The sequence below is a fragment of the Trachurus trachurus genome (genome assembly GCF_905171665.1).
Source record: "Trachurus trachurus genome assembly, chromosome: 23".
NCBI classification, from domain to species: domain Eukaryota; kingdom Metazoa; phylum Chordata; class Actinopteri; order Carangiformes; family Carangidae; genus Trachurus; species Trachurus trachurus.
The window spans coordinates 2,274,714-2,406,920 of NC_139912.1; the positions used below are offsets into that span (position 1 = coordinate 2,274,714).

Here is a 132,207-nt window from a genome sequence, read left to right on the forward strand (position 1 = left end):
CTTGCACCGACAATTAATAAAGGTAACGAACCTACTGCTATGACTATAGGGATTATTATGGCAATGGGCCAATTTGCCAAAAATGTTGAACTATCTCTTTAAAGACGACCAATGAAAGTGTGACGTGGTCACAAAGATCCTCAGTGAAGAGTAGGATGACTCCATGATTGTAGAGAAACAGGAAGTTCTTCTAGTCTGATGTAAAACTTTAGTATCTTTTGAAGATGCGACCTTTCGTAGCCATGACGATGTCTGAACTCTGACCTTCTCGTCCGTCTTTGACCTTTGACCTTTGACCTCAGACAGGTGTCTCTTTGTCCTCTCTCTGTGTGAGGACTCGTAGCTTCACCGTAGCATCTCTCCGTGTTTCTATGAGCTGTGTTGACGTCTTTGTATCGTGTCCGAGGTGATGAGCGTTAGATTTTCTATCTGAAGCCATAACGAGCTGTGACCTGCAGTAGCACCTGAACTCAACTCCTCCAGTCCGACCCCGTTGTCACGTCTTTCGGTTTTAGTCTACTTGCCAACAATGAGTACCCGGAAATGTTGAGTACCCCAAAGTTTTATGTTAGAAATAGATAGTATGGGTCCCCAGTATTCAGAAACTGCCGGATGCTAACTTATATATATTGGGCAATTAGCATAATTAGCATAAATTAGCATAATTGCATATATGGGCAATATTTCAAGAAAATTGACTTGGCTGATCTGGGCAATATTGGAGTGGTTTTAGGGGTTATTGGTGATGCTGAATCCATTTCTGACATTTTCAAAATTCTAAATGGCTGTCTAAACCGATGACCAGATTTTGAAATCCATCAAAATCGGCCCACTGGCGGTTAAAATCTGGTCACTTCCGGCTTAGACAGCCATTTTGAATTTTGAAAATGTCAGAAATGGATTCAGCATCATCAATAACCCCTAAAACCACTCCAATATTGCCCAGATCAGCCAAGTCAATTTTGTTGAAATATTGCCCATAAAGGCAATTATGCTAATTTATGCTAATTATGTCAATTATGCTAATTGTCCAATATATATAAGTTAGCATCCGGCAGTTTCTGAATACTGGGGACCCATACTATCTATTTCTAACATAAAACTTTGGGGTACTCAACATTTCCGGGTTCACAATGGGGCCCTATAGGCTGGCAAGTAGACTATTTGTTTGATTAGTTTTGTTTAGTTTTGTTTTATAATCGTGATGCGTTTGATTTCCACACCTCTGTACTTGGCGCCGCCGTGTCGTCTGCAGGTGTTGTTCTGTCGTCCTCCATCTTTGTCGAACTGCAGCTGTGAACCATGTGACCCAGGTAGCCGCTTCGCCTGTACAACCACAACATGATGATTATATACTAGTGCCTGATAGAGATCTATCAATAAAATAAATACTGTCTTCAACCGCAGTCTGAGTCATCTATCTATCTATCTATCTATCTATCTATCTATCTATCTATCTATCTATCTATCTATCTATCTATCTATCTATCTATCTATCTATCTATCTATCTATCTATCTATTGATCATCTATATATCTATCTATCTATCTATCTATCTATCTGTCTATCTGTCTATCTATCTATTGATCATCTATCTATCTATCTATCTGTCTATCTATCTATCTATCTATTGATCATCTATCTATCTATCGTTCTATCTATTGATCTATCTATCTATATATCTATCGTTCTATCTATCTATTGTTCTATCGTTCTATCTATCGTTCTATCTATCTATTGTTCTATCTATCATCTATCTATCTATCGTTCTATCTATCTATCTATCTATCTATTGATCATCTATCTATCTATATATCTATCTATTGTTCTATCTATCTATATGTATTGATCATCTATCTATCTATCATTCTATCTATCGTTCTATCTATTGATCATCTGTCTATCTATTGATCATCTATCTATCTATCTATCTATCTATCTATCTATCTATCTATCTATCTATCTATCTATCTATCTATCTATCTATCTATCTATCTATTCTTTGACCTCTCCATCCTTTCATTCATGAATCCTCTCAGAGTGAAGAGTGCTGAACGACCTCCGACCACCAGAGAAGGACACACACACACACTTGTGTTTTCTGATTCACACCACTCGTTCTTTGTAATCAATGAATATTCAATGACTGTCAAACACACACACACACACACTCATATTGACCCAGTCTCAGTGTTAATACCAAACCACTTCTCTGAGGATGAAACACGAACACTTTCTGGTTCAACATGTTTTATTCATGTTTTACTTTGTCTCTATAAACTGAACATGTGTTGATGTTGATGACCTGTCTTAGACTGTTATCTAATTCATTCATCTAATTAAACACAACGATTTTATCTGCACAACATGAGGACAATATAACAAAAAATAATATGTTTTTACACATCAACCTCTTTAAAGAAAAAGAAATATGGTTTAAAGGGATAGTTCAACATTTTGGCAAATTGGCCCATTGCCATAATCCCTATAGTCATAGCAGTAGGTTCGTTACCTTTTAATTGTCGGCAAGCTATTTTTAGAACGGCGGAGCAGAGCCATGAGCTGCTCAGAGCTACGCTACGGAGGCTCATTATGGGATTTCTTGGTTTCCCTCATCAAACTCATCAAATACACAATCCAACAACTCCACAACGCTCTGGTGGACAAGTTGTGACCTGCACATTCACCACGCTATGAGATAATAACACAACATTACCAGACAGAGTTGTTTTAGAGGGAAAAAATAAAGGTAACAAACCTACTGCTATGACTATAGGGATTATGGCAATGGGCCAATTTGCCAAGATATTGAACTATCCCTTTAACTATTCAACTGAGGCATTTTGATGCTTTAAAAAACCTGACTGTCATCCTCTCTTCGTTTGCTCTGATTGGTCAGTGGAGATGTCCATCTACAATCTTCATTACTCATTCAGATGAGTGATTATAACTTTAGACTTGCTATGAAATGTGATCTGATCGTCACATTGAGTCCAATATATTGTTGCATGGAAGCTAACGTACACTGCAAAAACTCAAAATCTTACCAAGAATATTTGTCTCATTTCTAGTCAAAAATGTCATTTCTAGTCAAAACTAATCTAATTCTACTTAAAATAAGACTCATCACATAAAAAGTAGCTTGTTTTTAGACACTTTTTACTTCTTTCAAGCAGATTTTCACTTGAAATAAGTAGAAAAATCTGATATGAAAAGTTTTTCTTCCTTATTACAAGGACAAAAAACCTGCTTTCACTGGCAGATTTTTCTACTTATTTCAAGTGAAAATTAGTTTGAAACAAATGAAAATGAACTAAAAACAAGTTAATTTTTAGGCGATGCGTCTTATTTTAAGCGAAAAGAGTGTAGTTTTGACTAGAAATGAGACATTTTGACAAGAAATAAGACAAATATTCTTGGAAAGATTTGGAGTTTTTGCAGTGTAGTGAGAGCTAGCTGGATAAACAACCACAGTTCAGTCTGTTATTGATTTTAATAAAACTTGGTAAAGCTTTATGTCAAAATCTTTTAATGTTTGTGATCTGTGGACCGATTTGTGGCCAGCACAGAATCAACTGCATGTTTGAATTTAATATGTGTGAACACCGGCCAATGAGCATTAAGAATATAATTAGTGATATATCTCCCTCTTTCTTCAGTCTCTCCTCTAAAAGCCTGTGGTGTTACAGTAACAGCAGCAGACTCATCACTCCTCCTGCAGGATTAAAAAGCTGCAGACTTTGGTTCCTCTGTGGCCGTTTCCCTCCTCCACACTTCTCCTGTCCAGCCCATAAATATGAACAACACCACCATCAGCAGAACAGAACAGCACCGGGCGGCGGCGGCGGCGGCGCTGACTGAGTGAGACCAGTTCATCAACGCTGCCTGGCGCCTGAAACGACCTCAAACTGTCTCTGAAAGCAGCTCTGATCAGCACCGGGGCCCAAACTGTGGACCGGGGCCCCACAGGGAGCCGCCAGATGAAACTCTGAGGACAGAGGATAAAACACATACATTTCTACTGCTTTAATATTATGGATTTATAACAATGCATAGCTTAGTATTTTGTTTTGTAGAGGGTTGATCAAAGAAACAAAGAAAGAAGACAAAATGAAGAACAAATAAGTAAATTGAAAATACATAGGCTACATATATAAACTGACATACTTACACACATACTGACATAAATACATACTTAAATACATGCATACTTATTTACATATAAACTTACATACATACAGTACATACTTGTGTAGCTACTTACATACCTTCATACACATAAAAGTACACAAGTGTTTATGTATGTATGTGCGTTTGTAAGTATGTATGAATTAATCTATGTATGTTATAAGTAAGAATAAGTAAGTAAAAATATAGTAAGAATGCATGTATGTATGTATGTATGTAAAGTATGTATTAAAGTGTGTATGTGTATGTATGTATGCATGAAAGTATGTATGTACTGTAGGTCTGTATGTTTGTATGTATGTATGTAAGTATGAATCAATGTAGGTATGTAAGTATGTATGAATTAATTTATGTGTAGTAAGTATGTACATATGTATGAATATATGTATGTAAATTTATCTGAATGAAAGTATGTATGTAGGTATGTATGTTTGTTTATGTAAGTATGTATGAATTAATGTATGTATGTATGTAAGTATGTATGTATGAATAATTGAATGAGTTTGTATGTATGCAAGTATGTATGTGTGTGTATGTATGTATTTACGTATGTGCGTCTGTAAATATGATGTATGTATGAATGTATTTATGTGCAAATGTATGTGTGTGTGTGTATATGAATATGTATGTATGTATGTATGTATGTATGTATGTATGTATGTATGTATAAAGGTATATGTTCTGCATAAACATAAAGACATTTCCTTTGGTTCCTACAGTATCAACCTGAGGCACTCAATTTATTATCAAAGACAAACTACAAATAATATAAAGATATAAAATGAATCCATGCAATAAAACGTCAGATGTACAATATGTATGTATGTATGTATGAATGACATCCTTTCATACTTAAATACACTTACATACATACACACATATACATACAACCATACACACATACATACTGACACATACTTTCATGCATACGTTCATATACATACTCACACACACACACACACACACACACACACACACACACACACACACACACACACACACACACACACACACACACACACACACACACACACACACACACACACACACACACACACACACACATCCTTGTAAATCTATCTTTGTGAGGACATGTCATTGACATAATGTGTTCCCTAGCCCCTTACCCTAACCCTTAACCACCCAAAACAAATGCCTAAACTTAACCATTACTCTAAACCTCATTTAAACCTAATTATAACCTAACGTCTGCTAAATGCATACATACCTACTAACATGCTACATATATAAATACTTACATACTTACATACATTCATACACACACACACACACATAAATTCAGTCCTAAGAATAAAAGTCACTGAGTCCAGTCACTTCCTCTTTAAGCCCCTCCCCTCCGTGTCTCTTTGTCTCCTTGGCCTTTTTAATGTCTGCCGGTGCCGGGCTGTTAGAGGGTAAAAAAGTAAGATATGTGAAATGTCAGCGTCTGTGATCGCGGAGGTTTTAAAGGTCAGCTCACAGATATTCTGCAGTGCCATTAAAAACTCAGAAAAGAGACAGACTGAAGAAGAGTCTCCGGAGGAACAGACCTGAATCACAACCACGAACCTGGTCCTAAATTACAACTCTGAAGGAAAACAATATAATAATAATAATAAAAAACTAAGGGTCTTCTACACTGCAAAAACTCAAAATCTTTCCAAGAATCTTTGTCTTATTTCTTGTCAAATATCTAGTTTCTAGTCAAATCTAATCTCTTTCACTTAAAATAAGACTCATCACCTAAAAATTAATTAGTTTTTATATAATTTTCACTTGTTTCAAACAAAATTTCACTTGAAATAAGTAGAAAAATCTGCCAGTGAAAGCAGGTTTTGTAATAAGGAAGAAAAACTTGTTCCACTATCAGATTTTTCTACTTATTTCAAGTGAAAATCTCCTTGAAAGAAGCAAAAAGTGTCTAAAAACAAGCTATTTTTATGTCTGAGTCTTATTGTAAGTATAATGAGATTAGTTTTGACTAGAAATGACATTTTGACTAGAAATAAGACAAATATTCTTGGTAAGATATTTGAGTTTTTGCAGTGTAGGCTATGCAACCGGTTTTTCCTGTTCCCATTTATCCAACCTTCTCTAAACTTTGATGTTCTACATTTTGTCCTATGGGAGCTCGTTTTAAACATCGGCATGAGGTCCGGTTGTCGGAATAGGAGGAGGATTTCCAACTCTGTATTTATCTCTGGCAGGACGAGCTGGGTGTCGGTCCTGAGGGGAATCGGCTCAGCTCGGCCTCTGACAGCTGCTGTAGCTACTGTGTATGTGGGTGACCCAGTTCAGTTCTGCTGCATGTGGACTCACCGTGTCCTAAATCAATATGGAAATCAGAAGTTTAAAAATGAGATTTGAGCTAGAAAAGTGTTTTTTTTGTTCATGTTTTTGTGATTAATGTGAATGTCAGAGGATGAAACAAACAGAATGAGCTCTGCACTGTAGAGCGAGTGGAGTGGAGCTGAAACGGTTTATCAGATGGTCGGTTGGTCGACAGGAAGTAAATTGAGTTGTCAAAAGAAAAAGAAAAAGAAAAAAATACAGACGTTTGTTGCAGCTCCTCAGTTGTGAACGTTTTCTATTTGTCTTCGGTCGCACGCAGCAAATGTCACATTCAGCAAAGATAACTTTATCTGTGTAACAGCATTAAATTCACAAGGACAATACAAAATAAATATAAAACATCACATTATAATACGATTAAAGAGAAAAATGAAAATTGTGTACAAGGTCAAATTAATTTAATGATTTACAATTTCAGCACAAGATCAGTTAAACACTCTCAGTCAGACTTGAGATAGAACATAAACATATAATGGGGTAATTATTACTGTATGTTCACGATTTTTTTAAGTTATGTAAAGATTTATGAAAACCAAGAGGAAAACTTACCAATTACCTTACTTACCAATTTGAGTTGGTAAATGTATCAATATGAGAGCAAATGAGAAATTAAGAGTGTAGAATTTTGTTTTTTAAATTATATATTTATACTAGTAATATGGAGTTTACAGTGGAAATTGTAAAAAAAAATATATATATAAAAAAATAAAATTGTATTGTATAAAGAAAGAAGTCTTTTAACAGTTATAAGACCAACGTGTAAAACAGAAAATGACAAACAAAACACACAAAAATTTAGTTTGGCAGCTATTTTTTTATTGAGCAATTAATATCCCAGTTTACAGTGATCTGACAGCAACTTTAAAAAGTAAAAATACTGTTTTATACATTCTTTCAGAGGTGGGTCACATGGATTTAATCAATATTACAAATATATGCAAAATTATCTATAAAATACTCAAACTGGTTTTTAGATATCGCATCAAATCTTAATTCTGTTGAAAATGAAATTCATTGTGTCTGTCAGGTCATTTATTTGGAGATTAGATTTCCGTAATAATAAAAATGATAATTATGTTTCCACTGGAAGAAAATCTAAATTCTTAATAAAAAAAAAGAAGAATATAACCAATGATCATTTTGTCCAGAAACAAGAAACCAATAAAACATTTCTTGTATGAACAGAAATTATTCAAAACTTTAAAGGGGGATTCACAAATGTTTAATATAGTTTGAATTTCAAATATGAACTTTCAGTGATTTTCAAATGTAAAACTAAATCTCAGATTTCTCAGATATTTGAACAAATCAATTATTTTCTTTAATCCAACTCTTTAAAAGTCAAGCTTTTAGCTCCTGCATCACATCCAGACTTCAAGTTTAATTTCCCTTCTTAACTTTAGACATGAACAACTTTATGAAAGTGAAAGATTATTTGTGGTTAAATCTGAACATAGCAGGTTATAATACAGTAGCTTGAAATATCTAAATATTACCCAGCATGAAAACCGTCCACATAACAGTATGTATTCATTATCATATAAAAAAAAGGAGTATTACATCAATATTTACATACAGCAATATGTGTAAGTTCTTAAATAAACAGCTTATATAATGAGTGAGTGACGACATACAGTCATATGATAATAATATAAGGATATAAAAATAAATGGCTCTTTCCTCCCTGTCATCAGATTGTTGTGAGATTTCACGGCTGACGTTCACATTTGTTGAGGTTTGATAGTCCATTTTTAATCTCTATTAATCTCAATGTGACGCTTCTTTGGTAACGGATGCATAAATGTCAATTAATATGACTAATAATGTTCCTAAATATCTACTTTTATAGTTTTAATATTGATTTATTGGTTTATTATTAAGGGATTCAGATTGGGTGAAACGCCGTGTAGCTCCACCTCGACCTAATACGTTGCTCAGCAGAGGCAGTTATTATGAGAAAAGGTCAAAAACACAGTGAGGACTGAGGAGTGTCGCTATAATTAACAAGCTTCCCTGTAATTTCCTTTAATTAACGGTCTGACCAGTCGTTAAAGTTCTGTTGCCGTGACGATGGCGCGATCTGAGGGGTCAGAGGTCAGGAAGTTGATATGAAATCTGTGCTACAGTTTACAAAAAAAAAAAAAAAACTTTAAGAACTGGAGAGAGAGAGAGAGAAAACAATCAGTTTCAGCTTCTCATCACTTCACCAGAGTTCCTGTTCCTGTTTCTGTTTCTGTCCAGTGAATCCAACATGGCCGACGCCTGACTTCCTGTTTGGTCCCGTGGTGAGTTCAGGGTCTCCGCTGAACTTTGACCTCAGCGCCCGGTGTACATGAAGTCTGAGGACACACACACACACACACACACACACACACATGAGGATCAGCACATTGATCGTTTCACTTCAGCTTCTTAACATCTAGTTTTTATAAATAAATAAGAATTTGTGAATTAGCAATAATAATAACCAATACAAATACGTTTTAAAGATAAAATAACCATTAATGTTTGAATAATTGAACAAGTGACTGTGTGTGAAGTCAACACAATTTTAATATTTAACTGGAATCAATTTATTTGGTTATTGGCAGATTGATCAGACGGTTTGATGATTTTATGTTTGAGTTTTTGAAAACTTTGCTCAACATTTCAACTTTTCTTTTTAATATAAATAAAAGAGAAGGCAGAACAGCCAATGACTGGGGGACACCTGGTTAAATCTCAGATATTTCTGTCTGTTTCCATATTAACACTGGACTATAATACAAAATTAAGTAGGCCATTTATACAGGTACATTTCAAATAATTAGAATATCAAGAAAAAGTTTATGTATGTCAGTTATTCATTTCAAAAAGATAAACTAATATATTACATAGATCCATTACACAGAGAATGAAACATTTCAGGTCTTTATTTATTTAATTTCTTTTAACTGTAATGATTATGGCTTCACATCTAATGAAGACCTAAAATTCTTTATCTCAAACCATTGTAATTATTACAAAAGACCAATTAAAAAAAGTTTGTCCATCTATATGAACTCAATACTTGCTGTTTGACCTGAATGATATTCTAATTTACTGAGATGCACCTGTATACATACATAAATAATTGAATATATGCAGAACAGGGAGACTTGTAATTAATTATTTTTGTAACTTGGATCTAATTTTTTAAAACAAAACAAAACAAAAAGTCAAAGTAACATATTGATGAATTTTACTTTTAGTTTTGCTACTCGCTACTGCTACTTATTTAAAACACTTTGTCTTTAAGACCTCAGAGGTCAGGGTGAAAGTGGAGGTCACATGGTGATGTCATGCCCAGGTGCATTGTGGGAGTCTCACCACGGCAGTACTCCGGGTTGAAGTTCTCATAGATGGGGTAAAGTGGATTCTCCTGCTCGCTGCGATGCTTCCGGGCCCTCAGGACGTCCCGGACACACTGGTGCAGGAAGGCGTACTGGCACTGTGACACACACACACACACACACACACACACACACACACACACACACACACACACAGCTTAGTTGGTTCTGTACCGGTCCGGTCTGGTTCTGGTTCCGGTCTGAGCCGGTTCTTCGTCCGTCCCTACTGTACCTCGGTCTGGACCATGTGCTGCCGGTGCAGCCGCAGCTCGAACACGGCGCTGTACAGGTCCACGATTCCTTTAGAGTCCAGCTGCTGCAGAACCCGGTCCAGAGCCATGAAGGTCCCGGTCCGCCCCACACCAGCACTGAACACACACACACACACACACAGAGGGTCAGATATACACTGCAAAAATTCAAAATCTTACCGAGTGTATTTGTCTTATTTCTAGTCAAAATAAATCTAATTCTACTTAAAATAAGACTCATCACATTTAAAAAGTAGCTTGTTTTTAGACAATGTAAAGATGCCAGTGTTAGCCAACGGCTAGTTTCAGACTGTAGTCCTCCTGGCAAGGTGTTAAAAGCCATTAAAATAAACACAAGAACATAACAACATAATTCATAAAACAGGAAAAACACATACAACAAACACATGTATCCAACAGAAACCAACAGACATAAAAACTACAAAGAGAGACAATTAACATGACACTATTATAAAACAAAAACAGGAACAAGAAGTGTAGTGCAATTTAATAGATTTAGGTGAGATGGACTATTTATGATGGATAAAGTAGATGAAGATGCAACAACGCAAGACCAAAACAGGGTTTCTTAATGGAGTTGTGCTAGGATGGGTTGAGAACACAACGAAACCAAATATAATACAGTGTAATAAAGTGCTACAGTGCACAGAAAAACTGTCAGGGATGGATCGATGAAATGGGGGTGCAGCAATGCAAGAACCAAGAACTTTTTACAAGCAAATTTTCCACTTTAAATAAGTAGAAAAATCTGATAGTGGAGCAAGTTTTTCTTTCTTATTACAAGCACAAAAAACTTGCTTTCACTGGCAGATTTTTCTACTTATGTCAAGTGAAAATTAGTTTGAAACAAGTGAAAATGATCTAAAAACAAGTAGATTTGATTTTGATTTGATGGGTCGTATTTTAAGTGGAAAGAGATTAGTTTTGACTAAAATTGAGACATTTTGACAGGAAATAAGACAAATATTCTATAGATTTTGAGTTTTTGCAGTGTACACTGGTCCTGGTTCTGGTCCTGACCCACCTGCAGTGAACCACGGTGGCTCCGGTGCTCGGCGACCGGTCCACGTAGTCCCGGACCGTCCGGACGAACTGGATGAGGGACTGGGTGCTCTCGGGAACGCCGTGGTCGGGCCACACGGTGTAGTGGAAGTGACGCAGCACCCGGGGGTAGCTACGGCTGCTCTCCTGTCACACACACACACACACAGAGTAATGATTATTGGTTATTGATCATCAGGTATAGATGAAGACCAACTGACAACTAGGGATGGGTACCTTTCACATTTGAATCCAGGTTAAAAACATTTCTCTTTTCATGTGCTTATAGCTGAGCTCATCTTTATCTATTTTATTTTATTTTACTTCTTTTGCTCCTGCTTTTAACTCTGTGTTTTTTGTTTTTATGCTGTTCTTTAAAAAAATAAAATAAATAAAAATTGTCTTTATGTAAAGCACATTGAGTTGCCTTGGCATGAAATGCGCTATATAAATAAAGATGCCTTGCCTTGAATCCATACGGTACCGATATACAACAACGGTACTTTTTGTGTGTATGTGTGGTAATTAAAGTTATTTTGTCTGAAGAAAATAGTCAAAATTCTGAATTTTCAATATTTATTTCCTCAGCCTTTAAGAGTATCTTATATTTTAGGGATGGGAAATGATTTTTGAATGATCAAATAGTCATTTAATGGGAAAAAAATTGAATATTTCATGAGACGATCTTGTCTGAAAAAAATGTAAATGCTCCCATTTTACTCTGGCAGAAGGAGAAACATGGAGAGACTCCTACAGCCTCAGAAAGGTGTGTGTGAAACTCTGTAGATTAAATAAAAAACAAATTAAATGCAGCGCAAACGCCACGATAAGCTGACTTTGTCTTCGTTTAGATGAGCTGTCATTACGTGAGGACTTTATTGAAGCTGTGAGTCAATATTCTCCGGTACCGATTCTCATAATAGTCCGTTTCGTTAGGTACCGAAATAATGTGAATAAAGTGTTTGACTCAACGTGAATCGATACTCGGTACTTTACTCTGGTGGGAATTTACCGAGGTGATCTTGAACTCTCTGATGGTCCACTCGGGCAGGACGGACTCGGACAACATCTGGATGACCAGGTCTCCGTAGTACAGGGGTTCTCTGTCTGGAGGCCAGTACTGATCACACTTCACCTGCACGCACAGAGACACACACACACACAGACACACACACACACACACAGACACACACATTAAGTCATGAGGGTCGATCCTCTGAGGAGCGTGAACAGTGAGTCTGATCTGAACTTTCGTTTTTGTTGCTTTCGTCAGTGAACCTTCATCACGTGACGAAAACGAGACGAAACGTAAACGGTGGTCGTGTGACGATATCTATAATAAAATATATAATGCGATATTGTTGACGAATAAAAATGAGACTAGATGTGGTTTACAAAACAAAAACTCTGTTAAAATGTCTTTTCATTTTTGTTGACCTAAACGAAACGAGACGAAATAACGTTATAATGTTTAGTCAAGTCGCACTATTGTCTGTAATGGATGTATTCTTGAGTCTATAAGGTAACAATAATATAAAAATAACTATATAGATTTAAATCATTGACTAAAACTAGACGAAAATAGTCATCATGGGTTATTCTGACTAAAATGCTCAGAGTTTTAGTCGACTAAAATGTGACAAAACAAAAAAGAGCATGAATGTGACTAAAACTAATAAAAACTAAAATGACAGTTTGGCACAAAGACTAAAACTAAAATTAAACAGTCCGCCAAAACCAACTCTACACCGAATGAGGGAATAAAAATAAAAAACACACAAAAAAACAACTTAAAGTGACTCACTCGTCCTTTCTCTGTGCATTGTGTCACCATGACGACGTTGTGGACGCCATGTTCCCACACCATCCGCCAGAAGTCGTCCTTGGTGCCGGGCAGCGGGCCCTGGGTGGCGATGTACTCTCTACGGTAGTTATTACCCTGCACATACACACACACACAGATTAGTACGGTGCGTTTAAAGGGATAGTTCACCCAAAATTGAAATTTCACTCATTATCTACTCACCCTCATGTGGACTAAGGGCTGGGAGAAGTTTCAGAGTCCTCCGTGGCTTCTCTGAGTTACAGGGGGTCTCCGTGCAGCACTGCATGTCCATATGACGGTTGAGAATGGGGCTCACTTTTCTTAGTCCAAAAAGACACACCAAAAAACATCCAAATACCTCCATGCTGCTCGTCTGTAATGTCCCTCTTGTATTGAAGCCCCGAACTGCGAAATTGTCCCGAAAAAAATTAAATAAGTCTATATTTCAAGCTTGTTTGTAGTGGAAGCTTCTCGAAGCTCCTCTTCCCGGTTCATCAAATTTGGACGAACTGGGAAGAGGAGCTTCTACAAGCTTAAAATATAGACTTATTTAATTTTTTTCGGAACAATTTTGCAGTTCGGGGCTTCAATACAAGACGGACATTACATACGAGCAGCATGGAGGTATTTGGATGTTTTTTGGTGTGTCTTTTAGTTACGAAGACAGTTGTTATCCATTTGCAACCGTCATATAGACATGCACTGCTACGCCGAGACCCCCTGTAACTCAGAGAAGCCACGGAGGACTCTGAAACTTCTCCCAGCCCTTAGTCCACATGAGGGGGAGGAGATAATGAGTGAATTTTCAATTTTGGGTGAACTATCCCTTTAAGTGTGTGTATTTGTGTGTGTTTGTGTGTAAATGTGTGTGTGCGTACAGGTATGTAGCTGGCGTTGATGTAGTCGGAGCAGGGGTCGTCCTCCAGGTACGACAGCTTCACTCTGGTCGAATCGTCTGGAAAATATAAAAGTTAAAGACGTTAAAGAGTGAAAACCAGGACTTCCTGTCACTTTGTGATGTCACAACTAAGCAGCCAATAAGCCCCGCCCCCCACGATCTGGACGCAAACATCTATCCATCCAACAACTTGCAGGATTTAGTTTCTTTGATTGTTTTATTCTGAAATCTCTTCTCTAATTTTTATTGGCTCACTTTAGAAAACTGTCGGCCAATCAGAAGAGCTTCAGAGCTTCCTCCTCTCTTCTGATTGGCTGACACCGACCTGTTGTTACTACAGAGCTCCAGAGAGAAGCTAAGAGAGAGAGGAGATGGAAAACTAACACTGAGATCTTCTCATGGATCAGCCCTTCAAAATAAAAGCCAGGAGAAGAAAAGGGAAACATGTTAACAACAACAATAATAATGTGATAATTTAAATCAAAGCTTCATCAGCGGCGACGCGTGTTTGACCTTTGTGTTTCATCAACGACTGAGACGATTAATCAACATGTTGTTTTGTTTCTTTAATGAGTCGTCATTAGTTAAAGCCGTCGGAGTAAACACATGTAGCTAAACACCGGCTGCCAATCAAACCGTCCGAATCTATAAATAAGACGAGGTCGACTTCTTCTTTTTCTTTTTCTTCTTTTTCTCTGAAGCTTTTATTGTTGTAAGTGAGAATATTTGTTCAACTGTTGTTAAATGTTTGTAAATGTGAAGAGGTTCAAGCTGTGACTCACACACGTGGGAGAAAACTATTTATCTTACAGCGTGTGTGTGTGTGTGTGTGTGTGTGTGTGTGTGTGTGTGTGTGTGTGTGTGTGTGTGTGTGTGTTTGTGTCCCTCTGACAGTTAATTATAAAGCCTCTGTTGTAAATGTATCGCCTCCAGTCATAAATCTTGTTTCTCTGTTCGTATAGAAAATTGGCTTCAGATCCACATGACTGAGGTTTAATGAGTTTATTTAAACTGACACACAACAACTGACAACAACTCATCTGTTTCCATGACAGTCAACTGAATATTGTTTATATAGATATAGATAATGTGCACATATAGAATGTTATTATTACTATATCTAATAAATATGAATTACTATTGTTGATGAAGATAATTTATTAAAGGGATAGTATCTTTTTTTTTTAAAGTGGGGTTGTATGATCTACAAATAGCCCCTAAGTACTTTAATTGCAGTAGAAGACTCTCTGCACTCCTCCCGTTAGCAACGCCAGCCCATAATAGCCCTGCCCAGAGATTTACAACATACAGTGTTGTGAACAGACCCAAAGAAACGGCCTATTTTTGCGGCCTAAAACTTATATTATAGTGAACAATGGAACTGTGTATTTTTTTTCAGGTAAAACCTCTTTTAGGCCGTGAAAATAGGCCGTTTCTTTGGGTCTGTTCACAACACTGTATGTTGTAAATCTCTGGGCAGGGCTATTATGGGCTGGCGTTGCTAACGGGAGGAGTGCAGAGAGTCTTCTACTGCAATTAAAGTACTTAGGGGCTATTTGTACATCATACAACCCCACTTTAAAAAAAAATGATACTATCCCTTTAATGCATGTTTTTATTCATTATTTATCACTTTAACTTGTAAATCTTACAACACCTGACTGAGTTTCTCTCTTATTTAGAATAAAAACTTTTTCGTGTCAGCCAGAAAAATACTTGAAAAGTAATTAACGACACGAATAAAGAAGAAGATAAATCATAATAAAGGAGTTGCAGAGAACTGAAGGTTTAAACAAAGATATTTATGGATATAATAATAAATATGACACATGAATATTTATTCATGTTTTCATCGCCTCGAGCCGACTCGGCCCTGACGACGCCGCATCACTGTAACCATGGGAACAGGTCCCGGTTCGTTAATTAAAGCTCTTATTAACGATGTCATGGTCGTAATAAAAGTTCACATTGTTCATTGTTTTTTTGTTTTTTTTTCCTTTTGTTACCGACTCAACAGCAGCTGCAGCTCCTCACCACGTCTTATTTAAATTATAAATGTGTGTTTTTCTTTTGTCCTGTGTTTCATTAAGGTCATTTAATCACTCACACACACACACACACACACAGACACACACACACACACACACACACACACACACACACACACACACACACACACACACACACACACACAGGTTCTTACATGGCAGGATGTTGTTGTAGCGGTTCTTTCCTCTGTTCTCCGGCAGCCGGGCCACGTCCATGGTCTGATTACGACCCACATCCTTCAGATCCTGAACGCAGCACGTCAACATGTTTTTATTATGTTTCATATCAACAAACTTTTTTTTTTTGGTTTTTTTTCAGTTTCTTCCTTTTAAATAACAATAAAAGTTTAAAGTTTTTATTTTTTTACCTCGAACTCCTCCGACAGCAGGTAGTTGGAGTCGGCCTGCAGCTTGTTCAGGTGCGACTCAAAGTGACAGGCTTTGATAGGACTGGAGTCACGGACGGTCGCCATGGAAACAGACACATCGTTATTATTATTATCAATAATATTAATATAATTACGGTATTGTTGTTATTGATAGTATTATTGATAACTGATGATGAGTTAAAGGAGAATTACGGTCATTTTCTAAGTAACGCTCGGCTCTACTAGAATAATATGCAGCCCGGACCGACCTAGCTCTCCTCCTGCTAGCTGCGCTACACTGCAGTTAAACAGCGAAGTAATGGGGGCAGAGCTTTAAAACTGTGACTTTGGCCTCTATATTATGCTCAAAATATCACTACACATGCTTTGCAACAACTACCAGTCCCTCACCACACAACACTGAGTGTGTATAACTCTGTTAATATGAGAGAGCAGTGCTACGTGTGTTTTTATCACGTAGCCTAGCTCTGTTTACGCTAGCTTCCTGGGTAGACCTTACTAGTCGACTGTCGAGCTAAGACAGAAACACAAGGAAAACATGCTTTTTTGGATCGGAATAAGCAGTTATATTCATATTGATGTTTTTTTCTGCATCCAAAATCATTTTTTTCCTCCAAAATCCATGTTTTCCTCACGTTTTTGTCTTTTGTAAATGGAAACAGTCCCAAGCTCGACAGTCGACTAGTAAGGTCTACCCAGGAAGCTAGAGGAAACAGAGCTAGCTACGTGATAAAAACACATGTTAACACTGCTCTCTCATATTAACAGAGTTATTCACACTCAGTGTTGTGTCATAAAGAACTGGTGGATGTTGTAAAGCATGTGTAGTGATATTTTGAGCATTATAAAGAGGCCAAAGTCACGGTTTTAAACCTCTGCCCCCATTACTTCACTGTTTAACTGCAGTGTAGCGGTGCAGCTAGCAGGAGGAGAGCTACGTCGGTCCGGGCTGCACATACAGTATTGCTCTCAGATTTTTTTCCTATGGTCGCACTCGAGGACTTAGAGCTGTAGAGCGTTACTTAGAAAATGACTGTAATTCTCCTTTAAACGTGGTGCAGACTCTCACCTGGTGACCCGACGGTTACTGCAACAGGAAGAGAGAAGACAACTGGTTATGACATCATCATTATCATCATCACTGTGACTTATGTACATGTCTAAATATTCATGAGGTTATTAATTACTGGTAACAACAGGTGAGGTTTTATATGATCATATTTCTTGTTTTATTTTAATGTGGCACATTGCATTTATTTAAAAAAAAAAAAAAAATTGTATCAATAATTAATCAGGTTCCTGTAACAGGAAGTAATGGAGGAGCTGATCTCAGTCTAATGTGCTGCTGCAACGACAGCTCCAACCTTTTACACACACACACACTTCCACTTCTACGGACTGTTAATGAGCTGAGTGTGTACAAATATCTGCATGCACACACACACAGACACACACACACGCACACACACACAGACACACACACAGACACACACACACATTAGTCATTAGCTGTGGACTGAGGGGGAGAGTGATGAAGTCGTCTGAGAGACTGAGCACTTTACTGGAAACTAATACTTCACACACTCACATATTGGAGGTAGGAGGTATTGGAAACTCATCTCTCACACACACAAACACACACACTGAAGGGAAATAATTATAGATCACACACACAGACACACACACAGACACACACACACACAAATAGAGACACACTTACCTCCTGACGCCCATATATATCCCTGAAGCTGGAACTTCTTTCCACATACTCATCCTCACCACCGGGTTCTCCTGCACAGCCCTGCACACACACACACACACACACACACACATATATACACACACACACACACACACACATATACACACACATGCATATTAAATGATGTTAACTACCAACAAAAATCCCAGAATTCATAGCGTGCCTAAAAACCACAGGCTGCAGTTCCAGTCCCGACCACTAGAGTGAGTCAGTCTCCATAGACTCCCATGTTAAATCGCGGCGCCGAAAATAATCGATTCAAAGACGCGATCGATGCAGTTACGTCACATAATCGACTTTTAAATTCAAAGTTTGATGATGTTGTTCACATACAGAGACAGTGATTTATTTTTATTTTAAGCGACAATGCCAAGATTTACGTTTTGTTTTTGAGAAATGAACAAGTGCACCTTTAAGTAGGCCTTTTCTTTTTCTTTGTATGTTCAAACTCCAAGGAAGCTGCTATTTCTATTGTGGAAATGTATTTAAATGATATGTAGATAAAAAGTTATCATATTTATCTGTCAATTTATGTCAATTAATGAAAAAGTCGTGTGTGGCAACATAGAAAATTGAGGATGTGATGCATCGAAACTGTCGTATATCGTATTATCGAATCAAACTGAATCATTGACAATACAATACAATACAATAAATCTCTAAATTGTCTTCGGCTCTCCGTAAAACAGATACAAATTTCATTAAAAACAACGTTAAAAAGTTAAGGATACAGTCAGGGTTCATCTTCCTTCATGGTGCACAGTGTCAGTCCTCCTGTGAAACTTTTAGCTACTAAATATGACTGAAGGCAGTGGAAGTTTGCACGTGTCGACACCATGAGTTGACGACATAAAGAGCTAATAAAAAAATATATAGGCTATAAATAACTGATAGTATTATTCGGTCAAGTTCTTGTTATAGGTTAGTGGTTAAACGGTTAACCATGTGCATCCCTAAAATAAACCTTTTACACAAAAATATGCTAATATTGCTATGATATGTGTTAAAAATGCCTATTATAACAGTTCAACACAATAAAAAATATACAAAACAGCTATACATAATTTTTGGCCAGTAAAAAATCTTTCTGGCCAGTAGATTTTTAAAGCTCACTAGCCAGTTGGCCAGTGAGCAAAAAAGTTAAGTTTGGACCCTGGATACAATTAAAAACAGAGTGAAACAAATAGACTCTGTGAATCATAATCAAATTGAATCGTGAAGCCAGTGAAGATGGACACCACTAGGACTGCAACTAACGATTATTTTCATTATCGATTAATCCGTCATTTATTTAAACGATTAATCGATTAGTTGTTTGGTCAATAAATTCCTCAAATGTCTTGTTTTGTCCACAAACCAAAGAGAGACTCAGTTTATTGTCATAAAGGAACAAAGAAACCAGAAATATTCACATTTAAGAAGCCGGAATCAGAGAATTTTGACTTTTTTTCTTAAAAAAAACGACTCAAACGGATTATTAGATTATCAGAATAGTTGAGGATTAATTTAATAATCGCGCGTGTGTGTGTGTGTGTGTGTGTGTGTGTGTGTGTGTACACTCACACTTTGCGGAGCCGCTGTCTGTAAACCAGCAGAGAGACGACGGCCACCATCATCCCGATCAGAAACATCCCAGCGCTCAGACCCTCCACCACGCCACCTAGAGGCTCTGACACACAACAACACAACACAACACAACACACACATCAGAGCCGTCATCAGGAAACACCCAACATTGTGTGTGTGTGTTGTGTGTGTGTGTGTGTGACTCACCTGCGTGCGTCCTGAGCGGCGAGGACAGGAAGGTGTCGGAGAAGAGCGGCTGAGGAAACTCATTGTGGTTCTCGTCCATCAGTTTGGTGAAGGCTCGAACACTCAGCCTGCACACACACACACACACACACACACACACACACACACACTTTACTTTATTTGTTTATTTGGTCGGGACAATGCATATTAATGAACAGTGAGTGCTAGAGTACCCACAGCAAATACACCGGATTTTGTGCTTTATGTGCTAAATTACATCCGTAGTCCCCAAAACAATACAACAAATTAACATAAAAACTCCAAAAAGACAGTGGACCAATAGATAACAGGAAAAGTACATTTACATAGTTACAGGGTTAGACATGATTCTATATATAATCTATATAGCTGGAATTAACTTCATTCATTGAAATATAAAAATATATGTCTATACAGTTGAGCTTGACATGATTCATTTTAAATATAAAAATATAAGTCTAGATAGGTACTGCACTTTTCATTAAATTCCTTTTTAGCCTGAATTAATTTCAAGGCAGGAAATAACACCTGTATTTGACCTAATGATGTTTCAATTTAACTCCAGACTCTGATAACTTGTTGTTGACATTTTATATAAGAAGGAATTGAATAAACGACAAGGAAATGACACATTATTACTATTGGAGATTCAGAATCAGAAATACTTTATTAATCATCCTTGGGAATTGTTATTTTACAGGAATATACTAATACAACACCCCATTATTCAAAATGATAAATAGATAGATAGATAGATAGATAGATAGATAGATAGATAGATAGATAGATAGATAGATAGATAGATAGATAGATAGATAGATAGATAGATAGATAGATGACTGACATGATTCACACAGTATTAAGCACTAGACACACACATATGCAGGACGTGTGTGTGTGTGTGTGTGTGTGTGTGTGTGTGTGTGTGTGTGTGTGTGTGTGTGTGTGTGTGTATGTGTGTGTGTGTGTGTGTGTGTGTGTGTGTGTGTGTGTGTGTATGTGTGTGTGTGTGTGTGTGTGTGTGTGTGTATGTGTGTGTGTGTGTGTGTGTGTGTGTGTGTGTGTGTGTGTGTGTGTGTGTGTGTGTGTGTGTGTGTGTGTGTGTGTGTGTGTGTGTGTGTGTGTGTGTACCTGTAGGATGTCTTGGCCTTCAGCGGTCCGTCACAGAAGCGGCCGTAGCCGTCTCTCAGGTAGAGGTCGCCGTCGTCATGGTAATGGTCACAGGTGCCGCCCAGCCGGTCTCCTCCGGCGCCGAGGTTCACCTCCACCACCTGATCAATCAATCAATCATCCACGATCAGATCAATTAAGGCTGTTTTTATTTTATTTTTAAAGGGACAGTTCAACATTTTAGTCAGATCCTCCATCTCACCATAATAACCCTCTATAGTCGCCACGCTAGGAAATAATCATGTAACGTTACCAGACAGAGTTGTTTTAGAGGTAAATGCAGCCGGAACTACATTCCAGACACGGCTGCTGGGCGGAGGGATTTCAAAAGAGAAAGTAGTTCCAGTAACTCTTTAAGTTATAGGCCATTAATTATGTGATAATGTCAAAAAAATAGCCTAGAAATAACAATGAATTGCGTCATAATGTCTAGAAATAGCCTATAAATAGCAATCTATTTCATAGGAATGTTGAGATATATTCCCTGTCGAAGACCTCTTAGTTGGTCGAAACGTTGGTTTTTAATCTTGAATAAATATTTTTGCATCCGAGGCTACGGAGTGTGCCACATTCTTCTCTTTTTCCTTTGTTCACTTTTTGTTTGTGAGCACCTCATCAACACAGGTGTGCGCTCTCCTCTTCAAAAGAGAAATATTGCCAAGAAATAACGATTGATTGCGTAGAAACATCACAGAAATATCGGTCAATTGCAACGACTTGGTGGAGAAAAAAAAATTCAAAGCATGAAAAGCATGTGTAATCTTCCGCCTTTATGAAAAACATGACACTATTATGACATTGACCTTTATTTCTAGGCCATTTCTAGACATTATGACACAATTAATTGTTATTTCTTGACATTATATCACCTAATTAACGGCCTGTAAATTAAACGGTTACCGGAACTACTTGCGCCTTTGAAATCCCTCCGCCCAGCAGCCCAATGTCTGGAATGTAGTTCCGGCTGCATTTCCCTCTAAAACAACTCTGTCTGGTAACGTTGTGTTATTATCTCATAGCGTGGTGAATGTGCAGGTCACAACTTGTCCACCAGAGCGTTGAGGAGTTGTTGGATTGTGTATTTGATGAGTTTGATTAGGGACAGGGGATTATTTTCGATAATTAAAGGTGATGACGAACCTACTGCTATGACTATAGGGGTTATTATGGTGAGAGGAGGTTCTGACTAAAATGTTGAACTGTCCCTTTAAGACACGATGAATGTTTTCCTGTGTGCCTGCGGGCGTCCTACCTGTACGGCCGAGGTCTCCGTGTCCTGCGGGCAGCGGCTGGGGAAGTACGACGTCTGATAGGCTCGCACCGAGGAGTTGCTGATGTAGTCGCGGTACGAGGGCAGCGGGTGGCGCTGCTCCGGCTGCAGCAGCTCATTGGCTGAGAGGAGAGAGAGAGGGAGAGAGAGAGGATGAGGATGAAAACTACTTCCTGTTTCTCCCACAGTTAGAGCACTGGAAAAGAGAGTAACGACACGCATTGGTTCAATGGAAGCGCCTCCTGGTGGAGGAATATGGGTTTTGCAAAAGCGCCCAAGAACTGACATCTCTGCATTGTTGGTGAATGAGCAAGTGTGGTATTTTCAATAATTTATGGAAATTTATAGATCACCCACGTTAATAGCATCATTGAGGATCCTTTACAGATAAACATTAAAGCAGAAGTAAGGTGAATATTTGTGTTAATATAAGTCTTAAATAGTTCTATCTTCCAACAGCAATCACTTCTATAGAGTGTTTGGTCTGAAACACGGGTCTGTCAGTCACTCTGCTCTGCTGTAAGCCGAGGAGAAAACTTCTTGTATACTTCCTTGTATCCTACAACCTTTATCCAATGAGGAGAGAGAACGGTATAAAGGGGCGGTCCTCTCTGTGTGTGCAGCCAAGGGATGCACGTGAATGTGGTGACGTAGGGACGAGGACCAATAGATCCACGACGAGGGCTAAAACAAAGTTAGCCAAAACGACCGGATCGCTTACTTCTGCTTTAACACATAGGCGAGTAAATAAAAAACTGTTATCTACATTAATGTTTCAATCTACATTTTGTAATAAACAAACTATAAGTATAATTTGATATGACCAAGACACCTAAAAACAAAAACACGGCCGTTTTCATCAATTTACAAGCAAGTGAGCAACACACATACATTGGAGTGAATGAGTTTTCTGGGCGCTTTTGCAATACCCATATCCTGCCACTAGGGGCACAAAACCCTTACCACGGGAGTCAATGGTGGTGTCGTTACTCTCTTTTCCAGCGCTCTACCCGCAGTGAACTCACTGTTGGATAAAAAGCGTTTTTATTTTTTCGTACCGTTGGACTCGGCCACGATGACGGCGAAGTAGCGCACGGCTCCGTTGGCGTCGCTGAACCAGGAGCAGTTGAAGCGGAACAAGATGGAGGACGACGTGACCTTCGACGACCTCTCGCTGACACGGACGCTGGTGGGCGGGACCGGAGGACCTGGGAGGAAAGAGATTGGTTAAAACACGCTGTCAATCAAAACAGCAAGCAACAGATTTTTGTGTGTTTGTGTATTTATTTTTCAATTTTTGTCTTTTTTTGTTCCTTTTTAAGTCTGAAAAGTTACTAATTATTATAGAAAAAATAATATTGTAACACACTAAATGACCTTTTTAATTTAAAGGGATAGTTCAACATTTTGGCAAATTGGCCCATTTCCATAATCCCCATAGTTTTAGCGAGACAGAGTTGTTTTAGAGGTAATTACAGAGACTGCTTGATGAAAAACTGTCCCTGAAGGCAACGCACATCAGTGGTTTTGCATGAATTTCCCTCTAAAACAACTCTGTGTGGTAACGTTGTGTTATTATCTCATAGCGTGGTGAATGTGCAGGTCACAACTTGTCCACCAGAGCGTTGTGGAGTTGTTGGATTGTGTATTTGATGAGGGAAACCAAGAAATCCCATAATGAGCCTCCGTAGTGTAGCTCTGAGCAGCTTGCGGCTCTTCTCCGCCGTTCTAAAAACAGCTTGCACCGACAATTAAAGGTAACAAACCTACTGCTATGACTATAGGGATTATGGCAATGGACCAATTTGCCAAAATGTTGAACTATCCCTTTAATAAATCTACATGTTTATATTCTTGAATCATGATATAAATCATAATGAGTGAGTATTTTATATTATTTTAGTTTTTCATCTCCGTCTGAATAACATTTCTGATGTTTTTTGTCTTTGTCTCTTCTCACACAAACTCACTAATAAAAAAAAACACATTCTTGGGGATTTTCCAGAGTCATTGCTTCCCTTTTTTTTTTTTTTTAGTCTTTGTCTTTTCTTGTTTCCAGTCCAGTTGTGTCAGGATGATTTATAATGTAACACCGGCGGAGGGAGGGAGGAGAGATGGATGTGAACAGAGAGGAACAAAAAGCATAAGAAGAAGAGGAAGAGAAAGGTTGAAACAGACGTGAGGAGAAAACGTTTTAGGTCAAAGAAACTTTTAGAAAAAAAAGGCAAAGAGGAGAAATAACTTTAAAACTTCACAGACTCATAATTCAACTGTTGTCGAAGCAAAGAACTGATGAATGAAAATCTGTCACATGTTTACAGTAGTTTACATAATAATTTTGCCCTTTTATTCAATATTTATGTGTGTTGCGGCTATTTTCCCATCAGCCCCTTGAGCATCTGTGGTGAGTTCACTGTCTGTACTGACTGTGGGAATTTGGAGCGTGTGTGGTTTCTAACAGCCGTTGGTTGAGTTACAGAGCGCTGTGTGATCGCAGTTTCTTTCATGGGAGCTGTAGTTTTGTTTTTACACTAAATAATCGTCGTTTAAACTTTAAAGGGATAGTTCAAAATTTTGGCAAATCCAACAACAACTCCACAACGCTCTGGTGGACAAGTTGTGAGCTGCACATTCACCATGCTATGAGATAATAACACAACGTTACCAGACAGAGTTGTTTTAGAGGGAAATTCATGCAAAAACGCTGATGCGCGTTGCCTTCAGGGACAGTTTTTCATCAGGCAGTCTCTGCATTTCCCTCTACAACAACTCTGTGTGGTAACGTTGTGTTATTATCTCATAGCGTGGTGAATGTGCAGGTCACAACTTGTCCACCAGAGCGTTGTGGAGTTGTTGGATTGTGTATTTGATGAGTTTGATGAGGGAAACCAACTAAGAAATCCCATAATGAGCCTCCGTAGCGTAGCTCTGAGCAGCTCACGGCTCTGCTCCGCCGTTCTAAAAACAGCTTGCACCGACAATTAAAGGTAAGGCAAGGCAAGGCAAGGCAATTTTATTTGTATAGCCCGTTTTTACCAACAGTTTGTCTCAAAGGGCTTTACATGGCATCATAACAACATCCTCTGTCCTTAGACCCTCACATCCACTGAGAAAAAACTCCATGAAAAACCCTTTTAACAGGGAAAACCAGGAGAAAGCTCAGGGTAACAGAGCAACAGAGGAGGGATCCCTCGGTAACAAACCTACTGCTATGACTATAGGGATTATGGCAATGGGCCAGTTTGCCAAAATGTTGAACTATCCCTTTAAAGTTTGAACTTTTTGAACCGACAATACAGTGATTTCTGTATCTTTATCTTTATTCTCTTCTATTTTATTCTTTCTACATAAATCCTAAAGTGTATACAGTTTATATGCATATGTTTTTGCACTAGAATATGTTCATTTATTCTACTTTATTTCATCTTTTTTGTCAAAATTTTTATTTCATCACTACCTTTTACTATTTTTTTTATATTTTTACTATCCCTGTGCTGTAAATTGACAATAAAAACAATAATAACAACACGACACCAGAGTCAATGAATGCGTCTGAATCCGACTCTAATGATTTTGAATGAATTAATCCTCTCCGGCTGCTCTGTTCCCTCAGCGTTTCCCCGGTGACCAGACCTATTTAAACACAAGTTTTATTTAAACTCCAGACGGCAGCGCTCTGTGTGTGTGTGTCTGTGTGTGTGTAACTCACGGTCGATCATGGTGATACATAATAATGATTGTTAATAGCCTATATCTGTAAACAGTTAATTAATGTTTAATAATGTAGGGGAGACCGGGGTTGGTTGGCACACTTTTCACTCTTTGCCATAGCACTCTGGCATCATTTATGTGAGAATATTCAAACCAGCATTAAATGAAAGGTTAAGGTGTCAGCTTTAACTAAACACATTTCAATGTCCACAGTTATATTCTAAAATCAATTTATTTAGGAATAAAATCATACTGCGCACTTGTGCCAACCAGCCCCGACACGGGGTTGGTTGGCACACTTCGTGGGGTTGGTTGGCACAATGTAAAAATGAATGGATGAAGCAACCAATATAATAATAAATTGGAAATTTAGTTCTAATATATTTAAATTTAAGAAGATAGCATGTATATGCATGCATATTTGCACGTATAACACTAAAACAGGGCATTTAAGGCCACGAACAAGATAACACTACACAGAACATCAAACAGTAAATGATTTGAGCTTTTTTTTTTCTTTAAAGAGAAAATATTCAATGAACATATAATGTATTCTTAAATATAGCATATCACCTCTTTGTATTATAATTTATTTCCATCTCTCTGTGTTTTAGATTTGATGTGTGGGGTGGATGCAGATTATTTACATTAAGGCCTATATAGAATCACTGGAATTACAGTATTGGCATATGTAGGCTTTGTGGCCCATTTCACTGCATAAGTCATGTGCCCATTTCTTGCACTCAGTGCACTGAATTGTATGAAATTATGTTTAATCACATTTAATATATGTATACTGCATGTTGGGGTTGGTTTGTGTGTGCCAACCAACCCCGACCAAAACAAACCCACTTTTGTGAATATATGAGGTTGTCCAGTTAACATCACTCATCAAAGACTTTCAAGTTTCATATCAAATTGAAGCTGACTCCTATCTCTACAAACTGGAAGTAACACATTTCCAATATCTTTATCCAAAGCAATTTTATAACACTTTAAGTGCGGGGGGCAATTTTTTACTTTTGGTACTAAAAAACTGATATTTTGCCCTCAGCAAAAAAGTGAGTCATTTTCAGATGTTTTAACAAACTAGATAAGTGCAGCTCAAAAAGATGATCATTTTGATGCCACATTTGTGAGTCTGTGACCAACAGGAGGCCAGAAAACAGGGGTGTGCCAACCCCCGGACAAATATACTCTGTAAGATTTTGAATTTTTGCAGTGTATATCTGACCCTCTGTGTGTGTGTGTGTGTGTGTGTGTGTGTGTGTGTGTGTGTGTGTGTGTGTGTGTGTGTGTGTGTGTGTGTGTGTGTGTGTGTGTGTGTGTGTGTGTGTGTGTGTGTGTGTGTGTGTGTGTGTGTGTAACTCACGGTCGATCATGGTGACGGTGGTGTGCGTCGCCGGCGGACTCGTCCGTCCGGCCGACGACACGCGGACGGTCACCGAGTACTTCCTGTACGCCTCCAGGCGGTCCAGCGTTACCGCGGTGACGCCGCCGGCCAGCTTCAGCGCCGAGGTCAGCTCCCCGTCGTCGTGGCGACGGCACTCGACCTCGTAGGCGTCGAAGTCGGAGCGAGGAGGCGACCAGGAGCAGGAGAGGGAGGAGGAGGAGAGAGGGAAGCAGTGGATGAACCTCAGGGGAGACGGACCTATAGGGGAGGAGGAGGAGGAGGAGGAGGAGGAGGAGGAGAGGAGGTGGGGGAGGAGGAGGAGGAGTTTGGTTTAGTTAGTTTATTATTACGGGACAATGTACAATACCATTAATCCAGAACAGAGAAGAGATGGTTGTACCAGATTTAGCCACTAGGGCTAATTTCCATCTGTAGTCCCAACATAAAACTCACAATACAATCACAATAAAATACAGTTTACAGAAAAGGAGAGGAGGAGAGGAGAGGAGGAGAGGAGGAGGAGGAGGAGAGGAGGAGAGAAGAAGAAGAGAAGGAGAAGGAGAGGAAGAGGAGGAGAGGAGAAGAAAGGTAAGGAAAGGAGGAGAGGAGAGGAGGAGGAGAGGAGGAGAGAAGAAGAAGAGAAGGAGAAGGAGAGGAGAAGAAAGGAAAGGAAAGGAGGAGAGGAGAGGAGAAGAGAAGGAGAAGGAGAGGAGAGGAGGATGAGGAAGAAAAGGATAGGGGGAGAGGAGAGGAGGGAAAAGAAGGGAAAGAGAAAAACAGGGAGAAGGAGAAAGGAAGGATGGTGAGGAGGGGAGGAGAGGAGAAGGAGAGGAGGAGGAGGAAGAGAGGAGGACAGGAGAGGAAAGGAGGAGAAGAGGAGGAGGAGAGGAGGGGAGCAGGAGGAGAGGAAGATGAGGAAAGGAGAGGAGGAGAGGAGGAGAGGGGGAGGAGGAAGAGAGGAGGAGGAGGAGAGGAAGAGGAGAGGAGAGAAGGAGGAAGAGGAGAGAAAGAGGAGGAGGAAGAGAGGAGGATATGAGAGGAGAAGGAAGAGAGGAGGAGGAAGAGGAGGAGAGAAGAAGGAGGAAGAGAGGAGGAGGAGAGGAGCAGAGGAGAAGGAGAGGAGGAGAGGAGAGGAAGAAGAGGAGGAGGAGGAGGAGGAGGAGGAAGAGGGACAGGAAAGGAGAGGAGAGGAAGAGGAGGAGGAGGAAGAGAGGAAGAGGAGAGGAGGAGGAAAAGGAGAGGAGAGGAGGAAGAGAGGAGGAGAGGAGAGGACGATGAGGAAGAGAGGAGAGGAGGAGGAAGAAGAGGAGGAAGAGAGGAGAGGAGGAGGAAGAGTAGGAAGTGGAAGAGAGGACAGAAAGAGGAGAGGAGGAGAGAAGAGGAGAGGAAGAGGAGGAGAGGAGAGGAGGAGGAGGAGAAAAGGAGAGGTGGAGGAAAAGGAGAGGAGAAGAAGAGGAAGAGGAGGGGGAAAGGGGAGGAGGAGGAGAGGAAGAGGAGGAGAGGGGAGGAGAAGGAGAGGAGAGGAAGAGAGGAAGAGGGGAGAGGTGAGGAGAGGAGAGGAGAGGAAAGGAGAGAGGAGAGGAGAGGAAGAGGAGCAGAGGAGAAGGAGAGGAGGAAAAGGAGGAAGAGGAGGAGAGGAGAGGAGAGGAGGAGGAGCCGAGGAGGAGAGGAGAGGAAGAGGAGAAGGATAGGAGGAGGAGGAAGAGGAGAGGAGAGGAGAGGAGAGGAGAGGAGAGGAGAGGAGAGGAGAGGAGAGGAGAGGAGAGGAGAGGAGAGGAGAGGAGAAGAAGAGGAGGGGGAAAGGGGAGGAGGAGGAGAGGAGTGGAGGAGGAGGAGAGGTGGGAAAAGAAGGAAAAGAGAAGAGGAGAAAGTAAGGAAGGAACGGAGACAAAGAAAAAGTAAGAAAAGAGGGGGGAAAGAAGGGAGGAGGTGAGGAACAAAGTAGATAAGATAAGTGTAAAGGAGATAAAGGAGAGGAGATGAGGAGACAAGGAGGTGGAAAGAGGAGGAGGAGATAAGAGAGAGACAAAAAGAGGAGAAGAACCCAATGAGCTTCAGTTATGAGTTTTTATTCCTCCGACATTAAACCTTTTTATTTTATTTCCTTCTCTCTCGTCGCTGAGTCACCGTTTGTTTTTGTTTCCAGACGAAGGTCAAAGGATTCAAACTAATGAACGACAGAGCGTCTGACAGAGGGAGAGAAGGAGAGAGAAGGAGAGAGGGAGCGTCCCCGATCGGGCGATAAAAACGTCTGATTCAGTGAAGACGAATGAGAGAAACAGGAGGAGGACGAGGAGGAAACATCCTTCATCTTCATCTCCACCATAAAAACACAGACTGACGATTAAAACTGATCAATCGTCAATAAATCACTCGTTAAAAAGACGAATCACACATTAAAACAGTTTATTTAATATCTGTGTGTTACTAAATGAGCATCTGTGGTGCGTTCACTGTCTGTCATAACCGTGGGAAATGTGGAACATGTGAGTTTTATGGACCGAATGAAGTCACAATGTCACTATTTATTACCCACAATGCCGTGTGTTTGTAGTTCTTTTCAACTCATCTGTGAAGTTCACATGTGAAGTTATTGAACTTTAAATCAAAAACAGAAACATTAATTAATTTCACAACAGTATGAATGTGTAAAATCAAATATAGCTAGTTAAAATATACATTACTAATTATAATATTTTAAATATCTATTAAAATATGACCAATTATTAATCCACCAGGGGAAGTGTCATCGATACCAAATGTTTAAGTTAACTCTAATCTTTTTTTATAAATTACAAATGACACTCTAGCATTTAAATTCCTACCGATTCAATGTTACGTTAGGTAAATGGACCAGTATCTGTGCATTTACCTTTATTTTTGCGCAAATCTGCCGATACGGTTTCAACATCATCTTTTTTGGAAAGTAACTGTATTTAGGAATCTTAAGATTAATAAATTGTGGCTTTTAATACTACGATTAATTATGAAAACAAGTAATCGTGACATCCCTATGTCATTATTACCCACAATGCCGTGTGTTTGTAGTTCTTTCAATCGTCCTTTCAACTCATCTGTGAAGTTTACATGTGAAGTTATTGAGATTTAAATCAAAAACAGAAACAGCCTCTGTAAAAACAGGCTCATAATAGTATACAAAAGTTTTTAAGGGGCATTTTATTTTGGTAGGTACTTCCTGTGTGATCTGTTCTGGACATGTTCAATAAAGTTTTAACTTGTAGTGAATTCTCTCATTAAACTGTGTCGATCTGGTAAAAAAAAAAGAAAGTGCATCATCGAGTCTTTGGCCGACATCAGCTAAAAAAATAAAAAATAAAACACAGAGTAGGTCAGCACATGCATATTTATAAGTGTATGTGTGTGTGTGTGTGTGTGTGTGTGTGTGTGTGTGTGTGTGTGTGTGTGTGTGTGTGAGAGTGTGTGTGTGTGTGTGTGTGTGTGTGTGTGTGTGTGTGTGTGCGTGCCCTTGATTTCTTATTCTGTTTGCCGATCACTTTTGATCCCCGCGGCCAAACAAACAGAATGTGATTATGAATCCTGAGCCAGAGACTCGTTGTGATCTCAGTGTCCTGGTTTCACTGCCACACGCTGTGTCACGGCGCCACCTGCTGGTCGCAGCCAGAAACACAGGACTGGTACTAGATTAGTCTTTTTTTATTCTATATTATCTGCTTTTATTTAATATTCTGCTTTTAAATTCAACACTTCATGCACCAGGTTGTGATAATTATGGTTAACATTTTAACTGTGATCCTTTTAACATTTTTAACATTTTAATTGTGATCCTTTTAAATATAAAGTAGTATTCTTTTTGCACATATAGAGCACTTTATTGATCGATCAAATCGATCAAAAATTAAATTTCTAATTTTATTTATATATATATCAAGAGTCAGTGAAACGAAATTTCGTTCTATGCACACTGTGTATTTTTGAATGACAATAAAGTAGCTATTATATTCTATTCTATTCTATTATGTCTTTATGTGTTGAATTTTCAATTTATAAGATAAAATTAAATTAGTTTCTATCTCCTACAGGTGCATCTCAATAAATTTGAATATCACGGAAATGTTTATTCATGTCAGTAATTCAATTCAAAAAGTGAAACTAATACATTATATAGATCCATTACACACATAATTAAACATTTGTTTCTTGTTTTACTCTTGTAACACTTTTTTGTTAAAATATATCATTTATTATTATTATTTCACGTCTTTTTTTAATTTATTTTAATTCTAATGATTATGGCTTACATCTAATGATAAAATTCACACAAAAGTACACACTATTAAGCATTAGTTAAGCATTAATAAATACTGAATTATTCATTTATAACGCTTGAATACTATTAGTATGTAGTTTATAAATACAGTTAGTGCTTATCAGTGATGAGTAAAACATGTTTAACTGTGTTTATAAACTACATACTAATGCGTATTAATGCGTTATAGATGATGAATTCAGTATTTAATGCTTAATAGTGTGTATAGTTTTAATTTATAGAGATGCAGCTGTATATGATTGACTCTACGACTGAACTAAATTAAATTAAAACCTTGTTAACTCAATTTGAAACAAATTTTAATAAATAAATAAAACGTACTCGTCCTGACGCTCCTCTGGATTGGCTGGCTCCTCGCCGTGGGCTCTCCTCTGGCCCCGCCCCCGCTCACGGTCGTCAAGGTGAAGTTGTAGAGTCGCCCCGGAAACATGTCGCCGACGACGCAGCCGGTCAGGTGCGTGTGCGTGACGGTCAGCGGGTCGGCCGGCGTCCACTGCAGGCTGAAGTTGTCGTAGTCACCAGAGGAGGGACCGGCCCACGACAGCGCTATCGTGTCATTGGTCGGACCTTGTTTGACGGACAGGTGGGTGGGCGACTCCGGGACTGGGAGGAGGAGAAAATAATAATATTATACTTATTGTGTAAAATACTAGTTCTACTTTAAAGTGATACGCCAACATTTTTTTTTTGTGACTTGCCTCACTCCTGAGTCCATGACCAGCAGATAGACACCATCCTTTCGACTGTGCGTGCAGTAACAAGGGAGATAGAGCCGTATCGCCCGTAATTAGCTTAGCTCAAACGCTGGAAGTGTATAGGTAGTGTTAGCCTGCCTCCACCTAAAGTCGCTAATTAGCTTAGCTCAAACATTGAAAGTGTATAGGTAGTGTTAGCCTGCCTCCACCTAAAGTCGCTAATTAGCTTAGCTCAAACACTGGAAGTGTATAGGTAGTGTTAGCCTGCCTCCACCTAAAGTCGCTAATTAGCTTAGCTCAAACACTGGAAGTGTATGGGTAGTGTTAGCCTGCCTCCTACCCGAGCCGAAATCAGCAGTCAGAAGCTGATTTCATTTTAGCTCTAAACTCTATAAATATATCACTTTATCGACATTTCAAACATGTTTAGGTGAGAAAGTAGCCGTTTAGATCAGCAGTGTGTCGTTAATTTGTCTAAATACCAGCTGTTTACAATTTTGTTCGGACAAATTCGGCGTTACTCAAGCTAACCGTTGTGACCAACGCACTTCCGGTTACTTTCACAGAATAAAACACCCGTTGCCCTTTACATACAGAAAACCATGACGATAGAATTTGTGCTTTTACTTTGAAATAGGAAGCTAACCTACCCTCGATGTAGCTAGCTTGAACCAAAATAAACCGTCTTTACTTGAACCCTCCGTTTTGACCGATCTGGTCCCGTTAGCGGCATTTGACCGCTCAAGATGCCTTACCGGAGAGTTTTGTCAGCTCTGAGACGAAGATCGGCCCGCCGGTTTCCGTTTAGAGTTGCTGAAGAGTTTCTCTGATGACTTTAGGTGGAGGCAGGCTAACACTACCCATACACTTCCAGTGTTTGAGCTAAGCTAATTACAGGTGATACGGCTCTATCTCCATGGTTACTGCACGCACAGTCGAAAGGATGGTGTCTATCTGCTGGTCATGGCCTCGGGAGTGGGGCAAGACACGAAAAAAAAAATGTTGGCGGTCGTATCCCTTTAAGTTTATTAAATTACCCACGAAAAAATAAGTTATTTTGATTGGCTTACCTGTGCGTCCAAAAGCTGAGACGCTATTGGTCAGCTCCCCGCTGTGAGTGATGACCTCAGCGCGGTACAGCCTACCAGGAGCCAGACCTGGGAACACGTGACTCTGATGCTCCGCCCCCAAAGTCTGAGCTCCCAGAGTCGACCCGGAAACATCGTAGAGTAAAACCTGGAATCACACGGAAACACAACGTTAGCTGACGATTTCTTTTATTTCTTCTCTTTTCTTAGTTTTGTTTTATTTCTTTTCTTTGTTTTCTTTTCCTTTCCTCTCTTTTCTTTGTTTTATTTCTTTTCTTTGTTTTGTTTTATTTCTTTTCTTTGTTTTGTTTTATTTCTTTTCTTTGTTTTCTTTTCCTTTCCTCTCTTTTCTTTGTTTTATTTCTTTTCTTTGTTTTGTTTTATTTCTTTTCTTCTCTTTTCTTTGTTTTGTTTTATTTCTTTTCTTTGTTTTCTTTTCCTTTCCTTTCCTCTCTTTTCTTTGTTTTATTTATTTTCTTTTCTTTGTTTTGTTTTATTTCTTTTCTTCTCTTTTCTTTGTTTTCTTTTCCTTTCCTCTCTTTTCTTCTCCTTTCTTTGTTTTATTTCTTCTCTTTTCTTTGTTTTGTTTTATTTCTTTTCTTTGTTTTTTTTCCCTTTCTTCTCTTTTCTTTGTTTTATTTATTTTCTTTGATTTGTTTCTTCTCTTTTCTTTGATTTGTTTCTTTTCTTTTCTTCTCTTTATTTTGTTTCATGTCTTTTCTTTTCTTTTCTGTTCTTTTCTTCTCTTCTCTTTTCTTTGTTTTGTTTCATTTCTTTTCTTCTCTTCTCTTCTCTTCTCTTTTCTTTTCTTTGTTTGGTTTTGTTTCTTTTGTTTGTTTTCAGAATACAAACTTTTTAAAGAGGGAAAAAGTCGATTTAACAGCTGGAAACCCTGGAAATGTAACGGTCAATTTAGACGTTTGTTTGAAAATACGCTACCAAGAGTTACCTGTTATCTCTAATTTCTACTTCTGTCACGATGCAGTAGTTCATTTAGTTCAATAAAAAAAAGGAAAAACGTCTTTTTATTGACGTATTTCAGGAGAATAATGAATCGTTTTCAGTTTAACCTCCTTCACTCGACACTTGTAAACTGGAAACTCAAACTGCTCATAACTCACGCAGGAAGTCGACACCCGGTGTTCCAACTGCGGGAAAAAACACTTGAACGTCTCGCTGCTGCTGGCTCCGGTTTCAGATCCGAGCTGCGAGCCAATATCATGTTCTTTTTGTTGCTAATGACTACACAACAACACACACACACACACACACACACACACACACACACACACACACACACACACACACACACACACACACACACGTGTTTACCTGGTAGCTGCTGCAGCTGCCCCCCCCCTGCTGCCAGCTGACCGTCAGTCTGTCCGTCCGACCGGCGCTCAGCACCTGGAGCGAGGAGACTGGAGATGGGACTGAAGGACGAGACAAGATAACATGAGATTAACTATAAACCATCTGTATAGCTACTGATCACATTAAAGGGATAGTTCACCCAAAATTGAAATTTCACTCATTATCTACTACTCCCCCTCATGTGGACTAAGGGCTGGGAGAAGTTTCAGAGTCCTCCGTGGCTTCTCTGAGTTACAGGGGGTCTCGGCGTAGCAGTGCATGTCCATATAACGGTTGCAAATGGATACCAACTGTCTTCGTAACAAAAAGACACACCAAAAAACATCCAAATACCTCCATGCTGCTCGTATGTAATGTCCGTCTTGTATTGAAGCCCCGACATGAGAAATTGTTCCGAAAAAAATGAAATAAGTTTATATTTCAAGCTTGTTTGCAGCGGAAGCTCCTCTTCCTGGTCCGTCCAAATCTCGCTCTATGGAGGTATTTGGATGTTTTTTGGTGTGTCTTTTTGTTACGAAGACAGTTGGTATCCATTTGCAACCGTCATATGGACATGCACTGCTACGCCGAGACCGAGTATTGAAGCCCCGAAATGCGAAATTGTCCCTTTAACGAACCGGGAAGAGGAGCTTCCACTACAAACAAGCTTGAAATATAGACTTATTTAGTTTTTTTCAGGACAATTTCGCATTTCGGGGCTTCAATACAAGACGGACATTACATACGAGCAGCATTTGGATGTTTTTTGGTGTGTCTTTTTGTTACGAAGACAGTTGGTATCCATTTGCAACCGTTATATGGACATGCACTGCTACGCCGAGACCCCCTGTAACTCAGAGAAGCCACGGAGGACTCTGAAACTTCTCCCAGCCCTTAGTCCACATGAGGGGGAGGAGATAATGAGTGAAATTTCAATGATGATGATGATGATGCGTTCACTGACCGGTCCTGGCGAGGACGGAGGAGTCGCTGCTCATGTCTCGGCTCCAGCTCACCACCTGCAGCCGGTACAGACTTCCTGCTGTGAGGCCGGAGAACACACAGCTGTCCACGGCCGAGCCGACCTTCTGCAGGTCCACCGGGTCACCCAGAGCCTGAACGCACCACAGAGCAGAGGTATCATCACATCAGGGTCAAGAAACAAAACAACACCTGAACGCACCACACAGTATTACAGCAGAAGGTCACCTAGAGCCTGAACGCACCGCAGCTGTGGTTCACTTTTAAGGTGAGACACTTAAAGGTGAATAGGGTAAAAATGTAAACTAACAGATATCACCATGAAACTTCCCAAGTTTATCACTTACATTAAGACAAATATTTTTTGTATTAAAAGTTTTGTCAAATTTTATGTTTAAATATGTAAATGAGGCAATATCTAATTAAATATGTGCTAATTTGCATATAGTATTTCCAGAACAGAAATCTGAACAATGGGTAAAGCCATTTTCTAAATTCTTGTTTTATTTTGTTGACATATTAGAGTCTTAAGTTTTCACAGAGGAGGATTTTGTATATCTCTTTTTATCACTCTGTAAATGAGAAAATACTGTCACCAGCCCTAAAACAAAATGTAATGTTGTTTTTAGTAATACAATGTTGTATAAATGAGGCTGTGAATGATATATTAACAATTCCCTCTGTAAAAACCTTCAGAATATAGAAAGGGATCAAACTGGAAGGTTTGGTGTCTGTAAGTGCTGCTGAAGTGGAGATTTCTAGCTCAGAGTCTGACAAAAAGCTCTGCCTTTAAAGACTTGTACTGTAAAATTATATAGATTGTTATTGTCAATCGTTATTTTATGATTTGTTGCTGATATAGAAGAAATGACCATTTTTGGAGCCTAAATCATTGTTCAGGAGAGAGAGAGCTTTACAATGACACCTGACATGACATGGGTCAGACTAATTTAGGAGAAATAGCCCAAAATCTCAAAAAAGCTCCGCCCACCTTGTGATGCTCCACCCTCTGATTGGCTGTTGCCTCGGCGACGAGGTAGAGCGACAGTTCGTAGCTCTCAACGTGGCCGTCGGAGGGATGCCAGGAGAAGGAGAGGGAGGAGGTGTTGACCGCGGTGACCGTTAGATTACTGACGGCGGCCGGACCTGGACCAGAGGAGGAGGGGGCGGAGCTTAGAGTCAGAGGTCAAACTAACTCAGATTAACGAGCTTGTTAAAGGACAATTCCAGGCGAATTCAACTCTGGGCTGTATTTTCCTAACATTTTAGGTCTAAAAGAAGGAATCTGAAGATTTTCAGTTTAATTGCTCCTGTTTTGCGGTAGTTGTGTCTGTCCCCGCGTCGCCACGGCAACGATGAATGGGAGCGGATTGAAGTTCTGCTGCTTAGGCTGTTTCCATCCCTCAAAGCCACAGACAGCGTCAGATGGAGACTCAAACATGCACCCAGAAGTTTATTTACTTCAAGCAAGCCGACATGTTTGTAAAACTAGATCTAATTCAAAGTCTCCCGGAGTCTCGCGCGAGACCCAAGTTGACGCTCGGTGTGTTCAGGTGCAGTGGGAAGCTCCCGTTTGTGTCATAAACACAGGAATATCAACTCTTGACTTGCTTCATGTGTACATTTTTTTCCACAGACAGCGTCAGATGGCGACTCAAACATGCCCCGAGAAGTTTTTTTTACTTGAAGCAAGTCAAGAGTTGATATTCCTGTGTTTATGACACAAACGGGAGCTTCCCACTGCACCTGAACACACCGAGCACGGCAACTTGGGTCTCGACTCCGCCAGACTTTGAATTAGATCTAGTTTTACAAACATGTCGGCTTGTTGAAGTAAATAAACTTCTGGGTGCATGTTTGAGTCGCCTTCTGACGCTGTCTGTGCACTGCAAAAACTCAAATATCTTACCAAGAATATTTGTCTTATTTCTAGTCAAAATGTAATTTCTAGTCAAAACTAATCTCATTATACTTAAAGCAGAAGTGAGTGATCCGGTCGTTTTCGCTAATGCTGCGTTCCAGGCAGGCTTTTGAAATCGTAAATTACAGCTTCAAGTCACAACTTACGACTTTGTAGCGTTCCAGGCAACCCACTTGTGTTTTTCCGACCTGTTTTACCGGTGAAAGTCACTATAACGGCCACTCGTAACTTCCGACCGGTGAACTCGAACCAGATCGAACTGGTACCACTTCACGGTCGGAAAAATACAAGTTTTCTTGAACGCACCATAACAGTCCTCGTCGCTACGTCACCACATTCACGGCGTTCCTTGGCTGCACACACAGCCCTTCATGCCGTTCTCTCTCCTCATTGGATAAAAACTGTAGGATACGATAAATGTTTTCTCTTCGGCTCAGAGCAGAGCAGAGTGACTGAGAGACCCGTGTTTCAGTCCAAACACTCTATGTAAGTGATTGCTGTCGGAAGATATAACTATTTAAGACTTATATTAACACAAATATATCACTCACTTCTGCTTTAAAATCAAACTCATCACATAAAAATATTAACTTGTTTTTAGACACATTTTACTTCTTTGAAGCATATTTTCACTTGAAATAAGTAGAAAAATCTGACAGTGTATCAAGTTTTTCTTCCTTATTACAAGCACAAAAAACTTACTTTCACTGGCAGATTTTTCTATTTATTGTGAATTTAAGTGAAAATGATCTAAAAATAAGTTAATTTTTAGGTGATGAGTCTTATTTTAAGTGGAAAGAGTTTAGTTTTGACTAGAAATGAGACATTTTGACAAGAAATAAGACAAATATTCTTGGAAAGATTGTGAGTTTTTGCAGTGTGGCTTTGAGGGATGGAAACAGCCTAAGCAGCAGAACTTCAATCCGCTCCCATTCATCGCTGCCGTGGCGATGCGGGGACAGACACAACTATCGCGCAAAACAGGAGCAATTAAACTGAAAACCTTCAGATTCCTTCTTTTAGACCTACAATGTTAGGAACATACAGCCTGAGTTGAATTCGCCCGGAATTGTCCTTTAAGGTCGCGGTGACTCACGTGTCTGTCCGTCCGCCGTGGCCTCGGCCGACGGGACTCCTCCGCTCAGCGTCACCAGCCTGACGCGGTACCGTTTCCCCGACGTCAGCCCGTCCAGCCGCTCGCCGCGGCTCCGCGCCGCCACCGAGCGGTTGTCCACGACGACGGCGCCGGCCTCGTCCAGCAGCTGCAGCCGGTAGCCGTCGTACTCGCCGGCCGGCCGCTCCCAGCTGACCGCCAGGCTGTGGGTGGTGTGGTCGTTGTCGGCCTGCAGCGCCGTCACGCTGGCCGGAGCTACAACACACACACACACACACACACACACACACACACACACATTAGCACTGATGTACACTGCAAAAACTCAAAATATTTCCAAGAATATTTGTCTTATTTCTTGTCAAAATGTCTCATTTCTAGTCAAAACTAAACTCTTTCCACTTAAAATAAAAAAATAACTTGTTTTTAGATCATTTTCACTTGTTTCAAACTAATTTTCAATTGAAATAAGTAGAAAAATCTGCCAGTGAAAGCAAGTTTTTTGTGCTTGTTATAAGAAAGAAAAACTTGCTCCACTATCAGATTTTTCTACTTATTTCAAGTGAAAATCTGCTTGAAAGAAGCAAAAAGTGTCTAAAAACAAGCTACTTTTTAAATGTGATGAGTTTTATTTGAAGTAGGCTATCCACAAATTTTCGATGTCATCTACAGTCAAAACTGGAAGCTGGTTTTGCCGGTTTGGTGGAATTGTACGTTTACGTTTCCATGGTTTTCAGTCGTTGTCATAGTTGCGGTAAACGCATGGATCTATGAACGCTGGCTTTTAACACGGATGTCAATTTGTGTGATATCCACTGTTAAAAGCTGGTGTGCGTTTTACAGATTTTCATTGAAAGAAAAAACAAATCCATGCATTTACATGCATTTTATTAAAACTTGCTCCACTGTCAGATTTTTCTACTTATTTTAAGTGAAAATCTGCTTGAAAGAAGTAAAAAGTGTCTAAAAACAAGCTACTTATTAATGTGATGAGTCTTATTTTAAGTAGAATTAGATTTGTTTTGACTAGAAATAAGACAAATATTCTTGGTAAGATTTTGAGTTTTTGCAGTGTAATGATGATAAATATCACCATGACGACCTGACTTTACTCCGCCGCCTCACCTGTTCGAGCTGTGGCGGCGTTCTGGTTGATCAGATCGCCGCTCTTTGATTGGATGGTGACGGTGTAGGCGCGGCCCGGCGTCAGATCCCGGAAGTCCAGAGAGGTGACGTGTTCGGGGACCGGACGAGTCTCCATGACGACGCCGTCCTGGAGACAGGAAGTGAAAAGGTTTGTTACGTTTTTTTCTTTTTCTATATTTCATCCATTTTATTCATTAACTTTGAAGTCTTAAAGCAGATATCAGTGGAATGTTTTTGTTAATATAAGTCCTAAATAGTCCTATTTTCCGTCAGCAATCACTTACATGAAGTATTTCAGCCTAAACACGAGTCTCTCCGTCACTCTGCTCTGCTGTAACCCGAGGAGAAAATTTTCCTTGTGGGATACAAGTGTTATCCAATGAGGAGAGAGAACGGCATGAAGGGCTGTGTGTGCAGCCAAGGGATGCGCGTGAATGTGGTGACGTAGCACGAGGACCAATTGATGCCTGACAAGGGCGGGGGCTGCTAACTCATGGTGCGTTCAAAGAAACTCGTACTTTGTGTTTTTCCTTCCTGTGAAGTCATACCAGTTCGATCTGGTACGAGTTCACGGGTCAGAAGTTACGAGTGGCCGTTATAGGGAACTTTCACAGACAACAGGATGGTAAAAACACGAGCTACGGGTTACCTGGAACGCTACCAAGTCGTAGTTGTGACTTGAAGCTGTAACTTACGGTTTCAAAAGCCTGCCTTGAACGCAGCATTAGCCGAAACGGCCGTGAAGCTGATATCTGCTTTAATATATTTTATTGATCTGAATTCAAACTTTCATTTTCTGTGTTTGTATATTTTCTTCATAATTAGGGATATCCAATAATATCGGCCCGATATCAGCATTAAACTCTAATATCTGTCCATATCATCCGTTTTTCTGCCAATAATGAAAAACCAATAACATAAGGTCTTGATTTTGTAAAAAAAAATAAGTAGCATCTGTCTGTCTGTTTAAACAAAAAAAACTAAAATTAATTAATTAATTAATTAATTAATTAATTAATTAATGTAAGGGATCCATTGGGGCATCACAATAAAAGTAGGATATCGAATATCGGCAAAAATTCCAATATCGCACATCCCTATTTATAAATAATTTGAAGTCTACGTTTAAAACAGTTAGAGATTTCCTGTTGAAATCTAAAAAACAAAAAAAGAAATACAGTACTTTTAAAAAGCCATAACAACGGCTTTTTAAAAATACTGTATTTCTTTTTTTTTGTTATTTCATCTCATTCTGAACTTCAAGAAAAGTGCGAAACAAATAGAGTTTGATCGAGACACAACAGGTGAATAGGGTAAAAATTTAGAACTTCCCAAGTTCATCACTCACATTAAGACAAATATTTTTTGTATTACAAGTTTAGTCAAATTTTATGTTTAAATATGTAAATGAGGCAATATCTAATTGAATATGCGCTTACAGTATTTGCATAAATCTCCAGAACAGAAATCTGAACAATGGATAAAGCTACTTTCAAAATTCTTGATTTTTTTTTATTTTGTTGACATATTAGAGAAGTTTTTACAGAGGAGGATTTTGGATATCTCTTTTTATCACTCTGTAAATGAGAAAATACTGTCACCAGCCCTAAAAAAAAGTCTAATGTCTCCCTGTTTTTAGTAATAAAATGTTGTATAAATGAGGCTGTGAATGATATATCAACAATCCCCTCTGTAAAAACCTTCAGAATATAGAAAGGGATCAAACTGGAAGGTTTGGTGTCTGTAAGTGGAGATTTCTAGCTCAACTGATTGATTGATTGATTGATTGATTGATTGATTGATTGATTGATTGATTGATTGATTGATTGATTGATTGATTGATTGATTGATTGATTGATTGATTGATTGATTGATTGATTGATTGTCTCACCGTGGTCGACAGGGACACGATGTACATGTCGAGGTCTCCGTCCCCGCGGGTCCAGGTGACCCTCAGCGCCCCGACGGCGTCCGCCTGCCCGAGGGGCGGAGCCAGGTGCAGGTTACCAACGGGACTGGGGACTGGAACAGGAACAGAACCGGACTCGTCAGAACCGGTTCGGACCGGTTTGAACAGTAGCCTATTTATTAACTCATTGACATTGAGTGCCAACCATGTAATTTCTCGTTTTTCGTTCCCATGCGTTTAGTGGCGCACCTTTTTACAGATTCTTGCAGCTGCTTCCCTACTATTTAACTATTTAAGTATTTAACCCTTTTCCTCAGTTTTCTGCTTGTTGAATGCCCATACCTGCCGCCGTTGGCCTAGGCCACTTTCTGTGACACACTGTTGGTACTAATTACTGAAACTAACTCTGTCTTTTAGTGTTTCTACGTTTGTAAATAATCCTTACTGACAACCCTGTTCCTTACCCTCTCTCAACTTTTAGGCTCTCTAAAGAATCCTGTAATGTCTGTAAAAACCTTGGCTATTTACTCTTATATGCTTGTAAAAATCTTGTCTTTTTAGGCTTAAATATCCTTGTTATTAACTTTTATGCCTTGTTTTCTGCTGAATGTTTGTATAGTTGTGCATATTTGCTCACAGCCCCCCTCCCCCTCCCCTCAAGAAGCGTATGCCTCTTGTCAGGCCATCATTGTAAATAAGAACACTGCAAAAATTCAAAATCTTACCAAGAATATTTGTCTTATTTCTAGTCAAAACAAATCTCATCATACGTAAAATAAGACTCATCACATTAAATAGTAGCTTGTTTTTGGACTTGTTTTACTTCTTTGAAGCATATTTTCACTTGAAATAAGTATAACAATCTGATAGTGGAGCAAGTCTTCTTTCAAGCACAAAAATGGCAGATTCATTGGCAGATTTTTCTACTTATTTTAAGTGAAAATACGTTTGAAACAAATGAAAATTATCTAAAAACAAGTTTGTTTTTAGGTGATGAGTCTTATTTGAAGTGAAAAGAGTTTAGTTTTCACTAGAAATGAGACATTTTGACAAGAAATAAGACAAATATTCTTGGAAAAATTTTGAGTTTTTGCAGTGAACTTGTTCTTAATTGATTCTGCCTGGTTAAATAAAGGTTAAATAAATGAGCCACATATGTGTTGGTGGCAATAATATAGAATACACTGTAGCTCTACAAAAATTGTCAAAAATGGTCTAAATTGCCGGTACACTTGACTAAAACTTTGGAAAGGAGCGCGGCACTCAATGAGTTAACTGCGGTGGACGACGCTCCTACCTGTCCGCGCCTTGATGAGCGCCGGCATCTGGTTGGGTCCGCTGAACGTGGACACCATGATGGTGTACTGGCGTCCGGCGGTCAGGGAGGCGAGCCGGTACCGACGCACCTCGCTGTCCACGATGACCGGAGGGAAAACCCGCGTGTCGTTGTAGAGCACCGTCACCTAGGAGACAGGTGAGCCAGCGTGATGTCACAACCCTGCAGCCTCCACAGCCCCTGCAGCCTCCACAGACACTACACAGCCTCTATTTAATACTCATCTTACCTCATAGTGGTCCACGTCTCCGGGGGCGGGGCTCCAGGTGACCGTCAGATCACCTGTCCCTGCGTTGCCTAGCGACAGGTTCCCCACAGCTGCCGGCACTGAGGACGGAAAAAAAAGAAGACTCTGACTCCAAAGGCTGTCTATACACTGCAAAAACTCAAAATCTTTCCAAGAATATTTGTCCTTTTTCTTGTCAAAATGTCTCATTTCTAGTCAAAACTAAACTCTTTCCACTTAAAATAAGACTCATCATCTAAAAATGAACTTGTTTTTAAATAATTTCACTTGTTTCAAACAAATTCAATTCACTTGAAATAAAAATCTGCCAGTGAAAGCAAGTTTTTTGTGCTCGTAATAAGAGAGAAAAACTTTTTTTTTCTGCTTATTTCAAGTGAAAATATGCTTGAAAGAAGTTAAATTTGTCTAAAAACGAGCTACTTTTATGTGATGAGTCTTATTTTTAAGTATAATTAGATTTGTTTTGACAAGAAATTACACTTTGACTAGAAATAAGACAGATATTCTTCATAAGATTTTGAGTTTTTGCAGTGTACGCTATGGTTCAAGTGGCCCAATTCTGATTTTTTTCCCCCCATGAAGTGGCCGAGATCGGATCTGTAACATGAACGTGTAAACAGGAAAAGATGCATGTTATATGTGGAAATAAATCAGATACAAATCAGATATCTGCCAACACATCTGCAGTCTGAACAGACAGATCGGATCTTTCCGGGCAATGCGTGTCGTACTGTACGTCACTATGTTTCGCTCTGGCAAAATCAATCAGAAGTCGCAACGTTCTTTTCTTTGATAATCAGCTGATAACGTGGAAAACCAATTTTTAAAAATCCAAAAAGATAATTTCAAAGAAATGACATTCAAAAACAATCTCCCAAAGTTTCATCGTCCAGATAATTGAGAAAAGGCATGATTAAAGTTGACATGCAACTTTTAACCCTCTAAAGACGAGCACAACATTAAATAACTTCTGAACCGTTTATGATGGAGACGAGCTGTCAACGGCATCTGAATCTTGAGATTTTCTGCTTTCCGAGGGTCCTTAAACGGTGCCTTTATGACAATCACGTACTAGTAAAGGAACAGAGACGCTAAGCTTTCTGTTGTCCTAAATGAATGTATATTCTGTTTTACTTCTTTTTATATCTGTTTGAATTCTTTCTCTTGTCTGTTTCTAAATAATGTTTGCTTTTTATGTTCTTATTTTGCTAATATGTAAAGCATCTTGAGTTATCTTGTTGCGGAAATGTGCTATACAAATAAACTTGCCTTGCCTAAGCTGAGCATAGCGTCGATGCTAAACCGAGCGTAGCATCGATGCAACGCTTGCACAATTTATAGTGTGATAAATGTAGGCAACCAATCAGGACTGGGCATCAAGGCCTGTAGTGTAAAGAGACTAAATCCTCCAACACACAACACAACACAACACAACGCCTGTCACACCACAGTCCGTCACTCACAGGTGCGTCCGTCCGTGGAGACGCTGCTGACGTAGCCTCCGCTCCAGGTTTCCACGGTGACGGTGTAGCGTCTCCCCGGCGACAGGGACGAGAGGACGCACTCGCTGTGTCCGGTGGAGACGGTGCGGTTCTGCAGGACGCTGTGGTTGTAGCTGATCAGAACCACGTAGCGGTCCAGGTCTCCCGCTGCGTGACGCCAGAACACCTGAACGCACCACGACACAACGACAACAACACGGCTGTAACACAACACACTGAGGGGGAGGAGTTCGTTTTAAAGCTAAATGTTCATTTATTAGCAGAAATAACTCAAACTGATTGATTATTGTTGTCAATATTTTCAGTATTTTTGTCCCAAAACCGAGCTGAGTCATAGTTTGACGTAGTCTGGGGCCGTTTAGGGGCCTTTCCGTCAAAATAAAAGCACCAAGCTAATAAAAATGCCCTAAAACTTTTTAATTTAAAGAATATAATTTACAAGAAAGACCCCAAGCCATGAGTTAACCTTTTTTCTTTTATTGTATCTAACTGTACTGTATTACAAGTTATTGTCTATTTTATAAGTTTTATTTTGGGGAACACTTTTACTTTGATGAATTTGTTGATTTCCGCAATCAGAATAAAGACAAAATGCAGAGTTAACAGACACCAGGCTTTTTTCCTCTCTGTACGAAGAGCCACGAGGCTTGTTTTACCAGAATGAAGTCATAATATTTTGACAGAATGTTGTTTTAGAGGAGGAAAGTTGTTAAAATTAGCCTTTTGTGAAGTTGTACTGGTGTACAAGGTTTCACAAACAAGGAGATACTTACAGTTTTAATATGCAAGAAAACACATTTATTCTGCAGAAAGGACCAGAACAGCAACGTATCCACGGCACTTATTGGTACAATTACCACTTTTTTTCCCGTAAATGTACAACTTTTTCTTATACATTCATTCATTTTCTATACCGCATATCCTGCACTAGGGTCACGGGTAACCTGGAGCTTTATATTTTTCTTATACAATTTATTTTAAAACTTTATTCAGCTAATATTATGACTTTTTATCTCGTAAAATTATGACTTTATTCTCGAAGTCTGTGAAAAGAATGTTTCTCAATGTGGCCCTAATACTACGTACGCCTGAACCCCTGAGTGGTTACCTTGAGCTGGTTGTCTCTCCCTGAGTGAACAGCTGTTGGGTTTTCCACGGTGGCAGGTTCTGGAAACAAACAGAAAACATTTAAATTAAAAAAATTAAAAAATAAATAAAAACTATAAAATGAAACATGCACTGCAAAAACTCAAAATCTTACCAAGAATATTTTTCTTATTTCTAGTCAAAACAAATCTAATTAGTGTGACTGCTGGAAGCAGTCACACTATTGTTCTTCTGTTCGGCCATTTTCTTCGGCATTTAACTAGTCCTTCATACTTTGTGCTATTTCAACAATTCTCACATCAAAATGTTCAGCCTTTTCGGGACAGGTGTGCTATTACTTTTCTCTTTTCAACTATTCATACTTTTTGCAATATTCAACTATTTCTCTTTCCCCATAGAGAATGCATTGGAACAGTCTTGAAACTCTTCAAATCTTCTTCAACCTCTCTTCTCCACAACTCTGTCTGTAGTCCAGTTGGTAAGGTGGCCGCTTGCCAACCCCAAGGTCACTAGTTCGAATCCAAGCTGAGCAATCTTGTTATGTGATGTTGAATTCTGCTCCCCTCCCCCACCCTCAATTGGTTACAGGTGTTCATTAAGAGAGGCATTAATTGCTACTGCCACTCTTGGTGTGGCTAATTTCTGCACTTTCCTTACCTTTTTTTTTAAGCAGGAGCCAGTGATCCTCTTATTAAAGGTTTTCTTTGCCCCTCACATACTGTCTCTACCTGTAGCCTAGTGGTTAGCTTGCTGAGCTGGAGACCTGAAGGTTACTGGTTTAAATCTTGCCTCAATAACAATTATAGTGAATTATTTTCCCAGTCGTCCTCTGTTGACTTCTGATAACTTGCTTCATTCAAGCTTGACTCTCAAGCTTTCTTGGTGTTGACACAGTGTGTTTCCAACAGGTGCAGCTTTGGGGTCGTTAACTTCAGAGTGAGACAGAGTGCAGCTCATCAACAGACAACAGTCTTTGCAACAGTGTATACAATGTGGCCTAGAGGCAAAGTCAAAGTCTTCTGACCATGAGATTGTGGGTTCGATTCCTACCTTGGTCAACCATTTGTATGGTCATCACTGCTTGCACTATTTTCACAAAAGAGTCCTCTACTTACTTGTTGTGGCTCATTTCTGCACTTTCCTTACTTTTTTTTTTTAAGTAGAAGCTAGTGATCCTCTTATCAAAGGTTTTCTTTGCCCCTCACATACTGTCTCTGTCTGTAGCCTAGTGGTTAGCTTGCTGGTCTGAAGACCTGAAGGTTGCTGGTTCAAATCTTGCCTCAACAACAATTATAGTGAATTATTTTCGCAGTCGTCCTCTGTTGACTTCTGATAACTTGCTTCATGTTGAAACTGCTGCTCTCAGCCTGAAATTCACAGAAATTTTCATTCTAAGTCATTCAAGCTTGACTCTCAAGCTTTCTTGATGTTGACAGTGTTTCCAACAGGTGCAGCTTTGGGGTCGTTAACTTCAGAGTGAGAGTGCAGATCATTAACAGACAACAGTCTCTGCAACTGTGTGTGCACTGTGGCCTAGAGGAAGAGTGGAAGTCTACTGACCATGAGGTTGTGGGTTCGATTCCGACCTTGGTCAAACATTTGTATGGTGATCACTGCTTGCGCTATTTGCTAATTCTGCAACAGCGTTCAGCTGCTTTCAGCAGTCACACCATTTCCATTCTTGGAAATGCTTTTTCTAGTTCTACTTAGAATAAGACTCATCACATAAAAAGTAGCTTGTTTTTTACTTCTTTAAAGCAGATTTTCACTTGAAATGAGTAGACAAATCTAATAGTGGAGCAAGTTTCTTATTACAAGCACAAAAAATTTCAATTGAAAATTAGTTTGAAACAAGTGAAAATGATCTAAAAACAAGTTCATTTTTAGGCGATGAGTCTTATTTTAAGTGGAAAGAGTTTAGTTTTGACTAGAAATGAGACATTTTGACAAGAAATAAGACAAATATTCTTGGAAAGATTTTGAGTTTTTGCAGTGTGTATAAACATGAAAAGGACGTATCCCTCCGTACGTGTTCGTGCTTGAACCGTGGTGGCGTTCTCCAGGTCGCCGCTCCTTGTCACTATGACGACGGAGTACAGCCGCCCGGCGACCAGCGAGCTGAAGGAGCACTCGGGCGGCGAGGACGGGGACATGGCGAAGGCGTGGACGGTGTCGCCGCGGTGCTGAAGACGGACCATGTAGCTGGTCACCACGCCCGCCGCCGGCCGCCATGACACCTGCAGCGCGTTCGACCGGCCGCCGTTAGCAACGGTTACCTCGGAGACGGATGCTGGGTCTGGAAAGAAAAGAAAGGAAGTGGTTGATGTAGAGGATTTTTGTCATTATTGAGAAATACATTTATAAACAATAATGAACTATTATAAGCAAAGTGTAACAAATTTTACTCTGCAGAAGGAAGTCCCAACCGTAAGTTTGTCTTTTTTCATGTATCTTATTCATTATATTATATTATTTATATATTATTTACATAATATAATATATTTACTGCAAATCGATGAAAAATTGTAACTCAGTGAATGAGTTTTAAATCTGACCACTTCATGCAAAATAAACACACTGGGATGATAAACGTTCTTTTAATACTTGTTCAGTTTTAATCTCCAATCTCCACTTGGTTTAATATAGCTATATACAGTATATACCTTTTTTAAATTATTGTTTTATGGTGGATTGCAAAACAGATATAGGAAATTGTTCCTGCCACATTATACCATCACTCTGTACAAAAAACATATTATAAAAATTCTGGTCATAACCTGCAGTCACCAGGTACTTTATAATGTATTTTCTGCACCTTACATTATTTTGCACTACAATCAACACTGCCTATTTGTTGTATATATATTTTTTATATTACATTTTATATTGCTACAGGTTGTTATTTTTATTCTTTGTGTTTTTCCCAGCTTGGGATCAATAAAGTCTATCTATCTATCTATCTATCTATCTATCTATCTATCTATCTATCTATCTATCTATCTATCTATCTATCTGTCTGTCTATCTATCTATCTATCTATCTATCTATCTGTCTGTCTGTCTGTCTGTCTGTCTGTCTGTCTGTCTGTCTGTCTGTCTGTCTGTCTGTCTGTCTGTCTGTCTGTCTGTCTGTCTGTCTGTCTATCTATCTATCTATCTATCTATCTATCTATCTATCTATCTATCTATCTATCTATCTATCTATCTATTGTTCTATCTATCTATCTATCTATCTATCTATCTATCTATCTATCTATCTATCTATCCATCATGTCTTTTATATCCGTCTCTGTGAGAAATGTTTGTTTTGTTTTTTTGTCATTGTTGCAGTACCATAAGTGTCCACCGGGACAAACGGTATCGTACACTGAGCTGATACGAAGTGAGTCCATATTTAAATGTAAATGTCATGTATCGACCAATAGGAGGTCACCTGAGGAGAAAGGGAGGCGGGGCTTAATCTGTCCTGAACCTGCTACACACTCACAAGAATCTGTCTGAAAATAACCGGGACATTCACACAATGAGCAGGAAGGTGTGTGTGTGTGTGTGTGTGTGTGCGTGTGTGTGCGTGTGTGTGTGTGTGTGTGTGTGTGTGTGTGTGTGTGTGTGTGTGTGTGTGTGTGTGTGTGTGTGTGTGTGTGTGTGTGTGTGTGTGTGTGTGTGGCCTTTGAGGGCGTCTTTTGTGTGTCTGGAACATTCCAAACTTTCCTTCTGGTATTTCAGCTATTGTTCTCAAGACTCTCTGATGTTATCACACAGAAACACACACACACACACACTAACACACACACACTGTTCTCATATAAATGTATAAAGGTTCAGAAAATAAACTAAATGTCCCAAAACAATCTCCTTCTTGACCTCAGAGCAGTTTAACAAAATAATAACTGTTTAATAATTATAAATCTAAGTTTCTGATTGTTTAATGAGACGTAAATAACATTTTATATTATATTTATACAGATTATTTTCTATTAACAGACTCTTGATTAAATCGTGAATATAACAAAGATGGAGTCAGAGTGTGAACGGTTCATACTTCTGTTCTGAGGTCAGTGAGTTCTTCCTGTTCAGCAGCAGCAGCAGAATGTGTTTGAAGGGAAGTGGTCGTATTGTCTCTACTACACAATAAAAGCCCAACTGACCGGCAATCAAACACGCTTATATAACTCCCTGTGTGTGTGTGTGTGTTTGTGTGTGTTATTATTATGTCTTGTAGTAACCAGTGAAAACAAAGCGTAATGTTTTTGTCGATGCTTTTTTTTTTTCCCCCTCAAAACCCACACGAGGGCAAACGAATCAAAACTGATGAACGGCTCTTTTTCTCATTTGAAGTGCAAGTATTTTCAAAAATTAGAAAAAAGTATACTGTATTAATATAATGCTGAAGAAATATAAAGAAAAACTTAAGTTAACTGTTGAATTAGAAAATAAAAGGAAAATGAAGTAAAATTTGGACGATTTACAAGAAATATTGAAACTATAACCATGAAATGTTCGAGGGCAAACTTTGATATTTCAGTCGTCACAGTGAATAAAACTGTAAAGTAAAATGAATCAAAACTGATGAACGGCTCTTTTTCTAATTTGAAGTGCAAGTATTTTCATAAATTAGACTAAAGAAGATATTTATACAGTATAATGCTGAAGAAATATCAAAAAACTTAAGTTAACTGTTGTTATTATTATTATTAGAAAATTACATTATAATGACTAGATAACTTGATAGATAATTTATGAATAAGGGGTGGGAGTAAATAAGTTTTACTTCTTCCCACTCCTTTTCGAATATGAAAAAAAAAAATAATAATCTAATTATCTTTATTTTCTATTTATTTTATTTTATTTTATTTTTTTGTTGATATGTTGTCTTTGCAAAGTTTTTATTTGTTATGTCTGTCCATTTCTGTATTATGTTTTATTTCTTTTAACATGTCCGAAATAAACTTAAAGTAAACTAAACTAAACATTTACATTTACACATTAAAACATTTCTGAAATAAATGAAGTAATATCTGTTGAGCTTTAAATTCTCTGTAATTATGACAATTTAACTTTTGTTTTTCCAGGAAATTTTCTGGTGAAATTATTAAAAGCTTAAAGCAGAAGTGAGTGATATATTTGTGTTAATATAAGTCTTAAATAGTTATATCTTCCGACAGCAATCACTTACATAGAGTGTTTGGTCTGAAACACGGGTCTCTCAGTCCCTCTGCTCTGCTCTGAGCCGAAGAGAAAACATTTATCGTATCCTACAAGTTTTATCCAATGAGGAGAGAGAACGGCATGCAGGGCTGTGTGTGCAGCCAAGGAACGCCGTGAATGTGGTGACGTAGCGACGAGGACTGTTATGGTGCGTTCAAGGAAACTCGTATTTTTCCGACCGTGAAGTGGTACCAGTTCGATCTGGTACGAGTTCACCGGTCGGAAGTTACGAGTGGCCGTTATAGTGACTTTCACCGGTAAAACAGGTCGGAAAAACACGAGTGGGTTGCCTGGAACGCTACAAAGTCGTAAGTTGTGACTTGAAGCTGTAATTTACGGTTTCAAAAGCCTGCCTGGAACGCAGCATTAGCGAAAACGACCGGATCACTCACTTCTGCTTTAATTCAGTACAGAATTATTTTGTTAACTTTCATAAAGTAAACATTAATTCCCAGTCAGCAGCTCAGACTGAGGTCGTCTCACCTGTCTGTCCCTTGAGGTCCGTGACCTTCGACCTCAGCCGCCCGCTGACGGCGACGGCCTGCAGCCTGTAGAGGGCGCCGGGCGTCAGAGCAGAGAGGAGCAGAGAGGAGGAACCGACTGGAAGACTGAGGTTCTGGACCACGACACTGAGGAGGAGGAGGAGGGAGGAGGAGGAGGAGGAGGAGGAGGAGGAGGAGGAGGAGGAGGAGGAGGGAGAAGAGGAGGAGGAGGAGGAGGAGGGAGAAGAGGAGGAGGAGGAGGAGGAGGAGGAGGAGGAGGGGGGGAGGAGGAGGAGGAGGAGGGGGAGGAGGAGGAAAAAGAGAAAGGAGGAGGAGGAGGAAGTGGAGGAAGAGAAATAAGAAGAGGAGGAGGAGGAAGAAGAAGAAGAGGAGGAGAAGGAAGAAGAGGAGAAGGAGGAGGAGGAGGAGGAGGAGGAGGAGGAGGGAGAAGAGGAGGAGGAGGAGGAAGAGGAGGAGGAGGGGGGGAGGAGGAGGAGGAGGAGGGGGAGGAGGAGGAAAAAGAGAAAGGAGGAGGAGGAGGAAGTGGAGGAAGAGAAATAAGAAGAGGAGGAGGAGGAAGAAGAAGAAGAGGAGGAGAAGGAAGAAGAGGAGGAGGAGGAGGAGGAAGAGGAGGAAGAAAGGAGGAAAAAGAGAAAGAGGAGGAGAAAGAGGAAGAAGAGGAAGAGAAGGAAAAAGAGGATGAAGAGGAAGATGAGGAAGAAGAGGAAGAGGAGGTTCAGTTACATCTAAACAACAACTACACATCAGAGTTTCATGTAACACACAATAAACACACACACACACACCTGTCTCGCAGCAGAGTCAGTGTGTACGAGTCCACGTCTCCTGGTGGTTTTTCCCATGATGCTTTGAGGCTGTCGACGCCTGCGCTCCTCAGACTGATGGTCTGCAGCGCCATGGGAACTGAAACACACACACACACACACACACACACGATTATTATTAATAATCAATTGACCATAAACTTTATAAATATATTGATTTCTGTCCTATAAACACCTACACTGAAAAAACTCAAAATCTTACCAAGAATATTTGTCTTATTTCTAGTCAAAACAAATCTCATTATAGTTAAAATAAGACTCATCACATTAAAAGTAGCTTGTTTTTAGACACTTTTTACTTCTTTCAAGCAGATTTTCACTTGAAATAAGTAGAAAAATCTGATAGTGGAGCAAGTTTTTTTTGTGCTTGTAATAAGAAGTAAAAACTCGCTCCACTATCAGATTTTTCTACTTATTTCAAGTGAAAATCTGCTTGAAAGAAGTAAAAAGTGTCTAAAAACAAGCTGCTTTTAATGTGATGAGTCTTATTTTAAGTAGAATTAGATCGTTGCAGCCAGGTAACCGTAGAGACTTCTGCTCTACACTGCAAAAACTCAATATCTTACCAAGAATATTTGTCTTATTTCTAGTCAAAACTAATCTAATTCTACTTAAAATAAGTCTCATCACATTAAAAAGTAGCTTGTTTTTAGACACTTTTTACTTCTTTCAAGCAGATTTTCACTTGAAATAAGTAGAAAAATCTGATAGTGGAGCAAGTTTTTCTTTCTTATTACAAGCACAAAAAACTTACTTTCACTGGCAGATTTTTCTACTTATTTCACGTGAAAATTTGTTTGAAATAAATGAAAATTATCTCAAAACAAGTTAATTTTTAGGTGATGAGTCTTATTTTAAGTGAAAAGAGTTTAGTTTTGACTAGAAATGAGACAAATATTTTTGCAGTGTAGGCCTACACACCTGTCCTCCCCTCCACGGACACAGACGTGTTCAGCTTCCCGCTCCTGGTCGTCACGGTGATGGTGTAGCGTCTCCCGGGCTCGAGGACGTTAAAGGTGCACTCCCTCATGTTGGGCTCCACCTCCCTCGTATCCACGGTGACGTTGTCTAGAAACAGACACAGACAGGGACACGGGAATCAACACCTGACCATCGTCCAGCAGCAGCAGCAGCAGCCGCCTCTTCACCTTTAATCAAGTCTGATGTTAACGGTTACCGTGGGCGATGGTCAGGAAGTAGTCGTCACGTGACCCAGAGGGGGCGTGGCTCCACATGGCGCTGATCGACGTCTCGTCCGTGTGGCGGATGTGGAGATCAAACGCCGGAGCGGGAGCTGAAAACAGTGTAAACGTGTGGATTTAATATTATATTATATTGTTGCATTAAAGCAGATATCAGCTTCACGGCCGTTTCGGCTAATGCTGCGTTCAAGGCAGGCTTTTGAAACCGTAAGTTACAGCTTCAAGTCACAACTACGACTTGGTAGCGTTCCAGGTAACCCGTAGCTCGTGTTTTTACCATCCTGTTGTCTGTGAAAGTTCCCTATAACGGCCACTCGTAACTTCCGACCCGTGAACTCGTACCAGATCGAACTGGTATGACTTCACAGGAAGGAAAAACACAAAGTACGAGTTTCTTTGAACGCACCATGAGTTAGCAGCCCCCGCCCTTGTCAGGCATCAATTGGTCCTCGTGCTACGTCACCACATTCACGCGCATCCCTTGGCTGCACACACAGCCCTTCATGCCGTTCTCTCTCCTCATTGGATAACACTTGTATCCCACAAGGAAAATTTTCTCCTCGGGTTACAGCAGAGCAGAGTGACGGAGAGACTCGTGTTTAGGCTGAAATACTTCATGTAAGTGATTGCTGACGGAAAATAGGACTATTTAGGACTTATATTAACAAAAACATTCCACTGATATCTGCTTTAAACTGAGACACTTAAAGGTCAATAGGGTAAAAATTTAAACCAACAGATTTCACCATGAAACTTCCCAAGTTTATCACTCACATTAAGACAAATGTTTTTTGTATGAGAAGTTTTGTCAAATTTTCTGGTTAAATATGTAAATGAGGCTATATATCATTAAATATGCGCTAATTTGCATACAGGAATCTGAACAATGGATAAAGCTACTTTCAAAATTCTTGTTTTAGTGACACTTGTTGACACGTTAGAGTCAGAAGTTTTTGGATATCTCTTTTTATCACTCTTTAAATTAGAAAATGCTGTCACCAGCCCTAAAAAATATAAATTTCGTCTTTTTTTTTTGTAATAAAATGTTGTATAAATCAGCCTGTGAATGATATATCAACAAACCGCTCTGTAAAAACCTTCAGAATATAGAAAGGGATCAAAATGGAAGGTTTGGTGTCTGTAAGTGCTGCTGAAGTGGAGATTTGAGGAAAAACTCATATTGAGAAAACGGCCTTTAAAGATTTGCACTGTAAAATTACATAGATTGTTATTGTCAATCGTACTTTTATGATTTTCTTGATGATTCAAAGGAAATTACCATTTTTGGAGCCTAAGTCAATCACGACAGTAGCATGTTAACTGAATTTAGGAGAAATCTACCGACGAAAATATATTACATATACTGTATATTATAATATTATATTTTATATTTTATAAAAACACCTGTGTGTTCACTTCCTGTTGTGTCTCACCTGTCGATCCTTCGCAGCTGCTCTCGGCTGTCAGTTCTCCGGCCTCCACCCTCAGCACGGCCCTGTACCTCCTCCCAGGAATTAGACCCGTCCCAGGGAAGAGAAACCTCGCGGCCTCTCGGTCCAGACTGGTGTTGACTAACATCTGGAACATCTGGTCGTCGAACAGGAAGAGGCTGTAACCGTCCCATTGGCCAGTGGGAGGCGTCCAGGTGAGGAGGAGGTCCCCAGAGGAGGAGGAGGAGGAGGGAGAGAGGGAGAGGAGGGACGCTGCCGCTGGAGCTGGAGACAGGATGGACATGATGAAGAAAAGAAACGACAAAAAAGAAAAGTAAAGAAAAGAAAAAGACAAAAAAGTAAAGAAAAGAAAAATACAAAAAAGAAAAGAAAAGTAAAGAAAAAGACAAAAAGAAAAGTAAAGAAAAAAAGACAAAAAAGAAAAGTAAAGAAAAGAAAAAGACAAAAAAGAAAAGGAAAAAGTAAAGAAAAACAAAAGAAAAAGAAGACAAAAAGAAAAGACAAAAAAGAAAAGGAAAGAAAAAGACAAAAAAGAAAAGAGAAAGAAGACAAAATAGAAAAAGACAAAAAAGGAAAAGAGAAAAGAAAAGAAAAACAAAAGAAGAGAAAACGAAAAGATAAAAAAGAAAAGAAAAAGACAAAACAGAAAAAGAAAAGAAAAGTAAAGAAAAAGACAAAAAAAGAAAAAGAAGACAAAATAGAAAAAGGCAAAAAAGGAAAAGAGAAAAAACAAAAGAAAAAGAAGACAAAAAGAAAAGTAAAGAAAAGAAAAAGACAAAAAAGAAAAAGAAAAGTATAGAAAAAGACAAAAAAGAAAAGAAAAAGAAGATAAAATAGAAAAAGACAAAAAAGAAAAAGAAGATAAAGTAGAAAAAGACAAAAAAGAAAAAGAAGATAAAGTAGAAAAAGACAAAAAAGAAAAATAAATGAACAGACGACTCACCTGCTCTGACGGTGCTCTCTGATTGGTTCGTCAGCTCGCCGCTCCTGGTCGTCACAGTGACGTGATAGGTCGAGCCGGGGGTCAGCTGATCGAAGGCAGCCTCCGTGGCGTTTGGAGGAAGTGATGTCGTCTCCCGGCGGCTCGCGTCATTGGTCGAGAGGACGGCGACGACGAGCTCGTCCACGTCGCCCGCGGGCCGTCGCCATGACAACGACAAACTGGTGCTGTTGCCAAAGTCTGTGATGACGTCGGTCACGGCGGCGGGAACTAGAACGACACAAAGAGACGGAGGTGAAAACTCTTCTTTCTTTCTTTTTTTCTTTCTTCCATCCCTCTCTCTATTTCTTCCACCCCTCTCTCTCACTCTTTCTTTCTTTCTTTCTTTCTTTCTATATTTCTCTCTCTATCTTTCTTTCTTTCTTTCTATCTTTCTCTATCTCTCTTTCTTTCTTTCTTTCTTTCTTCCATCTCTCTCTTTCTTCCACCCATCTCTCTCTTTCTTTCTGTCTTTCTCTATTTCTCTTTCTTTCTTTCTTTCTTTCTTTCTTTCTGTCTTTCCTATCTTTCTTTCTTTCTTTCTTTCTTTCTTCTATCTCTCTCTCTCTTTCTTTCACCTCTCTCTCTCTCTTTCTTTCTTTCTTTCTGTCTTTCTTTCTTTCTTTCTTCTATCTCTCTCTCTCTTTCTTTCACCTCTCTCTCTCTCTTTCTTTCTTTCTTTCTGTCTTTCCTATCTTTCTTTCTTCTCTCTCTCTCTCTCTTTCTTTCACCTCTCTCTCTCTCTTTCTTTCTTTCTTCTATCTCTCTCTCTTTCTTTCACCTCTCTCTCTTTCTTTCGTTCTTTCTTCTATCTCTATGTCTCTCTTTCTTTCTTTCTTCTATCTCTCTCTCTTTCTTTCACCTCTCCCTCTCTCTTCTTTTGTTCTTTCTTCTATCTCTCTCTTTCTTTCATCTCTCTCTCTCTCTTTCTTTCGTTCTTTCTTCTCTCTCTCTCTTTCTTTCATCTCTCTCTCTCTCTCTTTCTTTCGTTCTTTCTTCTATCTCTCTTCCCTCCTTCCATCTCTCTCTCTCTCTGTGTTCATACCTGTCCGGGCCTCGATCGTCCTGCTATTCTGCAGGTTTCCCGCCTCCGTCACCACGGTAACGTTGTACAGTCGCCCCGGCGTCAGGGCGACGAGCTCGTGCTGCGTCGTCGTGCTCTCCAACGTCTCGGTCCGGAGCAGAGCTGCAGACAGAGGAGGAGGGGGAGGAGCTTAGACAGGAAGTCACATGACTCTGAAGCTGCTCGTTCATTGGACAGAAACTTTAGTTCATGTAACTGAATAAAATCAAAGCACAAACTGTTTGTTTTTTTGTATCATTGTAGATTTCTTTTACTGTTTTTATGTGTAATATTGTGAAGTTTGATGTTTTTTTGTTTTTTCCATTCGTAGCAGAGTTAGCTTAGCTTAGCTAGCATTAACCACTGATACAAAAACCCACGGTTTGTTCTATAAATTATTAAAAATTTAGATTGGTTTGGTGTTTATTGGTCACAAAACCAAAATAATTAGCTCAAAACAGCATAATAAGCAGTAGCATCAACTCCTTATTTACTTATTTTCTGCTAAAATGTATTAATTTTTCTTTTGTATGTATCATTCATTGACCAAATAAAAAAATTTAAAACACAAAATCTCAAATCTTGAAAGAAAAGGAGCAGAATGTAGAATAATTCTGCAGGCTAACGCAGTGTGGTATTGAATTGTATTAGATAGCCTATATGAAATTGTACTTTTATTGTTTGAGTTTTGTGCTGTTTTGTTTGTCGTGTTTTATGTAAAAGCTTTAAAAGCTTGGTTAGCGACACTGCTGACTAGCGATAAGGGCTGTGATGGTGTGTGGTGTTGGTTCATACTTGTTTCTACTCAAATAAACTTTAGAATAATCAATAGAAGCATGAATCTATTCTTGATAAAGTTGGTACGGACTGTGAGGAGGTTCCCACAGCTGCAGCCTGAAGCGTTGCGTCCTGCCGGGGCCGGCCTGCCAGGAAACTCCCAGGCTGCTGCAGGTCCTGGAGCTCAGCGCTAGGCCGCTCACCGCCGACGGCCCTACAGCAACACAACACACACACACACACAGTCAGAGAATATACAGTAGGTCATAATAAACACAACAACACATTAATACATAATATGGTCGGGAGTCATTTGAGGTAAACGTACTGTAGAGACTTCTGCTCTACACTGCAAAAACTCAAATTCTTACTAAGAATATTTGTCTTATTTCTTGTCAAAATGTCTCATTTCTAGTCAAAACTAAACTCTTTCCACTTAAAATAAGATTAATCATCTAAAAAAATATACTTGTTTTTAGATAATTTTCATTTGTTTCAAACAAATTTTCACTTGAAATAAGTAGAAAAAAATGCCAGTTTTTTGTGCTTGTAATAAGAAATAATAACTTGCTCCACTATCAGATTTTTCTACTTATTTCAAGTGAAAATCTGCTTGAAAGAAGTTAAAATTGTCTAAAAACAAGCTACTTCTTAATGTGATGAGTCTTATTTTAAGTAGAATGAGATTTGTTTTGACTAGAAATAAGACAAATATTCTTGGTAAGATTTTGAGTTTTTGCAGTGTAGAGCAGAAGTCTCTACGTTTACCTGCAACGATCTAATTCTACTTAAAATAAGACTCATCACATTAAGAAGCAGCTTGTTTTTAGACACTTTTTACTTCTTTCAAGCAGATTTTCACTTGAAATTAGTAGAAAAATCTGATAGTGGAGCAAGTTTTTCTTTCTTATTACAAGCACAAAAAAACTTGCTTCCACTGGCAGATTTTTCTACTTATTTCAAGTGAAAATTGGTTTGAAACAAATGAAAATTATCTAAAAACAAGTTCATTTTTAAGATGATGAATCTTATTTTAAGTGGAAAGAGTTTAGTTTTGACTAGAAATGAGACATTTTGACGAGAAATAAGACAAATATTCTTGGAAGGATTTTGAGTTTTTGCAGTGTAGGCTACAACAGCATCAGACGGATGTTTCTGAACGTCATCTTCTCTGGTGATGGAAACCAGCCTCATGTGTGTGTGTGTGTGTGTGTGTGTGTGTGCAGTCAGTGTATGTGTGTGTTTCCAGAGCTAAAACAGGTCAAGACCGTGACCTATAGCTGAGCACGCCGGCTCCATGGAAACGCCGCTCGGTGGGACGGCTGCCTCGGACTGATTTATCTGTTTTGAGCGCCATGTTCAGTGGGACAGCAGGAAGGTTTCAGCAGGAAAAGGATCCATCTCCCCAAATCTGTGGCCTTGTCATCAAAGTGTGAGCCACTGTGGGAGGCCTGTTCACACACAACACACACACTAAAAACACACACAACCATCCGCCTGCCTGTTGCCTCGTCCCCACCGCTCCTCTCTCTGACCCGGTGAAGAAGTGTTTGTGTTTGTGCTGCTGCTGCTTCACACTGAGCTGGAACAATACTATCTCATCTCTGCTCCGAGAGCGACGGCGACGCTCAAACCGACAAAACATGTTCAACCACCACAGGTCTCAGCTTCTTTAAAACTCCCATAATAATGCTTTTTTTAATTATTATTCATAGTAATTATGATTTAAATAACTGAATTTTCAGCTTCTTTCACCAACTAATTTTGGTTTTATTGCTCATTTTGTATCAGGTTCAGTATCTCGTACTTTAATTTTACTTTAATTGGTCGTAATACAAATAAATGAATCTCCATTGTGTCTTCTACAGGTCATGTGATAAAGCTGGAGTTACAAATCCATACAGTAAAGGTAGATGTTTGTATTAAAGCTCCTTCAAAATAAAGGTAGATGTTTGTGTTAAAGCTCCATACAGTATAAAGGTAGATGTTTGTATTAAAGCTCCATACAGAATAAAGGTAGATGTTTGTGTTAAAGCTCCATACAGTATAAAGGTAGATGTTTGTGTTAAAGCTCCATACAGTATAAAGGTAGATGTTTGTATTAAAGCTCCATACAGTATAAAGGTAGATGTTTGTATTAAAGCTCCATACAGTATAAAGGTAGATGTTTGTGTTAAAGCTCCATACAGTATAAAGGTAGATGTCCATGTGTAGTGTGATTATAAAGCAGCTCTAGGTTCTATATTAATACTGTGAAAGTATCAAAGCCTCAGTCCACAGAGAAATGCACACAGCCTGTATTCAGAAACTGAGCCTTAAAACCAGCCGTCAGGACTTCCTGTCACTTTGTGATGTCACAACTAAGCCCCGCCCCCTCACCACCATCCAACAACTTCACAGGATTTAGTTTCTCTGAGTGTTTTATTCTGAAATCTGCTCTGTTTTTTTGGATCACATAAACATAATTAATTAAAACAATAAAGATAAATTCATTATTATCGCAGATGTTTCCCCAAACTATTATTCAACATAATGTGTCTGACGTCTTTGGCCTTGTTCTGTTGCCCCCCAGGGAGCTAAAAACAGTCAATTAGGTGAACCTGCAAACACCTTTTGAAGTCCAGCAGGTAAAAATAAACCAAAAGGTCGTGTGAGCTCCGAAGGTCAGTGAACGCACCGCGGCCCTGGTTCCTCCAAAGATAAGAAACAAACCACAAACACACCACAAGAAGAAGTTGTTTCTGCTGCGTTGCTGAGAAGGTTAGAGCTGGGAGTCGCCTGGGTGCAGTAACACCCTGTTTCCTCAGAGTACAACACACACACACACACACACACACACACACACACACACACACACACACATATATATACACACACACACGTACACACACCCTCACGCCCTTTTCCCAGTGCTTCCCACAGAACAAAGGAACAATGGAGGCAGGAAATGGCTGAACCCTGAGCTCTGCCCACGATGGAAATACACACTGAGGGTCCAACTTCTGTTCTGGACGCCGGCCACTGTCGACAACACACACACACACACTTACACACACATAAACACATACAGACACACACACACACACTTGAATGTACTTTTACTGCTCTATCATTGGCTCTCAGCAGGGCAGTGGTTCCTGTAGCTAATCACAGAGCTACAGAGAGGGGAAGCTACATGACATTAACTCTGAGACACAAAGAGTCGACACAACACAACATGGAGGTCGTGTCGTGTTCTTTCACTTCACATGACAACGACGGGTCAGAGGAGATGGAAACAATAGAACCAAACTGAACACAACCGTCGATATAAAGTGAAGAGAGAAGTGAGAGCAGCAGGTAACAACATGGCGGCTCATCGCAGGTATCGCAGGTGTGTGAAGGTGTTTGACCTGCATGTAACAACTCACACATTCAGATGCTGCACAACGAGGTGCTAATGAGTAAACACGTGTATGTGTGTGTGCAGCAAATTAACACTGTGGCTGATTAAAGTGGAGGAAACTCGTTGCATTAGTTGATCAATAGGCAATTTTTCTGTTCCCACACTGTATTCCCCATTGGAGCATACTGTACTGTAGTCTGGGGTTTGCTTTTTCTCATCCCCTCTCCTCATGTTATTCTGTATTTCTTTCAAACTGTAATTTCCCAGCAATGGGATCAATAAAGTATCTATCAATTAAACAGCAGCTGTTTAATCGCCACATTAAGCAAATTAAATTCAAATTAAAGCAATACTTACCTTTCTGGAACTTTTGCACATTTCTTTGTCTAAGTTAAAATGCTATTAATAATCAGATGATAAATTAAAATGTAAGAGAAACCCAACAGGGTTAAAAACTCATCATTTTTTCATTCTCATATAATTCTGAGAAAAGTCTGACCAATAATATTATTCGGTCCGATTAATAAGATTTGACGAGCGACCGAACCTACTTAATATGTAATCACTTTGTGCACCCCTCTCCTCCTCTCCCCCCTCCCAACCAGGAAGAACGCTTATTGACAGAGCAGTAGCAGGACACAGAGAGCAGAGGAGACTAGAGTCACAACACACAAGAAAGAAGGTTTTTGGAAATAAATAGTTTTTTAAAAGACCAATAACTGCAGCCGCAGCTGGTCGCGGAGTTTCATGTCTGATATTGTAACGTTGATAGTGATCAGCCCCGAGTGATACGTAAACACAGGAAGTCACATGTGTCTATAAAGCATCCAGTGCTATAGGCTACTGTTAGCTCTGTGCTAACGGCTAGGCTACTGTTAGCTCTGTGCTAACGGCTAGGCTACTGTTAGCTCTGGGAGTTCTCAGCGGTCCGGACCCGGTGGAACTCCGGACCGGCGCGGCTCGACTCGGCTCGGTCTGGATTTATTTTGGCCCTGAACCAGCGCATCAGGTGGCGCTGGTCCGGCCGCCAGCCCAGCTCGTTGAGAACTGTAATCTGTAACAATCACTTCCCCTGCGTCTCCAGTAGCAGTAGGCTAACAACAGTTTATTATAAAACTCATCAGTCATCATCACTGAGTCCGTTTATACGGTTTAAAACTCCGGTGTTGTGTTTGTTTGTGTTGTTCCCGTTTCACTCGCGTTCCTGTTCTGTTTACCGTTGCCATGCCAACGCATGCAGCAGGGAGGGAGGGGGCTCGTGGAGATGCGGCAGGAGTGAGAGGTGGGCGGGACTTGTGAGGGAGGTGGAGCTGTTGATTTTCAAATGTTTGTGCTGTGCTGAGTGAAATGCCAGATCGGTAAGTATTGCTTTAAACTTTGTCAATGAAAATGTTTTTAAAATTACAACAGACCACGTTCTGACTTTTCAACGACTAAAATGATTTTTCGCTTCACTCACAGTCACAGTTTAAGTCAACTTTCCTTTAATTAATTAGATGAATCTCTATTAATCACATGCTCTGAACAGGGTTATTAAAGTTAAAACTAAAACTAGGAGTGAAAAAATAATTTAGTAAACTGAAATAAAAAATAAAAATGTCAATTTTGCCCAAAAAAAATTAATAATGTAATGTAAATGCTAAACTGCAGTAAAGTAAAGTAGAGTCAGATAACAGCAGCTTAGTTGTAGTTTTCTTGTCGATGTCTAAAGCTGCAGGAAGAAAACACCACAGCTCATTATGGGACGACTTGGAGTACGACCCACAGGTAGATAAGAGTGAATGCAACCTGATGGGGACTGATGGGAACATTATGGGATGGATGCAACTAAAAGGGAACAAGTTCATCTTTAGAGGTCTGACAGAGGCTTTCTCCTACAGTAAAACCTGAACAACTACAACTAAGACTAAGACTCAATAAAAACTACAACTAGACTAAATAAAATTGCTCAATCACTTGTTGAACTCACTAAAACTAAAATAAAATAAAAAAGCAAACTGAAGAACTAAATGAAAACTAATGAAAATGTTAAACCTATAACAACTTTGGCTCTGTATAATAATAACCTAATAAAAAACGTATAAATACAGGAGTTTACAGAATACAAAAGCTATGAGATGGATGTTAAATATCCATCAGCCGCCGCCGCCCACTGACTTCACTTCACTGTAACTCTGTGCACATGCTCAGGTGTGTGACTAATAACATTGTTAATGGCCGCGGTCCACGTCCATGTTGTTGTACTGAATGTTCTGGCTGCGTCTCGCGGCGACATGGAGCCGAGCCATCAATAATGTTATTGGTTTTACACCTGATGAACTGATCGTCCACTGATCGCTGCTGTAAAATTAGAAAGAAGGAAACGTCTCGCTCGCTCAGTCACTCCCTGCAACTCTGAGCTCAATGTTCAATTAGGGTTTATTATTATAGGCTACTGCCTGTACTTTCAAATAAAATGACGTTTTGTTTTTTAAAGGGATTGTTCAACATTTTGGCAAATTGGCCCATTGCCATAATCCCTATAGTCATAGCAGTAGGTTCGTTACCTTTAATTGTCGGTGCAAGCTGTTTTTAGAACGGCGGAGCAGAGCCGTGAGCTGCTCAGAGCTACGCTACGGAGGCTCATTATGGGATTTCTTGGTTTCCCTCATCAAACTCATCAAATACACAATCCAACAACTCCACAACGCTCTGGTGGACAAGTTGTGACCTGCACATTCACCACGCTATGAGATAATAACACAACGGTACCACACAGAGTTGTTTTAGAGGGAAATACAGAGACTGATGATGAAAAACTGTCCCTGAAGGCAACGCGCAGCGGTTTTGCATGAATTTCCCTCTAAAACAACTCTGTCTGGTAACGTTGTGTTATTATCTCATAGCGTGGTGAATGTGCAGGTCACAACTTGTCCACCAGAGCGTTGTGGAGTTGTTGGATTGTGTATTTGATGAGTTTGATTAGGGAAACCAAGAAATCCCATAATGAACCTCCGTAGCGTAGCTCTGAGCAGCTCACGGATCTGCTCCGCCGTTCTAAAAACAGCTTGCACCGACAATTAAAGGCAACGAACCTACTGCTATGACTATAGGGATTATGGCAATGGGCCAATTTGCCAAAATGTTGAACTATCCCTTTAAAAATTAAACACATTGATGAGTTCCCATACCATCATCATAAACGCCTCCTAACGAATTCATTTCTAACCGTGGAATTTAGAGGAAGCTCGAGCTCAAAATCCAAGATGGCCGGCGCTCAGGACTTACTGGTGTGCACGGTGACGTTCGCCGCCTCCCCGTCCTCCTGGGATCGAACCTGCAGCAGGTGGGCGGTCCCCGGCTCCAGGTGAGTCAGCTCACAGGTGAAAACGTCTTCTACTACTACACCTTTATCCCCTCCGTCCTCGACTCCCAGCTGATTGGTTCCCAGAGAATTAACTCCGCCCACCTCCTCTTCCTCTCCTCCTCCTCTTTGCTTCCTGCTTTCGATCTCATTCGTCTCCAACTCCTCTTCTCCTTTTGTTCTTGTTCTTCTTGTTCTTCTCCTGCACTCGGCGCCGTCGGCCCCAGAGTCCAGCGAGGCGACGGTGAAGGAGCAGTTCTGTCCCGGCGTGTGGACGGTCAGAGCGACGGCGTCCAGACTGGACACCGGGTCGGAGAGGGAGATGTTACATGACGACGTGACGGACAGCTCCTCTGCTCCGCCCACATCCTGACGGGAGAGAAGACAAGACGACATGAGAACGACATCAAACAGCACAGATATGCATCATGGGAAACAAAGACTGTTGTTTACATTCTACTTCCGGGTAGAAAACCAGCACGTAATTTGAATGAGATCAATAGTAACAAACGAGAGTTTAGCTATATATCATATTTTTCACGCCCTATCACCGTTTAGACAAATCTGAAATGATTGAAGAAACATTACTATTTCTGTGTGTGTGTTTTGTGTTGCTATGTGTTGTATTTATTCAGTTTGGGGGGATCACGGTGTCTAGAAAGCATCAGTGGCTCAGCTGACAGGGACAGCTAACGGTAGCTAAGCTAACGGTAGCTAAGCTAACGGCGGTAGCTAAGCTAACGGCAGCTAAGCTAACGGCGGTAGCTAAGCTGACACCAGGACGTCAGCTGTTAAAACCCTCCCGTTGTGGGACACGACATGAAACTACTCCAGTTAGCTCAGTCATGTTGGAACTCAGATATCCGCTGGAGAAAATATTTTTTCATGGACCGTTTATTGAGTCACTGAGTTATTAAAGTTAAACAGGTAGCTAACCGTTAGCCCAGCTAATCTCTGATAACCATGACTAATTACAAAAATGTGCACACAGAAATAGTAATGTTTGTCCAGTCATTGGTTTTATAAACTTTACAAACATCAGATTAGTCTAAAAGGTGATATAGTGACATGAAAAATGAGATATAGCCTACTTTATAGCGAAACTCTCGTCCGTCGCTATTGTTCTCATGCTGGTTTTCTACCCGCTAGTTGCAAACAACAAGGAGATTCTTTCTATTGGTCCAATCAAAGTGTCTCCACCAGTATTGATGGCTCTACTTCCTGTCTCCGTTAACCGACGCCTCTACTTCTACAAACTGAGTTGTGGCTTTGGTGAAAACATCGTTAACTCATATCTGACAGTTGTTTAGACCTGCAGCGGTTCGATTGACAGGAGCTTCGGCCTCTGCTCTGCGTGAAGACAGAAAAACAAACCAGCAGGAGGTGAAAACCAGCAGGAGAACCAGGTCTGAGTCTGGGTGGAGCTGCTCTTTGATCCCATTGTTCTTCTGGAATCATTTTTTTTTTCTGAGGATCAAGAAACACTGAGCGCCACGGTAACCCATCACCAAGAATAGCCACAAGTTTCCTTTCATATCTGATTTATCCACTTTCTAAACATTAAGATGAAAGCACTGAATCAAATATATTATCTCTACGTGAAGGTTTAAATGACTTCACTCAAAGCTCCAGATTTTATTCTTCTTTTTCTGTCTTTTATTTTGAAATATTGATCCATGAGAAGATATAAAAACCATCTCAGTGTAGTTTTCCATCTCCTCCTCCCCAATAAAATATAATAAACAGAGCAGATTTCAGAATAAAACACTCAGAGAAACCAAATCCTGCAGAGTGAGTGTTGGTTGGATTTTTGGGTCTAGGTGGTGAGGGGGCGGGGCTTAGTTGTGACATCACAAAGTGACAGGAAGTCCTGACGGCTGGTTTTAAGGCTCAATTTCTGAATACAGGCTGTGTGCATTTCTCTGTGGACTGAGGCTTTGATACTTTCACAGTATTAATATAGAACCTAGAGCTGCTTTATAATCACACTACACATGGACATCTACCTTTATACTGTATGGAGCTTTAACACAAACATCTACCTTTATACTGTATGGAGCTTTAACTCAAACATCTACCTTTATACTGTATGGAGCTTTAATACAAACATCTACCTTTATACTGTATGGAGCTTTAACACAAACATCTACCTTTATACTGTATGGAGCTTTAACACAAACATCTACCTTTATACTGTATGGAGCTTTAACTCAAACATCTACCTTTATACTGTAGCTCGAATCTAAATACCATCTAATTATCTGAATAATATTGATGAGTTCTTCAGCTGCTGCTATTTAAAGACGTGGAAACTCAGTGTTTCTGCTTCTTTTTTTTAATCACTTTTCAGGTTTCCACGGTTCGGCTGACCTTTGACCTCGTGCATGTCTTGGCGATAACACGGTGACAGCTCGGGTTGTTCCGAGGTCTCTAATCTCTTAAATACTGGGCAGCGGGACAGAAAATAAAATAATTTGTCACTGATAATGAAGTTCAGTGAGTTCAGAGACAATGATGCTGCAGGGACAGAGATAAACAGACAGGAAGAGGAGGAAGTGACAGCCGAGGAAAATGAAACTGTATAAATATTAGTGTAACATGCAGCACCGAGGAACGATCACACCTCTAATTATCCAACAATCACAACCTCATTTAAGTCCTTTATAATGTGGAAACTCAGTGGCTTAGCAACAAAACCTCCAGTTATATCACACAACGATTCAACCTTTAAATGTTGAATGATGTTTGAGGTTTTACTGGAACTTTTTATTGTGTCATTGTTTGTGTTTTGGTCGTATTTTATTTCAATGAATTTAGCATTTTGGGCTTTTACTGTTGAGTTTTATGAGTTTTAAATGGACGATGTTAAAAAAAATCAACTTTGACTTTAGTGTAAATGTGATATTATGCACATGTTGTAACATCAGACATTAAGAAATTAAGATCAATTAATCTGATGTTATAACATGGTTTTCTTTCTTATTCACAGTTAAAAGGATAAAATGATTTACACGTCTAATATTAGGAACAAAAATAAATCATATAAAACTTCTAATCTAAACATCTATTTATTATAGATTTATTTATTGTATGCTTATATTTTCTTTTGTATATATCGTTAAGATGGGGGGAGGAGGAGGGGCAAATTTTGGGGTTTATTCTTATAGTTTTTAACTTATCTTATCTTTTTCTTCTATTTTAAGTTGTTGTATTGTATTACTCTGCTATAATATTCTTTACCTTTGTACACTGGAGCGCTGTGACGAATGAATTTCCCGCAAAGGATTAATAAAGTATATTCTATTCTATATATATATCTATATCTAATTTAATTTCACATATCATCTCCACTGAAATAATAAGTAGAGTGACAAATTTGAAAATCATTTTTTAAAATTTTAAATGCTTCAGGACATGAATACAAATGAATATATTCACTTGTTGCAGGACGGAAACTTTTCAATTCTCAGAGTAAAACTACAACTTTGTTTTCATAAAGACACTTTAGTTTATCTATAAGAAGAATGCAAGACATATTTTTACTTATAAAAGTATATGATGCACTGAAAGATTTACCTTTGAACATCAAACATGAAACAAATACATTATAGAGCTGTAGTGATTACAGAATCAGTTCACTGTTTTAACCATTTTTCAAACCAAAATCTTGAACCTTTTGTTGGTTTGAACTTCTTTTTTTTCTCAGATCTGATTGTGAACTAGTTTTTCTTTGATCTGTTGGATCAAACGAGACGAGAACATCGCGTCCAGCTCCGGGAAGATCATAGTGAGTGAGCACCTTTCACCTTTCACCACTTCCTGACATTGTATAAAAATACAATGTGCAAATTAACTCAACTCTGGAAACAACTTGTTCTCAGCTGCAGCAGCTCTGGTCACGTTTCCTTCACGTGCAGCGTTTTAACATCGAAGCAGCTGAAATTATCACAGTTTTCACTTTTTGTTGCACAGAAAGACGACATATTATCTTAAATATTGGTCATTAGGTTAATTTCCTACAGTATATGTGTGTAATACAGTGAAGCAGTGATGTGATGTGATGGGACTGACCTGCAGCAGCAGCAGCAGCAGCAGCACCGAGCTGAACCACAGGGTCCAGACACAACTATGAACTTTACATTTCAGCATTTTCCTTCAGATCCTCAGACGGAGCAGACTGCACCATACTCGTGAGGCGGAGGTAGAAGACGAGAGGCTCAGAGTCCTGTGAGACCTGTGAGGGGGAGAAAAATATCCTTCTCTCTGTGATCTTCAAACCCAGAATAAATCCTCCTTCTGGAAACAAAATAAGAAAAACTTTAAAAGAAGGAGAAAAAGTCGGGTTCACTGTCCTTCTGTGAGAGTCCGGAAATGGGATTTATTCCTTATCGGACCAGAAGAGTTTGTTGCTCCGCAGTTATTCCAGATATTCGGTGTCTTGTTCCGGTCGGTGTCTCGTGTGCATCGTCTGCTCAGAGCTCTCAGACTTCAAACTCAGAGTTTCCTCTCTTTTCTCTGCAGGGCTCTGCCTGTCTCACCAGCTCTGTCCCTCTCTCTCTTCCTGCCTGTCTCTCTCTTTCTCTCTGTGTGGGTCGGACTCTATAGTGTTGAGGTTGGGAGTCACTAACGGACTTCCTCAATCAAGCCAACAGCTCTGTGAGTCACTGCAGACTGAGACACGACTACAAACTACAAACCCAGGCTGCAGGACGGAGGTTATAAATAGACCCGAGGCTCCACCAGCAGCAGCAGCAGCAGCTCTACAGTAGCCTACTACACCTGTCTGCAGGTAGTAGATGTTAAAAATAGAGACCAACAGTGTTTCAAGTTTGAAGTGTGTTGAAGTTTTTGTCTGTGATGAGGCTCCATCAGCTGTAAATTTAGGTTCTTGATCCAAATCAAAACGCTTCTGTTCTGATGGTTCTGAGAAAAAGAAAAACAACTCAGTAAAAAGTTGCAGCGTCCAACATGATTATATCATCTCAGAGCCAGAAATAAAATATTCTATTGGTCAAACAATACGTTTTTTCTTTGGCTACAGATTCTTGAGTGTGAGGATTCATTGTTTTTCTAACATCGTCCCATAAATGTCTGAAACTTGAACAAATTACACTGCAAAAACTCAAAATCTTACCAAGAATATTTGTCTTATTTCTAGTCAAAATGTCATTTCTAGTCAAAACAAATCTCATTATACTTCAAATAAGACTCATCACATTAAAAAGTAGCTTGTTTTTAGACACTTTTTTACTTCTTTCAAGCATATTTTCACTTGAAATAAGTAGAAAAATCTGACAGTGGAGCAAGTTTTTCTTTCTTATTACAGACACAAAAAACCTGTTTTCACTGGCAGATTTTTCTACTTATTTCAAGTGAAAATTTGTTTGAAACAAGTGAAAATGATCTGAAAACAAGTACATTTTTAGATGATGAGTCTTATTTTAAGTGCAAAGAGTTTAGTTTTGACTAGAAATGAGACATTTTGACAAGACATAAGACAAATATTCTTGGAAGGATTTTGAGTTTTTGCAGTGTAAAACAAAAACTGGCGAATTAATATCATTATGTAAAAATATACATGCGTCACTTGTAGTCAGGTTTTTCTATTCTATTTTCTATTTTATTCTATATTTAAACAGTTTTTATATTGTGTTATTTTTGTGTTTGTTTCATTTCTAATAAGAAAATTGATTGATCTCTGTGTGGGATAATGTACAATGCAAATAAATTAACCTTGTCTTTAATTTGTTCTTTATGTCTCCTTATGTTACCTTCTTGGTGAAACTAAATGATAATAATAAAAAAAACATTATTCTGAGACACATTTTAAATTGTCATCTTCACTGTTTCTTTAAATTAAATGTAATTGCAGTATGTATCTATCTGTCTGTTGCTGTGATTGACGTTGAGTTTGCATTTGACCCACGGACGGTTTGACTCTGCAGCAGCTTCACGTGTTAAAGGCCAAACTGCTTTTGTTTCAGTTGGTCTGAGTTACATTTAGTCATCCACACCTTTTTCCTTCCTTCCTGCTCCCTCCTCTTTCCCCCTCATTCTCTCTCTCCGTCTGTCTGACTCTCTCACTCTCTCTTTATTATATGACACATGCTGTGGTTTCTAGGAACAACAGCTGCTTCAGGCTTAATGTCACTTTCACTGTAGCACCGGGTCCAAATTACAACAACAAAAAAACCATCAAACATATTATTATCAGTCAGTTTTTTATGTCCAGTGTTTTTATATGTACATTTGACAGTCAACAGTTTATTATGTAGATAAAGTAGATAAAGAGGTTACAGCACGACTCAGTGGCTAATGTTCCAGACTATTACAACATTCAAGTTGATTAGTAATACAAAAAAAAACAACGTACCATACCATACGTACACTTCATGGTTAGCATCAGGTGTACTCTGACTGAGCTGTAATGCCCACACAGGAGGAGGTTAAAGGGACACCGACATTTTCTTTAGTTCAGTGTGGTCGTTTTGGGTTTTCATAGTTCTATAACTTCCACTTGCACATTCACTTGAATTATTTTTAACTGTAATATGAATGCATTATCTCCACTGCACATTTATAGGCTATTAATACACACACATGATTAAGAATTGTATTTATTCATAAAACATTAAAATCTGGTGCAAGCTAGCAAGCTAGTATCGGTTCAATATCTTGCTAATAATAAGCAAATGTTAGCTAATTAGAAAATAAATAACTTTGGTAGAGCATTAATTGTAAGTTAATCTCCATGACGGAAATCGTTCTAGCCAGTGTTAGATATATATAATCTCTTTCACAAACTTTTTCTCTCACTTACACACTGCAAAAATTCAAAATCTTACCAAGAATATTTGTCTTATTTCTAGTCAAAATGTCATTTCTAGTCAAAATAAATCTAATTATACTTAAAATAAGACTCATCACATTTAAAAGGTAGCTTGTTTTTAGACACTTTTTACTTTTTTCAAGCAAATTTTCCATTTTAAATAAGTAGAAAAATCTGACAGTGGAGCAAGTTTTACTTTCTTATTACAAGCACAAAAAAACCTGCTTTCACTGGAAGATTTTTCTACTTATTTCAATTGAAAATTAGTTTGACACAAGTGAAAACTGTCTAAAAACAAGTTAATTATGAGGTGATGAGTCTTATTTTAAGTGGAAAGAGATTAGTTTTGACTAAAATTTAGACATTTTGACAAGAAATAAGACAAATATTCTTGGAAAGATTCTGAGTTTTTGCAGTGCACTTCCAAAAAGATAAAAATAAAATAAAATTGAATTTCACAATTCATTAAAAAAGGTGTTATTTCACCTAAGAGACCTGTAAAAATAAGTGTTTTCCATTAAAATGAACCAGAAAACTCCATTAATCTCCATAAAAAACAAAATGTAACTGTCAAAAAAATTGGGAAACTGCTTGACCGTCTGAAAACTGAAAATGTCTGGTGTCCCTTTAATCTCCATCAACAGTCAACAACAATAAAGTACAGGACATCAACCACCACCTACTGTACTGTACATACACAATACTACGTCAGAGGCAGTGTGTGTTGTTGTACCCGCTGCTGCAGTGGGCAATGGAGGCTGGGATCAACTCACCTTCACTTCAGTCACTTCAAACAGGACAATTACATCAACTTTATATAAATACTGCGGATATATCAGATATACTATGCATTAGATTTTAATTTAAACCATTGTTAAAGGGATAGTAGCATTTTTTTTAAAGAGGGGTTGTATGATCTACAAATAGCCCCTAAGCACTTTAATTGCAGTAGAAGACTCTCTGCACTCCTCCCGTTAGCAACGCCAGCCCATAATAGCCCTGCCCAGAGATTTACAACATACAGTGTTGTGAATGGACCCAAAGAAACGGCCTATTTTCATGGCCTAAAAGAGGTTTTACATGAAAAAAATACACAGTTCCATTGTTCGCTATAATATAATTTTTTCCAGCCCTTCAAAGTGCAGGAAAAACACAGCTTGTATTTGGACCTAACCAGGTAAAACCTCTTTTAGGCCACGAAAATAGGCCGTTTCTTTGGGTCCATTCACAACAATGTATGTTGTAAATTGTACATAAAATTGTACTTAGGGGCTATTTGTACATCATACAACCCCACTTTTAAAAAAATGCTACTATCCCTAGTTTTGAATGTGACGGGATTTGAACTGACTCAAGTGAACGGTGGTTTGTTGATGGTCCCAGGAGGCATGTTGGACGTGTAGACAAAAAACAGACGCAGGTCCAAAGTCCCTTGATTGTATCACAAGTAAAAGATATATAAATAAAAATATATTGGTACATATAGAAAAAGAAGAGTCTTCAAAGTTTCTCTTTCTCGTTTATTGTCCATCGTCGTCGTCAAACCGCGCGACACCGACGCTTTCCCAGTTTTAGCAGCAAATGTCTCCGTGTTTTGTGGTCCGTGGATTGAAATGTAACTGCCCACATCAGTTTTAATAGCACTTTAACATGTACTGAACAATGTTGTCCCATTCACACAGAGCAGATTAGATGTGTATGTATGTTTGTTAATCTTTTTCATTACTGGCGTCGTCGATGTAGAAACCTCACATCTCTAAAACAAGTCAGCAATCCAGGAACTGGAAAATTAGTTTTTTTGTTGTTTTTTTTAACTGTGGATGTGAGTTCATTGGGAAACATTGGGATTTTTTTACTGTAAATATGTAATGTTGATTTTGTGGCAAATTTAGCCAATACTGCTTCATCAAAAATAAGTCAAACTTTCTGGCTCCAATAAAAGAAACCGATTCGTTATTTCCAGTCCAGCTACTGCTGCATTGATCCTTTAGAGATAATAAGGTTTGTACCCTCAATCGTTAGCTTTCATACTACAGTACTGTAGTTGACAAATGGCCGATAGCTGCTAAACACATCAAAAACATGTAAAAACAGTATAAAAATAAAGTTATTATTACTTTGATACACCAAAAAATAACTCACTCACTAGATAACATAATTTACAACATCACACTGATGAGATGATTGCACCATTCTGACTTAAATCATTTCACATTTTTGGTATAAAGTAAGATTTCACACAACAAGGGGAATTGTCAATGCAACAAACGAGATTAAATACTAAGTGTAAACTCTGAGACCAAGCAGCACGATTCGTTTGGAAAATATTTCTTGTGTCAGGAATCATTTGGCCCTCGAGATATTTCAGCTTTATTCGTTTTAAGTTTGGATTAATAAATTCTGACGGAAAGTGCCATGCTACTTTTGAGCTATATTTTCTATTTTTTATAGTAATAATATTTTTTTCTTATTGGTATTTTTCTTAAAAGTTCTAACAAGATGGTGGGGCATTGTGTCCATGTTGTCAGATAACTCGCTTTCCATTCACAATAGCTACAAAAACGTTATCTAGCAAAGATAAAAACACTTTGTCAGCATTCAAAAACGACTGTTCCCATAATTCCCAGTACTGCTATCAAACTCGTAATTTTAGACCTACCGATTGAACAATGTAAAAAATAACTGTTGTAACAAACTGGTTTTGTTTTATTGGTTTTGTTTAATCGATTTAATTGCATTAGCATAGCATGTTAGCAATAGCTTTATATTAGTGTTCATTTATTAACATAACATCATATCAAACTACTAATGCTAGAATGAGCCTTTATTGGATGGCTGTAGCTACTACATGAACTAGCTTAGCAGAAGGTTTGTATATCGTGACATTGGTTTGTTAGCTTTTAGCATGTAGCATGTTTTATGGCTGGAGGTAGTTCCTTTTGTGACCTTAGCTCTCTGTAAGTTACCAGGCCACCAACATAATGTACATAATTATGTCTATAGTGCTGTCTAATGAAGTGGGTGCCTCGATAATGTCAGTTTGTTAGCAGGCTAGGCTAATAGCTCACCTCATCTACACTGTGGGAAACATTTGAGGTTAGCTGAGCTTTGGGAGTTTTGTTATCACATATTTGTTGTCTTTTGTTACTGCTCTGGTTTGTTTCAGGTTTTAATTTTGAATCTGAATCCAGCAGTTTCTATTTTTGGTATCAAACTACAAGCAAGTAAGATGAGCTTTTTCCTTGTAAAGTATTTTGTTTCTCTTTGGGAAAAAAGACAAATTATGACCTCCTGGTTGTGGTGACGATCACAGCAGGAAGTCTTCAATTGGAAATGTCAATGTTTATGGAAAGCATGTAGGCATATTGGATTGAAAGCACCCTAATGTGTTTTTTTTTCTTTATTATTATTATTAGTAGTAGTAGTTTTCTGTCTAGTAAGGTGTCTCGTTGCACTGAAAATGTTAAAATGACTGAATAGATAGGCTATAAAGTGCTAAAACGTAATGTTTCTGTTAGGGTCTGTAAAAGATGAAATGTAATGTAATGTAATGTGATCAAATTACAGACTAACACGCGGTGTGCTGAGGTCACAAACAGGAAGAGGCTGGAAGGGTTGGTTTAACAGTGGTACAGTAGCTTAACCAAAGGTGCAACCAGCTAACAGTCATTTTCCAGTAGCCTTTCACATACAGTAAGAACACCATGTTAAAAAAAATAATTTTAAAATCCTACAGTATAAGACACAGAAACACAACAGTGTTATTGAACAATGTACCATCAATTTTCAGTCAGACTACTTCTACGTACGTCTCCAATGACAGAAAAGAGGTAATAATAGGACAGTCTGGTTAGTTAGTTTAAAAACGACACAATCTGACAGTCAGTTAAGAGAAGTGAAGTGGCCGCCGGGTCTCTCAAGTCCGATCTGAAGAGCCGTTCGCCGACAAAACATGAAGTAGTAACAGCAGAAGAAAGATTAGAAGAAGTAGAAGTAGAAGAGTGGATACATTCCATTCCCAGAAATTAACCTGTCCTCTTTCCTTCAACAGGCTCCGCCCACAACTGTCCTCATTGGTTGTCCATCAAACTCAACGAACCTCCTCCAAGAATCGCCCCAATCCTCAGAGAAATCCCCCCAAAATCTCAGAGACCACGATACTGTACCTGCCAGGATTTGCTATGTCAGCTAGTCAGCGCACTTCAAGGGTTTAAAGCAGACGTCTCGTGCAGCGGTGAACACGGTGAACACTCATTGGCCGGTTTCTGCGGAGAGGCGGGCCTCGTACAGGCTCAGCGCGTGATGGACGAACTCGTACTGCTCGCCTGTCTGGATCATACCACCTCTGTATGAACAAAAAGAGAAGATAAAATGTAAAAACTCAAAATCCTTCCAAGAATATTTGTCTTATTTCTTGTCAAAATGTCTAATTTCTAGTCAAAACTAAACTCTTTCTGCTTAAAATAAGATTCATCATCTAAAAGTGAACTTGTTTTTAGATCATTTTCATTTGTTTTAAACAAATTTTCACTTGAAATAAGTAGAAAAATCTGCCAGTCAAAGCAAGTTTTTTGTGCTTGCAATAAGAAATAAAAACTTGCTCCACTATCAGATTTTTCTACTTATTTCAAGTGAAAATATACTTGAAATAAGTAAAAAGTGTCTTAAAAACAAGCTACTTTTAAATATGATGAGTCTTATTTTAAAGGGATAGTTCAACATTTTTGAAAATTGGCCCATCGCCATGATCCCCCTAGTAATAGCAGTAGGTTCGTTACCTTTAATTGTTGGTCCAAGCTGCTTTTAGATCGGGGGAGAAGAATACCGAGCGGCGCAGCTACACTACGGAGGCTAATGGAATTTCTTGGTTTTGCTCATCAAACTCAGCAAATACACAACCAAAAAACTCAAAAACGCTGTGGTGGACAAGTTGTGACCTGCACATTCACCACGCTATGAGATAATAGCGGAAAGTTGCGAGATGGAGTTGTTTTAGAGGCAAAGTCGGACTTTACACTCTAGACGGCTGCTCGGCGGAGTGATTTCAAAAGCGCCTGTTTACTGCAGATACGTCCGTATACTACGGCACTGGCTGAGGTGCGCACACTGTGTCCCTCCGACCAGTGGTTCACTGAAGAAAGTAGTTCCGAGTATTTGCTTCACTTCTCTTAACTTTCTGCTATTATCTCATAGTGTGGTAAATGTGCAGGTCACAACTTGTCCACCACAGCGTTTTTGAGTTTTTTGGTTGTGTATTTGCTGAGTTTGATGAGCAAAACCAAGAAATTCCATTAGCCTCCGTAGTGTAGCTGCGCCGCTCGGTATTCTTCTCCCCCGATCTAAAAGCAGCTTGGACCAACAATTAAAGGTAACGAACCTACTGCTATTACTAGGGTGATCATGGCGATGGGCCAATTTTCAAAAATGTTGAACTATCCCTTTAAGTATAATGAGATTTGTTTTAACTAGAAATAAGACAAATATTCTTGGAAAGATTTTTAGTTTTTGCAGTGTACTGTAATAATGAAATTACACTTTACATCCATATATTGGATTAGCATCCGATTTTACACTCAACACTGTGGGGACATGTGGTGACTAATACGAGGTCCCCACAATACACAAATATATGAAAATGTGTGTGTGTGTGTTTGTTTATAGACGATATGGAGACTTAACAACTGTCTGTACATTGTGTATTGAGGACATATGAGGACAAAAGGGGACAAAGCTAATAAACATAAATTTGCCAGGTACAAACTGTCTTTTTACACTCTGACAATGAGAAAGTTTACATGCAAATGATATTCTAGTGAAGGTCATATTCTGAATAAGGTGTAAAAAGTTCACAATTGGTGAAAACCGCTGCAAAAACTCCAGTTAGATGTCTTGATATGATTATTGCTCACTCTGTATGTGACCTTATTCCGACTGAGGTGATCTGAGGCTGTTGTCGACGTAAACAAAGTCACTATAGGTACGTTTCCATTACCCCCGGAAATACATAAAACCTAAATATCGCAAATAAAAACTAGTGATGGAAACGCCTACATAAAAAAAAAAAAAAAACTCAAATATCGCCAAAATATTTTTAATATTTTTTTTTTGGCACCTGAGCTACAACCACTCAACTCAGTCTGATAACTCAGGCGGTGTCGCACCATAAAATGTCCGTGGTTATAACCAAACAATAGTTCCTTCTGTTACAGTCGCAAAACATTTAGACTTTACAAGAATTCCGGCTCATTCACAGAACACCTTTCAATGGAAACACCTGCAAATAGGAATTGTACTTTTTCTTTTTTAGAAATGTCGCTTTTATTTTGCAAAACCAGCTACCATGAGGATAAATCTGTCTGTTACCTGTCGGCTCTGAGCTGGCAGGTGATGCTCAGCACATCCACCACTCCCTCCAGCTGCAGCTGTCGACAGCCGATCGTCGTGGCAATGAAACAGCCTGTCCGACCAATCCCGGCGCTGCAGGGGTGATCAATAAAGTTATTTCAAACATTATTTTATCTGGAGCACAAACAGCTGCACTGCAAAAACTCTGAATCTTACCAAGAATATTTGACTAATTTCTAGTCAAAATGTCATTTCCAGTCAAAATAAATCTCATTCTACATAAAATAAGACTCATCACATTAAAAAGTAGCTTGTTTTTAGAAACTTTTTACTTCTTTCAAGCAGATTTTCACTTGAAATAAGTAGAAAAATCTGATAGTGGAGCAAGTTTTTCTTCCTTATTACAAGCACAAAACAACTGCTTTCACTGGCAGATTTTTCTATTGATTTTAAGTGAAAATTAGTTTGAAACAAGTGAAAATGATCTCAAAACAAGTTAATTTTTAGGTGATGAGTCTTATTTTAAGTGAAAAGAGATTAGTTTTGACTAGAAATGAGACATTTTGACAAGAAATAAGACAAATATTCTTGGAAAGATTTTGAGTTTTTGCAGTGTGTTTCCCCGACGACGCTGCTGTTTGTAGCTACCTGCAGTGGACGATGACCGGTCCCATGGCGACGGCGGCTCGTCGGTCCGTCTCCACGTCGGTCATCAGCTGCAGCAGCGGCATCGCGGAGTCGGGGGTTTTATGGTCTGGCCACGACGTGTACCAGTAGTGCTGCAGGACGCGCGTTTGATTCCCACACTGCAACACAGAATCCCCATTTTGATTGATTGATTGATTGATTGATCATATTTATTTCAAACCAAACAAAAATTATATCTCACATACAACATAACAAGAACGCAAGGTCACTCTCCAAACCCCCCCCCCCACAGTCATCACATTAGTTTACATCATTTATCTCTCCTCCTCCCTGCTATACATTTCAAACACTCCTTTTCTAAATTTACTTTTAAATTGATTAACACTTTTGCTGAGTTTAATCTCTACATCTAAACTATTCCATAGAATAACCCCTCCGACAGAAATATACATTTTAAGAGTCGATCTTACACTTTGCTGTTGCAATTGACCTATGGCTAAGCCACGCCCCCAAACGCGATGAGCCAATCACAGTGCGCGTAGCTAGCCCATACACTGGGACATTCTCTGCTTCCACGTCCATTGAAATGCATTGCAGTTAGTCCGTTTTCATTCGTTTTTATATGTTTTTTCTTGACATTTTAAGTTTAAAATGGTCAAACGGTGTTCATGGGGTACATGCAACTCCAACACTAGGTATCCTGAGAGGCCACGGGGGGGATTTTTTTTTAACCTTTTCCCAAGCCACATCTCAACCGAGAGAAGTGTCTGCTCTGGATAAAGATGTAGTAGACCACAACACCAACTAAACGTGGATAAACTTAACAAGGACGTCTACATCTGCTCTAAGTTAAGTCAACAACGTATTTGAGGCAACATATTGTCAGAGATGTTTAGATGTTAGCCAGTATCACAACTAAGCATAAAGTCCGCTAGCTTAATGCTAACGTATAATGTAAAACTCCATAGACAGGCTAACAGAAGTTAGCCCGTCGCAACCGGCAGCCATAGCAGTAAAGCTAAGTGAAGTTTTGGTGACTTCCAGATGATATTTAATCTTTCTGTCTCCAAAAACCACCAATTGCCTCCTGTGAAATGTCTCCTACTGTGACAGCTGTTGCCATAGCAACTGTCACCGAATGTTGACTGTTTGTCCCAGTGAGTGGAGGGGGCGGGGCTTAGCCAGAGGAAGTGTGTTGTTCAGGGTGTGTGTGTACCTTGAGTGTGAGGCTGCGAGTGGTGTAGTGTTCACTTTCTCTGACGCTGTTCACCAACACCTCGATCTTGCCGTAGATCCCTCTCTTCTCCGGCCAGTAGAGAACACACTTCTACAAACACAGAGAGGGAATGTCAGTTAAAGAAAAGACTCACAGCACTTAAAGGGATAGTTCAACATTTTTGGCAAATTGGCCCCATTGCCATAATCCCTATAGTCATAGCAGTAGGTTCGTTACCTTTAATTATTATATAACAAAACGTTACCAGACAGAGTTGTTTTAGAGGGAAATACAGAGACTGCTTGATGAAAAACTGTCCCTGAAGGCAACGTGCATCAGCGGTTTTGCATGAGTTTCCCTTTAAAACAACTCTGTCTGGTAACGTTGTGTTATTATCTCATAGCGTGGTGAATGTGCAGCTCACAACTTGTCCACCAGAGCGTTGTGGAGTTGTTGGATTGTGTGTTTGATGAGTTTGATGAGGGAAACCAAGAAATCCCATGAGCCTCCGTAGCGTAGCTCTGAGCAGCTCACGGCTCTGCTCCGCCGTTCTAAAAAATAGCTTGCACCGACAATTAAAGGTAACGAACCTACTGCTATGACTATAGGGATTATGGCAATGGGCCATTTTGCCAAAATGTTGGACTATCCCTTTAAGTCTCCCCTGAAGTTTGTTAATTAACAGTTTTTACTTGACCACAACATGAATTTCTGTTTCTGTCTCAACAACTTGAATCTAACGAGCTGCTACTTGATCACTTCCTCCAAAGTTTCAACAGATTCTTCCATCTTCTTCTGAAGCATCTTGTTTTGTTATACGTAATAAAACATAGCTATTGCAATCTGTAGACATAATAAAAACCTTTCCGCAAATTAGCAAACAAGATAAAAAAAAAAAACGGTGACCTTATTTTGCTTTTTTTTTTTTACAAAATGAAGATGTGCATCAGACACAGACTCTTTGTTCTTCACTTCACCTCGTTCTTCTCCTTCAGTTTGGTGATCATGACGATGACCGGCGCCTCCTCCTGCCACGCCATCTGCCAGAAGTCGTTCACCGTGTTCACCATGGGACCCTGCGTGGCGATGAACGCCTTCTCGTCGCCTAGGTAACCCTGTGGGGCAGGAGCCAATCACACGATAGCATCAACAGTCAGGGGTTTACATTACTTTATACTACCATTTACATACCATTTATGTAGCTAGTCTTTGTCTGGTTAAAAACATTTCTCTTTTAGCTTATAGCTGAGCTCTTTTAAGAACTTAAAACCTTATCTATTTTCTTTTATTTGCTCCTGCTTTTAACTCTGTTTTTGTTTGTTCTTATTCTGTTTTATGCTTCTTTTTTTAATGTTTTGTCTTTATGTAAAGCACATTGAGTTGCCTTGGTATGAAATGCGCTATATAAATAAAGATGCCTTGCCTTTGTCAACAGAGATGTTTATAACTGTATTTTGATGTATAAGATGTTTGTATTCTGCCTTTTTGGTAATGAAACTAAACTTAATCAAAAAGATTTGTTTTCATTTGTCTCCTCTCACACTGCAAAAACTCAAAATCTTTCCAAGAATATTTGTCTTATTTCTTGTCAAAATGTCTAATTTCTAGTCAAAACTAAACTCTTTCCACTTTAAATTAGACTCGTCACCTAAGATTTACTTGTTTTTAGATCATTTGCACTTGTTTCAAACAAATTTTCACTTGAAATAAGTAAAAAAAATCTGCCAGTGAAAGCAAGTTTTTTGTGCTTGTAATAAGAAAATAAAAACTTGCTCCACTATCAGATCATTTCAAGTGAAAATCTGCTTGAAAGAAGTAAAAAGTGTCTAAAAACAAGCTACTTTTTAATGTGATGAGTCTTATATGAAGTATAATGAGATTTGTTTTGACTAGAAATAAGACAAATATTCTTGGTAAGATTTTGAGTTTTTGCAGTGCAGTCCATTGTTTTCATTCTTTATTTTCATATATTTCTGGACATATTTACTGTGTCCAGTCATTTGCATTAAACCAGTTCCTACAGGAAGTTATATATGACAGTTTTGCTCATAGTTCGATCATCGGCTCCATATTTCATCATGGTATTTCAGTTTTTATCCCTGCCACGTGATAAATCCTCCGTCTGACCTTGGACGAGCTAAAATTGGTGCGTGAACAGTCGGTTGAAGTATTTAAACACAGCTTCTCTCATGTGCCCCCCCCTCCCCGGCGGTTTTCGACTGTTTCGGCCCGAGCTTCCTGACAGGAAGACGCTCTATTGTGTCGGAGTCTGAGAGCGACATTAGCGACTTCTGCAGCAGCGGTTTGACTTTCACTGTGTTTGTGCTGATGAGGAAGCCAGAAGAAAAAAAAAAACCTTGTTGGCATTCCAGATATGTGATGTGATAGATAAAGTCAGTGTGTTGGATGTTTGTTCTCAGGTCTGGAGCAGATCGAACAAACAACTGTCGTCATTATTCACTGCAAAAACTCAAAATCTTTCCAAAAATATTATATTTGTCTTATTTCTAGTCAAAACTAATCTCTTTCCACTTTAAATAAGACTCATCACCTAAAAATTAACTTGTTTTTAGATCATTTTCACTAGTTTCAAACCAATTTTCACTTGAAATAAAAGCAAGTTTTTGTGCTTGTAATAAGAAAGAAAAACTTGCTCCACTGTCAGATTTTTCTACTTATTTAAAATGGAAAAAGTAAAAAGTGTCTAAAAACAAGCTACTTTTTAAATGTGATTAGTCTTATTTTAAGTATAATTAGATTTATTTTGACTAGAAATGACATTTTGACTAGAAATAAGACAAATATTCTTGGTAAGATTTTGAATTTTTGCAGTGTTGACTGCATGAAAAGTGCAGAAAGATAAATAGGTCTGTGAAAACCAGGACACAGGAGGGTCGAGCTGCACGAAGTTCAACATGATGATGTAGGTGAACCTGCACTGCAAAAACTCAGATATCTCACCAAGAATATTTGTTTTATTTCTAGTCAAAATGTCATTTCTAGTCAAAACAAATCTAATTCTACTTAAAATAAGACTCGTCACATTAAAAAGCAGCTTGTTTTTAGACACTTTTTACTTCTTTCAAGCAGATTTTCACTTGAAATAAGTAGAAAAATCTGATAGTGGAGCAAGTTTTTCTTTCTTATTACAAGCACAAAAAACTTGCTTTCACTGGCTGATTTTTCTACTTATTTCAAGTGAAAATTAGTTTGAAACAAATGAAAATGATCTAAAAACAAGTTCATTTTTAGGTGATGAGTCTTATTTTAAGTGGAAAGAGATTAGTTTTGACTAGAAATGAGACATTTTGACAAGAAAAATGACAAATATTCTTGGAAAGATTTTGAGTTTTTGCAGTGTGTAATTACCCACCCGTATGCAATTGGCGTTAATGTAGGAGCTCAGCGGGTCGTTGCAGCTCTTGGACTTCAGGATCACCCTGGAGTGAGGATCTAGGACACACGGCGAGGAGACGAGGGTTCAGGATACAAGGGAGGGAGCAGAGAAAAGAGAAGGCCACAGAGAGTTAGATACGACATCGACATTCATCCTGTTTACTCCGAGAGAGAGTAGGAAAATAATATCCAGGGAGCTGCATCTCACACGGTGATTATCAACTAAAAATAATAATCACCGTGTGACCAGGAAGTACCAGGTGAGCAGGGGGGCGGAGTCTCATGATGCTCTGGACGGAAACCAACTGACCGGCAATGAAAAGACGACACAGGAAGAGGTTGAGATCACCAACTGAAGTCTAACCTTCTTTTAGACCTGGTCTTGACTTTGTTAAAACCTTCTTTCAGACCAGAGGTCGGCAACCCGTGTGGCTCTCGTGGTTTAGAGAGGGCGAGCTCATTTGGGGAAAAAAAGATATGAGAAGATAGGCTAATAATGGACATTCACTTGTTCATTGTAATAGTTATTTCTTTGGAGATTAAGATGCTCATGTGACATTAAAATAAAACATGTTTCAATATTTTGTCGATCATCACGTAGGTTTTATTCCACCATAAAGTACAGTAGCTACACATGGCTCGCGTCTCACAGATGAGAGCTTGCCATCGTGAAAATCAAAGTGACGTCTCAGAACCCGTGCAGTGACGTTCAGAGGCAGCAATCCCATTAACCAGGTGAGAGAAATTATTTGATGAGCTATTATTTTGAAAATATATACTATATCGGACCTTGAACCGAGTCTCATATTCAGGTTGACAGCTGCTGTACGTCACAGAAATCAAGGAATGACGGCTGAAATCGACATTTTTGGGGGCTGCCCTTATTAATGAAAGAGACTGCTGCTGCTGACCCTACAATTTCTCTGCCCATCACCTTCTTGGTTAAAGCACGCGTGTCTGTGCATGTGGGCCGTTCAGATGTAGCATCATTGGTGCGCACAGATCACACATTACTTTCACGCGGGGGGGGGTGGGGGGGGTTGTGGCTCCGAGTGGGTTTTGATATGATGGGACAGGGCCCAAACGGCTCTTTTAATGCTAAAGGTTGCCAACCCCTGTTTTAGGCCTTGTCTTGACTTTGTTTGGACATTATTTTAGACCTGGTCTGGACTCAGTTCCTTAACACTGTGTCTTGACGTGGACCCGGTCTCAGACCCGCCTCGGTCTGGACCAGGGCCCAGAACCAGAACCAGGACGAGCAGTGACAAAACCTTCAGAGAAGACGCTGGTATAACTGGGACACAGGAAGCGGTTTGATTGACAGCAGCTCTAGGTGAGCATTCCTCTGCCGTGATTGGAGGGAGGGAGGGTCCTTCCTTCCTTCCTTCCTTCCTTCCTTACGGACACTCACCCCCTCCACCCCCTCTACCACCTCTACTGCCCCGCCCCAAAACATGAGGGCACATACCAGAAACCATCATTGTGTCTTTTTCTCTGTGTGTCTGTGTGTGTGTGTGTGTGTTACATAATGTCTTCATCAGTCTCACTCATTGGCCGACAGTGTGAGAACAAAATGTTCTCTGAGGAAAATGTATTGTTCAAGTGTGTGTGTGTGTAGGTGTGTGTGTGTGTGTGTGTGTGTGTGTGTGTGTGTGTGTGTGTGTGTGTGTGTGTGTGTGTGTGTGTGATATTAGTCGTCCTTGAGGTTGTCGGCCTTTGACCTTGAACCCCTCCCACACACTAAAACAGCTTCCTGGTTCAACAGGAAATAAAACACGGGTTGTTTTAGAAGGTGTTTCTGTTTCCTAGCAACTTTGAGACGGTTTCCCTATTACACACACACACACACACACACACACACACACACACACACACACACACACACAGACTCACTGGGTAGTATGGTCTTGTATCTGTTCTTGGTGCCGTGGTTCGGGACGTCCAGCTCCTTGGGGTCGATAAAATTCATGGGAATTTCCTGAAACAAGAGAAAGAAAAAAAACTTTCAGCAAAAGAAATAAACTTTATAGACCGAATCTCCTTGTTGTTTACATTCTACTTCCGGGTAGAAAACCAGCACGTAATGTGAATGTGATCAATAGTAACAAACGAGAGTTTAGCTATATATCATATTTTCACGTCCTATCACCGTTTAGACAAATCTGAAATGATTGAAGAAACATTACTATTTCTGTGTGTGTGTTTTGTGTTGCTATGTGTTGTATTTATTCAGTTTGGGGGAATCACAGTGTCTAGAAAGCATCAGTGGCTCAGCTGACAGGGACAGCTAACGGTAGCTAAGCTAACGGCGGTATTTAAGCTAGCAGCAGGACGTCAGCTGTTAAAACCCTCCCGTTGTGGGACACGACATGAAACTACTCCAGTTAGCTCAGTCATGTTGGAACTCAGATATCCGCTGGAGAAAATATTTTTTCATGGAGCGTTTATTGAGTCACTGAGTTATTAAAGTTAAACAGGTAGCTAACCGTTAGCCCGGCTAATCTCCGATAACCATGACTAATTACAAAAATGTGCACACAGAAATAGTAATGTTTGTCCAATCATTGGTTTTATAAACTTTACAAACATCAGATTAGTCTAAACGGTGATATAGTGACATGGAAAATTAGATATAGTGAAACTCTCGTCCGTCGCTATTGTTCTCATGCTGGTTTTCTACCCGGAAGTAGAATGTAAACAACAAGGAGATTCGTCCTATTAAAATTCAAAGTGTGTGTGTGTGTGTGTGTGTGTGTGTGTGTGTGTGTGTGTGTGTGTGTGTGTGTGTGTGTGTGTGTTGCGTACGGTGAACTCGGCGTGCAGCCTGTGTGTGTTGACGACGACGTCTCTCAGCTGTTGCCTCGTCAGCGGTCGCCGGGCCGACAGCAGGTACTCCCTCGCCGCCGACTCCCGGGGCGTCACCACGGCAACGCTGAGGGGCTCCACGGCGCCGAGGGCCGACATGTCCAAGACCAGAGAGACGTTAGAGCCTCGTCTGGAGGAGGAGGAGGAGGAGGAGGAGGAGGAGGAGAGGAGGAGAATATGAAGAAGAAAAAAGAAAGAGGAGGAGGAGAAGAAAAAAAGAAGGAGGAGAAGAAGACAAAGAAGGAGGAGGAGGAGAAAAAAAGAAGGGGGAGGAGAAGATGAAGAAGAAAAAGAAGGAGGAGGAGAAGGAGGAGGAGGAGGAGAAGGAGGAAGAGGAGGAGAAGATGAAGACAAAGGAAGAGGAGGAGAAGAAGAGGAGGAGGAGGAGGAAGAGAAGAGGAGGAGGAGGAGAAGAAGAAGAAACAAAGAAGAAGGAGGAGGAGGAGGAGGAGACGAAAAAGGAGTTGGAGGAGAAGACAAAGAAGAAGGAGGATGAGGAGGAGACGAAAAAGGAGTTGGAGGAGAAGACAAAGAAGAAGGAGGATGAGGAGGGGGGGAACAAAAAAAGGAGGGGGAGAAGATCAAGAAAAAGGAGGAGGAGGAGAAGAAGAAAAGGAAGAGGGAGGAGGAGAAGATGAACAAGAATGTTAAAAACGTCAGAGGCCGTTGACTCAGGAGAAGGAGGATCAAGTTGGAGGTGACTGTGACTCAGGAGGAAACTTCTCCTTCTCCTCCAGATGACATCATCTTCTCCTCCGTTCAGTCACTAAGGTGTTTCTGCTTCTTTTCTTTTTAAGTCTGATCTTATTGTGAACGTTATTATTCACACATCACAGCATTACATCATGTTCCTGCTCCACCAGAGAACATAAAACTGAACTCCCATAGAAAGAAAGAAAGAAAGAAAGAAAGAAAGAAAGAAAGAAAGAAAGAAAGAAAGAAAGAAAGAAAGAAAGAAAGAAAGATAGAAAGAACAAAAGAAAGAAAGAAAGAAAGAAAGAAAGAAAGAAAGAAAGAAAGAAAGAAAGAAAGAAAGAAAGAAAGGACAAACAAAAGAAGAAAAGAACAAAGGAAAGAAAGAACAAATGAAAGAAAGAACAAACTAAAGAATGAAAGAAAGAACGAAAGAACAAGCTAAAGAAAGAAAGAACGAAGGAAAGAAAGAACGAAAGAAAGAGAGAAAGAAAGAACAAAAGAACGAACGAACGAAAGAAAGAAAGAAAGAACGAAGGAAAGAAAGAGGTACCTCCCTCATCACCTGTATCATGTTCATCTGAAAACCAAACCTCCATTTTTCCTTCAGTTTAGGCTACATGAAGAAAACTAAATGACTAATGATAAAAAAAAAATCCAATGACATCAAATAAAACAAGTCCCTAAATAAGAAAAGAGGAGAAAGAAATAATAAGAGTACACACATATAAAGAGGAAAAGTAAAAATGGATCATTTTTCTTTCCTTTTCTTTTTTACTTTGACGTTTATCAAGTCAAGTTGTCAGGATTTGATGCCAAACGACACACAACCATTTATAAAAATGTTAAAATAATCTCAACTTTTCACAATTTTTTTCTCAACTACATAAAAAAACTGTTGTTTTCTATTTTGATCAGAGTTAAAAACTCTGGTAACACTTTACAATAAGGGTCCCTTAATTAACGTTAGTTAGTACATTATTAACATTAATATATAAACTAATGTGTTAATTAATGCTGAGTAATGCATACAATGATAACTAATTACATTATTCAACTTTAATTATTACTTTATTAATTTATTAACTAACTTTGAGTAGTAAACATTAATTAACTGCTTACTAATAGGCTACATTAATTAATGTGTTTCCTAATCCTGAGTAATACATAATAATGGTTGGTAATATATCTATAAACAGTTAATTAATGCTTAATAATGTACTAACTAACAACCCTTATTGTAAAGTGTTACCAAAACTCTAAAACAAGAACGTGAGATCAGAGGAAACTCCTTCAATGTTCAGCTCAACAAGGAATTTGTATTTGAACCGTTTCTTTCTTCTGATTTGATGTTTTTTATTTTCATTTAAAGAAAAAAACCCAAACAGAAAACACTGTTTCTGTTTTTGTGTTTTTAGTTGAAAAGCAGAAAAACAAACCGTCTGAATTTAGACTGAATGTAAACAGAGTTGTCACATGAACTCATCACGTTAACACATGTTCTCTCCAGTGACTGAGAGGAGCGCACACACACACACACACACACACACACACAAAGACAAGGTGAGCTTTGATGGGTGTGTGTGTGTAGGTGGAGTGTCGTCTCGCTACGTGTCAACCGGCTTCCTCTGCAGGACGCTGTTTCTTCCTATTCGTCTGATTGCTGATTGGCTGCCATCCAGTAGTGGACACACACACACCCGCACACACACACACACACACACATGCACACACACACACACACACACACACACTAAAGAGACACAGACACCAAGAAAAACATCCTGTTCTCACTCTGAAATCTTCCTCTCTTACCTTCAGAGACACAGTTTGTTCTCCGCTTCGCACTTGAACGCCCCGGCCCCAGTCTGATGTAACCAGAACAAAATGGCCGCCGCCGCGTTCTTCTCTAACCCGTTAGCGGAAGAGTCACGAGCTGCAGATAACGGCTAAAGAGGCCGAGGCCCAGATAAAGATGTTTTCTTTTCACTTATGAAAACGACTTAAGGAGGAAACGAGGCGACGCTCAGAAACGAACTATGAGATAATAACACAACGTTACCACACAGAGTTGTTTTAGAGGGAAATTCATGCAAAACCTCTGATGCGCGTTGCCTTCAGGGACAGTTTTTCATCAACAGTCTCTGCATTTCCCTCTAAAACAACTCTGTGTGGTAACGTTGTGTTATTATCTCATAGCGTGGTGAATGTGCAGGTCACAACTTGTCCACCAGAGCGTTGTGGAGTTGTTGGATTGTGTATTTGATGAGTTTGATGAGGGAAACCAAGAAATCCCATAATGAGCCTCCGTAGCGTAGCTCTGAGCAGCTCACGGCTCTGCTCCGCCGTTCTAAAAATAGCTTGCACCGACAATTAAAGGTAACGAACCTACTGCTATGACTACAGGGATTATGGCAATGAATGGGCCAATTTGCCAAAATGTTGAACTATCCCTTTAATAAATAAATATGTTAATTATCTTTAATATAAACACGGAGAGCAGTGATGTAACGTTCAGGTGATTAATGAGCGTGGGAAACGAAAAAAAAAAAAACGAGGTGAAGGACGCTAATGTACACTTCCCTGACACGGACGCCTCCCTTCATATAAACATCACACACACACACAGGCAGCGCTGATAGACACACACACACCGAGTATACATTGTTTATGGAGGAAACCTATCTCAATGTGATCCTCAAGTGCTGATATTTAAACACACACACACACACACACCTCCATTTAAAGCCTCCTCATCGACACGTACGCAGGTCGACACCTGCCTGCTCCAACAATCAGAGGTCAGAGGTCGCTGTTCTTTCTCACAACACAAACACTCACTGTTCTTCCGCCGCTTCATCTGGACAGAATCAGCGATAACGACGTTCAAACGTTACGAAACTTAACCTACAGGTTTCGTAACGTTTGAATCTGCTGTTTCTTTTGCCTCCATCTGGGGATTCCTGATGGGAACTGAAACCGTAGACGCTCTGCTGTCCCACCGTTATCACAGACAGTGAACTAAGCGCAGACGCTCCACTGTCCCACTGTTATCGCAGGCAGGTCCCTGCTGCAGTCAGAGACCCGCTCTGCGCCGCCGACTGCTCGTCAGTCTGCTGCTTTTCACACTGATGCTGCTATTCGGACTGAAGTCTGCACAACATGTAGTAGTTTACTGTGTGCGACCCTACACTTCACTATCTTTAGTTGTTCACGTTCACAGCTGTTTGTGGGCCAAATGGCCATGACAAAATTAAAATACTTTTGTATTCAACAGCAACAGCTTTTGGGTGAATTCTTCATGTCATATTTTTAATAATGCACCAGGTTACTGTCCCAATAGCAATCCATTGCTGCAGGTGCCCTGGATCTGTTCAGTATTCTGCCCTACAGCATGTTTGTAAAATTATATAAATTATATATATGTCTATCAACATTCTGGGATTGGTCCTTGCCATTTTCCCCAGTCTTATAGCCATCATTAACTACCAATAGGCTACTTCATTAATTTAATACTAGTATGTTGCATAACTAGAAATTGAGGTAACAGCTCAAAAAACGGTTTTAATGACACTAAACCAAATTGATATCGGATCGAATTGGATCGGAATGAATCGGATCGAATCGAAAAAATCGATTCTGAATCTTAAGAATCGGAATCGAATCGATTCTTGAAATTTGAATCGATACCCAGCCCTACCGGTTTCCCACTATTAACGCAGACAGTGAACTAACCACAGACGCTCTGATGTCCCACTATAATCGCAGACAGTGAACTAACCACAGACGCTCTGATGTCCCACTATTATCGCAGACAGTGAACTAAGCATCACTCACCTTTCCTGCAGCCCGGCGGCCGGTTTCATCCTGAAGGGGGAGGGGCAGGGCTTGAGCTCGTTACTGGCCGTCACCGGGGCGACGCTGGCGAAGGTGGAGGGGGCGTGGTTAGGGTTGCCGTTGACGATGGGGGAGCTGAGAGAGGAGGAGACGCAACAATCGTGTCACAACAAACGTGTGAAAGTCGAGTCGTCGCTTCACGAGTCGTCGAAGCGAAGTGACGTCACCTGTTGTTGTTGTGTAAACAGTTACCTGGGCAACGGGACGACGGGCGGCGCGAGGCGGCGGCAGGCTGTGATTGGCTGCTGCTGGGGAGTGGGCGTGGCTACAGCTGGAGGGAGCTCAGCCTGGACCATGCTGCTTCCTGACGTCACCACCTGGAGGCCACACGGACGCCGTCAGTCACGACAACAACAACAACAAGTTTTACACGTTAAAGGGATATGCCAACTTTTTTTTTTCGCGTCTTGCCTCACTCCCGAGTCCATGACCAGCAGATAGACACCATCCTTTCGACTGTGCGTGCAGTAACCATGGAGATAGAGCCGTATCGCCCGTAATTAGCTTAGCTCAAACACTGGAAGTGTATGGGTAGTGTTAGCCTGCCTCCTACCCGAGCCGAAATCAGCAGTCAGAAGCTGATTTCATTTTAGCTCTAAACTCTGTAAATATTTCACTTTATCCACATTTCAAACATGTTTAGGTGAGAAAGTAGCCGTTTAGATCAGCAGTGTGTCGTTCATTTGTCTAAATACCAGCTGTTTACAATTTTGTTGGGACGAATTCGGCGCTACTCAAGCTAGCCGTTGTGACCAACGCACTTCCGGTTACTTTCACAAAATAAAAACACCCGTTGCCCTTTACATACAGAAAACCATGACGATAGAATTTGTGCTTTTACTTTGAAACAGGAAGCTAACCTACCCTCGATGTAGCTAGCTTGAACCAAAATAAACCGTCTTTACTTGAACCCTCCGTTTTGACCGATCTCGTCCCGTTAGCGGCATTTGACCGCTCAAGATGCCTTACCGGAGAGTTTTGTCAGCTCTGAGACGAAGATCGGCCCGCCGGTTTCCGTTTAGAGTTGCTGAAGAGTTTCTCTGATGACTTTAGGTGGAGGCAGGCTAACACTACCTATACACTTCCAGTGTTTGAGCTAAGCTAATTACGGCGAAACGGTTCTATCTCCCTTGTTACTGCACGCACAGTGGAAAGGATGGTGTCTATCTGCTGGTCATGGACTCGGGAGTGAGGCAAGACAAGTAAAAAAAAAAAAATGTTGGCGTATCCCTTTAAAAGACAAAACAGCTCTGGTGACGGGCGCTGACCTTGGTGCCCTTTGACCTCTGGGCGGAGTCTGGAGAGGCGGTCGGGGTCCGGTGGAGGTCGGGGGGCGGAGCTTTCAGCTGTCTGTCAGAAACCTGGACTTTTTCCTTCAGTCGGAACAAAACCTGGAGAGAAGAGAAGAAAAAGAAGAAACTAATCGATCGGTGTCGCAGCTTAAAGAGTCCGGGGAAGGAACCAGAACCAAAGAGAAACCAAAGACCAGAACGTCCAAAATGAGCCAATAATCATGTTTCCATCCGCTTGGCAATCAAATTATCTAAATATCGATAAAAATATCAATGTGAATAACGCCGGTTCAAGTGCGTTTCCATCTGAGACCTTTAAATCAAATAAAAAGCCATGCGTAATGACGTCATCATGTGCTGTTTTGCGATCATGGGTTTGCAATTTGAATTCTGTTTGTACCTTGTTTAAATGACAATAAAGGTATTTAATTTAATTCAATTCCTGCTATCCTATTTCCATCAGCATTTGTCGCATTAACTTTGTATCGATCAAGAGAAAATCTGATGAGATCGACCGTATTAACTTCTTATCGCTATTCATGATATTTAATAGAATTTTACTGTTTCCATAAGGAAGTTTTAATTCGATATTCCTGAATGTGAATAACAACGTGCAAATGGAAACATGGTTAATGTCTCTGAATCGGGGACTTTTCCCTGGATCAAAACACTTGACGTCCAATCAAATTTTATCTTGATAAATGTTTTTGTCGGTTTTTATGTTGTTTACACTTTATTGCTTTGCACCGATCGGCCATGACAGAAGTCATCGTTCAAGCTAGATTCAGATTCAGCTTTATTTGTCCTTTGTCCTTGTGCAGGACTTTGGGCAACTGAGCTTGTTTTTAAATGTGCTATATAAATAAAAATTTGAGTTGATTTTGAGTATTAAAAGATAACAGTGTATATGTTGTTTATATTAAAGAGATTCAAGATTCAGTTTATTTGTCAGATACATTAATACAAGATCATTGCAGTGAGATGATGTGTGCATGTTCTCCAATCACTGTGCAGGTTAAAAAACATTAATGGAAAAGAATAAGTATAGTTTCTTTATTGCTTCGGATCAAAAAATGGAAAATATTTCTTCTGTTCTGTTTTGTTTCTGCTCCTTCTCAGTGTTTGTTCTTTGTGTGTTAGAGCTGAATCTTCACTGATCTGGGTTCAGCCTGTAAAATCAAATCCTACTGACAAAAACAGAGAACCGTAGAAGATACAGACGGATCCATGAGGCCAGTGAACGCCTCACGGTGTTATTCTGTGTGCAACAGCTCCCTCAGGTGGACGAAGTGTCGCACTACAACTGAGAAACAGTTCTCTGGGTTTCTACACTGTGTTTTTGTATTTGTAGTAAATTTGTAGTTTTTGATTGATGATGTGTAACATTTTATCTTACTATTCCCGCTCCCTTTATTCATTTATTTTAATTTAATTTTAAGTAACGACCTCCACGTGTTTTTGTCTGTAATATTTAACATACGTTCACACATTTTACTTTGAGGCATCATCTTCATCTTTTGTGTTTGACAACAAAGTAACATCTAGTGCAGTGTTTTTCAACAACAATCTTAAACAACTGTATTCTACTTTCACTTTCTCAAATATAAATTGAGTTCAAATAAAATGCAGCATACACACTGCAACATCTTACCAAGAATATTTGTCTTATTTCTGGTCAAAACAAATCTCATTCTACTTAAAATAAGACTCATCACATAAAAAGTAGCTTGTTTTTAGACACTTTTTACTTCTGTCAATCATATTTTCACTTGAAATAAGTAGAAAAATCTGATAGTGGAGCAAGTTTTTCTTCCTTATTACAAGCACAAAAAACTTGCTTTCACTGGCAGATTTTTCTACTTATTTCAAGTGGATATTTGTTTGAAACAAGTGAAAATGATCTAAAAACAAGTTAATTTTTAGGTGATGAGTCTTATTTGAAGTGGGAAGAGATTAGTTTTGACTAGAAATGAGACATTTTGACAAGAAATAAGATAAAATATTCTTGAAAAGATTTTGAGTTTTTGCAGTGTAAAAATATCTGAGCTGGCGCATCTTGATTGACGGCCGCGATCACGTGACTGCACATGTCAAAATGGAGCCAAAAAAGGTTGGGAACGCCTGATCTAGTGTGTGTGTGTGTGTGTGTGTGTGTGTGTGTGTGTGTGTGTGTGTTTCAAGGCCAGGTCATGATGACCTTTGACCACAGACACAAATTGGCTAAAGGCAGTCGGACTGTCTCAGCCAATCAGAGCGGCCGAGGCGGAAGGAGGTTTAGCGGCGTGTTGCATGATGTCAGCGCTTATGCTGATCTGCATGTGTGTGTGTGTGTGTGTGTGTGTGTGTGTGTTGCATTTTACCATCAAGCAGGTGATGACGATGACGAAGACGGTGAAGAAGAGGACGACAGCGTAGAAACCCTCTCTGCTCCACACATGGTCTCTCTGTTCGCCCTGCAGCACGTTCTTCTGCAAACAGGAAGGAAATTATAACGATTTAATTAATTAAAAAAAACTCTGATTCTCATTCACATCATAATAAACACTGGAGACACATCTGGAGCTGCTGTGACTGAACATCTGGAAAGATCATCTCCTCTACAGCAGCAAGAAGAAACATTAAGAAACATTTTGAGGTTAGAATCAAATGTTATTCATTTACACACTCAGAGCTGTTGTTTCATTCTATTAAAGCAGAAGTAAGTGGTCCGGTCGTTTTCGCTAATGCTGCGTTCCAGGCAGGCTTTTGAAATCGTAAATTACAGCTTCAAGTCACAACTTACGACTTTGTAGCGTTCCAGGCAACCCACTCGTGTTTTTCCGACCTGTTTTACCGGTGAAAGTCACTATAACGGCCACTCGTAACTTCCGACCGGTGAACTCGTACCAGATCGAACTGGTACGACTTCACGGTCGGAAAAATACGAGTTTCCTTGAACGCACCATAACAGTCCTCGTCCCTACGTCGCCACATTCACGGCGTTCCTTGGCTGCACACACAGCCCTGCATGCCGTTCTCTCTCCTCATTGGATAAAAACTGTAGGATACGATAAATGTTTTCTCCTCGGCTCAGAGCAGAGCAGAGGGACTGAGAGACCCGTGTTTCAGTCCAAACACTCTATGTAAGTGATTGCTGTCGGAAGATACAACTATTTAAGACTTATATTAACACAAATATATCACTTACTTCTGCTTTAAAGTTAGCATGCTACCCAGTTAGCTTCATCCCTGTCTGATACCGAGTCGCTGTAGCGTCCAGGCTGCAGAGGACGAGTTATAACCTGATTTATTGTAAACGCAGCTCATTGTTTGTGGGCAACAGTTCATGTAGCTGCTACTGTACTTCACGTTATTAATCCGACCAATCACACCAGACCAGGAAGTAAACAAATGGAATGCTAGGCTACTGTTAGTCACGTAGCTGTAGCGAAAAAAACGTAGAAACAGCTGCATTACTGAACAAGATGGGACGTTAAACCTGAAACCTTGAAAAATACATCACTGAATAACGTATACGTTTTTTTCTGTTTTGGTGATATGAACTTTTTTCTCTTTTTTTTCAAATTTGGCAGATTATCACTTTTACAGGGATACGCCAACATAATCCTTTCGACTGTGCGTGCAGTAACAAGGGAGATAGAGCCGTATCGCCCGTAATTAGCTTAGCTCAAACACTGGAAGTGTATGGGTAGTGTTAGCCTGCCTCCACCTAAAGTCGCTAATTAGCTTAGCTCAAACACTGGAAGTGTATAGGTAGTGTTAGCCTGCCTCCACCTAAAGTCATCAGAGAAACTCTTCAGCAACTCTAAACGGAAACCGGCGGGCCGATCTTCGTCTCAGAGCTGACAAAACTCTCCGGTAAGGCATCTTGAGCGGTCAAATGCCGCTAACGGGACGAGATCGGTCAAAACGGAGAGTTCAAGCAAAGACGGTTTATTTTGGTTCAAGCTAGCTACATCGAGGGTAGGTTAGCTTCCTGTTTCAAAGTAAAAGCACAAATTCTATTGTCATGGTTTTCTGTATGTAAAGGGCAACAGGTGTTTTATTTTGTAAAAGTAACCGGAAGTGCGTTGGTCAAAAAGGCTAGCTTGAGTAGCACCGAATTCGTCCCAACAAAATTGTAAACAGCTGGTATTTAGACAAATTAACGACACACTGCTGATCTAAACGGCTACTTTCTCACCTAAACATGTTTGAAATGTCAATAAAGTGATATATTTACAGAGTTTAGAGCTAAAATGAAATCAGCTTCTGACTGCTGATTTCGACTCGGGTAGGAGGCAGGCTAACACTACCCATACACTTCCAGTGTTTGAGCTAAGCTAATTAGCGACTTTAGGTGGAGGCAGGCTAACACTACCCATACACTTCCAGTGTTTGAGCTAAGCTAATTACGGGCGATACGGCTCTATCTCCCTTGTTACTGCACGCACAGTCGAAAGGATGGTGTCTATCTGCTGGTCATGGACTCGGGAGTGAGGCAAGACACGGAAAAAAAAAATGTTGGCGTATCTCTTTAACATACGAATAGAGCAACTAAACGGCATTAAAGCAGAAGTGAGTGATCCGGTCGTTTTCGCTAATGCTGCGTTCCAGGCAGGCTTTTGAAATCGTAAATTACAGCTTCAAGTCACAACTTACGACTTTGTAGCGTTCCAGGCAACCCACTCGTGTTTCTCCGACCTGTTTTACCGGTGAAAGTCACTATAACGGCCACTCGTAACTTCTGACCCGTGAACTCGTACCAGATCGAACTGGTACCACTTCACGGTCGGAAAAATACGAGTTTCCTTGAACGCACCATAACAGTCCTCGTCGCTACGTCACCACATTCACGGCGTTCCTTGGCTGCACACACAGCCCTGCATGCCGTTCTCTCTCCTCATTGGATAAAAACTGTAGGATACGATAAATGTTTTCTCTTCGGCTCAGAGCAGAGCAGAGGGACTGACAGACCCGTGTTTCAGTCCAAACACTCTATGTAAGTGATTGCTGTCGGAAGATAGAACTATTTAAGACTTATATTAACACAAATATATCACTCACTTCTGCTTTAAATGAAAAAACAAAAAAACAGACATATTGAATGGTATATTGTCTCTGCTCTGGTGTTTCTGGAGATGTAAAAGAAAACATGAACATGAAGAAGAGGAAGCAGCAGTCGGGTGTTGACTCGTTGCCTCGGCGACAAGCTCAGCTGCTGCCGGAGCCGCGGCCTCTGATTTGTTACAGTAATATTATCACAGTGGAGCTGTCGCGTCTCAGTAATAATATTAATCTGATGTATAAAGCCGCTCCGCTGCTCCGGGCTGATCGATGGGACTTTAATACTTCCATTAAACTTTCAGCAGCAGCACTCTGCTCTCTAATAATCCCAATCCATCCTCTCCTCTGTCTCCACGGGGACTAACGAGGCTGCTTAACGAGCCGCGGTTACCAGGGAGACGGACGAAACAGCAGCCGCGTTACAGTTACAGTAACACTCTTCACACACACACACACACACACACACACACACACACACACACACACACACACACACACCTCAGTGGAGACCTCGGTGATGCCGAAGTGTCCCAGGTGGCGGTGGAGGACGCGGACGTTCAGTGATTGGATGACTTCCTCAGCGGGGCGGGGCTCCGAGACGCCCGGCCTATCAGAGGACACGAAGAGCTCGATGCCGTTCTTCTCCTCCTGCAAGAGCCAATCAATCAATCAATCAATCAATCAATCAATCAATCAATCAATCAATCAATCAATCAATCAATCAATGCTTTTAAAAGGTACTTACACTGCAAAAACTCAAAATCTTACCAAGAATATTTGTCTTAAATAAATTTCTAGTCAAAACAAATCTCATTCTACTTAAAATAAGCCTCATCACATAAAAAGTAGCTTGTTTTTAGACACTTTTTACGTCTTTCAAGCAGATTTTCACTTTAAATAAATAGAAAATCTGATAGTGGAGCAAGTTTTTCTTTCTTATTACAAGCACAAAAAACTTGCTTTCACTGGCAGATTTTTCTACTTATTTCAAGTGAAAATTAGTTTGAAACAAGTGAAAATGATCCAAAAACAAGTTCATTTTTACGTGATGAGTCTTATTTTAAGTGGAAATAGATTAGTTTTGACTAGAAATGAGACATTTTGACAAGAAATAAGACAAATATTCTTGTAAAGACTTTAAGTTTTTGCAGTGTAAGTATCCGAAAATACATGCTTTTAAATTTACTTTAAGTAAGAGTATAAGTAAATTTCTTATTTTTCACATCAATGAATTACTATAATTGTTTCTAAATGAATGTAAGGAGCTTTTAACTCTTGTTAGTGAGAATGAACTCTTTGAAAGCAGCTAACTGTGTGTGTGTGTGTGTGTGTGTGTGTGTGTGTGTGTGTGTGTGTGTGTGTGTGTGTGTGTGTGTGTGTGTGTGTGTGTGTGTGTGTGTGTGTGTGTGTGTGTCTCACATTGAGCCGGTGGATGTGGACTCGTCCTGCAGGAACTCCGAGCGCCGCCGCGACGCCTTCCCGAAACCACCGAAGAAGACTGACGTTCAGCCTCCGCACGTCCACAGCCAGGTACTAGAGAGAGAGAGAGAGAGACATTAGGAGGTCATGTTGAGGAGAACTGCAGCAGCTGGAGGTGAAGATGTGATTTGTTTGTTTCCTCCTCCGGTCGCTTAGATTAGAAGAACAACAAGAAGCAGAAGGAGAAAAAGAAAGAACAAAAAAGAACAAAGAAAAAAAGAACGATGAAGAAAAGAAAGGAGAATCTGAAGAAGAAAAAGCAAAAGAAGAAAAAGACGGAAGAAAAAGAAAGAATAAAAAGCAAAAGAAAGGAGGAGAATTTTTTGGGAAACAAACACCAGAAATATTTGTTCTGAGACCGAATAATGATACTTTTTTAGTCAATGTACGTTCAGATTAGGGCCGATGGCGTGAATTTTTTTGAAAAAATTAGAGAAATTTCTGTAAAAAATGTAATATTTCTGGAAAATTGTGTTAACATCTCAAGAAAAAGTTCGGCCGACATGTTTAACACCTGTGATAGAAACATTTAAACATTTCAAACACATTCAGTTCAGTCAGTTTCACGGCTCTGACAGAGTTTTCTATTTGGCTGCTGCTCATATTAACGTCCTGATTCTTTGGATTTACATTTTTTACAAGAACTTTATCGATCGGTATCGGTGTGACGATCGATCAGCAGCCGACACCTCATCGTCAGCAGACAGACTGAACCGTAACATCGTCCCTCTGATATTTCATCTCTCTGCTACGATCCCTCTGGTTTCTCTGCAGCCACTCGGCTTTCAGCAGCCGTGACACGTTAGACAGGTAAAACACACACACACACACACACACACACACACACACACACACACACACACACACACACACACACACACACACACACACACACTAATGACTCACCCGGGGTTTTACTGTAATCCCCTCTGAGTGTGTGTGTGTGTGTGTGTGTGTGAGAGAGAGAGAGAGAGAGAGAGAGAGTGTGTGTGGAGAGAAAATGTACAGGAAACAAGGTATAGGTGAAAACACACAAGCAGAAGTCAAAGGAAAGGAAAAATATTTAAAATTGTATTAATATCACCGACTAGGTTTTTATAATAAATCGACGGCTGAGCTGAAAACAGGGGATCATACTGTATAAAAAAACCCAGCTGCAACAAGTTGTCAATCAATCAATTTTAAGAAATCAATCAGAAATTATTTTAAAGTGTCCAAGCAAATTTCCGTCAGAACGATAAATAGTATTCAGTTCAATTCAATTCAATTTTATTTATAAAGCGCATTTCATGCACAGGGCAAACTCAATGTGCTTTACAATACAATTATAATACAATGCAAACAATTAAAGAAGTGCAAAAAGTAGTAATAAATAGTGATGTTGTGAACGTTTGTATAAATTAAACTTTTATTCCCACACTGTACAGTTGTACAAGTTCAGTGAAGGGTCGTTCAAATATATATATTATGTGTATTAAATACATCATGAAATTCTACAGATGGAAATTTGCTTGGACACAATTAAATTTTTTTTTTTTTTTTACAGAAACTATAAACTGATAATTAAAGTCAATGATCAGCTGATGGATCAATAACAAGATCTAACAGCGACAGCTCAGGCTAACAGTTTCCTACCGTTCCCAGTGTTTGTGCTAAGCTAAGCTAAACACATCCTGTTGGTTAAACCATGAAAAAGAAGAAAAACAAACTGATCTCTGCAGATTCATATGTATGTGTGTGTGTGTGTGTGTGTGTGTGTGTGTGTGTGTGTGTGTGTGTGTGTGTGTGTGTGTGTGTGTGTGTGTGTGTGTGTGTGTGTGTGTGTGTGTGCAGGCGGTTGTGTGTGTGTCTGCTAATGGCTGTAACAACATGTTCTGTTGCCACTTAATTCAATATCAGGAACAATAACCACAGCCAGACAGGCTCAACACACACACACACACACACACACACACACACACACACACACACACACACACACACACACACACACACACACACACACACACACACACACACACACACACACACACACACACACACACACACACACACACACACACACACAGATGTTATTACCAGCCTGTGTCTGGTTGCAGGTTGTTCTGTAAAAACAAACTCTCCTTGCGAGAAAAGAAAAAAACAACAAAAACCTGCAGCGACTGAACATTAAAGGGACATTGTGTAACTTTTCCTGTTATCTATTCACGAAAATCGACTATTTCATTCAAAAGTCTGTTTTTCATTAACCAGTAATCCCCCCATCAACAAAGTGAAGTGTTCCTTTCAGCTCTGAATGAGCCGTTCATATCATTTATATCTACATCCAACATTCATCCATCCATCCATCCACCCATCCACCAATTTATTCATCCATTTATTCATCCAACCATTATTTATTCATCCATCCATTCATTCATCCAACCATCCACCAATTCATTCATCCATTTATTCATCCATCCATCCATCCAACCAACCATCATTTATTCATCCAACCATCATTTATTCATCATTTATTCATCCATCCATCAGTCATCCATCCATCATTCCATTTATTCATCCAACCATTATTTATTCATCCATCCATTCATTTATTCATCCATCCATTCATTTATTCATCCAACCATCCATCCATCCATTCATCCATCCATTTATTCATCCATCTATCATTCCATTTATTCATCCATCCATCCATTTATTCATCCATCCATTCATTTATTCATCCAACCATCCATCCATCCATTCATCCATCCATCCATCCATTTATTCATCCATCCATCATTCCATTTATTCATCCATCCATTCATTTATTCATCCAACCATCCATCCATTCATCCAACCATCATTTATTCATCCATCTATCATTCCATTTATTCATCCAACCATTATTTATCCATCCATCCATTCATTTATTCATCCAACCATCATTTATTCATCCATCTATCATTTATTCATCCATCCATCAGTCATCCATCCATCCATTTATTCATTCAACCACCATTTATTCATCCATCCATCCATCTATTTATTCATCCAACCCATCAATTTATCCATCCATCCATCAGCTTGGTGCTGCTGCCATGTGGTGTCTCCATGTTTTTACGTTCAGTGGCAGCGTGACGGTAGGAAACCACGGAAACTCACCGAGACACCGGAGCTGTCGGCTCAGGTCGAGGTGGCATCTAACGCAGTGAGGAGGAATGGAGCGTTACACTGATGCTGCATTCACCTGCAGTCGGGCAGACGGCCGTCGGTCGGTAACAAACCAGATGTGATTTCAGTCACAGAAGTCCAGAGAAAGCCGGTAAAACAATACCACATCGCCATGACAACATATTGTCATGTGTATTGTTTTGCCTCGTGCTGACGGACCACTTGTTTACATACAGCTCTGGAAAAAAGTAAAGAGACCACTACTCCAAAATGATCTTAATACATCAGCTTCTCTACATGTGGCAGCCATCGATTCCAGTGACTATTGAACTCCAACACAAGCACCTCACTCTACTGAGCTGGTCAGCTGAACCAAATCATATTTAATGAGGAAGAAAGATTATAAATACATTTAAAAAATAAAAATAAAATTTGGATTATTCCACCAATGTTGATTTCTAAACTCTTCCTAAGTTTAAAAAGTAGTGTTGTGTTGTTTTAAAATTAATATGAACTTGTTTTCTTTGCATTATACAAGGTCTGAAAACACCAGAATTTTTTTGTTATTTTGACCTGTTGCCATTTTCAGCAAATAAATGCTCTAAATGAAACCTTATTTCCAATTTGGGAGACATTTTGTCAGTAGGTTATAGATTTAAACAAAAGTATTCATTTTACTCAAACACATAGCTATGAAGAGTAAAACCAACCAAGAGGAACTGATCATTTTGAAGTGGTCTCTTCATTTTTTCCAGAGCTGTAGAGGCTTGTTTATGCCGTTACTGTCCGTCTGCTGTCTGCCCAATTTCAGGTGAATGCAGCATGAAAAATACGATGGAGTTGCTTGTGATATACAACCGCAACGCTAGATGGGAGGAATTCCTACACAATGTAGCTTTAACGTCCATCTTCAAATCAACCAACAACAATATAAACCAAAACTTAAAATTCAGATTTATACTGAACGATCATCAACTGACCCCAAAAGTAAAACATTTTTCCCTCGGTCCTTGAACTCACCGTCCACTGAGTTCAGTCTAAACCAGCTCAGAGAGTTTTGTGTCCAGTTGCAGGTGAAACACAAACTCCTCCAAGTCCCAACTACATGTAAAAGGAAGCGACAAGAACCAACCGAGCGACGATTAAACATCTAAACAAACCAGAAAACAACCACAACATGTAAACAACAACAAACAGCCTTACCAAGTAGACATGTAAACATTGTTGTGGGTCCCTGGCCGTCGCCTCGCGCTCTCTGACTCACACACACTCACTCACACACTCACACACACACACAGAGCGAAGCCTTTCAGTCGGCGCTCAGGGACCTCGCGCTCCACTTCCTGATCTAACTCCTGTCGTGATCTCTGATTGGCTTACAGGGGGACGGGGAGCTCAGCCTGCCACCTGATTGGCCGTCGTCCAGGTAATGCCATTATCCCACTGCGCTTCCTGTCAGGATCAGGTGCTATTTCTGTCTGACTCTCACACACACACACACACACACACACACACACACACAGGGTAATAACCACTAATTAGCTGATAGCCCTCTGGGCATCGGGAGAATCCAATTTGACCAAATCAGATATCAGAGAGGGGGGGGGCAGAGGTTAACGGGGGGTTAATATGATGAAGACGCACAAACACAGAAAATAAAAAATAAAATAAAAAGGTTGAAGAGGAAGAAAGAGAAAAAAATAAAGAATTTCTTTTAAAAAATCTAAATATTTCTAATATATATCGATCTATGTATATGTGTGCATATTATGTTTTTATGTTATTTTTTTTCTTTTTCATATATATATATTAATCTTTTAGTCTGTGATATATTATAGGAACATCAATATCTACATACATATATCTATATATAGATATATATAGATATATGTATGTTTACATATCTATTTATATCCAACTAATCGTTCAGTCTGATAGATAGATAGATAGATAGATAGATAGATAGATAGATAGATAGATAGATAGATAGATAGATAGATAGATAGATAGATAGATAGATAGATAGATAGATAGATAGATAGATAGATAGATAGATAGATAGATAGATAGATAGATAGATAGATAGATAGATAGATAGATAGATAGATAGATAGATATTGCATTGACCAATCACTGATTTTCAAATGAACATGAGCTGAACTGTTGCAGCATCAAATGCAGGTGGCGCTGTGGTCAACATCATGTAGTTATCACTGGATAATACAATAATACTAGGCTACTACTACTAATAATGATAATAATAATAAATCTGAGACTTTATACAGAAAACAAACTAAAAATGAATTTACCATTGATCTAAATCTTGATCTGAGACCATTGAGAGGAAACGCTCGGCGCTCTGTGATGTTTCATGTGATGATGTCATGTGACAGTTTTTCCTGCCCGACTCTCATCGCATCAGGGATGAACAGTGAAGATGCTACGTTTCCGTGGAAACGGCTGCTGAGCACAGCGGCTGCAGAGAAACGCTGACGGGAGAAACGTGAGCGGCACGTGGAGCTGGAGCATCCCGCTGAATGAGATCACACACACACACACACACACACACACACACACACACACACACACACACACACACACACACACACACACACACACATGTATACAGTATGTATATATAAACACACACACGCAGCTGAATGAGTGAGTTGGCGTGAGGTCAGATTATTTACGCTAATGTTGCTTCCTTTGAGGAAACGATGAGAGCAGAGCAGCCGGAGATCTGACCCCAGATCAGAGCTGAAAGGTCGACACACTAGGAAATAAAGTTACATTGATGTTAATCTGAGTAAAATCCTCATTATTAATGAATTTACCTGCTGCAGGTGAGTTTCTGGATTTATTATCAAGATTAAACGATAAAAAATGTCCTGAAACAATCAAACATCTGATCATCAACACTCTGCTTTATAGTAACGTCACCATTATACATTTTCCTGGTACGATTATTGTCAGAGAAATAATCAAGGTACGATTATCATGATTATTATGCATTAATTAATTTCACACACAACACAAAAAACAAAATATTTCAAGTGTCTGTTAATTATATGACCAATTATTAACCCCCAGAGGAAGGGTTTGAAATATTCAGGTCATAAATCGTCATCTATACCAAATGTTTGCGTTTATTTTAATCGTTTTTTGCTTTGTTTTGTTGTTTTTTTTAATTAAAAATGACACACTAACATTTAAATTCCTACCAATTCAATGTTACGTTAGTTAAATGGACCAGTATCGGAGCATTTACCTTTATTTTTGCGCCACATCTGTTGATACGGTTCAGACATAATATATTATTTTGAAGTGACGGTATTTAGGAATCTTTACGAGTAATTAATTGTGGCGTTTAAAACCACGATTAATTGTGAAAACAAGTAATCTGGACATCTCTAATGGGATGTCAGGAAACTCATGAAGCTGCAGCAGTGAACACACACACACACACTCTCACACAGACAGACACTCACACACACACTCAGAGTTCAGGATGAATCATGTTTCCCTCTGTGGGTTTGAAGTGGCGTCAAAGTTCCCTCCACTCGCAGACGTAACACACACCACTAATATGAATTATTTAATAGTGTAAAACACACACACACACACACACACACACACACACACACACAAACTGACTCAGATTTGGAGCCTCCTGCTGTGATTTATCTCTCTGTGTTTAAACTTTAGTTTTTGAGGCTCTTTCACTGAACAAACATTAAAGGGTAATTACCGTTTTTTACAATCTGGACCTTATTTCTTACAGGGCAGCAGAATGCAGCCTCTAAATAACACATTATCTGCAGAGAAACTCCTTCATTTCACCAATATTGAGTTCTGATAGGCTAGTGCTATTCCCCTCCGAGTCCGGGGTTAGCTGTTATCAACATCCGGGGTCTGTAGGTTGACCTACTGACCTCTGACCTGGATGATGTCATCTCTGAGCGCCGCAGCTTGTTGCTACCGCTAATGCTACGGTTCATTTCTGCGTGTTTCCGACTTGGCAGAACAAAGTCCAGATTGTAAAAAAAATGGCAATTCCATTCAATTTAAGTTTTACATTTTCTACATTAATAATAATAAACGTCTATAACTGTGTTTATAAATTACAGACTAATGTCAATGGAAGAAGAATGATTTATAAACTATGAAGTATTTCAGGTTTAACTAACAGTGTGTTAATATACATAGTAGCCTACTGTATATTGTGTTACCAGCTCTCACGTGTTGTAGGAACCTGACAGAGCAAAGGCCATACACACACACATACACACACACAGACACACACTGATGTCTTGCAGGCATGTGTGTGTGCTGCAGCAGTGGGAGGTGACTGGACCATCTGGGACTTTACTCCGTCACATTATGGTGAAATAACAAAAAATAAAAAAAAACATTGTAGATAAAACACAAACCAACTGATCAACACAGAGAGTTTTTTAAAATAAAAAAACTGGAAAATATTTATATAATGTAATATGATTTATGAAAATACATATTTTAGAGGCTAAGAATAATTTTCTTTTGGAATAAAACATTTGATCTGATCAATTATAAAAAAAATAGCTGCAGCCTATATTATTTTCTGTAGTGTTGATTCATTTTATATTAAACGTGTATTTTTCTGTGCATCAGCAGAAAAGAAGTGAATCATTCTGGTTTTGATTCAGTCTCTAAACCTCTTTCATCTTTTTTTCCCCCCCTCCCCGTCTCCGTGGTGACGCGGCGGCGCTCACTCTGATGTGATGGGATGGCAGCAGCAGCAGCAGCAGCGGCGGTGGCGGTGGCCTGCAGCAGCGACGGGTCATGTGACCACACACGGAAAAGTCAATTAACACAGAACAGAGTTACATAAGAGCAGAGTGGAGAGGAGTCGAGGCCGGCAGCCGTTTGTCATTGATAAAAGCAGAAACAGCTGCAGGAAGACGACGGAGGAGTAGAAACAACCACAACCTACAGATGATAAAACATTGGATCAAAGACGGTTTATAAACCAAGACCCCCCATGACGAGTCAGCTTCATGTATGATGTCACTAGGCTTCTGCACTGCCACACCTTTTTAGGAGACTAGCAGCAGAGTGTATTGACTCCAATGGGAAAACTGAACGTGAACACAGATTATGGTCGATTCTTTCTCCCCACGGTCACTGAAGTAAATTGTGAACTCATTTTTCACAAGCCACATCTCTTCTGAACAGTTTGACACGAAAATGGCAACTTTCAGACGGACACATCAGGAGAAAATCCACTTTGTTCAAGACCTGTCTCTGTCTCTACGACACACAGATCTCCTAGGCAACGTCAAACAAACGGCCGCGAACTCCCATGAAAATTATTTTAATTATTTTCATCATGCTTAATATGACTGTTAGCAGTGTAAATATGTAATGTTATCATAAGAAAATATAAACATCTCACTTTCATCAAATTGTATAAATCCACACACACGATCACAGACGAGGTGGTGACGGTTGGCCACGCCCATTTAGAGAGACAGGAAGTGAAACCATTTCTATCATTGGAGCAGCCGCTCATGGAGGATCTTTCCATATATTGAATATCTTTGGCAGTAGGTTAGCTCCCAGTGGCTGCACGAGAGTTGAAGCTATTGAGCCAAAATGCTAATAGCCTATTTAGATGGAGCTGCTTGTGTGATTTGTTACAGTTAGTTTTATTAATGTTTACATCAAGCTGCAACAAATCAGTTTATGCTACTGTGATTTAACAGTTTATCATCATAGTACAAGAATCATAATAGGAAAGACCATTTCCTCTGTATGTATCAAATATTGTGTTGGTCAAGAACAAATTACTGCTTGTGTCTGTTGATTAAAAAAGAAAAAAAAGTTGTGCAATAAAACGGTAAACAGTGATGTGTGCTGCACTGTCCTTCTGAGAAAAGATGGCCCATGCAATTTTGTACTGGTCCACCCAAAATAAAAATTCTGCCTACGCCACTGGGATGGAGGTATCTGGATGTTTCATAGTGTGTGTTTTAATTTGGACCATTCAAAAGTGAACTCTATCCACCGTCATTATATCGATTTTGGGTGAAGTATCCCTTTAAATGTGTGTCCTAATAGTTTGTTTCTGTCTGGAGTTTATTGACAGCTGGAGGACGGGTCCAGATGTGGACGAGCAGATGTTTACTGGAGCTCCAGACTCTTTAAATAGCATCAGCTCAGGTTTCTCCAAGCTTCATATTTTATTCAACGCCGCGGTACAAATTTAGATCTCAGTTATTTTGTGTGTGTGTGTTTATGCGTGTGTGTGTGTGTGTGTGTGTGTGTGTGTGTGTGTGTGTGTGTGTTTATGCGTGTGTGTGTGTGACCTTTGACCCACTGTAACAACCCCGTTCCTCGTCTGTCTTTCGGTTTCCACCGCAGGTTTCTACAGATTGCCTCAACTCCCACGATGCATCTGTGCCGACGACACCTCCGACTGTTCAGGCAAAAGGATTGTGGGAGTTTTGGCAGCTGAGACTTCACAGTTGAGGCGTGTAAATAATATTCAACTAAATTAATAATCTGATAAAAATAAAAAATACAAAGTCTGTCCTGGTTTTAACTCAGTGAAACAACTGATTCTTTGTTGATCAGAAATGAGTCGGTTTTCCAAGGTCATAACTTAACAGTCCACCTTAAAAGGGATAGTTCAGCATTTTGGCAAATTGGCCCGTTGCCATAATAATCCCTATAGTCATAGCAGTAGTTTTGTTACCTTTAATTGTAGGTGCAAGCTATTTTTAGAACGGCGGAGCAGAGCCGCGTTACCACACAGAGTTGTTTTAGAGGTAAATACAGAGACTGTTGATGAAAAACTGTCCCTGAAGGCAACGCACATCAGCGGTTTTGCATGAATTTCCCTCTAAAACAACTCTGTGTGGTAACGTTGTGTTATTATCTCAGAGCGTGGTGAATGTGCAGGTCACAACTTGTCCACCAGAGCGTTGTGGAGTTGTTGGATTGTGTATTTGATGAGTTTGATGATGAGGGAAACCAAGAAATCCCATAATGAGCCTCCGTAGCGTAGCTCTGAGCAGCTCACGGCTCTGCTCCACCGTTCTAAAAACAGCTTGCACCGACAATTAAAGGTAACGAACCTACTGCTATGACTGTAGGGATTATGGCAATGGGCCAATTTGCCAAAATGTTGAACTATCCCTTTAAATGTCAATGAATGAAGTAAAAAGATTGACATTTTATTTTCAGATCTTAAATATTTCTTATAAACTCTGAGGTTTTTCCTGCTCCATCAGATCGGCTCGGTCGAATATTTTTGTGCCAACGATCACATTTTTCCCAACACAGAAATTAAATAAATAAATAAACGTTACAAAGGTCTTTTCCTCGTCCTTCTCTATGTAGGACACCCCTCTCTCTTTCTTTCTCTCTCTCTGTCTTTCATTTCATTGTGTCTTTACCTCACTCGACCACTCATTCGTCCCTCTCATTAACAACCAGTCCATACCTGTGTCTGTGTCTGTCTCAATGTCACTCTGAAGGTCGCTGCTGTTTATCTGGGAGTTATGTAACTGCCCATTGTGGAGGTAAGTGGGTCTCACACACACACACACACACACACACAGACAGACACATTCATGATTAGTGTTTCCATGGCAACAGGGAGTGCAGCAGCATCTCTCCTCCGGCGCTATAGAGACAGAGGAGCCGTCTGCAGCTCCTCGTCCATCACTCAGTCAGAGTCAGTCGATCCCTCGTTTATCTAACGATCAAATTAACAAAAAGAAGAGAAACGCAGCGTCACAAATGTCTGATCTGCAGCCGCCGCAGGAGGAGGAGGAGGAGGAGGATGAAGAAGATGATGCAGCAGATATATAAAGATGCATCAAAAATCACCAACTCTGCCTACTGGATTTATATCTGACAATGACACAAACACACTTCTTGCTATCTTCAGTGCAGCGGTGCATCGGAGCAGCAACAGGAAGTGTGTGTGTGTAAAGGTCAACAGGTGACCAGACGGCGCCTTAAAAACCAAACATCAACATCTAAAGGCTGAAACATGAAACTGCAGTTCCTCTCCAGACCACCAGGGGGAGTCGGTCCCCCGTACACTCACTCACATAGGAAGGAGTATTAGGGCCTGGCAAAAAAAAAAAAAAAAGAGAAGTCGGGCAAAAAAAATAAAAAATGAAAGAATGAAAGTCGGAGGTTGGAAGACGATCAGATACCGTCGTAGTTCCGACCATAAAGGGCGATCCGGCGGCGTTATTCCCATGACTCGCCGGGCAGCGTCCGAGAAACCAAAACTAGGAAATGCTGGGCGAGTCGACCACTAAATAATATCAAAATAACGATAAAGACAAAACAATATATTTATCTAAAATGGATCCATTAATAAGTGGGTAATGTAGATTCATCCACATTAGTTTATTAGTTTAATAAGTTTATTTGTATCAGGGACAATGTACAAAATAACATTAGTCTCGAAATGAGAAGAGATGCCTTGTACCAGATTTAGCTTATTAGCTACTTTCCATCCGTAGTCCCCCACATTAATATGAGACTCTTTTAGAACCAAATACAAACTCCTCGTTGTCCCTTTAAATACTCGAGGGATTGAGGGAAAATCCAAATCCACTGTTTCTATGGGCGCAAAATCAAATAATCCGATCATGAGGTGTGTAAACATGCACCAAGCTTTATTCAGAATAGCAGCATCTTGACATGCGCAGAGTCGTCGTCTAATTTCCCTAAAACAACAACAGCAGGAGAAGAAGTTGTACTTCCACCTGAGCTAAAAACAAACCAACAAACACAGAAGTGGCTCAATTTTTCCTCATCCATGATCTTTCCCTGCTAAGGATGCACATGATTGACCGTTTTACCCAGTGTTTTCGCCCAGGAATAAGTGTTTACATGGACACGGCTCGGAATAATGATCGGCATAAACCACACCGATTGAGCCGAATCGGATCAGAATTTTCCAGGTGACGTGCTTACGTGACGCATTTTTATTCGGATCAGCCCTTTATTCTGAATATTTGCGTATTTGCATGTAAACATAGCTAATATTAACTCTCAACTCCACACACGCCCATATTTGGATGAGCTACGAGTTAGGGGGCGGAGTCAGACATTGCCAAGATGGCGACAGCAGCAGCAGCTTCAGAAACCTGTGGGCGGAGCCACAGAGGAAACAGGAGACACACACACACACAGACTTACACACCCTTTCGCCCAATCACAGAGAGGATTAGGCTACTCACCACGGTAACCAGATGCCGTGCGGACACGATGATGTGCTCCGGCCGCACTTCCTGATGCGGCCGCGCCAGCAGGTTGAGGGTTCGTAGCCCGTCGCCGCCGCCACCATCGTCGTTCTCCTGGCGAAACCGAGAGTCTGAGAGGACGGCGGGCGGAGGAGGAGGAGGGGGGCGGAGCCTATGGTGGTGGTGGAGGTGGAGGTGGAGGTTATGGTGGGGGAGGGGGAGGGGGAGGGGGAGGGGGTCGTCCACATCCTGCTGCCCGGTCAGGTGCTGCAGAGGTCGGGGGAGGCGACCGGAGCGACGGGACGGGAAGAGACGGAGCTCGTGGTCACCAGAGGACGATTCTGAGGAAGAGAATGAAAAATAAAATATAATGAATAACAACAAAGAGAAAGAATCGCCTTGTTGTTTACAACTACTTCCGGGTAGAAAACCAGCGTGAGAACAATAGTGACGGACGAGAGTTTCGCTATATCTAATTTTTCATGTCACTATATCACCGTTTAGACTAATCTGATGTTTGTAAAGTTTATAAAACCAATGATTGGACAAACATTACTATTTATGTGTGCACATTTTTGTAATTAGTCATGGTTATCATAGATTAGCCGGGCTAACGGTTAGCTACCTGTTTAACTTTAATAACTCAGTGACTCAATAAACGCTCCATGAAAAAATATTTTCTCCAGCGGATATCTGAGTTCCAACATGACTGAGCTAACTGGAGTAGTTTCATGTCGTGTCTCACAACGGGAGGGTTTTAACTCATTGAGTGCCAACCACGTAATTTCTCGTTTTTCGTTCCCATGCGTTGAGTGCCGAAAACGTAATTTTACGTTTTTTGCTTTTTTTTTAAATTATGAAAATAGACACTTTAATACACATTATATGTAAATTTGGGGACTCTACGACGAGGAGAACTGAAATAGATGACGATCAAAGTCACATGACAGCTCATGATCTGGAAGTTTTTATCATAACTCGGCTTCTGCAAACGAGTTCTGCATGCAGATGCAGCGCAGCTGCTCCGCAGCTGCTCTGCTCTCACCCGCGCTGCTGCTCCAGCTGCTCCAGCTGCTCGGAGCTGAACCAGGAAGCTCTCAGCCGACAGTCCGCCCGGTCTTCATCTGGAGCAACACCGTGTCCTCCCCAAAGTCCTCCCGCGATAAAATCTGATGGTCTCTGGGCCAAAGCAGACCGGCATCACCGACCCGTACCACAGAAGGACCGCGACCACCGGCGGGACCGGTGTTCCGGAGCCGCTGTGGCCGACTGACCCTCACGTTCCGCGGGGAGAAGCTGAGACACGGCACGGTGCGTCTGTGTTATTGTTGTTTAGTGGCGCCCCCCCCGCCCCCGATGGTGGTTTTGTGAATAGAACAACAACTGTTGTATATATTTATCTTATACGAGCCCTTTGATCCAGAAATGCGAGTGTCAGAAGAGCGACAGACACAAACAGAGCACCTTTCATAAAAGACGCTCTATCTCCTTTTCTAGAAAAAAAGGAGGGATTTTGGTGAAACCCAGCCATGTTTAGCTTGACTTTTCTCAGGAACAGAGGCACGTAGAAACAAACGGTTTGTGGCCACTTGAAGCATTAAGGTAAACCTTTCAATTGAGCCACAGTATGTGTTGGTGGCAATAATATAGAATACACTGTGGCTCTACATAAAAAGTCAAAAATGGTCTAAATTGCCGGTACACTTGACTAAAACTTTGGAAAGGAGCGCGGCACTCAATGAGTTAACAGCTGACGTCCTGCTGTTAGCTTAGCTACCGCCGTTAGCTTAGCTACTGCTGTTAGCTTAGCTACCGTTAGCTGTCCCTGTCAGCTGAGCCACTGATGCTTTCTAGACACTGTGATTCCCCCAAACTGAATAAATACAACACATAGCAACACAAAACACACACACAGAAATAGTAGGCTAATGTATCTACAATCATTTCAGATTTGTCTAAACGGCGATAGTGGCGTGACAAACATGATATAGGCCTAGCTAAACTCGCGTTCGTTGTTCTCATTCAAATTACGTGCTGGTTTTCTACCTGGAAGTAGTTGTAAACAAGGAGATTCGTTCTATAGGACAAGATGAATCCAGCCAATCAGAGGAGAGGTTTTCTGAGTGATCCAATCAAAAATAGAGCAGACATCAGAATGTAACACTGAGGGGGGCGGGGCTTAATGACTGCTTTGTTGTGACATCACAAAGTCACACATAACATCAAAATTTGCCTTATAGCCTACTGTGTGGAGCTTTAAGTAGGTTTTTTTTATAGTCATTTGTATTTCTTCATGGCTCCTTGTTGAAGCCGTTGATCAGACTTTCAGACTTTAAAGGGATAGTTCAACATTTTGGCAAATTGACCCATTACAGTCAGAGCTGCTCAGAGCTACACTACGGAGGCTCATTATGGGATTTCTTGGTTTCCCTCATCAAACTCATCAAATACACAATTCAACAAGTCCACAACGCTCTGGTGGACAAGTTGTGAGCTGCACATTCACCACGCTATGAGATAATAACACAACGTTACCACACAGAGTTGTTTTAGAGGGAAATTTGTGTAAAACCGCTGATGCACATTCCTGTCGCCGCAGTTTTTCATCAAGCAGTCTCTGCATTTACCTCTAAAACAACTCTGTCTGTGATCTAACTGCTGCAGGAGTCTAGAAACAGCCCTGTCTGTCGTCTGCTGGAGCAGTAGCAGCAGCAGCAGCAGAGGGATGAGTTCAGGAGATCCCATCTGTCTGTCGCTGCCTCCGCTGTCACGGCGACCGAGGCTTTCATCCGGCTGCAGGCGGCCGAGAGGAAACCCCGTCCCGAACCCGGCCGACCGTGACGAAATGCAAAACGCTGCATAATTTATCCTCTGGCTTTAGAAGAAGAAGAGGAAGAAGAAGAGGAAATAAAATCTACTGAGTGAAGCAGGTTTTTATTGCAGCTTCACATTCACAGCTGCAGGAGGAACATTAAAGGAAACGCAGACCAGAACCTCCCAGAACCAAAACCTTGTAATGTGTTTATCTGACTATGATCTGCATGAGTATTTAAATCTGAACTCTCCAGGTGTGGTGTCTCCTCCTCTGTGTCTCTAACCCTCCTCTCCTCCATGTGCATTTGTTTCCAACAACGAAGCCGGTGAGAAATCAATCCATGGAGCTGTGGATAAGGTTATTTATCATCTACCATGTTACCATGTGTATATCTGTGTAGTCTTATACACGGGTTCTATATTTTGCCTAGAAGTGATCTGACAGGTCGCCATGTATCCTGAGAAATGTGTTTCTTGTCATTTACTCTTTTCTTGTGGGTCATAGTTTCTGGGGATACTTGACACTGTATCTATGTTTAGTTAGCCTGGTCAAGAGGTTAAATGTCAGAAGGCATATAGGTTAGGTTTTGTTTTTAGAACCTGTCTTTGTCTGACCATCTTGGTCAAACATATCCTTATATTGGAAAAAGGTGGAGTTTTAGAAATAAGGTTTGGGGTTTAGGCCAAGAGAGAGAGATCTCATATTGGCACCAGAGATGCTCCACGATTCGGCATTTTTTAGACACTGTTCTAAGTTCCTCTTTAACCAGCAGAGTTTTAAAGCGATGCAGGAAGTTTCAGTCCGACCTCCACGACCCCGTCAGCTGACCGGCCTCCTGTCCTGTCCGTCCCTGAGTTTGACGTTTTGTTCTGGCACAAACTTCACTGACAGAACGAGAAAAAATCTGTCGGCTCCTCAGACTCGGTCGGTCTGGTGCTGAGATCAGGACTTTCAGCTCTGCCAAGAACCATAAACACAGAGGAACCATCAATCTGTCCTCCTGTTCCTCCTCAATCACTTTAACTGTTTTAGGGGGTTTTTGTTTTCCATCATCTTGGATGGAGAGTTGGTTTTACATAGGACTACATTACCCATGAGCCTCAGGTGTCATTGTCACAGAGACAGCATCAAGAGGGTGAATAGATGGTGAGTTGGAGTAAAACTTTAAACTTTTCCATCTTCCTCCTACCTCTGACCTGAGTTTTAAAGCTGCAGGTTTTGTTTTCTCCACAGTCGGGTTTGATTGGACGTTTCTTACTGAAATGAATTATGGGAGTTGTAGTGAACTCCTGCACTGCAAAAACTCAAAATCTTACCAAGAATATTTGTCTCATTTCCAGTCAAAAATGTCATTTCTAGTCAAAACAAATCTCATTATACTTGAAATAAGACTCATCACATAAAAAGCAGCTTGTTTTTAGACACTTTTTACTTCTTTCAAGCATATTTTCACTTGAAATAAGTAGAAAAATCTGACAGTGGAGCAAGTTTTTCTTTCTTATTACAAGCACAAAAAAACTGCTCTCACTGACAGATTTTTCTACTTATTTCAAGTAAAAATTTGTTAGAAACAAATGAAAATTATCTAAAAACAAGTTCATTTTTAGGTGATGAGTCTTATTTTAAGTGGAAAGAGATTAGTTTCGACTAGAAATGAGACATTTCGACAAGAAATAAGACAAATATTCTTGGAAAGATTTTGAGTTTTTGCAGTGTGACTAATAGGATTTTATATACATGAGCTTTGACTTTTTCTAACAATGGTTGCGTTTTCATCAGGAACTTTAACAGATCGGGGCTTCAACCTGCAGAGTTTCCATTTTGCACTCTGTTGTGATCTTTTATTTTGAAAGTACAGGGGGATAGTGAGCTGTGAACTTCCTGTTTTCAGTCCCGCCCCCTCGCTGTGAAACAACAACAGGAGATGTGAACGGGTCCTGAGAGGTTTGACTGTGGCGCTGACACAGCTTCTTCTCTCCCGTCTCTGGCATCTTTTCTCCCTGGCGACAGCGTCCTGGTGGTTGCTATGCACGACGGCTGAGCCGAGGCGAGCCCTGATTGGACGGGAGCTGCCAGCCAATCACATGGGGGTCAGAGTTACAGAGGGGCTGACAGGTAGCTAGCTGTGAGGGGAGACAGACAACACACAGACATTTTCCAGTCTGTGTGTCTGTGTGATGTTATTGCAATCAATAACAAAACACTACGATGTTTGTATAAAAGCTCCTTCAAAATAAAGGTAGATGTTTGTATTAAAGCTCCATACAGTATAAAGGTAGATGTTTGTATTAAAGCTCCATACAGTATAAAGGTAGATGTTTGTGTTAAAGCTCCATACAGTATAAAGGTAGATGTTTGTATTAAAGCTCCATACAGTATAAAGGTAGATGTTTGTATTAAAGCTCCATACAGTATAAAGGTAGATGTTTGTATTAAAGCTCCATACAGTATAAAGGTAGATGTTTGTGTTAAAGCTCCATACAGTATAAAGGTAGATGTTTGTATTAAAGCTCCATACAGTATAAAGGTAGATGTTTGTATTAAAGCTCCATACAGTATAAAGGTAGATGTTTGTATTAAAGCTCCATACAGTATAAAGGTAGATGTTTGTGTTAAAGCTCCATACAGTATAAAGGTAGATGTCCATGTGTAGTGTGATTATAAAGCAGCTCTAGGTTCTATATTAATACTGTGAAAGTATCAAAGCCTCAGTCCACAGAGAAATGCACACAGCCTGTATTCAGAAACTGAGCCTTAAAACCAGCCGTCAGGACTTCCTGTCACTTTGTGATGTCACAACGAAGCCCCGCCCCCTCACCACCACCTGGACCTACCATCCATTCAACAACAACTTGCAGGATTTTGGTTTCTCTGAGTGTTTTATTCTGAAATCTGCTCTGTTTTTTTATTGGATCACTTTAGTAAACAGTCAGCCAATCAAAAGAGAGGCACAGCGCTACAATTGACCCTTCGCGTAAGCCCCGCCCCCTTGGTTACTGTTGCTACGGCGGGCAAGCTTTCACTCCCAGCCATGCTCCTGGCAGTATTTGGTTATCGATTTCAAAGGAAATATCAGCAAATTTCTGGATAAACTGTTCTGAGATAATAGAGAGAAGAAGTCACAAAGATCATTCAGAGTTTTCAGTGACGTGACTCGCGCAGGAGGATAAAACATCTGTTCAACGACACGACTGGACAATGTACAGAGCAGCAGTAAGGACCGGTAATTTTACCGTCTATCAACCCACGAAGACTTAGGTCATCTCACTGGTCATGAAACGTTGTCAAACTGCAAGTTTTGGGGCGATTGTGAACCACATACAGCTTTCGCTGCTGTTTTGTTTTCTCCCACCGCTGTATCAGTCAGTGAAAGCAATCCCTGCCTGGAGGATCCCTCGCCTAAAAGCCCAGGTAAAAGCCCTAAAAGTACAGCTGTCATTTCGGAGGTGAACATATGGTTATCCCCATATTTACACTTGCTCAAGTCGAAAAAAAAGTCCGCTCATATCTGAACATCTCTATATTGCTGCTGCTATATTGCTGCCGCCGCCGAAGTAGCAGCGGCAGCAACAACATCCTTCTCCAAACAAATGTTTTTCGTCCTAGTCTCAAAATGTGTCCACAAAAGCAAACGTAATGACTCAACTGCGGAAAGCTTGCCAGGCCTATAGTTACGGTTGCTAACGTAGGATTGGACAATAGCCGTTTGTGGGAGGAGTTGGCGAAGGGTCAATTATTGTGATATGTGATGAGTCACCGATATTTTGAAGGGTGCAACACAAAAATAGTTAGAATAGTTAAAGATTAGTCGATCGGTCAATCAGCAAAACAATCTGCATCATAAATGTATTTTATTTAAGTGTTTCCAGTCTTTCAGATGTTTCCTGAGGTTGAGTTTTGAAGACGTTTCCTTTAACTCACAGAGACGTTTAGAGATATTTTCAGTCTAAATGATCAATGACGAGCGTTATCAGCAGATTAAAAAACCATGAGGAGCTGATTCTAGACTCTGAACTCTTTGAATCTCTCTGGATTTATGGGATGTAACGAGACACCCGGAGACGCTGTCGCCTTGTGTTTGGACTTTTAGTCTTAATCAGGGAAATAACTGGCCTGGATTTGTCCTGCAGCAGCGAACGTCAGCGCTGATTCATTAGAGTTACACAGCTTTTTATAAAAACTAAAAACTAACAGGTGCTGCAGGAGAATAAGAGCATACATAGATTCCTTTTTTTAACCTTTAAAATGATTTACAACAGTGTTTTCTATGCTACATACTTGTATTTTCTCTTGCATGTACTTTTTTTTTTTACATATAAATGTGTACTGCTGCTGGCAACACCGGGATTTCCCCATTGTGGAACGAATAAAGGCTTATCTTATCATATATTATCTTATCTTATCTTATCTTATCTTATCTTATCAATACAGGTCTGTTATCAGGAGAAGGTGCAGCAGCTCTGTGGACAAGGAGGTCACTCAGGTCTGGTCTGAACGCTGGTCTTTAAACACATCATAACTAAACATTTAAATGATCTGCTTCCAGTTTTAAGGATCATTTCACACCTTATTAATATGTCTTTGGTATTTTACCTCATTGTTGCTTTTTTTTTTTTAAGGTTGCCTTTTATCATCAGGCAGAGGGACTGGCCATGAAAACTAGCTTTTTTTTTTAGCTAACTCGGGTGCATTTACATTTGTTTTGTTTTTTACAATGTTTTAGCCTATTAATGTATATTGCCCCTTGTCAGATAAATTAAACTGAACTGAAACCTTAAACCTGAACCACAGGCTGCATGGTGTAGAGGAAAAACACATTCCTGCACATGAATGTGTCTGCTGAACACACAACACACTGGTGCATTTTTAAGGACAAATTATCACCTGATTGCGTCTCTATCAATATGAAACACGCTGCAGAAACCAGCTGCAGCAGCATAAACACTATTAAGGATTATTATTGTATGTATCTATATATATATTATAGAGCAGAGAGCAGCTGCTGGTTCACACAGGATCAGGATGCATGCAGCTCCATGTTGCATGCGGACACACAACAGACGGTTTTTACCTGAGAGGAGCAGCTGAGTCCAGGTCAGAAGCAGGAGCAGCAACATGGTGTCTGCTCCTCTTCCTCCTCTTCTTCCTCCTAGGTCAATCAGCTCTTAATATTATTATGGTTATTATCCGCGGTGGTGCTGCAGAGAGGGGTCGAGCATGTGTGTTTCTCCGCACATCTATCAGCGTGCAGGGAGGAAGAGGAGGAGGAGGGAGGAGGAAGGAGGAAGGAGAACCGGAGCTCCAGAGATCTCCCCCCGGCTCTGCGGCGCTGCTTTCCCCGCCCTGCGGTGTCCCTACAGCGGCCTGGAGGAAGCGGGAGGAGCCGCCGAGCAGCTGCAGCAGCTGCGGGGAGAAGAGCTGCGTTTCTCCATCTGAAGCTCCGAGACGAAGAGGAGAAGAGGAGGAGGAGGAGGAGGAGGCGCAGGTGGAGCTGATGATGATGATGATGATGGTGGTGATGAAGAGAGGAAGGGGAGGAGAAAAGGCGTGGTGGAGGAAGAGGAGGACTCATGTCAACATTTAATTAAAAAAAAAACACACACACACACACACAAAAAACGACCTTTATCTATGTTTCACTTTATTTAAACGCATTAGCCTGATTTTAAATGATTAAAACTAACTGTTATTATTAATAATTCATTAATTCAACCTCAAACCGCAGCGTTAATGATGTTCATGAATATTCATGAGCTCTAGGCTACCTCAAGGGTTTTGATAGCCAACATGCTAATTAGCTCTTGTGCTGCATTCAAGTCCCGTAATTATGAGCATCTGAGTGTGGAAAAATGAATCAGTTCGTTTTAAAGAAGATTTTCACTGTTTGATTGTGGTTTCACATAATAATAATAAATCCACATTCATTTTTATTATTAATAACATTATTAGCTATTTATTTTATTGTTTTGCACATACAAAGCTCAACTGATGATAATGATTAGTATCGTTGCCAATTGAGGATTGATAAAGACCTTGTTATGATCAGATTTATAGATGAAGTAAAAAATAAAACAAGTCAGTAGCTAAGTAAAATTAAAGTTTTGTTTTTAGTCAAATGAACTGGAGCCAAATCAAAACAGTTCATAACGTAGAAGAATAAATTCAAATTCATGTTGTTTCCTTCACGGGGCTCTGTAACAGGAAGTCCTCGCTCTGCTCCTCACTCTTCCTTTCACTTTCATCTCATCTCAGCCTGCATCATCACACCAACACCAACATCTGCAGTGTGACTGAACATCTGTGAACATCTGTCAGAGCAGCAGCAGCAGCAGCAGCAGCAGCAGCAGCAGCAGCAGCATGAGTCTGCTCCTCGTCTTCATCAGCAGCTTCTTCCTGGTGAGTTTCTGGGTTTTGAAACAGAAAAAACAAACAAACAAACTGAAGCCGTGAAGAGTCATGATGATGATGATGATGATGATGATGATGATGATGATGATGATGATGATGATGATGATGAGACAGACGCAGCGTGAGCGACCTCTGCTGCTCAGACAGCGCAGGTGCATCAGTGAATCAGGGTTAAACCCAGTGAACCTGGACGGTCGGTGTTTAAAGGGATAGTTCACTCAAAATTCAAATTTCAGCACTGCACTCTTCGTCCAAAAAGTCTGTAATGTCCCTCTTGTATTGAAGCCCCGACATGAGAAATTGTTCCGAAAAAAATTAAATAAGTCTATATTTTAAGCTTGTTTGTAGCGGAAGCTCCCAGTGTTGCTCTGCCGAAATCACGCGAGATTTGCACTGACACAGGCAGAGCAGTGAACTGAGACACTGGGAGCTTCCGCTACAAAACAAGCTTAAAAAATAGACTTATTTAATTTTTTTCGGAACAATTTCTCATGTCGGGGCTTCAATACAAGAGGGACATTACAGACGAGCAGTATGGAGGTATTTGGATGTTTTTTGGTGTGTCTTTTTGTTACGAAGAAAAGTGAGCCCCATTCACAACCATTATATGGACAAATACTGCTGTGTGGACCCCCCCATAACTCAGAGAAATTTGAATTTTGGGTGAACTGTCCCTTTAATTGATTAATCAACTAATGCTGCAGCTGTAATTATCAGTTCATCTGCTGGTTATTTTATAATTAGATTATTGATTTATGAGTGTAAATCAGTGGCTCCCAACCTGTGAGCAGTGGCACTATGAGGATTTATAAATGGCCCAATAAATCATTTGCAAAAAAAGCTGAAACTCTATATGATAAATATTAATATACATACCGTAATCTTTTTTGAAAGAAACCCAAAGAGATTCAGTGATACAATAAAAAACTAAACAGATTGTGTTTGTGTGGACGTGTCCCGGTCTTTTGGCAGCGGAGCAGCTTTTAGTGGACGATGCTGCTGCTGCCTCGGAGCAAACGGAGTAGTCTTTCGTCTTTCAGAGCGTCTGAGAAAGCTGCAGTTTATTACTTTGGCAGGAGGCCCTGAAGGCATCGCAGAGCAGAGCTGAGCAGAGTCACTGTGGGACAGATGCTGAAATATGGTTTACATTTATGAGACGAAGGGGAACCCTGTCTCTGATGTCTCTAATGTGTCTTTAATGTATCTCTAAAATGTCTCTAACGTCTCTAATGTCTCTAATATGTCTCTAATGTGTCTCTTATGTCTCTATATGTGTCTCTAATGTCTCTAATATGTATCTAATATGTCTCTAATGTCTCTAATATGTCTCTGATGTGTCTCTAATGTCTCTAATGTGTCTAATATGTCTTTATATGTGTCTCTAATGTCTCTAATATGTCTCTAATGTCTCTAATATGTCTCTAATATGTCTTTATATGTGTCTCTAATGTCTCTAATATGTCTCTAAAATGTCTCTAATGTCTCTAATGTCTCTAATGTCTCTACTGTGTCTCTAACGTCACTCCATCGGCCTCTGATAGGTCGACTCGACACCTTTCTAACGAGCTCTGCTGTGATTGGACGATCACTGACGTCCTGTCCACGTCCACGTTTCAGGTCACAGCTGCTCTCGGCCTCCTCGTCTCTCACGGTCTGCTGTCTCCACCCGTGGACTGTTTCCATGGAGACGTTGATGTAAGGCGCAACACACCACACCAGCTAACATCACACACACACACACACACACACACACACACACACACACACACCTGAGTATGACGAAGCACCGACCAATCGTGTCTCTCTCTGGCGTCCAGGTGGAGGAGGAGGACACCAACTGCACCGCCCTGCACATAATGGAGAGTGATGCGGTTGCCGTGGGGATGATGGTGATGAGCATTCTGGGAGTCTACGGAGGCCTGAGGAGAAACATGGCGGCTCTGATGCTGGTGAGGAGAGACAGTGGATCTTCATCAGGTCAAAGGTCAAAGGTCTCAGAGACAATACAGATACAACAGAAAGATCTTAAGAAATGTCTTAAGAAGTTCATAAGAAAGTTCTTAAGTGCTATTGCTCAATATTTTCTTAAGATCAGTCATTTCTTACGAATTTGTTATTTTTCCTAGGACTTCTTAAAATACGTCACTGCATTACATTGCACGCACCAACAAACAGCATAGCCTATATATAAACCGTCATTCAGAAGGACAAAAAGAGATGCAGAAACTTTTCAAGGCAGGAGCTTGAGGTTATGGTGGATGAAATTAATGTACAAAAAAAATTAACTACACTAACTAACAGTTAACAGGCTCTTTGTGTAATTACTTACTATGACCAACTTGTCTAAAATTTGTTGAAAAAGGTGATATTAGAGGCTTACCTATTCACCATAGGAATTTTAAGACAGGTCAAGGTTGTCTTAAAGTTACAGTAAGACAAACAAATTTGAGAACCTTGATTTCAACCATAGCCTACCATTTATTCTTAAGTTTTTAAGGTTGAGAAAATACTTAAGAACTTTGGCTTCTTCTCTCTTTTCTTCTTAAGACTGAAGTTTAGAAAAAAAATGACACTTCAGAAGATTTTTTTCTAAGGTTTTGTGAATCTGGCCCGTGATCTTCATTTGGTCCAACTGACCCACGAAGCTTCTTCACACCGGGTCAATAAAATCAAAAACAGGACGACCAGCCAGGCCACAGAGAAACCAAAGTCTCATTGACACGTTACGACCAGCAGGAGGCGCCGGTGTGACACGAGTCTTCAGTGACTGAGCTGTGTCCTCTCTCTCTGTCTTCCTGTCAGAGTCTGGTCTGTGCTCTGACCGTCGGTGTGTTGATGCTGAAGGCCGGAGTTCCTGCTGCTCTGCTCCGTCCTGAGGTAACAACCCCAGACAGGGCCGGCCCCTGGCATAAACCCTCTATGTGGTTGTTTAGGGCCACAGACGTTAGGTGGGGGGCCACATGATCAGAAAGGTACCGGGGTTCATCAAGTCATTTAAACATCCTGAGGTCTGCACATGCAGCTATGAGCTTTATATGTAATTTGAAGTCAATATTCAGCTTCTTTTATCTCACATTTGAGACATTTGGTGAAAATAGAACGGCAGAATGACAACATCTGTGCTCAAAATGTAATCTTACAAAATGTCATTTTAGACTTGTTTTCTACACTTATCTATTACTGTATTCGTATCCTATTTCAAGCACCAAAACAGTTCATTCTCATGACTGAAGGAGTGTTTTCACAAGGGATTTAAATTTTTTCAAAAAGCAGACCTCAAATTTCCAGCATTTGTCCTAAATTATTTCTTTCTACAGTGTTGTAGGACAAACTGGCCTCAGTGTGCTTACAGCGGAGGTTCTAATATTTAGACATAAAACACTTGAGTATTGTTACATCTGCAAATATCTTAAAAAGATACATTTAAGAAAATATGTAAAAGTTGAGAAAATGTCCTCAAACCTCAGAGGGAATAAACACGTCTGTATTCAGTTTTAACCAGTGATTTGGTGTTTGTGCTTAGAGTGTAGGGCCACCAAAATGCTAGGGCCGGCCCTGCTACTGAGCTTCTACTCAACAGTTTCAGTCCAGATAGTGATGAGCTGATGTCCCATTGTCTTGGTTTTCCCTGTTGACAGCTGGAGAGGACGATGGAGGGATGGTGGCGGTCCCGTCTGCCTCTGAATCAGGCCTCAGACCACATCAAGGACCAGGTCAAAGGTCTGCAGGCGTCGGTAAGAACCAAGTGTTGTAGTCAAGAAGACCGAGACCAAACCAATGCAAGACCATTTTTAAGATTTAGATTGGCCCAGTCATAGCAGTAGGTTTGTTACCTTTAATTGTCGGTGCAAGCTATTTTTTAGAGCGGCGGAGCAGAGCCGGGAGCTGCTCAGAGCTACGCTACGGAGGCTCATTATGGGATTTCTTGGTTTCCCTCATCAAACTCATCAAATACACAATCCAACAACTCCACAACGCTCTGGTGGACAAGTTGTGACCTGCACATTCACCACGCTATGAGATAATAACACAACGTTACCACACAGAGTTGTTTTAGAGGGAAATACAGAGACTGCTTGATGAAAAACTGTCCCTGAAGGCAACGTGCATCAGCGGTTTTGCATGAATTTCCCTCTAAAACAACTCTGTGTGGTAACGTTGTGTTATTATCTCATAGCGTGGTGAATGTGCAGGTCACAACTTGTCCACCAGAGCGTTGTGGAGTTGTTGGATTGTGTATTTGATGAGTTTGATGAGGGAAACCAAGAAATCCCATAATGAGCCTCCGTAGCGTAGCTCTGAGCAGCTCACGGCTCTGCTCCGCCGTTCTAAAAACAGCTTGCACCGACAATTAAAGGTAACGAACCTACTGCTATGACTATAGGGATTATGGCAATGGGCCAATTTGCCAACATGTTGAACTATCCCTTTAAACCTAGTGAATTACATCACATAAACCAAAGTTCTCCTCCTCCCGTGTTCAGCTCGGCTGCTGTGGGATGTTCAGCTACAGAGACTGGGAGGACGACGTCCCCGACTCGTGTCTGTGTGTCCATGTGGAGGAGGACGAGACGGACGGTGTGTGTCAGACCGTCGACTACAGCAGTGTGAGTAACACACACACACACACACACACACACACACACACACACACACACACACACACACACACACACACACACACACACACACACACACACACACACACAGACACACAGACAGTCTCAGGCTCTTACTGAAAGGGAACTAACCTACTAAACCACTTCTTTTTAAACCTAGCTCTAATCTGGAACCAAAGCCTAAGTCTAAACCTAAAATAACTTTATGATTAACTGTTATTGGAAACCTAACTTGAAGGCAAAACTTAACTTTAGCTACACCGACCAACCTAACACTGCTTATTTGTTTTATATATATTTTTATTGCATTTTATTATGTACAGCAGTGGTTCTCAACTAGTCTCACTCTGGGCTCCACATTTTCCCGTGGTCATTAAGTCGTGACCCGCTTTTATAGATTTCAAACCAAGATTTTTTTTTTAAAGCCTTTAAAAACTCATTTAGCTCTTTATTGAGCAAAGTGCATTTCAGAGCACATGAATGAAACTGAGGAGGACCATGACAACTGCATGTACGGAAGTGAATAAAAGAATATCAAACTGCACAAAATGGAGACCAACAAAACAATATATTTGACTTCTAATGCATCTCTGCATTCAGAGCATGTTCACAAAAGTGAATACATATCAAATTGCACAAAATAAAGACCCACAAAACAAAACAAGATTCACTGCATTCAGGCCACATTAATAGGAAACTGATATCTTTGCATTCAGAGCAAATGGAGCAAATAATAAGAAAGTGAGGAGGAGCATTACAACTGCATGTGTTCACGTGACGCGTGCCTTTCAATCATAGACTGTAAAAAAAATTTCAAATCTTTCAATACAAGTTATTTTTCAAAATAAAAGACATGTCCAACATCAGATGTGCATTAAATATTATTTACTTTTTTGACCAGCTGTCTGCGACCCATCCAGAACGGGTCCACAACCCACTTTTGGGTCCTGACCCACCAGTTGAGAACCACTGATGTACAGGGTGTTCTTTCTTTTTATTCTTTGTGTTGTTATTGTCACTGTGTGTAATGCTGCTGCTGCACTGTCATTTTCCAGCTTGGGATCAATAAAGTCTATCTATCTATCTATCTATCTATCTATCTATCTATCTATCTATCTATCTATCTATCTATCTATCTATCTATCTATCTATCTATCTATCTATCTATCTATCGTTCTATCTATCGTTCTATCTATCGTTCTATCTATCTATCTATCTATCGTTCTATCGTTCTATCTATCTATCTATTTATCTATCGTTCTATCTATCTATCTATCTATCTATCTATCTATCTATCTATCTATCTATCTATCTATCTATCTAACGTTCTATCTATCTATCTATCTATCTATCTATCGTTCTATCTATCGTTCTATCGTTCTATCTACCATATCTATCTATCTACAGTATCTATCTATCTATCGTTCTATCTATCTATCTATCGTTCTATCTATCTATCTATCTATCTATCTATCTATCTATCTATCTATCTATCTATCTATCTATCTATCTATCTATCGTTCTATCTATCTATCGTTCTATCTATCTATCGTTCTATCTATCTATCTATCTATCTATCTATTGTTCTATCTATCTATCGTTCTATCAATCATTCTATCTATCTATCTATCTATCTATCTATCTATCTATCTATCTATCTATCTATCTATCTATCTATCTATCTATCTATCTATCTATCCATCCATCCATCCATCCATCCATCCATCCATCCATCCATCCATCCATCCATCCATCCAACCAACTATCTATCTATCTATCTATCTATCTATCTATCTATCTATCTATCTATCTATCTATCTATCTATCTATCTATCTATCTATCTATCTATCTATCGTAACTATAAAATAAACTAAACCTGAGTCTATAGCTTTAAGTCTAATCTCAACCTAAACCTTTCAGTTTACTCATATTCTTACTTACAAAAAGAAAACCTTTGTTGAAGGTGTGAAGGTGAAAAGCTGTTGCCATGGTTTCTCTGTTTTCCAGAACTTCCTGTTGAACCTTTTCCGGCAGAAGAAGTCGGTCTTCTCTAAGGTCGGTGGACGACTGGCCACTTTTCCATGAGGGAAACATTTTGGAAATGTGATCTAGGAAAACAAAACAATGGTTTCTTTCTTTTCCTGTAAACCGTGTGTGTGTGTGTGTGTGTGTGTGTGTGTGTGTGTGTGTGTGTGTGTGTGTGTGTGTGTGTGTGTGTGTGTGTGTGTGTGTGTCCTCCATCTTCAGCCCTGCTTCCCCATCATCATGTCGTCCATCAGAACAAACACTGACATGGCGCTGGCCGTCCACAGCGCCATGTTCATCCTGACGGTGAGTTCAAGGTCTCTTTGTAAATAAAAGTGCCGTTTGATTTGACCTAGACAAACAGAAACTCTGTCGACTTGACTGTGAACTGACGTGGCACAAATCATGTTTAAAGTGCATAATACTGTAATATGCTTTGTTATAGTACTCAGAGGCTGTTTGAAGTCAGAGAGAGTCGGTATGAACTGAGGGGATTAAGTGTTTTCAAAAAACCTCAAATAAGAACTAATATTAAAGCAGAAGTAAGCGATATTTTTGTGTTAATATAAGTCTTAAATAGTTCTATCTTCCGACAGCAATCACTTACATAGAGTGTTTGGTCTGAAACACGGGTCTGTCAGTCACAGTCAGTCTGAACCGAGGAGAAAACTTTTCTCGTATCCTACAGTTTTTATTCAATGAGGAGAGAGAACGGCATAAAGGGGCAGTCCTCTCTGTGTGTGCAGCCAAGGGATGCGCGTGAATGTGGTGACGTAGGGACGAGGACCAATAGATCCATGACGAGGGCGGGGGCTGCTAACTCCATCGGCTGACAAGACGTTATGGTGCGTTCAAGGAAACCCGTAACTCGTGTTTTTCCGACCTGTGAAGTCATACCAGTTCGATCTGGTACGAGTTCACGGGTCAGAAGTTACGAGTGGCCGTTATAGTGACTTTCACAGGTAAAACAGGTCGGAGAAACACGAGTGGGTTGCCTGGAACGCTACAAAGTCGTAAGTCGTGACGTGAAGCTGTAATTTACAGTTTCAAAAGCCTGCCTGGAACGCAGCATTAGCCAAAACGACCGGATCGCTTACTTCTGCTTTAAGAATGTGTAGTTCGATTTCCTCTTTCAAAAATATGTCTAAAACCAAAGTACTAAAAGAATATACAAATTTGTTGTGAAAGCTAAATGCTTGTTTGATCTAACTTAGACCATGTAGTCTAAAAGTTGCCTTGTTGAATTTGTTTTTAGTTTGATTGTTTAGTTTTTTTCTCTCTCTTTATCTCTTTTCTCATTGGTTTTGGTAAAAAGGGTAAAAGGCATAATAAGCATGAGCTTCAGCCTACACCTTTTCCATTAGCACTCCTCATTGTATTTTGTATTTGTGTGTATTACGTAAGACAATTCCATCTGTTGAGAAGGGGGGGAGATAAAATGCTAATCGAATAAACTGAACTGATGTGTTGTGTTGTGTTGTGTTGTGTTGTGTTGTGTTGTGTTGCTGCAGCTTCTGTCGGTGTTGTTGACGGTTCACCAGATGAGCTCGGTCGCCAACAGACCGCCGCTGTGTGTGACTCTGATGTTCAGCTACGCTCCACCGGCCTACAACCGGCTGCACCACCGCTCTGTGTAGACAATACAACACTGTGATGCGTTATTTACTGTAATGTTGAACTGTCCCTTTAAGATAAAAATCCTGCATACTGTAGTCCCTCTTTAATAATAAACCAAACAAACTGTCAAACCACATCAACAGGAAGCGGTCTGCACAACTTCTAATGTCAAGAGGTCGAGAAGTCTATCTGTGGGAAAACATTCAGAGAAACGGTGAAGGATGGAGGTGTTGATTCATCTGTACGATCTTTTCTCTGTTCTTTTCTTTTTGGAGGATGCAGTTTGTTTTTTGTGATTTTGTCCACGACAGAAATACGTCAACGTGTTGTTTTTTTAATGAGCTGCTTATTATAGTTATTAGAGCCAGATGCAGCACTTTAGTAAAAGAGTGAGATAAAGTCTCTAAAAGTCTCTGAGTGATTCTATTTATACATTTCTAACTAGGTTCAACTCACCACACAACAGACACAGACACACAACCACATTCATGATTCATCATTAGCTCAGAGATGATCATTATCCATCATTGAGATGTAGGAGCTCTCTCCACATTAAAGGAATAGTTCACCAAAACATTACATTTATTCAGTCATTACTGACTCCCCCTCATGCTGATGAATACTTCGGAGTAGTTTTTTATTCCTCAAAGTGCATCTGGAGACCTGGGAGGCCGGTTCCTAGTCCAACCAAAACTTTATATGAGAGTAATAGGGACCGACACAAAAACATTCATAAAACTACACAAAAACCATTTAATATTCCTCCACACTGCTCGTCCACTGCAATCCAAGTGTCCTGAAGGGAGATAGTCCAGAGTTTACTGGAAACTACCTCATTTAGGCAAGTCTGGTCATGTCCGCGTGCATCACGTGAAAGCGAGAGTGCGCCCAAGGCAAATTCAATCCAGGACTGTTTAGGCTGTAAAAATGTCCTAAATGAGGTAGTTTCCAGTAAACTCTGGACAAGTAGCTTGTTTTTAGACACTTTTTACTTCTTTCAAATATATTTTCACTTGAAATAAGTAGAAAAATCTGATAGTGGAGCAAGTTTTTCTTCCTTATTACGAGCACAAAAAACTTGCTTTCACTGGCAGATTTTTCTACTTATTTCAAGTGAAAATTAGTTTGAAACAAATTAAAATGATCTAAAATCAAGTTCATTTTTAGGTGATGAGTCTTATTTTAAGTGGAAAGAGACTAGAAATGAGACATTTTGACAAGAAATAAGACAAATATTCTTGGAAAGATTTTGAGTTTTTGCTGTGAGTAAAGTATGCAATCTCAATCTGTAGTAAACAACTAACAATACCAACTAGGCCTACCCAGGGCCGTTGTATAGTGAAAGTAAGTTTTTTGTGCTTGTAAAAAGGAAGAAAAACTTGCTCCACTATCAGATTTTTTCTACTTATTCCAAGCGAAAATCTGCTTGAAAGAAGAAAAAAGTGTCTAAAAACAAGCTGCTTTTTAATGTGATGAGTCTTATTTTAAGTAGAATGAGATTTGTTTTGACTAGAAATTACATTTTGACTAGAAATAAGACAAATATTCTTGCTAAGATACTTGAGTTTTTGCAGTGTAATGCTGCATTAGCATCAAAACAAAGAAGGCTGAATAAAAAACGATAATACATATGTAGTCTAAGTTGGGGGGGGGGGGGGGGGGGGGGGGGGGCACTTTAGTATTCTTTAAGGGGGACCAGAATTCCTAGCAACGGCCCTGGGCCTAACCACAAACGCCTCACATTGTTCCTTAGTATTGTTTTACAGCCTCTTCGCCACTTTCTAAGGAAAACAATGAAATAAAACGTTTCCCAAATAAATCTATCTGTCATTGATTACTGTAACTGTGGCTCCTCCTCCCGGCCAATCCGCGCCGCTTCCCACCGCCTTCCCTACATGGAAGTTTTCCTTTCCTCTTCCCGGAACAGAGCTTCTCCTCTCCGGCACAAGTTCTCCAGAATCACCGCCTCTCTCTCTGTCTCTCTGTGTCCCCGCCCCCCTCCGGGCGGCCGAGCCCCTAAAACCAGCTCCTCTCCGGCTTCCTCCTCAGACTTCTCCTCAGCCTCAGTCTGACTGCAGCTTCACGTAAACCAGCTCTTTGTTTTTTCTACTGTTGCTGTTTTATTTACTCCGTCTTGTCGACATGACTCAGGTCAACATCTGCCTCAAACGGGTCTTCACCATCTTCAACATCATCTTCGCGGTGAGTTCACTTTTCAAATATTAAATTGAAGATGGCGGCGGCGCACAAACTTCATGACTGTGGGAAATAAAAATGCGCATCAGCTTTATTTACGATTTAGGAGTTAAATACTTTGATAGAGATAAAAAAAAAAAAAGAAACTTTTATGTGGTAATTATCATAAAACTCACCTATTAGAAGTTCTAATTAAAAGTTGTTTTTAGTAGTTTCACTTTAAATGTGTTTGTTGATGTGGTTTGTTGCTCAGAATCAGAATACTTTATTGATCCCCAAGGGGAAATTGCTTTTTGTTACAACGACATCTCCCACTCAAAGTGTACAAGTTAAAAGAGCAAAGTAGTGAAGTGGTCAATAGACAAACAGCCCATAGTATTGTAATATAAATATATATATTGAAAATATATACAAGTATCCTACAAATATGGACAGGAGTTATTGCACTTTACTAAATATGGCATTGAATGTGGGTTATTGCACATAAGTATGGCATTAAATATGGATACTTTAATATGTTAAAGTTCAGTTACACAAATCAACATCTAATTGTTATATAAACTGACCCAGACATGTTTATTATTATTATTATCATAGTAAATTGTATTATTATTTTCTTGTTACTACTATGTTACTGTTACTTTGTTGTAGTGCAAAAAAATCCATGTGAATTTAGCCTATGTCATGACAGTCAATTAAATATGTAAATTATGCTATGCAACATTAATTGTCACCATTTTTGACATATGTCAGAAGAAATTAACCTGTAGATTCAATTCATATTCTAAGTTGCAGCCTTTGTCTTGTCTAAAAGCCAGTTCTGATAAATGAAGTGTGATGCAGTTAAATGTAAAAAAGCAGCAAATTCAAACATTTAAAAGCTGTAACATTCATAGTTTTGTCATTTTTATCTTGAAAAGTCAACAGCAGACAGTTTGTTGCATAAGCCTGCGACTGTTGTGGGTGTTGGTGCTGTTCAGTTTTTCCCCCACTCAGTCTGACTGATATAAACAACAATTACATTTAATAGTGAGCAGCTGTTTTACTTAAGAGCTTCAGTCTTTCACAATAAAAGCCTCTACAGTAGGCTAATGTTTGTTAATGTATGTAATAATGATCTTTATTTCACATAAGTTAAATATAATATTTAGATTTATCTTTTCATTGGTGTTTAATCTGGTTCTTAAACTGGTAGAGGGACTTTTATTTTGGCGGGGGTGAAGTGTTTCCTGTGTGTTTGCAGCAGCTCAGACTAAGTGGATCTGATCAAACTGTTTGATTTCAGATCATCGGTGCATTGATCATCGGCCTCGCTGTCCTGTGTCACCTCACCGTCGCCCACCATGAAGAATTTGAGGTAAGAAAATCAAACGCACCTTCAACAAACTTTAAACCTTCAAACATCACGTTGACAGACTGATTAAAAAAATTTAAAACAAACGTCTCGTCCACAGTTTCATCACGAGCTCCTCATGCTCTACATCGTGGGA

The 132,207-nt window shown here is 39.9% G+C and overlaps 3 protein-coding genes across 3 annotated transcripts in view; 1 reads left to right on the forward strand and 2 right to left on the reverse strand.

Moving 5' to 3' along the window:
- Positions 1 to 8,369: 8,369 nt before the first annotated feature.
- ptprb (protein tyrosine phosphatase receptor type b) lies at positions 8,370 to 69,483 on the reverse strand. The gene is made up of 40 exons (XM_083999492.1): positions 68,995 to 69,483; positions 64,848 to 65,292; positions 58,287 to 58,409; positions 57,401 to 57,541; positions 56,320 to 56,586; positions 55,359 to 55,640; positions 53,901 to 54,017; positions 53,645 to 53,791; positions 52,685 to 52,802; positions 51,880 to 52,025; positions 48,219 to 48,485; positions 46,191 to 46,249; positions 45,044 to 45,248; positions 43,563 to 43,660; positions 43,295 to 43,460; positions 41,980 to 42,110; positions 40,068 to 40,215; positions 38,925 to 39,197; positions 36,899 to 37,053; positions 35,891 to 36,041; positions 34,906 to 35,006; positions 33,556 to 33,721; positions 32,112 to 32,393; positions 27,461 to 27,739; positions 23,436 to 23,585; positions 22,360 to 22,499; positions 21,069 to 21,208; positions 19,920 to 20,026; positions 19,710 to 19,815; positions 18,105 to 18,185; positions 17,454 to 17,471; positions 16,364 to 16,445; positions 16,151 to 16,241; positions 13,928 to 14,004; positions 13,029 to 13,163; positions 12,237 to 12,359; positions 11,208 to 11,371; positions 10,144 to 10,279; positions 9,889 to 10,009; positions 8,370 to 8,879 (listed from the first exon to the last, which is right to left on the reverse strand). Exons 1-40 carry the CDS (start codon positions 69,070 to 69,072, stop codon positions 8,857 to 8,859), a joined length of 6,039 nt encoding a protein of 2,012 aa, XP_083855618.1. The 5' UTR covers positions 69,073 to 69,483; the 3' UTR covers positions 8,370 to 8,856.
- A 6,520-nt stretch (positions 69,484 to 76,003) lies between these two features.
- ptprr (protein tyrosine phosphatase receptor type R) lies at positions 76,004 to 118,968 on the reverse strand (the record flags this gene model as incomplete). Its single annotated transcript, XM_083999301.1, has 17 exons — positions 76,004 to 76,097; positions 78,116 to 78,229; positions 78,746 to 78,903; positions 79,962 to 80,072; positions 80,939 to 81,076; positions 83,335 to 83,414; positions 85,251 to 85,335; positions 86,163 to 86,352; positions 90,753 to 90,887; positions 91,005 to 91,129; positions 92,081 to 92,203; positions 94,465 to 94,572; positions 97,649 to 97,798; positions 98,570 to 98,683; positions 111,034 to 111,150; positions 111,283 to 111,377; positions 118,923 to 118,968. 17 exons carry the CDS (start codon positions 118,966 to 118,968, stop codon positions 76,004 to 76,006), a joined length of 1,983 nt encoding a protein of 660 aa, XP_083855427.1.
- Positions 118,969 to 130,536: 11,568 nt separating this feature from the next.
- LOC311006457 (uncharacterized protein) overlaps positions 130,537 to 132,207 on the forward strand; it is a 29,876-nt gene continuing 28,205 nt past the window's right edge. Inside the window, exons 1-3 of the mRNA XM_083999302.1 lie at positions 130,537 to 130,723; positions 132,003 to 132,074; positions 132,172 to 132,207. The exon at positions 132,172 to 132,207 is cut by the window's right edge and continues 72 nt beyond it. Of these exons, the coding sequence (XP_083855428.1) occupies positions 130,664 to 130,723; positions 132,003 to 132,074; positions 132,172 to 132,207 (168 nt within the window). The 5' untranslated portion in view covers positions 130,537 to 130,663. The remainder of the gene's footprint in view (positions 130,724 to 132,002; positions 132,075 to 132,171) is intronic.

What these genes read in the sequence shown, in the direction of transcription:
- ptprb (XM_083999492.1), bottom strand. Translation starts at nt 69,072, where the DNA reads ATGCTGAAATGTAAAGTTCATAGTTGTGTCTGGACCCTGTGGTTCAGC. An exon ending in CACGGCGGACGGACAGACAC is followed by an intron (nt 37,054 to 38,924) that starts GTGAGTCACCGC and finishes CCTCTGGTCCAG; the next exon opens with GTCCGGCCGCCGTCAGTAAT. An exon ending in CCAGAGGAGCGTCAGGACGA is followed by an intron (nt 27,740 to 32,111) that starts GTACGTTTTATT and finishes CCTCCCCTATAG; the next exon opens with GTCCGTCTCCCCTGAGGTTC.